General features: G+C 41.6%; 1 protein-coding gene across 1 annotated transcript; it reads left to right on the top strand.

Annotated features, from left to right (window-relative positions):
* The first annotated feature begins 2,271 nt into the window (after window positions 1-2,271).
* On the top strand, window positions 2,272-68,165 carry LRRIQ3 (leucine rich repeats and IQ motif containing 3). Its single transcript, XM_065410197.1, has 7 exons — window positions 2,272-2,532; window positions 6,038-6,361; window positions 10,297-10,430; window positions 37,765-37,933; window positions 50,291-50,435; window positions 60,349-61,066; window positions 67,982-68,165. The coding sequence occupies exons 1-7, from the start codon at window positions 2,272-2,274 to the stop codon at window positions 68,163-68,165; spliced, it is 1,935 nt and encodes a 644-aa protein (XP_065266269.1).
* The last annotated feature ends 53,731 nt before the right edge of the window (window positions 68,166-121,896 follow it).

Genomic DNA, 121,896 nt, shown 5'->3' with positions numbered 1-121,896 from the left:
ACTCCTGGTGAATACAGATCCAAACCCCCTTTGGATCTTAAAACAAGGAGAGATCAATCAGGTTCTTAAAAAGAAGGCTTTTAATTAAAGAAAAAGGTAAAAATCATCTCTGTAAAATCAGTATGGAAAATAACTTTACAGGGTAATTAAACTTAAAGAGCTCAGAGGACCCCCCTCTTCTGTCTTAGGTTCAAAGTACAGCAAACAAAAATAAACACTCTGGTAAAAGGTACATTTACAAGTTGAGAAAACAAAGTAAATCTAAGACGCCTTGCCTGGCTTTTACTTACAATTTTGAAATAAGAGAGACTTGTTTAGAAAGATGGGGAGAACCTGGATTGATGTCTGGTCCCTCTCAGTCCCAAGAGCGAACAACCCCTTAAACAAAGGACACACACAAAAGCCTTTCCCCCCCCAAGATTTGAAAGTATCTTGTCCCCTTATTGGTCCTTGGGGTCAGGTGTCAGCCAGGTTACCCGAGCTTCTTAACCCTTTACAGGTAAAAGGATTTTGGAGTCTCTGACCAGGAGGGATTTTAGTACTGTATACAGGAGAGCTGTTACCCTTCCCTTTATAGTTATGACAACTGCGCTTTTGTGATGCAAAAGTCACTTCACCACAAACATAGCAGAAGTTATCTGCACTGTTCACACAAGTACAAGGCATCTCTGGTCACTTTGGCTAAACAGAAATGTGTCCCTTTGCAAAATCAAAAACTGACAAATAAGAGAGCACGACACTGTATGATTTCTAGAGCTGATATAGGGCAATTTGTTCAGCAGAGTGATGTAAGCTTTGTTATGATTGCATCATCCATGACTTCTAGGAATAACATGATGCAATTCATATCATGTATGACGCAATACCAGCTTCAGATTGCATCATTCATTGTTTTGCCTAAAAAGCAAGTACTGTCCAAACCCAGTCATAGATTTATTCATAGATCCAGTCGAAGATGTATTTTAATCATTTCTGGTTTAAATTGAGATCCCTTCCCTTTATAACTCACTTATCCTCCGCCATTCCCAAGTCAAGGGTCGTATATACTGACCCAATAGCATATCTTCAAAACTAGAGCCAATCAACAATTTTAAGCATCATTTTCGTTCTCAGTGACCCAGAATTAGTAAAGTTTGACTACATTTATTTCAGAAGCATTTTGGCTGTAGAGCAGTGTAATTAGATCCCTAATATTGGAGTAAAATATTTCTGTACTTATTTTTTATTTTTAATACTGTGGCATTAATTGAATTTGATAATTCATACATTGATGTGTACATTCCTTATGTTACAATAATCAAAGTCTAAAAAAATTGCTGAATCCAGCTGTTCTTTGTAGTTACATTTTTTAAAAAAGATAATTTCAACTAAAGGGACATTCCTACCTTTATCAATAAAACCACATCAAATTGTGCCTAATTCCAGCAAATGTCATACAGTAAATAGTGTTGGATTGTCTCAGTATTTGAAAAGAAAACCTTCTTAGCTGATGCAGCAAATGATATTGATGATTCATTAAGAAACACTAGCGGCAGGGACATTTGTGCTGCTTTCGATGCTCTCTTTTGGATAAGATGTAAAACGGAGTTGTTCACCATTTGTGGTTATTAAAGAATTCATAGAAGTTTTTTTGTAAGAGCAGGGCTGTTTGCTCTTGTGTCCTAACTAGATTGTAACTCAGGAAGTTGCATTCTGCCAACAAATTTCTCCATGCAGTTTCAATGGTTCATGTTATTCTTTGCTTATTCCAGTCTAATTTATTGTGTTGTGTTGCTGTGCATTCTTAAACATTGCCTCTCTTCCAAAGTGGCTGCATTTAGCAGCTGATGAATTCATCCCTACAACCCTTACTCATGTTAACAGGTAAGATCAACTAATAAACAGCCAGTACATTTATGTATGTACTATTCATTGACTGCTTGATTGAATGAATACAAAATATAAAGGGTTGCATAATCAAGCCTACAGTTTGCAAAGCACTTTTTGGGTTCCTTTGGAATAAAACGTACTATATACTAGTAACATGCACTTCCACTTTTTCATTCACTTTTATGTTTTCAAATTAATCCCATAAGAGATTCCCCACTCCCTCCCACCCCCCCGTGGATGTGTAAAATTTTACAGAGCAAGCAGTGTTGTAACAAACAGTTGTATATTTATTTGGGGTATTTGAAGTTTTTCTTTTGAAAGTTGAATAAATGCAACCTACTGTGTAGTCCTTCTTCTTTTCTTAGATCTCTTGTGGATGAACCACAAAGCAAATAACCAGCTATGGAGGAATTAATGGAACGCCTTGTTTCTCCTTCTGAAAATCTGTTACTCAGATATGGACAAACTACCAGTCAAGCCCACGTAAAGAAGCTCAAAGATCTTGTTATAGTTCAGTTAAATGGGCTATATTTAAAGAATGTGAGACATTTGCAATACTGTGTTTTGCTTAAAGTATGCATCCTGTCTAATAATTATATTACAGATATTGATGCACTTGAATGTTGTACTCATTTAGTTAAGCTGGATCTCCATGGAAATCAGGTAAACAGTTGTTTTGGAGCTATGCAAAACAGAATAGTTCAATGAAGTAAATTTATCTGTAAACTTGTGTGTTTTCCCAGTATTTCTTAGAAGCAATTTAGATTTTAAATGCAGACTTTAACAGTATTATTTGTACATAGCAGTTGCTCTTCCAGTTTAATATTTTAGATTTTTACTCTAAAAATATCTGTTCAGGAACAGTTGGTATAATCTTGGCTGCACTGAAGACAATTGGATTTTTGCCATTGACTTGAATAGGGCCAGGATTTCACCCTATGTCTACCTTTTTCTAGCACAACATCTACCACAAGGGGGTTCTGATTCTTATTGGGGCCTCTGTGCATTACTGTAACTTAAGTCTTAAGTGATGATAATAATAATAGCTCAACACATCTGCATATGAATTTATAAAGGTATGTCAAGATTATATAAATATAGAATTTGGTTGACTGAAGAGTGATAGCATGAAATGGAGTTTTTCCCAATAAAAATTTCCCATGCATTGTCTAATGCATAGATGTTAGCAGTGGAAAAGACCCGCTAAGATAGGCCATTTAGGGTATATCTACACTGGAATTAGACACCCACAGCTGGCCCCTATCAGCTGACTCTTGATGCGGAGCTGTTTTATTGTGGTGTAGATGTTCCGGTTCAGGCTGCAGCCCAAGTTCTGGGACCCTCCCACCTTGCAGGGTCCTAGAGTTTGGGCTTCAGACCGAGCCCTGCGAGCCAGAATCAGGTGGCATAGGCCAGCTGTGGGTTTTTAATTGCAGTGTAGACGTACCCTTGGTTTTCTCCCAGTATTAAAGGATTGTTCCCTGTTCTATGTTAACATGCTTTGTCCAGTCTAGTTTTAAATTATTAAAACATTAGAGCTTCCACTGCTTTCTTTGGGAGGCTGTTCTTTAAAAAGTGGAAGTTAAATCCCAGTGAGGAAAATAGAAAGGAGCATAAACTTTGGCAAATAAAGTGTAAAAATATAATTAGGAAGGCCAAAAAAGAATTTGAAGTACAGCTAGCCAAAGACTCAAAAAGTAATAGCAAATTTTTTTTAAGTACATCAGAAGCAGGAAGCCTGTTAAACAACCTGTGGGGCCACTGGACGATCAAGATGCTAAAGGAGCACTCAAGGACGATAAGGCAATTGCGGAGAAACTAAATGAATTCTTTGAGGGGGTCAACAAGCATGGACAAGGGAGAATCCAGTGGATATAGCGTGTTTAGATTTTCAGAAGGCCTTTGATAAGATCCCTCGCCCAAAGGCTCTTAAGCAAAGTAAGCAGCCATGGAATAAGAGGGAAGGTTCTCTCATGGATTGGTAACTGGTTAAAAGATAGGAAACAAAGGGTAGAAATAAATGGTCAGTTTTCAGAATGGAGAGAGGTAAATAGTGGTGACCCCCAGAAGTCTGTACTGGGCCTAGTCCTATTTAACATATTCATAAATGATCTGGAAAAAGGGGTAAACACTGAAGTGGTAAAATTTGCAGATGATACAAAACTACTCAAGATAGTTCAGTCCCGGGCAGACTGCAAAGAGTTACAAAAGGAGCTCTCAAAACTGGGTGACTGGGCAACAAAATGGCAGATGAAATTCAATGTTGATAAATGCAAAGTAATGTACATTGAAAAACATAATCCCAACTATACATATAAAATGGGTCTAGATTAGCTTTTACCACTCAAAAAAGAGATCTTCGAGTCATTGTGGATAGTTCTCTGAAAACATCCACTCAATGTGCAGTGACAGTCAAAAAAGCAAACAGAGTGTTGGGAATCATTAAGAAAGAGATAAATAATAAGACAGAAGATATCATATTGCCTTTATATAAATCCATGGTACTCCCACATCTTGAATACTGCGTGCACATGTGGTTGCCCCATCTCAAAAAAGATATATTGGAATTGGAAAAGGTTCAGAAAAGTGCAACAAAAATGATTAGGGGTATGGAACGGCTGCTGTATGAGGAGAGCTTAATAAGACTGGAACTTTTCAGCTTGGAAAAGAGACAACTAAGGGGGGATATGATAGAGGTCTATAAAATCATGACTGGTGTGGAGAAAGTAAATAAGGAAGAGTTATTTACTCCTTCTCATAACACAAGAACTAGGGGCCATCAAATGAAATTAATAGCCAGCAGATTTAAAACAAACAAAAGGAAGTATTTTTTTCATACAACGCACAGTCAACCTGTAGAACTCCTTGCCAGAGGATGTTGTGAAGGCCAAGACTATAACAGGGTTAAAAAAGAACTAGATAAATTCATGGAGGATAGGTCCATCAATGGCTATTAGCCAGGATGGGCAGGGATGGTGTCCCTAGCCTCTGTTTGCCAGAAGCTGGGAATGAGCGACAAGGACTGGATCACTTGATGATTACCTGTTCTGCTCATTCCCTCTGTGGCACCTGGCATTGTCCACTGTTGGAAGACAGGATACTGGGTTAGATGGACCTTTGGTCTGACCCAGGGGTCGGCAATGTTCGGCACGCGGCTCGCCAGGGTAAGCACCCTGGCGGGCCGGGCCAGTTTTATTTACCTGCTGACGCGGCAGGTTCGGCCGATCGCGGCCCCCACTGGCCGCGGTTCGCCATCCCGGGTCAATGGGGGCGGCGAGAAGCCGCAGCCAGCACATTGCTCGCCCGCGCCGCTTCTTGCCACCCCCATTGGCCCGGGACGGCGAACCGCGGCCAGTGGGGGCCGCGATCGGCCGAACCTGCCGCGTCAGCAGGTAAATAAAACTGGCCCAGCCCGCCAGGGTGCTTACCCTGGCGAGCCGCGTGCCGAACGTTGCCGACCCCTGCTCTGACCCAATATGGCTGTTCTTATGTTCACATTATTATAGAATTTACTTTTAAGATTTTTTTGTTTATCTTTGGTCTATATCTTCCTTTACATGGTTCTATTCCATTAATACTCTTAAAATATAATAGATTGGAACTGGATTTTGTTTTTGTTTTTTTTGGAAATAGAAAAATCTATTCTCCTTGGGTTGAAAAAGTGTCATCTACTGGGAATAAAGCCTTTGGCATGTGGCACTGGAAATGTCTTTTCAATTCATGGAGCAAAAGTTTTCAACTAGATTTGGCCTTCTGATCTTTTTTTGTGTGCTGGAGATCTGTTGAGACAAGCCACAAACAGAAAGATGCTGAAAAACAAAGTTCAGAAGAAGCAAATCCAAAATTGCTGCCTAATGTGGTTTGTGGGGACTTGTGGTTTGATAGATATGTGAACTTATGATCCTGTAAATAATAATTAGCTTCAAAATGTTTAACCTTTTTACATTGTTATAGCTCATTGCCGTGATGCCCGGGGAGGGTTACGTATTTGGTGACATCCTGGTCACATCATGCAGTAGCTCTAAATAATAATTAGGGTCCAGATTCAGCCCCGGTATAGTTAGTGGAGTTTCAGCTACTTACATAGTGTATTGGTCACTGTGGCATTTTATAATTTAGGATCTAATAAACTACACAATTCAAAATTTCATTTTCATCATTATTTCAGATACAGCATCTTCCTGGCCCAACATTTTGGGAAGGCATGAAGGAATTAAATCTACTCTATCTTCATGACAATGGAATTGGAAAACTGGATAATGTGCATTCGTTATCTTTCTGTCCTAATCTGATAGGCCTCACCTTGTTTGATACTCCACTGAGTCTAAGAATAGCATATAGGCATATTGTTGTTAACAGCATTTTCTCACTCAAAGCACTGGATTACTATGTAATTTCTGATGAGGAAATTGTTGAGAACTGGAAACTTCCCCAAAAATATAAACCATTTAGCCCTAGCTTTTTCCTTGATTTTTGCCATGCTCCTCGAAAGGTAAGCAATTATGTTACATCGAATTACATTAGATATTCGTTAATAAAATGTTAATGTTTTATATGACTGTGTTGCACTGATTTATACATTTTATGATAGCTGTGTTAAAACTGTGTTCCATATTTTTTGGGTAGAATAAAGCACTTATATATCAAAACAGTTGTATGTGATCAAAATGCTTAGTCTATCTATATAGTACACTCTCATTGGTTTGCCATTGTATTCCTATGCTTTGATCAAAAACAAAATTCAGTAATCTGTCATACAGTATATGAACATTTCAAACAGGTTGTGTCGCTCCCCATGAGTACCAGGGTTGTGCGGCATCTCACAACTACCTGCCCTTAGCATAGTCTTGTCTGTGCCAGCTGTAGATCAGCTCCCTGAAACCACCAGTCTTTGGCAGCCCAAGTACTACCTTCCAAGTCTCCCTCTCTCTGTACAGGTAGCGACAGGCACATACTAACCCCTGAATATTCGGTGTGTTACCTGTAGTGTCCAGCCCCTTATCCAGTGAACACTCACAGAATTACCAGGGCTGCTATTCCCACAGGAACAGTACACACCAGCTCATAAGATTCAACACTTGGCTTTACACCACAGCACTTAAATATATCTATAGTGAAAACAAGAACAAGTTTATTGTTAAAGAATAGAGATTCAAGTAATAGTGAGTAAGAATATTGGAAACAAATGATTATATGTAAATCAAAATCATAACATGCTTTCTAGAGACTAAACTCAACTAACAAGTTACTGTACTCATCTGTCTAAAGAGGCTTAACTCACCCAAAATGCTCTTTAGCATTTTCAAACACTGATTGAGACCCCTTTTGCATGATGCAAAAACACTGTTCTTTTTCTTCCTAAGTAAAGGGTGCCAGGGTGTCTATTTTGTCTCTCAAATATAGTCAAGCAAACCTCTAATGTACAGTTTACGATAAGGTTCTCTTCCCCCATTGTACTTCTCTTCCTATTAGATCCTTTCTGAAGTTCTTTCTTATCCTCCTTACTTCGCATTCAATCAAGACTGGTGATAGGGGACCCACTGTGAATGAGACAATACTTAATTTACACATAAACAGATAAATGGAGAGATATGTTCTGTCTGACAGTAAACAATATGTTTTTCACCTTTGCTGGTGACTAATACCTTGATACAAACTTTAAGAATATATTTTAGTATATATGCATAAATCCTTACAGTCTACCTGTGCATACATTTAACAATGATACTGATGACCAGTATGACACCAACTTTCATTTGAGACCTTATATGACATTCTTTAGTGAACAAGAATGTATGTGCTAAAATCAAGAGAGTCCAGCAACCCCTCTGCACTTGTCAGTTAGCATTAAGAGGTTCTTCGGTCACACAGGTTAAAACTTGACACACGTATTTAAGAAAACCTCTCGATTAGTACCAGCACATAGGACAATAAGCATTGATTTGCCATACAATACTTCTAAATGCACAGTGGCTATGGATAATAACTGCACCATGTCAGAAACTCATTCATCCAAGCTAATGTCTTCTAAGGTTGATGACTAATGTTTTGTAAATGACTGTTTTACTTAATTTTATTATACCATATACCATTGAAATAAATCTGCTGCTTATGCAGATAATTTCCAGAGTCTATTTATAATCAATCACTCATTTTCCCCTCTGCAATGTGCATCCTACTGGTAGTTAAAAATGATAATTCTTTGAAATTTTTACTTGAAAAGTAATGGAAAAATTGTGTTATAAGAAACACCACACTTTTGTACTAGAATAGCACAACACTGACTTCATAAAATAAATCTGTGGTGCAGAAATGTAATAATCATGTATTACATCATATGACGCAAAAACTTCAATATCATTTACTATTTCAATAGGACAATTAGCTGCTGTATCGCAACAAAAATTGAAAATATAGTCATATATTATTCAGCAATGGTGCTGAGCCAAAACCCTAGAGCTGAACAATATTGAACTGGGGTAGATTTAAGATTCTTATCTGAATCCAAATATTATAGTTTGTTCTCTTGCACTGTTGCTATGGAACATGCGCCACCTCTCATTTTGTGAAAATAGGTATTGAGACAGTGGATCAGACCATTAGACCATGTAGTTTACTATTCTCTCTCTCGGACAACAGTCAGTACTAGATGGTGCATGGATGTTTCTTCCTAGCCCCCATCAATTAGAGGTGGATTTTTGCAGTGGGAGACAAACATGTTAAACCCAACTAGAAACATGAATATTTTCATTACAATGCACTAGAAATGAGGTGCAACTTGGAGCTGTGACGATCAGAGATGTGCATAACTCATCTGTACTAAAATAAAAATGGATTCTGTCTTCCTACAATATTTGTTGCCTAACATAAAATTTATAACTTTAAAGAAATTGATATATGCTATTAGTTAAAGTGGTTTTTGAAAACACAATCTTTGCCTTAAGAGGAATAACTTTCAGAGGTGTTTTTTGATGCTCGTAAACCCTGCATTTCTGAAGTTCCAAAAGCATAGAAAGAATCCCAAAGGTGACAAAATATATTTGGATGAAAACAATATGGGGAACTTAAAGTATTAACATATCTTGAGAAAAAGCATTCAGTAAATGCAGACAATAGGAAAACCCCTCAAGAATGTTATTTTCCCCTCCTCCTTTTGGAACTATTTTAGTGGAGATGGGACTATGTCTTACTGAAGGTGGTAGCAAAAGGTTATAATGACAAAACATTTGTGCAGTTAACTTCACAGCTTCTTTGGATGGTTTACAATAGAAAAATTAAAAACAGTAGAAAATGTAACCTTTCAAACACCAACCTACTGAACGGGGTGATACCACTTGATTTCATTGGCACTACTCACATTAGTAATAGCTAGAGTATTGGGCCCTGAAATAGGAACCAGTTCTATTTTTGGGAGGGATAGACACTGAAAATATTACATTCTATCATTTTTTTCTAAATTATACCTAGGATATTGTAATAAAACCATGCTTGAAAATGTTTAATGTGCTTTTATATTGAAATCTGTTTGAAACCCACCCATATAAGGCATCTTTCTGATTTAAGAGACCTCTTCTAAGCATATCCAAATGTACTATGCATAATTCTACTCCACTTATGGTAGAAGACCACCTCCATTAAACAACCAATTTTGTCAGTCCGTTTGAGTAACTGCTGAAGATATGTTTGACTGTAGTAACATTTTCTGAATTTGAATGTTTGTAACTGCTGCAGGCTGTATAAAGTAGCAACCTGTATTTTAGGCCAACTCCGTGTGGGTTTAGGCATAAACAGTTTAGTAGATGGAGCCTTTAGCTGAGAAGAGAGAGAAAATTTTGTGAAAAATGAGAAGTATATTTTTTTCATTTTAGGCTTGATGAAGTAGTATAGAAAAGTGAGCGGTGTCTTGTTTTACATTACTTTTTATTGTATTTATAATCAAACTATATTCTCATTTTCATAATTCCTAATAATTCATAACCCGTTCAGTTATTCAGATATTTTACTAAAGAAAGAAAACAGTATTTTTTCATTGTCCTACAGTAACAATAATATTGTAATAATCTAGGGTTATCTTTATGTTCATAGCGCTAACTGGTTTTTCTGTAACTTAAAATGAATTACATTTCTACAATAGGCAGAATAGTCTCACCGACAGGTGTTTGTTTTATATGGGAAGGAGGGTACTGACTCAGCTTCTGGTTATAAATTATTTCTCAGCTCTGTTTCAATAAAAATTGACAGTTTTTTATTCTGCTTATTTTAAGTTTTCTTCAAGCAAAATACCTTGCTCTTCCCCTTCAATTGTTAGCTATGGAATGAAAATTAAAATAATAATCCTTTTTAAATACATTGTTTCAAAATTATTTATTAGAGAAGTACAGATTTTAAGGCACAATATTCAACATATTTTCATTTGAATTCATACAGGAAGCAACCGTTGAGGAGGAGATAAATGTGGTAAAAGATATCATTGCAAAAATCAATCATATTCTAGCTCATCACTCACCAGTTGTGATTGTTCAAAGATGGATAAGGGGATATTTAACTAGGAAAAGATTTGGGTATGTACATTTTTTTTTATTTAATTTTTTCAGGATGGAAATGGAGGTTTTTTTTTAATGCAGAAGAATAAGTACATATTTAGAAAACCTATAAAATACTTTATCACAGTTGTAATCACTTTATATAGCAGGTAAATATTTAAGGACAACCAAGGTATAGTCAGGAATGATATACCTATGGCTATTCCAGAAATAAAAAAAGGTTCTGTGTGCTTACAATATACAGTATTTGAAGAAATCATTCAACAAAATTCTTCTGTGTTGCTTGATGGCTAAAGTGCAGAGTCTCTGAATGTGTCTTTAGTTTACTGTATAGCAATCAACTAAATGGCAGAAAGCACAGCTGTCATAAATAGTGTTTTTGCACTGCAAATAAAATTTCTAGTGCATTATTTATTTCTATTCTATTTTCATTTTATCTTAATCTCTATATATCTTACAAGTTGATTGAATTTTCCTGTAAGATGTAAAACAAATTCATTTTCATATAGAGTTGTCTATACATCACATCTATACAACCCAGCCAATCAATAATAATGATAATAAGGACAAGATGTTTGGTACTATATTGTAGAATGTTCACTTGGATGATTGCGCCAAAAATAAGTATATCAGGGGTTTTGTCATTATGCAAGTGAGCCAGGCTAATGCTGAAAGTATTCACAGCATTTATTCACAACTGTTCATTTTTACTATCTGCTGAAATAATCTGCTCTCAAATCATACTCTCACAGTCTGATTCTACACCTGCTCTGAATCTATAATGGTTGGAAATTGCAGCCTAACCTGGAAAGTGTTGACAGAGCAAATAATGCCCACCATGCATGTCTCTTTGGAAAATGGTCAAAGAAAGAAACCGTAAAACATGAAGCACTAAGGTGGCAGAAGTCTTTTTATTTTAAATGTGATTGTAAAATGTGGGTATTATCTGAGAAGTGAATCATAACAATATCTGTATTACGAGAGAACAAATTATTTTGATTTAAGCACTTGGTTTTTAAAAATGTAGTGAATCCAGTGTCCCACATATTGGAGGACATATCTCCTTGATGTGGGTCTGCTAGAGAGCCAACTCCTCCTCAGTCTTCCAGAGGTATGGAAGGTTTTGACCATAAAAGGAGGAGCAGGATTTGGAAATCCAGTAATGGTGTATACCTCCGGCCTACCACAGAGTAGAGTCCTGTGTGGAACTATTATTTTTAATCCCGCTCCTGTCCTGCCCCGCAATACCCAGTCCCACCCGCTCCTCCATTGTTTCTTGCATTTTATCGTACTCCCCCTTGCAAAAACCTTAGATCACGCAAATCATGCAAGAGAGACAGATTCCCTCATGCTACAAAACCCCCCCACAATGTTAATGTGGTTAATGTATCCTGCAGGAAAAGCTTTATCTGGCATGTTGGGGGAATGGGGGGTTATGGTTAGTCAAAAATTCCAGTTAACTAAGAGTTATACTTACGAATGGAGGGAGGGAGTTTGGGTGCGTGAGGGGATTTGGGGAAGGGGATTGGGGTGCAGGAGGGGTTTTGGGGTGCCGGATCCGGGTGGCGCTCACCTCGGGCAGCTCCCCACAAGTGGGAATATGTCCCTGCTGCTCCTAGGTGGAGGCGCGGCCAGGAGGCTCTGCACACTGCCTCCATCTGCAGGCGCCATCCCCACAGCTCCCATTGGCCACGGTTCCCGGCCAATGGGAACTGTGGAGTCAGCGCTCGGGGTGGGCTCTGCCTAGGAGCAGCAGGGACATGTTGCTGCTTGCAGGGAGCTGCCTGAGGTGAGCGCCGCCCGGATCAGAAATCAGAGATATTAGAAATGCTGGTTTCTAGAGCTTTCCGGTTGGTAAAGTGCCGGATAACACAGTTTTTACTGTGTCTATATATAAACAGAATTCACACACAATTTTTACCACTAAAAGAATAAAAGAAATGTTGCTTAAACTATGTAAAAATACTTTCACTCCTGTTATAATAGACATCAAATCTCTTTTTATTCCTCACTTAAATTTAAGTATTAAATCCTTTATTTAAAATAAAGGAAAAACTTCCTCTAAATTCCTGAAATTCTATTTATGACAAACCGATGAGAGATTTAGTATTTTCCCACAAATTACTGCACTCTGTTTTTTCCCCCCACCCACCCAATCCTGCCTGCAACAAAGTACATTTTACCCGATTCTGCTATTATGGCAGCGGGCCGGGCCGGCTCTAGGTTTTTTGCCGCCCCAAGCAAAAAAAATTTTGGCTGCCCCCCTGTCCCAGCCCTGGGCTCCTCCCCGCACCCCCCTGCTGCCCCAGCCCTGGGCTCTCCCCCCCCACCCACACCCCCTGCCGCCCCAGCTCTGGGCTCCCTCATTCCTCCCCACCATTGCCCCACACACACACCTCCTGCTGCCCCAGCCCTGGGCTCTCTTCCCCCCCCCCACCTGCACCCTCCTTCCGCCGCAGCCCTGGGTCACTGGTAACTCGCTCCCACGGCAGGTCATTCAGCAGGAATTTTAGATGTGCACAGAACATAGACAGGATTGGTTCCCATATGGTTACAGAACTGCAGTAAAGTGGAACAATTTTCAGCTTGTGTGATTGGAGGATATCTGGATGCATATTATAAGACTGTCCTACATAAATGAGGAAAAGTTGAGGTGCCTTTATTATTCTTCTGTTCCACTCTTTCTTTCTATGGGGAATTTGCCAATGCAATATCACTGTCTTCCTTTTACACAAACAAAAAAAAAGGGTCTCAGGAGGGGGCAGTTGGGGACAAGGAGAAGGGAGGCTTAGATGGGGTCCCAAGGGGCAGTTAGGGGCAGGGGTCCCGGGAGGGGGCGATCAGGGGACAAGGAGCAGCGGCGCTTAGATAGGGGGTGGAGTCCTGGGGGGCAATTAGGGGCAGGGGTCCTGGGAGGGGGTGATCAGGGAGCAGGGGGGGTTGGATGGGTTGGGGTTTCTGTGGGGGGCAGTCGGAGGGAGTGGATGGGGGCAGGGTGGAGCTACTCTCCTTCCCTGTGGAGTGTCCTGTTTTTTGAATGTTAACATATGGTATCCCTACCTTCCCAGTGCAGCTCTCCATTCAGGGCAGGCTGCAGCATGAGGTCTCAGCTCCCTCACTCCCTTCCCCTCTTTCCTGTTGGTAGTGGCCAAGGGAATGCTGGGAAATGTACTTCTTTCCTTGCTCCAGGACTGGCTCTATAGGCAGGGAGCTAACCAAGGAACTACAACTCCCAGGGCCCCCTGTTGGTTCTCAGCTCCCATGCTGGATCCCTGCTGCCCCTGCAAATGGGCTGCCCCAAGCACGTGCTTGCTTTGCTGGTGCCTAGAGCCGCCCCTGGCAGCGGGTCATGTGGGACCCACAGGATCCCAGTCCTGCTGCTGGGCTCTACCGCTGAGCTCTTTTCCAGGGATGTTTCCTGGGTGCAAGCATGTAGCATTTGGCAGGTGATAGTATGGAGTGGACTAGTTGAAACTTGATAATGTGGCTCCGCAGCATCCTCCACTGAAGACCACTAACACATCAGTTTAGGGAATATTGCAGACCAGAAACAGGCATAGTGCAGATTCCAGTCATTGGCCTCGATTTGAAATTAGAGATTTTGCCTGTGCAGAAAATTCTGCTCCCTCATACCACCTCCCTCATACCATTTTGTCATTAAATATTTATGGAAATATGTTAAACCCAAATTTAAAATAAAGGGAAAGTACACAGATTAACCATCAACTGGCAATCGGTATGACTAATCTGTACATACTGTCCATAAGCAGAGAGGAAGAAGTATTTGAGAGAAACAAAAGATGAAGTTATGGTATAAGGGACATACAATATTTTAATTTTTTAAAAATCAAGTGGTTTTCCCCCCCGCCCCCAAAAGTGCCTAAAGGTGTACATGCTATGCAAACAAAGGAAACAAAGTATGCATAGCTTAAAGAACTAATGGCTCACCCCCTCCAAACCAGGTCTCAGTTCAATAATATAAAGCAACATGCCATTTAAAAAAAAAATCCTCATCAAACCAATGAAAAATCCTGAACAGTTACATGAACCTTGCAGTGTTCCCTAATGGTTAACAACTTGGGTTCTGTCAGGCCAAGTGTAGAAGTGACTTTGAGAATCAAGCACTATTTACAGAAATGCCCTGCTATCTGTCTGTCTCTTCTAAATCACATTAGAGCTATTAGAGCATCCCAGTGATCACAGCTTTAGTAATATCACAGAGGGAAAGAGGCCCTTGGGCTGCCTGGATCCAAATCAATTATGACTTTACATGTAAAAACCAACACCTGAAATTCTACCAAGAAATTAATTGGAAGCCAGTACAGCTCATTCATGTATTCTCTGTGTGAGGCATTTCTTAATAAATGAGCATCAATATTCTTCATGAACCTAAGTTTCCAAATAGTCAAAAAGTTCATGTCATTGAGATATAGAAAACTTTCCCCCCACTAATTTCAATTTGAGAAGAAATTGACAATGTTATTGTTTGGCACATTTCAACATGTATTGATAAATTTTGGTGAGTAGTTAAAGGTTTTTAAAGACTCCCTAGTTAAAATGCTTTCATTAGAATGAGTGGGAGCATGCAGAGTTTATAAGATGACCAGGCAGTTCTTAGTCCTGAATCAGTGAATTTACACTATCCATTGGTGTTTGCAATGGTATTTTTAAGTTCCTGAGTTAAAAGAACTGCAGATGTTGTTTTTTTCATTGTTTCCTTTAAAAAAGTGAAATAAAATGCAAAAACTAGTAATTGTGCATTGTTGAAGTTAGATATATCAAGTTAGGAATTTTCAAAAACTAAGCTTGCTTCTGTAACGTTAACTCAGCCGCATTGCACATATGCAGTGTTTTCTATTCCCATTTCATTTGTTAAATGTAATTTAACTTATTTTTGTGTGTTAATGTATACTATAATTACAGCATATGCAGCATGGCAGAGTTTATGTTTTGGGAGCACAGTATATGTTGTAAATTCTGAATTTTGATATGTTCTTCAAGTTTCATGTTTCCTGGCAGAAGAAAGGAAAACAAGTTGCTAACAGAAATGTTTTAATTCCCACGGCTTTTATTCTAACTCCACAATAATTAATAAAAGAGTTGTCTGTAGTATGGAGTAGTACTATTGAAAAGAAAACAAAATATTCATGCAAAAATTTGGCATGCTTAATTTAAATACCAATAGCCCAGTCTTTCTGTCTGTGGATAATGGGGAAGGAATTTAGGAGAACTATATCAATAGAAGTGTGTGTATGTGCTGTGGGGATGGAAGTTTCAGTCTGTAAACTAAATAAAAATAAGTTAATTTTAAAACAAAACTATTGGTACACCAAATAACCCCTTTCCCCCAACCCTTCCAATTTAAAGTATATATACCTTATTTTAAAGTGGTATTCAAGTTGACTGTTTACTCCAATGGGAAACAATTCTCTGTCTCACTAGAGCTTTTTGACACAAGGACATGTCAGCCATGCTGAAATAAATAGCCATTTTTGACATAGAAACGTGGACATTTCCACAAGTATTTCTTTAACGCTGTTTGTTATTTTTGAATGTTACTTATTTAGGCAAAGTCAAGTTTATTAATTTAGAACCTTAGCTTTAGCAAAATAAATTTTTTTAAATCAACACAACTTAGTAAAATAAATAAAAATGCAAGATTGGCCCTTCTCCAAGAATCAGTTACATGTTTTAAGAATGCCCCCACCCCCATCAACATATGAAAATAAGATGATAAAGGTTAGAAATTCATTGGTTCATTTAGTTTATAAGGAACCTTTCCTTCACATATTTTTTTTTCTAATTTTTGCTGCCGATGAGGCAAATAGAGCGACAACCCATATAACCAAAACATTTTCATTACATAGTGAGTATGCTAGTTTTTGAGCTGGTGTAGTGAAAGGCTTCTAAGACAAGTTATGGAGGTAAAAAGAAAGTAGATCTTCTGGTAAATCTTCAACTTGGCCAGACCCACATGGGCAAAAATGATTTTGTCTCTCAGATCCAGCATACCTCCTTTCTAAATAGGCCAACTGCATAGGCAGAAAATGGAGAACTGTAAAGGCCCTCTGTAACATATTGTTGTTCAAAATAGCCAAATGTTCCTCATAATTATGAATGTTCTTTAGAGGAGGAAGCCAAGGGGACATATTTATATTATGGATGACTGACATATCCAGATGTATGTAAATATCTTTTATTCTAAGCTTAATTATGGATTTCACACTCTTGCACACAGTCCTAGTCAGGTTCTGAGAATCCCAAGGAATGGGCTTGCAAAAACCAGAGGAAGTCTAAAGTTTGTGTCTCGTTAAGCTGTTCCTCCAGATTTTACCTTGTTAGGTGCTCTAAATTTATATGCAGAATACACAGCCTGTAAGTGCTATAAATGTATTGAGCTTTGATCAAAGTAGTGAATTCTCTTACCTGTGCCCTAAGTAAAGCAGGTGAGCTGTAGGTTGGGAGGCCAGGCATTCTTCTTAAAAATTTGTTTTGCACAAACTGTTAGCAATTAAAATCTCTTCAGCCCCAGATTTCCTAACCATATAATATTTGGGCACTGACTTGAGCCAGCCACTGCAATTAAATTGCCCCCATGGACATGGATGAAACGAAGCACTGCTTGCACATACCTTAAGGCTCTCCTCTGTTTGTCTCATTGGTCATTCTATGTAAAACAAATATCAAAAAGGGGGGGGGGGGGAACAGACCTGTTCAATATAACGTCCATCAGTCTTCCATTTATCCTGCTTTGGTCTGTAGACTGTGGCCAAAGGAAATTACTTTAGTTGTCTTATAATTTATGGTCAGGCAAAAAGCTAAAATCCCATAACATGTGCTTCAAGTCCCGAGGAGTTTGGGAAAGCAAAATCCTGTCATCTGCATAAGGAAAGATTGGACACAAATCAGTCCAAAATTTTGAGGGTAAACAACTGTAACCCTTCTTAAATAGCCACAGCCTCTTTAACAAATTAGAAAGGAAAGGGGCCAATAAATTTACCTGGTGGACACCCTTTGTGATGGGATCAGTTAGGTTACCTTTCCACTCTATGCTAACTCTGGCCATTGGCTGTGAAGGGTTCTCAAAAGATGGAGGAAAACTCCCTGTACTATTTATATTAGTAAATAATTTTGCTACAACAGGTCCCACCAATCAATATTGTCCTTGTAAGCTACTGCTAGGTTAAAATCCTCCCCAGGAGCTTTATGGCGGCATTTTTGGTTGATCAATATTCTAGCTTCCCTGGTGGAGACGGGGGCCATTCTAGAGATGATGAGGTCCACTGAGATAGATCATAACAAACGATTGATAGATAGAATGTCATTACAAAAGGCAGAAAAATGTGGGACTCCCAAGCATGTTTGGTGTTAAGATTGAATCCCATTCCCACCAATTCCAAAATAAACGATTGATAGATAGAATGTCATTACAAAAGGCAGAAAAATGTGGGACTCCCAAGCATGTTTGGTGTTAAGATTGAATCCCATTCCCACCAATTCCAAAATAGAGATGATTTTTTTCTTTGAGGCAGCAAGTTCAAATTCCTTCCAAAGGGCTCTCTAATCCAATTTTTTTTTCCAGCAATTTTTTATAGTCCCCTCTAAGGTTAAATAATTTCTTAATAGAATCAGTGGAACCATTGTTACTAACTGTCCTTATATTCTGAAGCAGTGTCTCATAACAGAAGCAATCCAAGTCATAGCACATTCTTTTATCTTTTGAATGTGAAAATATCCCATTTTTGCTGGTCAAGTCATCCTGTAATTTTTTTAATAATCTCAGTAAATATGGTGTGGGCTTGTGGGTCATTAAGGTCCAAAAGCTGGTTCTCCAAAGCTAACAAATAATTGGATGTGAGTTTCTCTCTGATTTTAGACTTGGATTCCACTTAATTTGGCTTGAGTTTACAGCTTCAAAATCAGGGATGAGATACAATTTATATGAGGCTAAAGTAGTGAAAGATAAGAAATGCACCCGCATAGCAGTTGATGATCACTGTCTGGTTTAAAAGCTACTATAAAGTTGAGAAACAAGACCATTTTAAAATAGAACTGATATAATCAATCACACTGCTCACTCTAGAAGAGGTGCATGCGAAATAACCTTTCAGATCATCACCTCTTCTATTATTCAAAACCTCCAGCCAAAATCTATTTAAAATTAAAAGAAATGTACATTGTGGGATATATCTCACCCTGTCCATAGAATGACTAGGGAAAAATAAAGGCAACATCCCATTTATTGAGCTGGACGAAAAAATAAAAAAAAATCCTTATTTCCAGGGCCTGGTTAGGCATTAAAATTTCCCCAAAGCACAAAGATTGCTGATGGAAACTTTTCCAGAAGCAGTTTAATGAGAGATTCAAGCTCTGCTGACAGACTCATTATAAAAAGGGGAAACCAAAGAGACCAAATAAACATGCAGGACTAATAGAATAGATTAATCTGGGAAAATATTATTGTAGGCCTGAAAACATGGATTGTCAGGTGTTAACTTGCTAGTTATGACATTTAATTTAGTAGAAATCAGAAGGCCAGACCACTTACAGGTCTACCCCCTTTGCACGCTTAATACCCCCTCTAAAAAGAGTCAAAGCCCAATAGCTGAAAGCCAAGTTTCCTGGAGAAAACTAAATCAAATTGAGATAAATACTTCCTAAATTCCAAATCCTGGGATTTACTTTTAAGTCCAGTAATATTCACTGAGACAATTTTGATAGGAGTTTTACTGGAATCCAAATTGGGTCCATCTAATCAATCCACCTCTCTCTTTCTAGGGCCTCATTACAAACGTCTATTCAAGATTTGATAGAAAAATACTTGTACCTTCACTTAAAGGCAATATTGATAAATGTTATGCACAGTTGCTCTTATGGTTCCTGATAATGTGAGGCAATATCCAGTAACTTTTTCCCTACATAGAGCAATTGATCATTGTGGGTACTCTCTGAAATATAACAGCCATCTCACCTTGATTTATCAGAACTATTCACTGGCCATTGTAGTGAAGAAGTATGAGTTAATTGATGTAAGCTCTGCTCTCAGAGGAAAAGTTGACAGAATTCCCTGTTCCTTACCAACATTTGAATTATTATTGAAGGGTTAGGGAAGCTGTGGTCTAGAAATGGACTGAGTGTGAAGCTGGAAGTTAGGAGACTGGGTTTCTACTCCAAACTTTGCCACTGATTTGCTGTGTGACTTTGGGCAGGTTACTTAATCATACTGTGCTCCAGCTTTTTTCTCCATTTGTAAAATGGGAAAAATACCTACCTTTTTAAAGCACTATGAGATCTATGTATGAAAGTGCAGAGTATTATTATTAAAGGAAAATTTTGCCCTCGGTTACATCCATGAGATCCCAACAGACTTTGGTGATGGGTCACGTGGGTAATTAAGGCAGAATTTGGTTCTAAGCCATTTGAATTCTATCCTTCTCTACTCTGGCAAAATAATTGTTTCAATTAGTAGATACTTTTTTTTTTGGGCTTAATCACTTCTTCACTCAAGTCTGTTATGAAAATATAGTATGCTGTATCTTGGTTCTCTAGATACTACATATTTTGGTTTCACTTTGTTGTTTGTGTGTTTTATTTGTGTTTTTACAAGGCTTGTGACAATTTGTATTCATTCTCTTACTCTTTGTGTTCTTGGAGCAATGATTTTATTGAGCCTTGAACTTTTGCATAGTTGGCATTTTAGCACACAGTTGTTCTTCTATCATTGTCATGATGTAGGTTATATTCTCATCGTCTTCTAGAACAGGGTTATACCTTTAAAGTTTTTATTTATCATTTGTGATGTCTAGAATAAGGATGTATTCATGGATCATCAAAGCAATATTACATCAAAAGGGAGAAAAACTCATCTCCCTTGAATGTTTAGATTATATTTCTGAAGAAAATACATTTAGCCAGCAAGAAACACAAGGAGCTTCAAAGCCACTAGGTGCATCACATAGAATTTACTACTTGTAATTCTCATAAACTTTGGATTGCTCTTACATATTTATGCACGCTTTCCTGCCTGCTTATCTTTGGAATGAAAAAGTGTTCTCCTGAAATGTTTGAATGAATGCAATGTCAAGTACAATAAACCATAGGTAGGCAGTTCTTATCCAGGTCATGATTTCATAGAGAAAGACCAAAGGCAGGCCCCTATACAGTAGATACAATATTAAAATAGTGAAACACAGACAAATATATGTTAGTTTTGAGACTAGACAGAAAACAAAACAAACAAATCCTACACATCACCCTGAATGGCTTAGTTCACTAAGCCTCAGCTTTGAATATAAAGACTCTATAGATCTCCAGTTTCAAATTACAGTGGGGTCAACTTTGTTCTTCATCTTTCTGTAGTAGACAAGGTGAGTAGTGTACTCTCTGTGTGATTTTAAAATGACACATTAAAAACCATGATCCTGTTTGCTGTGTATGGCCATAAAAGAGCCCATGGCATCTTTTATAAGAATAGGAGTTTCCCACAGTTGTTTTTTTATTATTTGTATTACGATAGCACTTAGGAGCCATAGTCATGAACCAGTTTACAGTTCCTTGCAATCAGTTGTACATCTGTTGGTTACTGCTGTCCACTACACAACTGTCTAGAGAAAAATGTGTAGTAATAACATAGCACACTCTAAGACCTTTTTCAGGAATCCTGAGCTCTTTATTGCATTCTGGAGGACTAAGATGATGCTATGGCATAGTGCCATCTTATGGAAACTGAATGTATCTATAAGGAACTACAGAGGCAGAAGGAACTAGTATAGAGACATGAAGACATTCCGGTTAAATTCAGGTCTCATGGAAGTCACTGGGACCAGGATTTCACCATTGGAGTTTATGGATTCTCTGAGTAAGGCACTGAATTTGTCCTAGGCCCTGCATTAAGATTCAGGGTAACTACTGCTGATAACTGGGTCCAGATAGTTCCATCCTTATGAAGAGTGACAGATTCTGTGTGATTTGGGACATAGATAAAGTTTTTCTCTGGGAAGGTGACAGTTTCCCATTTTTCAACTAAGAAAAAGTCTGTGGACTAAGCATTCCCAAAACATTAAAATGATGGAGCTGGTGGGGCTGGTGTGGTTAGGTATGCTTTAGTGTCAACCTCTGCTATATTGAGAATCTCCGAGGGACACAAGTGTGGTCTTCCATGTTCCTCAGAAGCTGAAGTTGAAATGAAGGAAAGAAGTTCTCCTTCTCTTCCCTTTTTGGATTTATGGCTTTTTAGTAGGTGAATTGTGTGTAAACTTAACAAATGTAATTTGTTTGACCCAACAAAATGGCATTTTGACAGTTTGGGAAAAAATTGTTTTACTATGGAGAAATAATGCTTCCTGTGCTGTAACAGGCCTCATGATTTTGCTTCCTGTTTTGTATCATCCTATAGTTATTGGTAATTATTGTATCCAGAGTAATCCAAGGTAACAATATTTATTAGCTCATTATTAGTAATATGGAAGATAAAGCATATCACCACTATAAGGCTGAAAAATAACTACTACACAAGATTAGTACTGACTTTTAATGAGATTTTTATTACACGAGAGCTCTAAGAACATTATTTTAAACCAAACTTTGGATAATTTCCTCCTCATTGCAATATGCTAGAACAGGGGTCGGCAACGTTTGGCACGCGGCTCGTCAGGGTAAGCACCCTAGCGGGCTGGGTCAGTTTATTTACCTGCTGACGTGGCAGGTTCGGCCGATCGCGGCCCCCACTCACCCCGATTCGCCGTCCCGGGCCAATGGGGGTGGCGGGAAGCGGCGCGGGCGAGAGATGTGCTGGCCGCGGCTTCCCACCGCCCCCATTGGCCCGGGACGGCGAACCGCGGCCAGTGGGGGCCCGCGATCGGCCGAACCTGCCGCGTCAGCAGGTAAATAAACTGGCCCGGCCTGCCAGGGTGCTTACCCTGGCGAGCCGCGTGCCAAACGTTGCTGACCCCTGTGCTAGAAAGTAAGTTTAGCAAGAAGAACCTGATACAACACCAAGGTGTCTTTATGGTACAAGAATGAATGCAGGTCACTGAGGACCTTATAATGATTAGCGTGGCATGAACAACAAAAGGCACGAGAACTGATTCACTTAGTGGTGCTTGCAGTGTGTTTGTTTATTTGGACATGTTTATCAGCCCAAAACTTTTTTAGCTCCTTGGCCATCCTCAGATCCATTCTCACATCTGTCAAATTCTATCTTAAGTCAGTTTAGATTTTAGTAGTCCTGTAATCTTTCCCTCTTCTACAATTGAATAGATTCAAACATAACTTGTTCTTCCTAATGCTGTCAGCTAGCATGCTGTCCTCTCATACTTGCTTCTGCAATTATTCTTTCGTGCCCTAAACAACTCACTGAACCTTGTCTTAGTTTCTTCCTCAACTATAATTTTGGGCTCATTTATACTATGTAGGCCACTTTTAACCTTTCCTTTCTCCCCTTGGTGCCATATGTAACTGAACCAAAAATTAGTAACATACAAAATAAAGCCTGTTTTAACTGATTCTGGGATCAGAGGGCAATACTTTTGCTCAGATAAAATAAAATACTCCCCAAGTAGTCCTACTGAAATCAGAGGGACTGCTTGAGGTGTAAGGCACTATTCTTTTTGAGTAAAACTGTCACAGTGTGGCCTTTTGTGATAAAGTTCATTACCTTAAAATAGTAACTTCCACCCCTCTTACATGCGTTCATTTTTAATCTAAGCATCATTAATAGCCAAGGATTCAGGGGTTAAATCAGGCTCATCTAATATTCTTATTGGACTCAGAGAAACTCACACAAGGTACAAGGCCCAGTGCCCCACCCCACCCCACACTTGAGGAACAATGGCAACTGTGGCCCCCTGACAGCATCATTTATCTAACCTTGAAAAGAGTGGCAGAACTGATATATATCTGCCATCTCCCTGATAACTTTGCTTGGACTGGAACAATCTGCTCTATCTTTTCATCTCAGCTTTCATTTGTAGGCGGTAGGTTTATTTTTGTCTTCTTAGATTGTAAATTCTTCTAGATCAGGAACTTCCTATATGTCTTAATAGTGGCTTGGGGCCCGAGCCTAACTGGGACCTTTGGAAGTAATGAAACACAAAAGATAACAAGTGCTCTGTCACTGAATTGATGTTCCCAGTCAGCAGGAATGCACAAGCTGTGTGTTACTTGAAGACTCAGGAAAAAAAACACTCAGGCTCAGATCCTTAGGTGTTCCAGGCTTCACTTAACCCAGCTGGGTTGGGAGGAAAGGTAGCTTAAAGCTATCTTCGTGTTTCCCCCAGTGCCTGGAATACTTGGGGTGCCTTGATGCAAGTTGGAATAGCCTTAAGGCTGATATAACTTGCTCTGGCTTCTGATGGCCCCTGTTCAAGTGGAATTCCCAACTGCCCTTCAGATATTAATCCACAAAAAGAAAAGTGAATGATTTAGCAAATGACCCTGCAGTCACTATGGTGTTGGAGGAATAAAGACTTTTGGCAGTCCATTAGGATCTACCTGTAGGGGAATTCAGGGAAACTGCCATCCCAGTTACAGTACATCAGAAAGTCTGTACCACAATCTTTTCAGGAATCTCTAAGGAATTGTTAATTATTCTGATAGCTCCTAAAAGCCCCAGTCAGGATGAGGTGCTGTGTACTATACAAACATTTATAAGTTACAGTCCCCACCTTGAAAACTGCTGCTTCTCCTTCCTGTTGCAATGAGCTGTTAACTGTCCATTCTCAGCTGAATATCAGAGCAGCAATGTGTGACCAATTAGCCAGCAGTGTGGTGGATAGCACAGTGCAGCACTTCTTCAGCCCATCAGGGGCTTGCCCTGGAATGGGGAGAAAGCAGTGGAGATACTGGAAAAACAAGAGGAAAGTCAGAGGAGATAATGAGAAAATTAGAGGAAAGTGGGAGCAGGAAGAGCCAGGAGATTTAGGGAAACCAGAAGAAAGAGTGATGGAGCCAAGACTTGTGAAATAAAACTAGGGGGACCAATGCTAGGAGACAAGGGTTCAGAAGTCAGCCCTGGAACCAGTCAGCAATAGGTAGTGGGTTAGGATAGAATCAGCCCACAATAGGGTAATAGTTTATGATATAATCTATTAATCAATCCAAGACATCTATAAAAAGAGACCATTGCGATAATCCAATCTGACCTCTTCTATAATGCAGGCCATAGATCTCCCCCCCCCCCAAAAAAAATTCCTGAAGCATATATTTTTTAGAAAGTCTGATCTTGATTAAAAAATTGCCAATGATATAGAAACCTCTACGACCCTTGGTACATTTTTCCAATTTTTAATTATCCTCACTGTTAAAAATGTATGCCTTATTTTCAGTCTGAATCTGTCTAGCTTCAGCTTCCAGCCATTGGATCACGTTATACCTTTGTCTGCTAGTTTGAAGAACCCATTATCAAACCCCCGTAGCATTATAGTCTGTAACCAAATCATCCCTTAACTTTCTCTTTGTTAAGATTAATAGATTGATCTTCTTGAGTCTATTACTATAAGACATATTGTCTAATCCCTTAATCATTCTCATGGCTCTTCTCTGAACCGTCTCCAATTTATCAATGTCCTTATTGAATTGTGGACACCAGAACCAGTATTCCAGCAGCAGTTGTACCAGTTCCAAATACAGAGGTAAATTAGCCTCCCTACTTCTACTCAAGGTTCCCCTGTTTTTGCATCCAAGGACTGCATTAGCCCTTTTGGCCACATCATCACACATGTTCAGCTGATTATTCACCGTGACTCCCAAATCTTTTTCAGTCAGTGTTTCCCAAGATAGAGTCCCTCATCCTGTAAATATGACCTACATTCTTTGTTCCTAGATCAGGGGTTCTCAAACTGTGGTTTGGGACCCCAAAGTGGGTCATGACCCCATTTTAATGGGGTCGCCAAGGCTGGGGTTAGACTTGCTGGGGTCCAAGGCCGAAGCTGAAGCCTGAGCCCCACCACCCAGGACTGACGCCCGAGGGCAGGGGTACTAAGGTTACATGCCCTCCACCCAGGGCAGCCAGGTTTGGGTCCCCCCTCCTGGGGTCATGTAGTAATTTTTGTTGTCTGAAGAGGGTCACGGTGCAATGAAGTTTAGAACCACTGTCCTAGATGTATACATTTACACTTAGCTATTTTAAAGCACATAGAGTGCTTGTGCCCAGTTTACCAAGCGAGCCTGCTCACTCTGTGTCAGTGACATGTCCTCTTCATTATTTACCACGCCCCCCATTTTTGTGTCATCTGCAAACTTTATCGGTGATGGTTTTATGTTTTCTTCCATGTCACTGATAAAAATATTAAATAGCATAAGGCCAAGAACTGATACTGGTGGGGACCCCACTAGAAACACACCCACTGGGTGATCATTCCCTGTTTGCAATTACATTTTGAGACCTATCAGCCAACTTTAATCCATTTCATTTTATATTGTTCCAGTTATTTTAATGAAAATGTCAGGTGGTACAAAGTCAAACACATTACAGAAGTATATTACATCAACACTATGAACTTGTCACTGTGCAAGACTTCTTCTAGCTCCAAAATATATGCTGCCACACCCAGTCTCTTGCATGGAGGTTTATTTTCTTAATAGAAGCAAACAGAAAAACAGTCTTAACTCAGTCCTTACTTTCAGGTTTCAGCTCCTCCCATCAGGGGCCTCTAGCAGCTTTCCCATTTCAACCAGCTCTACTCCGTCTCTGGAGCAGCAACCTCAGAGCTGTCTCCATGAGCACCTGGCCCCTTGTTCCAGGAGACCTACCACACAAGTTAGTTCTGCTTCACTATGGCTTTTCCTCCCCCCAGCACAGCCTGTCTCAATCAATCCCTCTTTCTTTTTATGTATTATCAACCCTTTATAGGCCCAGATGTAGGCCAGGCCCCTTTAATTGGTTGGATTGGATTTATCTGCTCTAGTCCAGGGGAGCTCGGTTTAGTCTGTCCACAGGGACTACCTACCCTGTGACAGACCTTTATCAACCAAACTTGTAATCTCATCAGAACAAGATATCAAGTTAGTTTGACAGGATCTATTTTTCATAAACCCATTGATTGGAATTAGTTATATTATCCTCATTTAATTCTTCATTAATTAAGCCCTGGATCAGTGCTCCATTATTTTGCTTGGGATTGATGTCAGACTGACAGGCCTATAAATACCCAGGTAATCTCTTTTGTCCTTTTTAGATATTGGCACAACATTAGCTTTCTTCCAGTCTTCTGGAACTTCCCTAGTGTTCCAAGATTTATTGAAATCAACAGTAATGGTCCAGCAAGCTCCTCAGCCAGCATTTTTAAAAGTCCTGAATGCAAGTTATCTGCACCTTCTGATTTAAAAATGTCTGACTTTAGTAGCTGCTGTTTAACATCCTCCTGAGATTCTGGTGGTATGGAATGAGTGTTATCATATGATATAATTACACCTTCTGTTTATGTTCCCAAATACAGAACAGAAACATTTATTGAACATTTCTGCCTTTTCTGGATTATTATTGATAAGTCTACCATTTCCATCTGGTAAGGGACAATACTATTGTTAGGTTTCTTTTTGTTCCTAATATCCTTAAAAAACTCTTTATTGTCCTTAACTCTGCTGGCCACAGATTTTTCCTTATGTCCCTTGTCTTCCCTTACCAACTTTCTACAATTCCTAGCTTCTGATTTATATTCATTACTATCAACTTCTCCTTTATTCCATTTGTTATATAATATAGCTGCCTTTACTTTCCCTCTAAATCAGGTTGGTTTCCTCAATTGTGGGATTGTGATTTTTTTGGGTTTCTAGTAAAGACCTCTTAAACAATTTCTAATTATCATTCATATTTTTCTAATTCTTCCTCCCAACTGATTTGGCTCATAATTGTTTTCAGCTTTGTGAAATTGGCCCTTTTAAAACACTAAGTACATAGATTACTAGTCTGGACTTCTGTTTGCACATTATAAATGTGATTGAGTCATGATCACTTGTGCCTAAGCTACCGTTAATTCTTAGTTCTGTGATCAGTTCCTTCTTATCTGTCAAGACAAGGTCTAATACAGAATTCTCCTGTGTTGGATGTAACACATTTTGAGTTAGTAAATTGTCATCTATAATAAGAGGTGGAAAGAGAGAAGAGGCAGGGTAGGAAGGCAGCCCACTTTAAAGTTGTGCTTCAGAGATCATCCACATGTCATTATGCCCCAGAGAAAGGCCATACAATTTAATACTCTTTTGCAGTGTAATCTATCTCTGCTAGTAAATACCCAACATAGATTACAGTAGCACTGCACATCACTAATGAGCTACATTGGGAGCTTAAAGAACATACCAGGGCTGTATATTTTCATTCCCATGCTCTCAAAACCTGTACATTTTTTTCAAGTCTTTGCCTCAAAATGTTCTATTTTATTATTTATTACAGTTTTGTATTTTTTTTAAAGTAATTTCACTCTCTATTACAAAAGGACACTGTTGAGTTACTTGCTTTTCAGCATTTTCTGCATGGGTTTCTTATTGTTATTCTGGAAGAGAAATGCTCTGAAGTGGCTGCAATGTCCTAATCATTTTCAGATAGAGACAAGTAACCCTAATGCCTAAACACATAATAGCACAGCTGTACTCTCTTAAACTAATAGCTGTTCAAAGTATAGACCTTTAAACATTTTGTCCTTCATGCTTATGCATTTTACAGGTTATTAATGGCACATTACATATTACCATAAAAACTTCAATGTCTCCATAATGGCTTGAAAACTCTTTCATTAATATGTTAATATGAAGCCCTTTGCAGATAATGTGTTGTCAATCTTTTTAAAGTACTGTATGTTACATTCTAAAAATTATACACTTATTCTTTGTACTAAGTAATTACTGTGACCAGCAAGGGTTTCCTTAAGATTTGAGGATCACTTTCAAACAGTGTTTCTTATAGTTAAATTCCACCCCCAACTTCTTTTTTAAAAGGCTAGTGTCAAAGTTGTCAGGCCTAAAATTTTCTCAATTAGATAAGAAACACAAGTAAAAAATTAAATTAGAATGGTGGATGACTCTATAATAACACACCCAGTGTTTTGTTGGAACATAGGATTTGCTGTGCTGTATTTGACCAGTGGTCCATCTGTCTTTTATGGTGGCCTGTAGCAGGTGCTTCAGACGAAGATGCAAGAAACCCTGAAAGGCGCAATTATGGAATTACTCACGCACAGGAGATGTTTCTTCCCAACCACCCATCAGTTAGAATTGGGTTATTCCTTGAAGCACAAGGATTTATATCCCTTTCTGCCTTTTTCTTTTAAAAAAATCCTATATAATATAACTGGATATTCTCATTCATATAAATGTCCAAACCTTTTTTGAATCCTGCTATGCACTTGACATCAACAACATTTTATGACAATGAGTTCCACAGGCTAAATTATACATTGTTTTAAAATAAAAGCATTTCCTTTTTATCAGTTTTGAATTTGTAGTATTTAAATTACATCATATGTTTCCTTTTTCTTGTATTATGAAAGTGAGTATGAGTGCTCAGACTACCTTATCTATAGCATTCATTATGTGAATTCTTCTGTTATGTTCCCTCTTATCTATCTCGTCTCTAAACAGTTCCAATCTTTTCACTTTCTCTTCATTTGAAAGTTTATCCATGGCAGGTGGAAACCGGGAGGGCGACTTGTTGGTCAGTAATAATGTGCTTGTTTGAAATGGTAGATGAGGATCCAGACACTTTGCCATTCCCTGGCCGGATCCAGAGACATGAGGTGTTCATGTGTGGTCCATAGTGGTTTTCATGATTTCAGGCGTTGCTGAGATATGTTATCCATTACCTGCTGATGGGAAGTTCTGGGTAGTCTTCGGTGTGTTTAAGTTCCGCACTGTGGCTATATTTCAGTGGATAGGTTGTTATTAGCTCATATAGAAAGCCATTGTAGAGGTGTTGATTTTAAAGTTCCCATGATGATTCACATGGTCAGATCTAGATGCCTATCCACAAGTTGGGTATGGCAGCTTCTTGTCCACCCCCGTGCACAGTATTCTGCAACTGAGTACACCAAGGCCAAGGCCGATGTTTGTAGCATTAGGGCAGTTGATTTCCACCTTGTTCCTGCTAATTTTTGAATAATGTTGCTACAAGTCTTCACTTTCGAGGCTACTTTCTTGAGGTGGTCATGAAAGGTCAGTGTGCAGTCAAGAATGACACCAAGATATGTTGGCTTTGGGTCATAATGCACAGTTTCACCACAAAACTTGACAGTTGCAGTTTTTGTGCGATTCTGCCATCAAGGTGGAAAGCAGAGATTACTGATTTGCTCAGATTTGGTCTCAGCTGGCACTTTTGAAAGTACTCTTCCATGATCTTAAGGTCAGATATAAGGATCACTTCAAGTTCTTTAAAACTACAGGCCTGAATTGCAGGTGACAAATCATCAGCATATGCAAATTTCTGTGCTTACATTTCAGGCATATCATTCATGTATCTAGAGTGTTGGAGTAAGAACAGAGCCTTGTGGTAGCCCATTATTCAAAGTGCATGGTTTGCTGGTTTGACCTCCAAAGTAAACACATATCCTTCGGCTGCTAAGCATAGTGTTCAGCAGCCTGAGAATCCACACACAGTGGATCACTTTGGCCAGTTCAATAGCAGACCATCCTTCCAGACTGTGTCATATGCTGCTGACAGATTGATGAAAGCAGTACAGTCTTGAGTTTTGTTGGAACCCAGCCTCAATGTTTATAGTGAGAATCAGGACCTGGTCGCAGCAAATTCTGTTTGGTCTAAAACCAGTTTGCTCTTTGGGTATGCTGGCGTCCACAGTGGGCCTGACTTGATTCAGAATCATGTACTCCATCACCTTGTAGATAGTGCTTAAAAGGGACAATGGCCTATAATTAGAAGGGTGATCTGCAGTTTTCCAGGCTTTAGGAGGGCAATGACCTTAACTTCTCTCCACACATGGGGGATTTCACTGGTCTCCAGGATGTTAGTGAAAAGCTGAATAATAGGACTGAAAGGGACCTTGAGAGGTTATCTAGTCCAGTCCCCTGCACTCATGGCAGGACTAAGTATTATCTAGACCATCCCTGACAGGGGTTTGTCTAACCTGCTCTTAAAAATCTCCAATGATGGAGATTCCACAACCTCCCTAGGCAGTTTATTCCAGTGCTTAACCACCCTGACAGTTGGTAAGTTTTTCCTAATGTCCAACCTAAACCTCCCTTGCTGCAATTTAAGCCCATTGCTTCTTGTCCTATCCTCAGAGGTTAAGAACAATTTTTCTCCCTCCTCCTTGTAACAACCTTTTATGTACTTGAAAACTGTTATTATGTCCCCTCTCAGTCTTCTCTTTTCCAGATTAAACAAACCCAATTTTTTCAATCTCTCCTCATAGGTCATGTTTTCTAGACCTTTAATCATTTTTGTTGCTCTTCTCTGGACTTTCTTCAGTTTGTCCACATCTTTCCTGAAATGTGGCGCCCAGAACTGGACACAATACTCCAGTTGATCAGCATGGAGTAGAGCGGAAGAATTACTTCTTGTATCGTGCTTACAACACTCCTGCTAATACATCTGAGAGTGATGTTCGCTTTTTTTGTAACAGTGTTACGCTGTTGACTCATATTTAGCTTGTGGTCCACTATGACCCCCAGATCCTTTTCCACAGTACTCCTTCCTAGGCAGTCATTTCCCATTTTGTATGTGTGCAGCTGATTGTTCCTTCTTAAGTGGAGTCCTTTGCATTTGTCCTTATTGAATTTCATCCTATTTACTTCAGACCATTTCTCCAGTTTGTCCAGATCATTTTGAATTATAATCCTATCCTCCAAAGCAACCCCTCCCAGCTTGGTATCGTCCGCAAACTTTATAAGTGTACTCGTCTATGCCATTATCTAAATCATTGATGAAGATATTGAACAGAACCGGACCCAGAACTGATCTCTGCGAGATCCCACTCGTTATGCCGTCATCATCCGCTTCCATGCCAGTGGACCCAGGTTATATAGAAGCTCAGGATAGATACCATTTCTTCCTGTTGCTTTTCCCAATTTCATGTGGGAGTTTTTATTGTTCACAGTCATAGTGAAAGTGGCCCTGTATGCTTGTTAGAAATTCCAGCACGCCACCGGTTTTTAGTAGAGAACTGGGATTTGAATGCTAATACGGGTCAGTACTGGTCTGTGCTGGCTGTTCAGAAGTCATTGAGGACAATCCACAATGCAGCTATAGGTGTGCCTGTATCATCTTTAGAGATGAAAGTCAGGTCAGGGCAGTATCCCATCCTGTAGAATCGAAAGCAATGTGCTGTGTTGTATAAAAAAGGAAGAACATATTATTTGCCAACGCTCAGTGTGTCAGTTCTTCACCTGCAGTGTTGTTTGCGGCATAGCCCCATTGCCCATAAATATAGCAGGGTTCCTGTGCATTATGGTTGAAGCCACTATGTACCAGCTGGTTTATATGCATTAATGATGGTTAGCGTGCTGATGCACACAGAGATTGCAATTGGTTCTTTGTGTGCTGTAGGAGGTAGAATCACATATTTGTTGATCTCCTGTTTTATGTAGTTGCCAGTCCATATTTTGGGTGGAAAATGATGATCGTCATGTGATCCACCCTGTTAAGTGAGAAACCATGACTAACGTCCAGCCGGTGACCAAATGTCAATTGTCAACCTTCTGGTCAAAAGAGCAACAAAATAAGCCTAATGCTTCCTATGACAGAGTAGGAATAGCCTAAGGCTGACTCATCAGTTTGTAAGCTTCCTCCCATGGGCTAAATTGGGAGATAATTGATTAAAGACTGGTTGATTAACCAGTTAACAAGGGAATCCAGCTCATCAGCTGGGGTCGGGAGACAGGAAGGCGTAAGGAAAAGGAAGGGCAACAAAGCCCAGGATCTTAGACAGGTGGGAATCCCCCAGCCCTATGTATAGGAAGTAGGGTGAAGCTTGGGGAAAGTCTTATGCTGTGGGGACACAAAACTATACAAGACATTGTAAATAAAGCACACTGTGGTGAAACTACACAGGAGTGTGTGAGGACTGCTTGCATAGTAACATGCAGGGTGTGGGGCATGCATCCTGTAGCACTTCCTTTGTTCACTAAATCAGTTAGTTTTCAAATGCAAAACATGTTTTGATAAATGTTTTTTCCCCCCTTACATATCCCACACATTTAAGGTAATTTTATTTAACTAATACATTTTTTTTGAAAATGCTGTTTTTGTTCATTTTTAATTGAATTTCTATTTCCATACAAATGCTTTACACAAATTGTGAGTAAAAAAAAGTAAACATCATCTAGTAAATAAGAAATGCATCATTCTCCATTTCCTAACATAATTTATAAAATCTAAAAATTAAGAATCTGAATAAATGTGTATTAAACTATCTAATTGCTTAAATAAAGATGTATAGATATAGCATATCCTGTTGGTTAGCAAAAAGAAGTACCAAAATGAGTGTAAAGGTTATATTTAGTTGCAAATCAACATGTTTTAACCGTTACCAACCAATGAGAATCAACATTTTTCGTTTAGGAAAGTAACTAAAATGTACAAATGCAAAAGAATATGAAAATAAATTATTTAAATCAAGGTTTCCTGCTTGTTGTTTTAAATCATGATTTAAAATTTGGTGATTTAAATCATTTCAGTTTAAATCCATCCACCCTACATTGAGCAGAGGTGTTCATTGACGCAGTTACACCTAGGTCTTTCCTAAACTGTTACAGTTACAGGATTGGTCCTGCTTTGAGCAGGGGGTTGGACTAGATGACCTCCTGAGGTCCCTTCCAACCCTGATATTCTATGATTCTATGAAACCAGTAAAGTTTATGAATAGTTCAGATTTTTCCTTCAAATATGCATCACTTTGCATTTATCAACACTGAAATTCATCTGCTGTCCATTTATACATCTTCGATAGGTCCCTCTGAAGTTACTCATAGTTGTCTGTAGATTTTACTAACCAAAATAATTTTTTTGTTGTCTGCAAGTTTTGCCACCTCGCTACTTCCTGCCTGTTACAGATCATTAATAAGTTTTGTGTATATCCAAGTAAATGATGTAAATCAGTTCTCCTTTACGTACTATTTTGTTGATGTGTTTAGAAAATTCTAATAGTAAGTAGTGAGGCTTTTTTTTCTCCTTATCAGAAGCTATTTTTCTTTGTCCCTAGCATATCATGATCATCTAGGTATATTATAATTCTGCTTTTAATGATTGTTTCAACCAGTTTACCTGGTACTGAAGTAAGTCCCACTTGTCTGTGATTCCCAAGATCACCACTTGTGCCTTAAAAATAGGTAGAACATTTGCTATCTTGCAGCTCTCCTGTATAGCAGTTGATTTTAGTAAGAGATTGTTTATTTTTGTTATCAACTCAGCCACTTCTTTCTTAAGTTCTTTCAACAATAAATTTGTTAGTCTCTAAGGTGCCACAAGTACTCCTGTTCTATCTGAGCATTGTAACTTGTTCTTCCTTAATTTATCAATTTGTTTTAGTCCTTCTTTTGATATTTCAGTCAGATACTACCTCACCTTTATTACCTGAAAAACTATGTCCAGGGGAGGTATTTCCCCAATGTCAGCTATAGTGAAGACTGATGCATATAAGTCAGTTAGCTTACCTGCAATGTTGTTATTCTCCTTTTTTGTCCCCTTGACTTGTTAGTTTGACCGCACCACACCTTTAAGCAGGGGTGAGGGGGGTGTTGTCTGGCTTGCTGAGGGAGAGGATGCTTTATGGGTGTGTGTGTGTGTGGGGGGGGAGGGGTTCCCGCACTGTACAGTTTTACAGCAAATAGTAAAGTTGCAGCCTAATTAAAACCATATCAAGTGTCTCCTGTCCTTCTTTCGGTATAGCCGGACAACAACAGAACTACCAATTCTCTTGCAGAGATCCAATGCCTGATATACTGAATATTTTCTTGGTTTTTATACCTTTGGCTTTTTGCTCTTCAAATTCCATTTTAACCCCCCTAATTTCCATTTTATATATTGCCTTAAGCTCCACTAGTGTTGGATTTCCATTTTTGTAATTATACTTGTTTGGCCTGAATAACCCTCTTGAACCTTGCAATTTAGTTATACTGTATTTCTTACCTCTAATGGTATGTTTATATCACCTCCATGCTGGATCTAAGGATTTTAATTTCCTAGTGCTTATAATCACCTCCTCCTATATTACACCCTTTTCTACATTAACAGTAGTCATTCCTACTTGTGTTATGATTTGTATTGTATAGACATCTACTAAATGGCTCTTGGGAATATCTTCACTGCAAAAAAGGTATGTTTTTTATATTAACATAGAAAACTTGAGATAGCTATCTTGATGTAAAGTCCTAGTGTAGACAAGGCACATGTAGTTTTACCTCAGTGTAGTTGAAGTCAACACTATATCCCCTATCTGTGATTTATCAACTAATTACAAATTCCAGGTGGGGGGGGGTTAGAGGTTGATTTTGACTAGCTACATTGACATGAAGACTTCTTATGCCTTGTCTACACTAGGGTTTTGCATGAAGATAGCTATCTTGATGTAAAAATACACATTTTTTTTTTTGCAGTGAAGACATAACCTTAAGTGCTGATACAAAATCCCACTGAAGTCAGTGATAATGGATGGTGCCCCCATTTGCCCTCTGTTATAAAAAGAAAACCAGTAGCAAGCAAAAGCTTGTTTTTTCTGATCCTATGATTCAACATAAATATTACATTTTCCATTCCAAATCCCCTCTTCATTCCCCACAGATGTAAATTAATTCGTCTCAAGCCTATGCCTCTGAAATACTTCCTTTTTTGAAAGAGTTCAAAATTGTAACCCTGCGCCCTGTTAGCAGAGGTAAAATATATTTGTTCTTGTTTTCTTCAATCCATTAAATAGAAAACTCACAACATACCATATTACTGGAATTTGTACAGTTATTTGGAGATCTTTTTTGTAGTTAGTTAGATGGGAGATGTAAATTGACACAGTAAATTTGGATCTGGGGCTTGCTTCCAGAGTGTGAGTTAGCTGTTATCTAAATATTTATTAATAAAATTTAACAACACTTTGGGCTTTATGCATAAGAATTTGATTTTGTCACAAGTATTTTTAGTAATAGTCATGGACAGGTCACAGGCAATAAACAAAAATTAATGGAAGCCCGTGACAGGAGGAGGGACAAACTTTGGGAAAAGGAGCTCATGTGTACACTACACAGTGAGTCTGAGTTTCATTTACATTACAGCCCTTCACACCACACTGACAGTATAAAGTATCCTTAAAGTGAATGTAAATATAATTAGACTTGGAAGGATTAGATTTTTTTGGTAACTATCTGTAAACATTGATTTTCACTGTACATACACAGACAAAAATATTTCCATTGATAATAATCAAAATTTACACATAGGCAAAGTTAGAAAAATGCTGCTTGAGAATTTATTAGAATTAGATTTAAGGATATTTATTTTTATATTTTGATGTGATTTTGACAATTTAATTGTTGTAAAATGTTAACTTTTTGAATTTCAATGTCTGTCACTAAATTATTTTCTGATACCCCCCTAACTTTCTGTAGCTATGAAAATTGAAATAGATAAAAATCTAAAAAAAGTTTAAAAATAAGTTTAGAAATCAAAATGATTAAAAAAACAAATTCTACCAAACCTAAATGTAATTAAAGATATATAGCATGGAACTGAGAGTTGTAGAGTCATTTAAAAATCAGTATAGAGAGTAAAAGCAGAAAAAAGTCAGAAATCCATGTGTATATCTAAATGTATATTTTAACTAGCAATAAAATAAATTAATGTATTTGATTTACAAGTTTAGCTAATAAAAATCAGGTAATATCTATACAGCTAGACACCACTTCTAAAGATCCAGTTTTACAGCATTAGAAAGCTTTTGCTAGGGTTACCATATTTCAGCAAGCAAAAAAGAGGACGGGAGGAGCCCCGCCCCCATCCTGCCCTAGCCCCGCCCCTGCCCCTCCCACTCCCCCCCTCAGAACCCCCAACCCTCCCCCCGCTCCTTGTCCCCTGACTGCCCCCTCCTAAGACCCCCCCCAAATACCCCCCAGGACCGTACCCCCTACCTGTACCCTGACTGCCCCAACCCTTATCCACACCCCTACCCCCAGACAGACCCCCGGGACTCCCACGCCCCATACAACCACTCTCCACCCCCTGACAGCCCCCCCCAGAACTCCCAACCCTCCCCCCGCTCCTTGTCCCCTGACTGCCTTCTCCTGGGACCCCTGCTTCTAACTGCCCTCCAGAACCCCACCCCCTATCTAAGCCTCCCTGTTCCTTGTCCCCTAACTGCCCCCTCCTAAGACCCCCCCCAAAATGCCCCCCAGGACCCTACCCCCACCTGTACCCTGACTGCCCAAAACCTTATCCACACCCCCACCCCCAGAAAGCCCCCCCGAACTCCCGACCCCCCCCATCTCTTGACTGCCCCCTCCAGAACCTCCCTGCCCCTTCTCCGACCCCCTGGCCCCCTTGTTGTTGGCCTTCGCCTAATGTCTCTGTGAACTTGCTCAGGAAAACCCTGAGCCACTCGTCCCGGCAGGCTGGGCAGCAGGGGAGGAGGAGCTCCAGACTGCCGGAGGCGATCTGCGAATGCAGGGAGGGAGGGAGTGATCTCAGCTGCAGGGGAGAGGAGGAGGGGCTCTCTCTGGCTGTCGGAGCCCCATGTAAGTGGCACCATCCGGCCGGCTGCCCTGTTAGCCGCACGCGCTCTGCATGGGTGGGGGGGGAGTCCGGACATTTACAAATTCCCCCCGGACGCTATTTTTAGCTCAAAAAGCCGGACATGTCCGGGGGAATCCGGACGAATGGTAACCCTAGTTGCCAAAATCTTGACCTGAACAGAATCTAATATGGGTTAATTTGTTAGGCCCTGACGCCTTTTTGTATAGGCCTTTTTCTTACTTCTCCTTCACCTCAGCCAATCAGCCCGATGCACCTTTCCTTGCTTTTTTTCCCTTTTGAATACACTCTTAATACAACTGCGAGACTTGCATTTAACTCAAGGGCCTTTCCAGCTTTTCTTATTTTGTATATAGTAAAATATCTTATTTTACTGCATATATCAGCTAGGGAACCGAATTAAGTTAGAAGTGGGAATCAAACTGTGCATTTTTTGTCTTTTATGCCAATAAGATTTCAACCTAAATATTTAATTAACATTGTTTTCGGCATATAATTCCCTTTCTTTTTCTTTCTTATTAAGTAATAATGATGTACAGGAGGAAATTATAAGTATTGCGGTTCACTTTGTTCTTTAGCAACAATAAAGGAATCAACTGTCCGGATTATTCAGTCATTCAGAAGTACCTACATTTTTATTTACTGTGAACTAAAGTAACAGAAGTTCTGTTTTTACAGCAAAATTCCTTTGGATGAAGTTCTTCCGCAGAGATATTATATCAGAGATGGAGCGAAACAAATTTACAGTCAAAGCACACTTCCAGTATGTTATAGTAAAAGCTTTATGTATCACATCATTAAACCAGAACAGAATACTGAGGACAAAAAGCTTACATCTGGGAAACAAGTAAGTGTACTATTAAATATAAATTTAATAACTATTTTCAGAAAAATCTGGACTCTGCATATAGCGCCAAGGATCATTCTAAATATTCCAGGAAAATCTGTTAAGAATAAAGAGCATCTATTGAAAAACTTTGTTCTTGACATTTAAGGTTCTGTTTTACAAGCTATATTGCAATCCATACAACCTCAAAGACAGGATGGTCTTTGTCTAGACTTAGGCCTGGTCCCCACTAAGCCCCCACTTCGGACTAAGGTACGCAAATTCAGCTACGTTAATAACGTAGCTGAATTCGAAGTACCTTAGTCCGAACTTACCGCGGGTCCAGACGCGGCAGGCAGGCTCCCCCGTCGATGCCGCGTACTCCTCTCGCCGAGCTGGAGTACCAGCGTCGACGGCGAGCACTTCCGGGATCGATCCGGGATCGATTTATCGCGTCTAAACCAGACGCGATAAATCGATCCCAGAACATCGATTGCCTGCCGCCGGACCCTCCGGTAAGTGTAGACGTACCCTTAGAGGGGGAAACGAGTACTGTCTCCTTTAGGGGTTCCCCCTCTCTTAGGGATTGGGAGAGAGGCAGGGAAGGCATCAACTGAACAGGTGGGCAGGTGAGTGCGGCAGATAAAACATTGGCCCCAGCGTACCCAGGGGAGGGTATTTACAGCCAGTCTTTCCACCAGGAGCCCCCTTCTTTAGGGAGAATGAGGTACACCTCTCTGACTGGGGAGTGGGTATATTTTTGGCTGAAGTTAGTGACAGAAATGTTAACTATCTGGGAAACAAGCTGAGGGTGGGGAGGGAAGCAGCCAAGCTAATTACTGACATCTCCTTATGTCCAGTGCAGGTATTTATTCTATAGGGGGACCAGTTCCCTGATTAACTGGAATTGAAAGTAGATGTAGGGTATGCTGATGTCTGGTATTATGAGGAGATAGCCCCATAACCCATATTTGAGGGCAGGGTGGTGAGGTCCCAGCAGCTGGCTGGGGAACAGCTGTGGAAGGATGATGGCAGCCCTCTACAAGGTGGAAATGATTAAGGAAGGAATCATCACCTGTATTGTACAGTATATTGCTGGATAGTTCCCAGATGAACTAAGTTGATAAAGTTATGGCCTAATTAAACCACATCCCTCACCTCTTGTCTTTCTTCCTGCATGTCCAGAACAAATAATGTAAAATGCCGATGTGTGATACAAATGGATGATAAAGACAGGAATGCTAATGTTTAGTGTATATGCTGTAGCTCTAAATTAGGGTTACCATATTTCCACAAGCAAAAAAGAGGACACTGGCGGGGGAGGAGCCCCGCTCTAGCCCCGCCCCTGCCCCACCCCCATCCACTCCCTCCCACTTCCCACCCCCTGATTGCCCCCCTCAGAACCCCCAACCCCCCCGCTCCTTGTCCCCTGACTGCCCCCTCCTGGGACCCCTGCCACTAACTGTCCCCTAGGACCCCACCACTTATCTAAGCCGCCCTCCTTCTTGTCCCCTGACTGCCCCCTCCTGAGAACGCCCTACGACCCTACCTGTCCCCTGACTGCCCCGACCCTTATCCACACCCCCACCCCATATTCACACCCCCGCCCCCAGACCCCCGGGGACTCCCATGCCCTATCCAACTGCTCCCCGCCCCTGACAGGACCCCCAGAACTCCTGACCCATCCAACCCCCTCTGCTACCTGCCTGCCTCGACCCCTCTCCACACCCCTGCCCCCTGACAGCCCCCCCAGAACCCCAGACCCATCTCCCTGCCCCCCTGACAGCCCCCCCGACCCATCTAACCCCCCCGCTCCCTGTCCCTGACTGTCCCAACCCCTCTCCACACCCTTGCCCCCCTGACAGCCCCCACCAAACTCCCGACCCATCCAACCCCCCCCCCCCCCCCCGTCCCCTGACCAGGGCCGGCTTTAAAGAGCCCAGGAATCGGGCTGCGCTCCGGCCGGGGTTGCGGGGCTTGGGGCCGGGCCGGAGGTGCTCGGCCGGCGCTGCTGGGGCCCGAGCCGGGCCGCGGGTGCTGGGGCCCGAGCCGGGCCGGGTCCGGGCCGGGGGGTGCTGGGGCCCGAGCTGGGCTGGGTCCGGGTCGGGGGTGCTGGGGCCCGAGCCAGGCCGGCGCTGCTGGGGCCCGAGCCGGGCCGGGGCCGGGCCGGGGGTGCTGGGGCCCGAGCCGGGCCGGGTTCGGGCCGGGGGTGCTGGGGCCCGAGCCGGGCCGGGGGTGCTGGGGCCCGAGCCGAGCCGGCGCTGCTGGGGCCCGAGCCGGGCCGGGTCTGGGCCGGGGGTGCTGGGGTCCGAGCCGGGCCGGGGGTGCTGGGGCCCGAGCCGGGCCGGGTCCGGGCCGGGGGTGCTGGGGCCCGAGCCGGGCCGGCGCTGCTGGGGCCCGAGCCGGGCCGGGTCCGGGCCGGCGCTGCTGGGGCCCGAGCTGGGCCGGCGCTGCTGGGGCCCGAGCCGGGCCGGGTCCGGGCCGGGGGTGCTGGGGCCCGAGCCGGGCCGGCGCTGCTGGGGCCCGAGCTGGGCCGGAGCCGCTGGGGCAGCCGGGCGCCGCTCGGCCCGGGCCGGAGGGAGCCGCTCGGCCAGGGCCGCGCCTCCCCAGAGCTCGCCTCCTCGTGCCCCCCCGCTCCAGCTTACCTGCTGCTGCCTCCCGCTTGCCCCTGCTTCTTTTCAGACTTCCCGCGAAGATCTGATTCGCGGGAAGCAGGGGAGGGGGAGGAGCAGGGGGCGGAGCGTTCAGGGGAGGGGAGGAGGGGGAAGACAGCTGCGGGGCCAGACAGCGTGGTAAGGCTGCAGGGGATGGGGGGAGCCGGGAAGGGGCTTTGGGTGCCCAGCGGCGCTTGGCCGCTGCTTTTCTATCTATAAATAGCCGACCGGGGGGAAATCCCGGACATTTTTAGATTTTTAAAAATCCCCCCTGGACGGCTATTTATAGACCGAAAAGCCGGACATGTCCGGGGAAATCCGGACGTATGGTAGCCCTACTCTAAATATTATATTATGTTGATTGTTAGTGCTGTGCAATTTTGTAAAAACTACATGCCATTCAGTGCACTTCCATTATTTAAATATCTTTTTCATATCTTTTCACACAGTTTAAAGGTACAATGCTGCTATTCTGTGAAACAAAAGTAAAGAGCATTAGAAAACCCACTTGTACAAATAGAAGAGCATATTTGTTTCCTTTTTGCAAATAGAATTTTCTCTGTTTTCCTGCTTTCTCTGTGCTTTCTTCCTTTTGTTAGATACTACATAGGATGCCATGTCCCACTTTTGCACATAACTGTAGTTTTCCTCCTCATAGAAGAGAATCAGGCGTCTTCTCTTTTTGGAGTTAAAACCAAAATAGCCTCTTTTTATACAATAAATATGGTTGTATGTTACCACTTTAAATATAATTGATGAATGAATTTAATGTGGAAAAATTTCTTAATTTTTTTTTGATTAAATTTAAACCACCTATCTTGTTAATTTGAACTTTAAAAAAAAAAAATCATACATTACCAGAGGTGGTTCCAATCATAGCTGCAGGCACCCCAAGAGTCTGGAAAGGTACTTGTCAATTGCCAACGATCTGATATTGCCTGTAAATTTCCTTATCTGATTCTAGCTTTTTGTGTTTCTTTTATCCTGGACCTGACACAGAGTTCCTTTAATAACCAGTTTTATAGCCTTAAACAATGTGCTTTCCTTGTCATCTGTTTTCCAGTGAAAGCCATAGATCTAACCCTTTCCTTTCTGGTCACTGGTCTAGGAGCAGTAATTAGAGAAGCTCACACAGTATTTCCATCCCTAGTAGTGTGAGATATCCAACCTTAAAATCTGCAGTTAGATTTTTAACATGATTTTAACAGATAATATCTGGTGAACGTGTAATACAGTTAATGCGTTATTGGTGTGATGCTTCTTTCTTCAAGATCTGTGGGAATTTGGCCTTTCAGGCCTGGTCTACACTATGACTTTAATTCGGATTTAGCAGCGTTAAATCGAATTAACCCTGCACCCGTCCACACAATGGAGCCATTTATTTCGAAATAAAGGGCTCTTAAAATAGATTTCTGTACTCCACCCCGACGAGAGGAGTAGCGCCAAAATCGATTTTGTCATTTCGAATTAGGGTTAGTGTGGCCGCAATTCGATGGTATTGGCCTCCGGGAGCTGTCCCAGAGTGCACCATTGTGACCGCTCTGGACAGCAATCTGAACTCGCATGCACTGGCCAGGTAGACAGGAAAAGCCCCAGGAAAATTTGAATTTCATTTCCTGTTTGCCCAGCGTGGAGAGCACAGGTGACCACAGATAGCTCAGCTCATCAGCACAGGTAACCATGCAGGCTGATAATCGAAAAAGAGCACCAGCATGGACCGTACGGGAGGTACTGGATCTGATCGCTATATGGGGAGAGGATTCAGTGCTAGCAGAACTTCGTTCGAAAAGACGAAATGCCAAAACTTTTGAAAAAAACTCCAAGGGCATGATGGAGAGAGGCCACAATAGGGACTCAGATCAGTGCCGCGTGAAAGTCAAGGAGCTCAGACAAGCCTATCAAAAAACAAAGGAGGCAAACGGTCGCTCCGGGTCAGAGCCGCGGACATGCCGCTTCTACGCCGAGCTGCATGCAATTCTAGGGGGGGCCGCCAACACTACCCCACCTGTGACCGTAGATTCCGGGTCGGGGATAGTCTCATCAGCTACACCTGAGGATTCTGTGGATGGGGAAGAGGAGGAGGAGGACGAGCTTGCAGAGAGCACCCAGCACTCCGTTCTCCCCAACAGCCAGGATCTTTTTCTCAGCCTGACTGAAGTACCCTCCCAAGCCTCCCAAGCCAGTAGCCAAGACCCTGACCCCATGGAAGGGACCTCAGGTGAGTTTACCTTTTAAAATATAAGACATGGTTTAAAAGCAAGCGTTTTTTAATGATTAATTTGCCCTGAGGACTTGGGATGCATTTGTGGCCAGTACAGCTACTGGAAAAGTCTGTTAACGTGTCTGGGGATGGAGCGGAAATCCTCCAGGGACATCTCCATGAAGCTCTCCTGGAGGTACTCCAAAAGCCTTGCCACAAGGTTTCTGGGTAGTGCAGCCTTATTCCGTCCTCCATGGTAGGACACTTGACCACGCCATGCTTGCAGCAAGTAATCTGGTATCATTGCCTGACAAAGCCTGGCAGAGTATGGTCCCGGTGTTTGCTGGCATTCAAGCAACATCCGTTCTTTATCTTGCTGTGTAATCCTCAGGAGAGTGATATCGCTCATGGTAACCTGGTTGAAATACGGGAACTTAATTAAGGGGACAGAGGTGGCCATTCCTACTGGGCTGTTTGCCTGTGGCTGAAAAGAAATCCTTCCCTGCAGTTAGCCAAGCACAGGGGGGCGAATTGGCGAATTGGCCCTGAGCTTTTCGCGTTTGTCTAGCAGGGATCTTCCCTGTTACCAGCCACGCGGTCGGGGGAGAGGTACATTGATCATCCCAGGGAATTCATGGCGGGAGGGGGGGGCGGGGGGGTTAGTTTGGTTTCTGCAGGGATCTTCCCTGATACCTGCCACGCAGTGGGGGAAGGGATAAAGCGATCATCCCAGAGAATTGGATGGGGGGGGGCGGGGGGTTAGTTTGTTTTCTGCTGCTGAAGGTTAACAGGAAAACCGCAGCAGTCAACAGGCTTTGCTTGGTATGTGGGAAAGGAGGGCGCAGAAGCCGAAAGACAATGGCTTACCATGGCTGCCTGCAAGCTGAATTCTGTTGCCCGGACCTGCGTCTGTGATCTCTAACACCAAAGCCACAGGCACTCAATATTAAGATGGAAAATGCGACCTTGTACTGAAATCACATGTGCTATGTAATGTGAATAGTGTTTTTCACCATGAAAGAGTATAAGCATTGTTCTGTAAAATGTATCATTTTAAAAACTTCTCTCCTTTTTTTCAACCCTCCCTCCAGCAGCTGCAAATTTTTCAAGCCTCCCTCCTCCATCCCGAAGGCTATCTCAGATAAGGTGGCGTAGAAAGAGGACATGAGACGACATGTTCACAGAAATAATGGAATCCACCCGCAATGAAAGAGCTCATTTGAATGAGTGGAAGGACACTGTATCTAAATTTAGGAAAGATGCCAGTGAACGTGAGGTCTTGAGGGACGCTCGAGATGAGAGGTGGCAGGCTGCAATGCTGGGGCTGCTGCGTGAGCAAACGGACATTCTCCGGCGTCTGGTGGAGCTTCAGGAACGGCAGCAGGATGATAGAGTGCCGCTGCAGCCGCTGTATAACCTCCCTCCCCCCTCACCATGTTCCATATCCCCCTCACCTAGACGTGTAAGAACGCGGGGGGGGGGGGAGGCTCCGTGCACCCTCCCACTCCACCCCAGTGGACAGCCCAACCAAAAGGCTGTCATTATATTGAATTTGTTCAGTGGCCTTTTACTTCCCTCCTATCCTCCTCCCAAACCTCACCCAGATTACCTTCTTGGTTCTCTCCCTATGTTTATAAGCACTTAATAAAGAATACATGATTTTTAAACGATAGTGACTTTATTTCCTTTGAAAGAAAGCTGGGGGAACGGGGAGGGTGGGTTGCTTACAGAGAATGAATGAGTCAATAAAGGGGGCTGGTTTTCATGAAGGGAGAAACAAACAGAAATTTCACACTGTAGCCTGGCCAGTTATGAAACTGGTTTTCAAAGCTTCTCTGATGCACAGCGCTTCCTGGTGTGCTCTTCTAATCGCCCTGGTGTCTGGCTGCGCGTAATCAGCAGCCAGGCGATTTGCCTCAGCCTCCCACCCTGCCATAAAGGTCTCCCCCTTACTTTCACAGAGATTGTGGAGCACACAGCAAGCAGAAATAACAATGGGGAGATTTCTTTGGCTGAGGTCAGAGCGAGTCAGTAGCGATCGCCAGCGACCTTTTAAACGGCCAAATGCACATTCTACCACCATTCTGCACTTGCTCAGCCTGTAGTTAAACAGCTCCTGACTCCTGTCCAGGCTGCCTGTGTATGGCTTCATGAGCAATGGCATTAAGGGGTAGGCTGGGTCTCCAAGAATAACTATTGGCATTTCAACATCCCCAACGGTCATTTTCTGGTCCGGGAAGTAAGTCCCTTGCTGCAGCCCTTTAAACAGAGTAGTGTTCCTGAAGACGAGAGCATCATGAACCCTTCCCGGCCAGCCCGTTGGTGAAACGTGCCTTGTGATCCACAAGTGCTTGCAGCACCATTGAAAAGTACCCCTTGCGGTTTATGTACTGGGTACCCTGGTGCTCCGGTGCCAAGATAGGGATGTGGGTTCCATCTATCGCCCCACCACAGTTAGGGAATCCCATTGCAGCAAAGCCATCCACTATGACCTGCACATCTCCCAGAGTCACTAGCTTTTGTAGCAGCACCTCAGTGATTGCTTTGGCTACTTGCATCACAGCAGCCCCCACAGTAGATTTGCCCACTCCAAATTGATTCCCGACTGACCGGTAGCTGTCTGGCGTTGCAAGCATACACAGGGCTATTGCCACTCGCTTCTCAACTGTGAGGGCTGCTCTCATCTTGGTATTCTGGCGCTTCAGGGCAGGGGAAAGCAAGTCACAAAGTTCCATGAAAGTGCCCTTACGCATGCGAAAGTTCCGCAGCCACTGGGAATCGTCCCACACCTGCAGCACTATGTGGTCCCACCAGTCTGTGCTTGTTTCCCGGGCCCAGAATCGGCGTTCCATGCCTATAACCTGCCCCATTAACAGCATGATCTCCAAAGCACCGGGTCCCGCGGTTCGATAGAATTCCATGTCTATATCCTCATCACTCTCGTCGCCGCGCTGCTGTAGCCTGCTCCTCGCCGCCTGGTTTTCCAGGTTCTTGTTCAGCATAAACTGCACGATAAGGCGCGAGGTATTTACAATGTTCATGACTGCTGTCTTGAGCTGAGCGGGCTCCATGCTTGCCGTGGTATGGCGTCTGCACTGTTCACCCAGGAAAAAGGCGCGAAACGGTTGTCTGCCGTTGCTTCCTGGAGAGGGGGGAGGATATACCCAGAACCACCCGCGACAATGTTTTTGGCCCCATCAGGCATTGGGATCTCAACCCAGAATTCCAATGGGCAGAGGAGACTGCGGGAACTATGGGATAGCTATGGGATAGCTACCCACAGTGCAACGCTCCAGAAATCTACGCTAGCCCCGGTACATGGACGCACACCGCCGAATTAATGTGCTTAGTGTGGCCGCATACAATCGAATTTATACAATCTGTTTCCCAAATTCGAATTATATAAATTCAGATTAATCCCGTAGTGTAGACATACCCTCAGTCAATGGGTCATGCTCTATAACATTTGAATGATAGGTTCAAAGGTTTCAGATGTATACAACTCCAATTTTAGCTTTTAGCTCTTGCAATATTTGGTATAACTGGTGTTGAAATAAAGGAGTGGAAATGAAAGGAAAAGCAAACAAGTAGCCAGAATAATATAATTTCAAGTTCCAAGATTCTATTACTTGCCGGCATTGATATATAACAGTGGAAAAAACGTGCCTATGATATACAGCATTAATTTCTAGCTCTGATCATATGTGAGTTATTGAACTTTAAAACTGTCACTGACCCTTTAATCTAGCAGTGCTTTTTGCACAGGTCTAGAATGAATATTACAAATCTCCATAGAAATGCCCATAAATAAATAAAGTTCTGAACTTTGGAAAAGGAAATTTTGGACCGCAGAGGAAACTGCTGCTGAAGGTTGTGTCTTTCAGCAGAGTGGTTGCTTGGTTTGCACTCCAGAAATAGATACATTTTAGTGGCGGATGATATGATCGCTGTACATAGAGGACCCAATTCTCATTTATAGTAAAGTTCTTTAAACCACGCTAAAACTCTTTTACCATGCCAGGGCCTGAGTGTAAATTAGGCTCAGGCCCAGAGTCTAAGGCATTTTGTCATTTCTTAAGTCTATGAAAAGTACTATTCTAAATGTATACTATTTTAAATTTTTACATATTTTTGCTGTTACATGGCATGTCTTATTTTTTTTTTCAATATGAATCATCATCAGCACAGGTCAGAATGGAAAACTCCATAAAACAGTGTGAATGTGATGACAAAGTGCAGTGAATTTCAAACACCCTGAGCTGATGATTCTTCCACAAGTGTTGATGAGTCAGACTCTTGAGGCCAAATTCAACCCTACTTTAAGCAAGTGGAATTCCACTGACACCAGCAGAATTGCTTCCTCTTAAATTGGAGCTGAAATTAGCCATTGGAGTTTTCGTTTCTGTTACAATACTTCTTGGTTCTGCTTATGATCCTATAAATGTTGATTTACAGAAGTCTTCTAAAAGCACTGTCCTGAGAATCTTGAGTTGAATGGCTTAACAAATGGACATATTTAGGTTAGTGTCTGTACACACAATTAGCATTTTGTTTCTCTTTAAAAAGGGTAACAAAATTAAACATTTAGTTTACAACAAATGTAGATGAGATGCTAATAAAAAGTGGTTTTAAGAATTAGAAAGAAAGAAAGGAAAACTGCACTCATTTTCCTTAGCCTAATATTTACATTTTTAAGAGGTAAAAATACTTTTCATCGCAAATGAACTATAAAATATTGTTTTTTAACAGTTAATTAAGATTGACATTTTATAGAATAATACTAGAGGTGTATATTTTGTTGAGAACATATCATTTTTGATATTAGTACTGTTGGAGCCTGGTGTAAAATTGCACATAATTTTTTCAATTCCCTTAGAACATATTTATTTAACGTTTATACATATTGAAATAGTTCTTGTGATCGTTAAGCGATTATTACAGCAGATCACAGTCGTCATTATTGCAGATGACACTACTTTTCAATAACATGGCTGCCTCCACCACTAGTTTCAGACATGCTGATTGTTTACAAAATATGTATTTCAGTTTATTCAGTGAGAATTGAGTCTTACCCTGTGAATTTGCATACTCTGGGGGTGGGGGGAATTTTCCTTTTAGAGGAAGGAGGAAATGTTTCTCCAGTAAGAAGGATTATAAAAGCTAATGGCTGTTTGAAACTCTTCAATCGTCTGGAATTTGGGGGAGCAGGATAAACTAATTATCACCCTGCTGTGCAATTTATGCGGCTATCACTTCCATATGTGTTGCAAACATACAGTAAAAGAAAATATTACAAAAACAACTTATTAACCAGAAAAATTACTATTTGTTAGCTATCCTAATATTAAAAAATCTTACCAACAGCCTCTTGAAAGGGACTTACTAACAATTTAGTTGCTCTGGCAAACTCAGAATATCATAATAAAATTCCAACCTTGATTAGGCTATTGAGAAGTCTCTGCTCTCTGTCCTGTACAACTTAACCAGAGAATCTAAACTACCAACATACCCAAGCCAGGATAAACACTCAAGGTCAAATATAGGCTTGGCTTGGTGTAAAAGAATGTAGCAACCATTGACCTTGTAGTGTTCAGGTTTGCTTTTCAGCCTCTGAATACTTCTGCATCAGTTGGACTCAAACAAAAAGATGCTTTATACCATGTATCACTTAGTTGTTCTGGAGACACTGTGCACACATCTTCAAATTCAATGCCTATCAGCAGGACATGCTTTCTTTACTTTCATACCTTGTTATTCGGCATAGTGGTGATGCCCCACAAGTTTTACAGTGAGCAGTTTGTAAAGCTATTCAATATTTTCTTCCTTATTGCCGAATCTTTTATTGAACTTTTAAAATGTCTTACTTCAAGCTTATGATGATTTTTAATTAAAAAAATATGTACTGTATCTTATCAAGTTGTGTTTAACTTTTGTTTTTAACTAGTTAAAATATATTCCTAAATAAAAACATCCTTTATGAATTTAAGTTATGGCACCTATTAAATTGTCCAGGAGTTGTATTTTCTTAGTACTGTGGAAGATTAGAACTGTGAAGTAAAATATTAATCTGATAATGTTAAGACTGCTCCAAAATAATCATACACATAAATTGTAATTTCTTGAAAGAGAAGGAATATTATAGGAATATGAACATGATGAAGGCAGACTTATCAATCTAATAAAGCAGTGAAGCAATAGTGCCAGAGTTCTGAACAAATGGTTTAAATTGAGAATAGCATCCTGTGGTATTCAAAGGAAATATTAGTGATAATGGTGAAAATTTGCGAGTATTTCAGAAGTAATCTAGGAAGCTAACTGGATCACATTAATAACTGATGAAACTCCAGGAGAAAGAATGAAACTCAAGTATGTACCTGCCATCAGTCTGTTGATATAATGTAGAAATATGCAAGCATTTTGTCTGATTTTACAAAACCAGTGAAATAAATGCAATGCTGCTGATAGGCGTTCTGTTACTGAAAGTGTTTTAAAGGCATAGGCACCTCCTTGCAGCTCAGATTTAGGCACCAATCTCTGAGAGAGGGGCATGACTTAGGACACACTTCTCTCGTTTGCATCTCCCACTGGCTAGTTTAGGAGGCTCTCTGCCTAGTGTGCTGGCTTTTGTGGATTGCCTATGTCTCCCCATTAGTGTATAGGGAGCCTAGGCACTTAACTCAGGCTTTGTGGATTGTAGTGTTGTTCCTGTGATTTTCTAGGTGCATCTGGGCCTAACCCCTACAAGAAGAGAATCATGGCTCTAAGAGAGAAAAATGTTATCTGATAGCTGTTTGGCAGTGTACGTGAAATGAGTTTCAGTCCAATTTCCAGTTGGCTGGTATCTACATCATAAAATGCATCGCCTCAGTTAGTATCAATTGGCATCCTTGTATGACAGTCTCAGCAAAAAAGCCAGAATGCCAGTGGGCAGAGAAACAAAAACCGCCTCTCACCCTAGAGTTGGAAACAGTAGGTCAAGGATTAGACATTTTTGCATGACAACGTGTCGTGAACTGCTACTGCGTATCATGTACCAGTTCTGTGGATAAATAAAGGGTGTGAGCTTCAAATGTGTTTTACAAGCAAGCACTGTATTCACTTAAAAAACTGAGAATATCGTAAACTGTTCTTTAGGGCTCCTTGTTTGTTCACACAGCTAAAGATAAGGTGTCCTTGTCACTGAAAAACTACAAAGGAATGCATCTTGGTATAACAGATGATGAGTGAAGAGTTGTTTAGACTAAAAGCTGGGATTTTTTCCAGGATTACAGAGGTGTGGGGTTGGAATAAGTATTCACCTAGCCAAGCAAATAGGGACTCTGCCTAGTAACAAATAGTCTTGCAAAAAGGGGGTAGCAGCCTACAAAAAAAGGAAGGATTTTTTTTGTCAAATCAGTAAAAAAGTATATAGAATATCTAATTGTTTATAGGAAAAAGTAGTATATGCTGTATTATTGCTACAAATCTTCATTTTCTTGATTATAATGGCATGTTTAATTAAAATAAAATTTGTTTTGTTAACAGGTCTTATATATGAATAATTTTAAAAAGCTTCCTGTTTTATGTCTGAGAAGAAAAAGACAACAACCAGTTTTCTCCATTTCATCCACATTGAGGAAAAAAGAAAAAAAGAAAAAACTAGAGGAACAAAGAATTCCACCGAGGAAGGGTTAGTAATCTAATCCTTTTTGTAATACTTTATAAAATAAAAAATCTAACTAACTGTAAATGAGAAAAAGCTACTTGGAAAGATTTTAGCAACGATATTACAGTAACTCCTCACTTAACGTTATAGTTATGTTCCTGAAAAATGCAACTTTAAGTGAAACGATGTTAAATGAATCCAATTTTCCCATAAGATTTAATGTAAATGCAGGGGGTTAGGTTCCAAGGAAATTTTTGGGGGGCAGACAAAAGGCATTATATACTGTACAATACTGTACTGTACTGTGGCGGGGAGGTGCCCCTGGCTTACCCCTGGGGCTCAGGGCTGGGGGTGCAGGGTCTGGGAGGGAGTTAGGGTGTGGGAGGGCGCTCAGGGTGGGGGTGCGGGGTCTGGGAGGGAGTTAGGGTGCAGAGGGCACTCAGGGTGGGGTGCGGGGTCTGGGAGGGAGTTAGGGTGCGGGAGGGCGCTCTGGGTGGGGTGCGGGGTCTGGGAGGGAGTTAGGGTGCGGGAGGGCGCTCTGGGTGGGGATGCAGGAGGAGGCTCAGGGCTGGGGCAGGCAGGAGGTGCAGAACACTTAGCTGGGGCAGCTTCCGTTTGGTGCAGGGGGTGTGCAGGTGGCTCTGTGCAGTGCTGCACTGCCCCCATGGTCGCGATTCTGGGAGCTGCCCCCCCCCCCAGCAGACAGGGCCACCTGGAATGCAGGGGCTTTAGGGGCTGCAGGGCCCTTGGCTAAGGGGGCCCCGGGGCCCTGGCCTGCAGCTCTAAAGCCCCTTTCGGAATGTGGTCCTGCGAGCACGGGCTGGAGGACTCAGGAGGAGCAGGAGCAGCCGCGCACCCAGTGACCGGAGAGAAGCGGCGCTTTCCCCTTCAAAGCCGTCCGGAGAGAACTGGCGCTCGCAGGGCCGCATTCCAAAAGGGGCTTTAGAGCTGCAGGCCAGGGCCCCGGGACCTCCTTAGCCCAGGGCCCTGCAGCCCCTAAAGCCCCTGCGTTCCAGGTGGCCCTGCCTGCCGGGGAGGGGCGGGGGCAGTTTTATCGCTCCCTCTCTCCCTCCCAGAAAGTCCTAAGCACCGCCAAACAGCTGTTTGGTGGCGGGGGAAGCGCTGGGAGGGAGGGAGGAAGGGAGGGGGAGGAGGGGGAGAAGAGGAACTTGTGCAATGCTCCCTTGTAAAGTCAGCCAAACGACGTTATAAGGGAGCATTGCACAACTTTAAACGAGTATGTTCCCTAATGGAGCAGCGACGTAACTTCGAAACAACGTTAAGCAGGAGGACGTTAAGTGAGGAGTTACTGTAGTTATTTATTATAGGTGGGGCTGGTAATGTCACTTCTAATTAAAGTTGGTCGATACTTCACATTATCAAACCCTATTTTCAGTTGCTTATAACTTTGCCAAACTTTAATTATTTAGGCTAACTTTTTCCATCCGTGTGTCTGACTCAAGCTGTTTTTTTGTTTTAAATTTCAATCAAACCAGTTCAGCCATTTGCAAGAACGAGTCTAGGGAGCAATACATTATCTTGCCTATGTTAAAAAATCCTGGTGACCCTTTCTTTGAACAACACTAGTGCCCCCATTCTTTGGAACAGGCACTCGAAATTTGCCTGGGGGGGGGGGGCTGGGAGGGGTTGGCCTTTGTGTCAGGAATGTGCATTTTGTTACCCCAACAAAAATCCACCAACATTTGGCCAATTTATAAGCCTTTGGAAAATTTTAAGAAATTGTACTTTACACATGCTCTGTGGAGACTTGCTAGAGTTTAATAGCTAAAATCTCTGAAAATTCCATCCTGACTGAGCATGCTTGAGTCTTTTACAGCTCCTAGCACTGACCAGACTGTGCATGCATCAACCCTACAGAGCAACGGAGCATTCTCCATCCCCTCACAGCTCCTGTGAATGACTGAGCACATTCTCTCCAGCCCAGGGCTATAGGAGCAAAACAGGCCTGTCCCAATAATGACTGCTCTGAGCTGAGGATGGGCCAAGCAGTGGAACTGGGAGCATGGAGCCTGCCTCTCCTGTGTTCTCAATGACTCCTCCCAGACAGCGTGGAGGAGGAGGCCATTTGATTCAAATACAAAGGGGACAAGAGCCAGACTTAGGGTGTTGTAGGGGAGGGCTGGGGGAATAGAGTGGAACAAGGAGCCTGGGTGGTGTGGACTAGGCCTGGAGACTTGTGGGGGTGGTAGAGACTGGGTCTGGGAACTAGGGGGACTGGCTGGGCAAGAAGACTGAGCCTGGGAACCAGTGGTGCACTGAGGGACAGATCTGGAAAGAGGCCAGAGTGTGGGGGAAGAACTGGAACTGGCTAGGCAAAGAGATTGGGACAAGGAGCAAGGAGAGGCCCGGACAATGAGACTGGATGAGAAACCCAGAGAGGGAGACTGGTCTGGGAACCTGACTTTCCCTGTAATTGCTGCTCTGAGTCAGACTGGGAGTGAGAGCAAGTAGTTTATTTCTCCTGTGCTCTCAATGACCCTCTCACTGGCACTCTGGCAGCATAGAAGAAAAAGTTGTCTGGTGAGACTGGAACTGGAGGTGAGAGGAAAGAAACTGGGAGCTGGGAGGAGAGGCTGAAATTAGACTTGACGAGGCTGGGATAGGTTGGGCAAGGAGACTGGGACTGGAATTCAGTTTTGCTAGGGGGCACATGGAAATTGTACAATGAATTGGGGGGAGACTGTCTGGACAAGGAGCCTGGGACCAGGAACCAGTGTGTGAGGGAATGAGAATGAGGCAGGAGGAAGGGGAGACAGATCTGATAAGGAGTTAGGATGCAGGAGCAGACTGGGGAATGGCTAGGCAAAGAAACTGGGAGAAGAAGCCAGGGAAAAGAGAGGTCAGGGCAACAAACTGAGGATGAGGTGGGTGCGGAGTCTGAGACGGGATGAGGAGCCTGGAGAGGGGAGTTTAGGCGTGAAAGCCAGTGTGGGAAAAGAGACAGACTGGATGCAGAGCCAGGAGGTAGGAACTGAGACTGGGTGTAGGGAAAGGGAGAAACTGGGAGTGTGTATGTGGAGGTGGGTTGGTGGGAATTGGAACTTGGATAGTAAGCCAACATGGGGAAACTAGACTAGGTGGTCAAGGATACTGGGATTGGGATGAGAATCCTGAGGGGTGGAGATTGGTTAGGCAAGGAAAGTGAAACTGGAAAAGGGAGCCCGGGGCAGGGACAGAGACAGGTTGGAGGGGAAAAGGGCAGGAGGGATCAACCTTAGGGGAAACGGGCAGAAGAATCTGTGCCCACTAGAGCACACTCCCATCTAGAGCTTTAAATAGAACCGAAAATTCCGGAGTTTCACTATTGCTCTGCTGTCAGCAAACATCTGTGAAACCCACTGGCAAAGTGTGTCTCTCATCACCTACCAGTGCCGGTCCATGAGAGCGGTCTGGTGCGGCTTTACGTTTGTGTGTCCTTGTCTGTGAGGAGCTTGCTTTTGATGATGAGCTTGGAGAGGTTGGGGGGTTATTTGAAAGCTAGAAGGGGTTCAGGGAAAGATTTCTTTCAGGATGGGGTCCACATTTAGCATGGGTTGTAGTTTGATGATACCCTGAATGGGTTCCAGTGTGGGGTGGTAGGTAACAACTAGAGATATGCATTCTCAGAGGGGTGTTTATCTCTGTATGAAGCAGGTTCTCTCGGGGTATTTGAGTTGCCCATTCCATGATGTGACCTACTTCTCTGGTGGAGTGTCCTTGTTTGGTGAAGGTGGTTTTGAGTGTGTTAAGGTGTATACAGGGCCAGTGCAAGGAAGTTTCGCGCCCTAGGCGAAACTTCCACCTTGCGCCCCCCCCTCCGCCCTGAGGGGCCCCCCTCACGGCAGCTCCCCCCCCCGGGGTGCTGTGTGGCAGCTCCCCACCCCAGCTCACCTCTGCTCCGCCTCCTCCCCGAGCATGCCGCCTCCGCTCTAATTCTCCTCCCCTCCCAGGCTTGTGGCGCCAAACAGCTGATTGGCGCTGCAAGCCTGGGAGGCAGGAGAAGTGGAGCGGCGACCGCGCGCTCGGGGAGGGGGCATAGGAACGCTGTTAAAAAAATTGGGGGCACCGCTTTTTGGCGCCCCCAAATCTTGGCGCCCTAGGCAACTGCCTAGTTCGCCTTAATGGTAGCACCGGCCCTGGGTGTATATCCTGGACTTTCTGTTTGGAGCATATTCTGTGGAATTTGAGGGCCTGGCGGGAGATAACAGATTTCTTGGGGGTTTTGGAGAGGTTGCTGGATCTACGAAGGTAGGTGTGGTGATCGTGGGTTTCTTGTATACACTTGTCCATAGGGTTCCATTGTTGAAGCTGATCGTGGTGTCCAGGAAAGTGGGTGAACACTTTCCACAAAGTGATCACGCTATATCTGACCTATCAGTCCTCATCCAGAAGGGAAACCTGCACAACACTTTCAAAACACAAGCTTGGGAGCTTAAATTCATAACTTTGCTAGACACTAAAAATCATGGTCTTGGTAAAGACACTGGATTTATGGTTTATTGCAACAATCTGCAACCCACTAACTCCCCTTTTTGTCCTGTGTCTGCAGAGGTGCTAATGGGCTACTTCACCTTGAACGATCCCTTAAAATATGTGCTAACTATTTATGCTAAACTATCTGTTTGATCATGTATTTAGCTGTGACACACTTAGGCTATGTCTAGACTACGCAGCTTTTAGCAACACGACTGTGTCGTTACCGCTGTGCCGCTAAAAGGCACGCAGTGTAGCTGCTGTTTGTCGTCTCTCCTGATGACAAAAACTTCTACCCCCAAAGAGCGGCGTTAGCTGTGTCGGCAGGAGAGCACTCCTACTGACAAAGCGCTCTTCCCACCGGTGCTTGTCGTCAGCAAAACTTTTGTCTTTTGGGAGGGTGTTTTTTTAACACCTCTGAAAGACAAACATTTTGTCATTCAGTTGCCAGTAGACATAGCAATTGTGCCTTTCCCAGACCTTAACAAGAGCTCTGTGTAGCTTGAAAGCTTGTCTCTCTCACCAACATAAGTTGGTCCAATAAAAAATATTACCTCAACCACCTTGTCTCTCTTAATATCATAATCTTTAATTTTTATTTGAATGGTGAAATTATGGAGAATATGGTGCCCTATAACATCAACAATTTTTATCTTCCTCAAACATGGGTTTTCAGGGGACTTTTTACTCAGTCTAATGTCAAGTTTGTAAATTATTTAAAGGACCTTGTCAGTACTTTCACCGGTTGCATTTTGAGGTGCTTCTTATTTTAATATAATTCATGATATTTAATTGTATGTAATTGCTCCCCAGTACAACCTACTGTTGCTATTAGTTATTCTGTTAATTCAAGTGGCTAATTTAAGTTACGATTGGTTGTATGCAGTGTAGGCTGAGCGCTTTCATAAGAGACTTGTGCAACCATAGCGGTGTGATCATGCCAGGAAATCAAAATAATGTCTATAATAACATCTTGTTACTGAACAAAGTCTTTAAAGCATTGTAGACATTTAAAAAATCTAGTATACATAAGGAAACGTTGACTCAGTAAGTGATGTGCTAAAGAAACACAGGAGGCCACTCTGTCTGCCTTATATGTATGTTGGGAGTCCCTCTTAACAATGAATAGAATGATTTCAAGAAAAGCATTTTTGAATTCCCACATACCTCAAAGAGTAAGAGAACATCCTAGTAGACATACTGAACTATTCCTGTTGACATAGTCAAAGGATTATTGTATTGGGGATGGCAGGGGGGAAAATATCTGAAATATGAGACATGAGCTTGATCTACATTATTTGCCACAAATCTTAGGTAAAACTCATGTATTCTATTACTGACATGTAGTTATATACCCTTTTCAAAAGGAAACTTAATGTAAACCTTTCTCCAGTTTTCACCCACAAAAAAACCTTTTCAGCTTGAAAAGAGAGAATGTTTATGCACACTTCTTATATGATTATGATCAGAAAAATGATTCTGTAAAATGACATTTTGGTGTTTGATATTTATTCTCCTTAAGTCACTCTGTAACAAAATTGCTCAATTTTCAAATCAAAACAAGATTTTTTAAACTGACAGCACTTCAAGTATCTTGAAATCAAGCCATTTTCTTTTTACCCTCATACATTGTCAACAATAAATATTCTATAGTCAGCATATGGCTTGTTTTGCATGATGATGCGTGAGGCAGAACAAAATATAGCATGCTCCTATGCAACTACTCATATTGGCTCTGCAGTTCTTACAGTACTTAAACTTACTTTATCAGTAAATGAAGCAATCTGACTGGCACACATGTAAGAAGTGGATTTGATCAGAAAACAGGTAAAACAAAAAATCCTTTTGTGACCATGGCTATATTGCAAATGCAATTATTGCATAAAAATAACAGTAAGTCCTTAAATGAAAGCCACAAAGGCCAAAAAATTCACTTCATGCTTCTTACTATGTTCCTTGGCACTGTAAAGCTCTGAGAGAAGTGCATGAGCTGAACATAGAATCATAGAACTGGAAGGGACCTTGAGAGGTCATCTTGTCCAGTCCCCTGCATTCCAGGCAGGACTAAGTATTATCTAGACCATCCCTGACAGGGGTTTGTCCAACCTGCTCTTAACAATCTCCAATGATGGAGATTCCACAACCTCCCTAGTCAATTTATTCCAGTGCTTAACCACTCTGACAGGTAGGAAATTTTTCCTAATGTCCAACCTAAACCACCCTTGCTGCAATTTAAGCCCATTGCTTCTTATCCTATCCTCAGAGGTTAAGAAGAACAATTTTTCTCCCTCCTCCTTGTAACAACCTTTTATGTACTTGAAAACTGTTATCATGTCCCCTCTCAGTCTTCTCTTCTCCAGACTAAACCCATTTTTTTCAATCTTCCCTCATAGATGATGTTTTCTAGACCTTTAATCATTTTTATTGCTCTTCTCTGGACTTTCTCCAATTTGTCCACATCTTTCCTGAAATGTGGCACCCAGCACTGGACACAATACTCCAGTTGAGGCCTAATCAGCGCAGAGTAGAGCAGAAGAATTACTTCTCGTGTCTTGCTTGCAATAGTCCTGCTAATACACCCCAGAATGATGTTTGGTATTTTTGCAACATCGTTACACTGTTGACTCATACTTAGCTTGTGATCCACTATGACCCCCAGATCCCTTTCCACAGTACTCCTTCCTAGGCAGTCATTTCCCATTTTGTATGTGTGCAACTGATTGTTCCTTCTTAAGTGGAGTACTTTGCATTTGTCCTTATTGAATTTCATCCTATTTACTTCAGACCATTTCTCCAGTTTGTCTGGCTCATTTTGAATTATAATCCTATCCTCCAAAGCACTTGCAATCCCTCCCAGCTTGGTATCGTCCGCAAACTTTATAAGTGTACTCGTCTATGCCATTATCTAAATCATTGATGAAGATATTGAACAGAACCGGACCCAGAACCGATCCCAGTGGGACCCCACTCATTATGCCCTTCCAGCATGACTGTGAACCACTGATAACTACTCTCTGGGAATGATTTTCCAACCAGTTATTCACCCACCTTATAGTAGCTCCATCTAGGTTGTATTTCCTTTGTTTGTTTATGAGAAGGTCATGCAAGACAGTATCAAAAGCCTTACTAACGTCAAGATATACCACATCTACCGCTTCCCCCCATCCACAAGGCTTGTTACCCTGTCAAAGAAAGCTATCAGGTTGGTTTGACACGATTTGTTCTTGACAAATCCATGTTGACTGTTATGTATCACCTTATTATCTTCTAGGTGTTTGCAAATTTATTGCTTAATTATTTGCTCCATTATCTTTCTGGATACAGAAGTTAAGCTGTCTGGTCTGTAATTCCCCGGGTTGTCCTTATTTCCCTTTTTATAGATGGGCACTATATTTGACCTTTTCCAGTCTTCTGGAATCTCTCCTGTCTTCCATGACTTTTCAGAGATAATTACTAATGGCTCAGATATCTCCTCAGTCAGCTCCTTGAGTATTCTAGGATGCATTTCATCAGGCCCTGGTGATTTGAAGACATCTAATTTCCATACCAAGATGTGGCCCTCAGGCCAAAAAGTTTGCCCACCTCTGCTCTACATTGGATTGATCCCAGGGGCATGTGAAATTAGATCTGACCACCTCTGAAGTCCTGGAGATTCCCTTGAAGAATTTTCTGCCTTACTGAGTTGGTTTTCATCATATACATGTTTATTTTTGTGTTTCATGTTTGTGTCACAGCTTGTTTGCTGTTTATTTAGTTACTCTGACTTTTTATAGTCAGTTGGTAGTGTTTCAGATAGAGCATGTTCCAAGAGAGTAGCTAGATTAAGTGACCTGGCCCCTGTGTACATAGACTAGGGGGAGAGGCACACAAATTTAAACTGATTACTATGTGCAGCATAGAGTCTTGCCATTTGCAACAGATGAGGGAAGGGAGCACACCTGTACTAAAGCCAGTGTAGTGGGTTGTTGTGTCACTGCTAGGACTTGCATAGCCTGTTCCAAAATGGAACCTTTTGGAACCTGATGGATGCTTGCTCAGGTGAACCATTGCATGGGGAGGGTGGGTGTCCAGCCGAATAAGCCACAGATCAAGAGAGTGTCATGATTTTTGCTGAAACCTGTGATGGCATGGGTCATCAAGGCAGATGGGTCAGGCTGCAGTTCAACAAGGATCACCCTGTCTAATTTAATTCAGTTGATTTGATTGAATTAGTTATTAAATAAAAGCTTATGCAAATTTGATACCATGTCACATATCTACCCTCATTTACCATTTGCCACAGATATATCTCATCCCATCACTTCTTTCTACCCAGGCCATTCCCTTGGACACTTATTTGTTTTTGAACCTGCTCTTGAACAATAGTTCCCACTACCTCCAAGTTACATCAGTGGAAAGTCCAAAAAAGTAGCAGCAAAAAACTTTAAAATCCACACGAGGCAAGATAATCATTTATTTTATTTTATTTTATTTTATTTTTATTTGAATTTTCTTTTTTCTTACTATACAACAAAAAGAATATCCATGGCTTTGGAACATGCTTGAAATGAAAGGCATTTATGGTACTCAGACAAGCTTTAGTTTCATTTTGTGCTTTATTCTCTGCAAAAACTATTAATTGCCTTGTATACACCTCTCCTGTAAACATTTTCATATAAATAAAACCAATGACAATATTTCAACATGTATTATACTCAGAGTATAAAAGGGAGAAAGAATTTGTTGTGGACATGAATATAGAAGATGGAGTACCCAATTGAATATGACTGATATTTAATTTTAAGAGACACAGTGAAATAGAGGTTGAGCAAGGGATATATTTTTAAAAATGGGAATAAAAATTGATATTATTTCTAATAATATTATTTAACTGTTACATTATTTTATGCTGTGATTTTTTTAATATCAGTAGGTTAAAAAATTCTGCCTTTAAAAAGATAGCTGGTATAGGAACTTGTGAAACTTTCAAAAATATCATAATTTTCTTTTGATGAGTAATAGAGCAGGGTACTGATCTAAAACTTATTAAAGTAAATTGAAAGATTCTGATTGAATTCATTGAGGGGTTGGATTAGGCTCCAACAAGAATAGTAGCTGATTTTTAAGTTGGCACTTACTAATATTATTATTAAATATTTTAAAACTTTTGTACAGCCATTTTGACACAATAAAAAGCAGTCTATTAGACTTAACTCTGAGCCTTTGCTTATCATTATTAGGTGTGTTGAACAAGCACATTTTGGCAGATGATAATACTGTACTGATATGACAAGATCATTTAAATTCTTATTTCAAAGTAATATAATATTTAATTCAAACTCACAAGAGGATAGATTGACTTAAATAGGACATTTATCATCAGTAGATATTAAAATCTAATAAAGAGTCTGAAATAATAAGAAATAGTAAATTTTTATAATCAAATACGCATCACAGATTAAATATTGCATTCTTTGTATTGTAGGTTTCTTGGACGTGGAGAAACCTAATATGGAGGAGCAGGTAGAAACTAAATTTAGGCTTTCAGTTTGTAAAGCTGCTTTTCATTCCGTGAAGGATAAGCTGATGATATTTCAAAAGAAAGAGGAAGAAATTTGGCATGCTGTACACCCATTTCATTCTCTTGTTCATCCTGCTCCACAGCTTAAAGCTGTGAATCACCCAGTAAGTATAGAGAAGAGGATTTTTGCTAGAATGTATGGATCTGTAAGACTTGAACCATTTTATGTTATTGATAAAGCCTACAGGGAGAGTAAGAGATGTGAGATCCAAACTAAAAAGATATGTGGGGTTATGCAGATGCAAATTGCCAAAGGCGAAGCTGACTACTGTATTAAGGGTTTTCTTGAGGAGAAAAAGAATGGTGTTCAGAAAAGATGCAAAGAAGAAGACATTAGAATTCAAGAAGCTTTACAACAACATAAATCGAGAAGATCAGGATTTATTGAAAAAGTAAGGCAAAGGCATGCTCAGTTTTTAGAAACCAAGAATCAAAAAGCATCAGAGTATTCATTAATTCAAGACTTCAGCATTCAGCATGCTTCTTTGACACAGAGTTTGTTTAGACTTGACAGATTGAGGAAAAGTGAGGAAACCATAAAGGAAAGAACGAGCATTGTTAAGGAAAACAAAGAAGATATGGAAAAATGGAAGGAGCTGATAAAAAATTTTCAGGAGCAGAGGTATGTTTCTCTTAATACTCAGTAGTATAATATGAATGCTGGATTGGATGTGGATCATTTTTCTAGATTGAAATACATCCATATGTTAGAATGTTTTGGATGCTTTTTTGTAGAATAAACAAAAATACAAATAAATCATATCCTTGCTCAGTTCCAAAAACAGATCAAATATCAGAATTACAATATTGTAAACAAAGTGTTCCTCTAGAACAGGGGTCGGCAACGTTCGGCACGCGGCTCGCCAGGGTAAGCATCCTGGCGGGCCGGGCCAGTTTTATTTACCTGCTGACACGGCAGGTTCGGCCGATCGCGGCCCCCACTGGCCGCGGTTCGCCGTCCCGGGCCAATGGGGGCAGCGAGAAGCCGCGGCCAGCACATCGCTCGCCCGTGCCGCTTACCCTGGCGAGCCGCGTGCCGAACGTTGCCGACCCCTGCTCTAGAAGTATAACCACAAAATCAAGGGGAACTTTAAGTACATCCTTAATACCTCTCTTAGCCAATCCTGTCCCTTGCACCGAATCTGAGTACAAGTGCTAGGTACATGTGCTGGGTACTTGGGAAGGTGGGGAGACCTCAGGCCTGAAGTGGCTTGTATAGTGATTTGTTTGCCTCCCAGAGGGAAAATCCAACAGATCCACAAAGTAGTGGAATTCAGAATCACCTTCCTCAGCTCACCCAACTCTGCATCAGCGTGGAAGTTCCCTGTGTGCACCACCTTCCATAGCTAAGGAGGACAGGGCAGGATTTGTCCATTTACATAAAGTGAGGAAAGTGAGCATAACCACATTTCAATACTAATGTGATTTTTTTTTAAGGGAAAATTCCACAAAGAAAACATTGGGGGGTTTTTTTGCCCACAAAAATAAAGCAGACAGTACATTATTCTTACTATGCAGCATCACCTGTGCTGGATTGTACTGTCAAAAGTCCATAGAAAGCAAACAAAAAGCATCAAAGTATTCATTAGTTCAAGACTTCAGCATTGTGGTTAAGATTTCTCATTCTTTCCTTTGAGACTTTGCATAGTAGAAAATATATGCTTGCTTAATTATGCCCTGTTCAGATAAGACACAACAGCAACCTTTTTGTCTTACGATGCAGTGTCTTTGTGTGCAGCACAATGCCATATTATTTTTACTAAGCAGAGTCAGATTGAAATCAGTGGTGCAAATAAATCTTTAACAGTTTTATTGCCCAAGACAATTTTGGGGCAAAAATTGAATCCAGGATGTCAATGCATTCATTAGAATTCAGTTTGATACAATTTGGAATAGTTGAGCCTTGAACCATGAAAGTTAGGATTTTGTAAATGTATGGGAAAAGTAAATTCTATTGTGCAATGTAACTATTCTGCCCACATACTAACTACATTTTTCAGGCAATTACATTATCTATATTAAAGTATTTTTTTCCAAATCCCTAAAGACACCCATTCACATTAAAGCATAGCTCTGCTCTGAAAAATGACTTGTGAGGGTCCATGTTTGTTAGCTTCCAATGACATCCATATGAAATATGCTTAATTTACAGTAAAAATGTTTTTCTTTAAATACAAACACAACCTCCAATCTGAGAGGTGAGTGAGCCAATTTCCATATTTACCACAAACAAAAGTTCTGCAAGCTGTATTAAGCCCCCAGTTGCACCTGTGTAACCTTATTGTCTCAAATTATGCCATTAGTGACAGCTGAGCAATTCCATTGTCTTCAATGGGTTTGCACTTGTGTAACTGATTGGAAATTTAGTAAATGATTCTGTTGATGATGCACAAGATGGAATAGAATCTAGCTCTCTCCCTCTTAGTTATTGGCTTTGCCATGCTAAGGGGAATAAAAAGCAATAATGGAATGAAAAGACCATATCTGTTCTATAGAACGATCTGAACTGCTTGGTAAAATGGGCTCACTTGAACAACATGCATTTTAATATAACCACTGTGTACACCTAAGAACAAAGAGGTATAGGTCACACTTACACGATGGGGGACTGGATTCTGGAAAGCAGTGACTCAGAAAATGACTTCAGGGTCGTGATGGATACCCAACTGATCATGAGCTCCAAGGATGATTCAAGGTTTGGAAAACCTGCCTTACGGTGAGAGGCTAAAGAAGCTCAGTCTATTTATTTTATCCAAGAGAAGATTGAGGTAACTTGATCATGGTTTGTAAGTACCTATATGTGGGGAAGATTTCTGATCAAGCTCTTTAATCTAGCAGACAAAGATATAACTAGATCTAGTGTCTGGAAGCTGATGCTAGACAAATTCAGACTAGAAATAAGATACAGCTTTTTAACAGTTAGATTAATTTGCCATTGAAACAACTTACTTAGGGATGTAGTGGATTCTCCATCACATGAAGTCTTTAAATCAAGACTGGATATCTGTGCTCTAGATCAGACAGAAATTATGGGCTTGATACAGAAATTACTGGATGAAAATTTGTTGTGTGGTGCAGGAGATCAGATTAGATGATCATAATAGTCCCTTCTGGCTGTCAAATCTGTGAATCAGTAAATGCTTATTTTTATCTCTAAAGTTAGCAGATGTGATTCTGATTACACATAAGAAGTAGATCTGGTGGTGTCATTTTATTACTCAGCCAAAGAGGTAGTTCATGGCCCAAATTTGGTCCCTCTGATACCCTTGCAAAACCCAGTCACTGAGCACATACAGTACCATCTCAGGCAGTAGTCTGCACTTCATTCAGGACTGACCTTTTGGTACCGACATTTGTGCACAAGGTGCTGATGACCCTGGCACCCATGACGCCAGTGCTGACCGCTATGGTACAGATTCTCCCACCACTGATTTCTCAGCGCCAATGTTGTTTTTGGTACTCAGTGATGTTGCACTGACTGTGCAACCTGAATCACCACAATTGTCCTCAGCTGTGGGACTGCCCTGCACTTAAGTATCAACTACCAGTAATGTTATGGTATTAGTGAACTCTTCAGCTCTAGTGGTGGAAGGCTGGGGAAACTTAAGCTCACCCTAGAATTCTGAATAGGGTAAACCTACCATTACAAGAGGAGTACTCATTTTCTTCATACCCTTCTGAGTATAGTAAGGAGATATCCTCCACCTGCTCATCTTGTTCCCATTCATCTGATCCCTACTGATCTGACAGGGAATCTAAGAGCCATCACTATAACCACAGACCTATGAGATCTTGGAGAGATCACATACCTTGATATCTACCTCTCTGGCCCCAGCCTCTTACCCCTAACTAGCGTTACATCTCCTTATTTTATGAAACTTTGTAGAGTTGCTCAAGAGGAGACGCTGCCACAGGCTCTCACTATACCACAGGAAGAACAGGAAAGTGATGAAGAACACCTGCTGAGGAAAAGTGCTTGATCCCAACAAATATCTCCTCTTCCTCACTGGATGAGGATCTGAGTTGCCAAGGAAGAAGGGCAATACAGAAGGCCCTCTACCTTTTCCTCCTCTACTGCACACTGTGTCCATCTCATAATAGCAAATTTTATGGCATCAAAGCCATAAATAGCCTTTAAACATTATATAGGCTTTCCCACCCACCCCCACCCCTCTTAGACAACCACTGTTTTATTGTTGAGAGGCCTGGAATGGAATTACCTCAAACCACACCGTTTTAGAGATTGTTAGTGTGAGGTATTCCATTCAGTCCCCATCCCTTCCTAGCCCAACTCCTTCCTTGTCCCTCTCTAAGGATCCCTCTCATAAGATGTTGTTAAGACAAGTAGTGGACTCTCTTCTGAATCTTGGAGTAGTGGAAGATGTGCCCCTGGAGTTCAGAGGGATGGGGCTTTACTTTCCTTATTTTCTAACTTGGAAGAAGAAAGATCTGGAATCCAATCCTGGATTTGAGATATCACAACAAGTCAAAGTAGAAAAAAAATCAATGGTTTTTTTTTTTTATTTAAATTGGATTTTTTATTGAAATACATAGTTTTTTAAAATAAAATAAATTTATTTAAAATTAACTGAAATTATGACAACCTATGTTAAGGACTAAACTTATTATAATCTATTACAATTATTTAAATTAATTTTAAAATAATATCAAGCAGTCCATGTTTGTTGTCAAGTGTTAAAGAAAGTCAAACCTCCAAACTAGTGGAGGTCAATAACTAAGCACCTGAAACCAGAGTTTGTTAAAGTGCGAAACCACCTTTTGACAGCAGAGGTCTCTACTACAGGTTCAGAGAGAATATTTTCTTCAATTCAGTTTATTTAGTTAGCTCAGTTCAATGACTAGTACATTCAGAGTTAAGAAACCAATTGGGAATTGAAAAAGCAGGAACGCTTGTTTTTCTTTTCCAACCTCTGAATAAAAACCTAAAATGTGAGAGGATGAGATCTACTCAAGGACATCGTAACTGGAAACAATGAGTTCAGTTCACTAACTACAGATAATCCTTTGTTTAATACATTTTTTAGTTTTGTTTTGATAACCTTTTTGTTAAACTTTTTTTCTTATGTATCCAGCAGAGTTAAATAAAGCTACCTAAATAATAAAAAATCCATTTTAAAATTCTGTTTTGGTTCACTTTTAACTGAGTTCTAATGTCCATAAAAATAGAGCTTGACACAAATCACAAGAAAAATGAATGATCATTAGCAAATGACAAATGCATCACTGACCATTTTCTAACATAACAGAAATGTAAAAATTAAGAAAGTGAATAAATGTAAATTGTCATCTAATTACGTAAATAAATAGTATAGGTAGATATGCTTTAACAAAAAGAAGCACCAAATTTAGCATAAATGCTATTTTGAGTTGCAAATCAACATGTTTTAAAGGTTACCAACCAGTGAGAATCAACCTTTCTTTAGGAAATAACTAAAAAGTACAAATGCAAAACAAGATTAAAATTGATTATTTATATCAAGGTTTCCTGCTTGGTGATTTAAGCCATGATTAAAATTGGTTATTTAAATCACTGATTTAAATCAATCCACCCTGCAACAGGTTCATCTATTGTTTCAAATGCAGGATGATAAGGTTGGCCTCTATAATCCAATTATTAAATTCCCAAATCCCTAGGCCTGCTTCCTGTCTCACTATTTTACAAGACACTTACTTGACATATCAGTTCAACTGACACACAGAAAATACCTGAGATTCCAAGTGGGAGCATCTACCAGTATAGAGTTCTGCTCTTTGTCTTTCATCAGCACCATAGGTATTCACCAAGTGATTGGCAGTTGTGGTGACTCACAGAAGGAGACAAGGGATCCAGGAATATCTGTACATTAACAATTAACTCATTTGAGGAAAATCACCACAACAGGTGAACTATTCAGTTCACCTAATTCCACATCTTTCCACTACTCTGAGTCTCAGGATCACACTGTTGCCAACGCAGAGAACAGTTCATGGGGCAGTGCTAAATTCCATACCAGCAAGGGCTTATCTACCACAGGAAAGATTCAAGACCATGGTAGGTTTCATCAGCAGCTTACATGCTTATCCAGAAACATCTGTGAGAGTATGCCTCAGGCTTTTGGATGTGGGCCTCATAAAGTAACTGTGGTTCTTCAAGAAGTGTTGTCCACATGGATTCCACGAGTCTTTCCTTGCTACTGTGGAGTCCTATGCCATCTGGATTCTGTATTGGCAAAGGAACTGAAGGACAATTGAGCATGCTTGTCCCTTGTTATAAATTCTCCGTTCAAGATTTGTATAGGCAAAACTCCCATTGCTTTCAAGGGGAATTTTGCCTAAGTAAGGATTTCAGGATTGGGCCCTAAATTAATACTAAAATAAGTAATGATGTTGTTTCTTAGATCGGATTTGGGGGTTTTGCTTTGTTTTTATTTGTTTTGGGGGAATGTTTTTTCTGTACAGCAGTGAAAAAAGATCTACATTGTGTGTGGACTGGGGAACCTACTTTATGCACTATACCTAGAGGCTTAATTGATTTATTTTTTACATTTCCTTAAAAATATACTGGCCTCTTTTGGAAGCTAAGTTGTCTACTGATGTTCAGTTTGATGAAATGCACTATGGTCAAATTATAAACCACATAAATTGGTTGATAATAGAGATAGTTGGAGACTTTTAACCACAGCTATACTGCTTAATCAAGTTTAAAAACTAGAGCACAATGCAACATTCTAAATAAGTGCAAGTTTTAATAGTTTGACCATGAGGATTCCTCATAAACAGGAGAATACCTACTCTTTTTGGGTAATACCTACTCTTAGTTTGTACTAACTTTGCTAGTGCTTTTTATATAGCCTTTTGTAAAACAAGGCAAATATCTAGGTGAATTGATAGACTTCCTGGAAGATCCTTTGAGAACCCCTGGTGCAGTGGGCCTTGTGATAGTCCTCTGCACTGTAGGCAAACTTCAGCCTACAGGGGCTAAAATTATTCCTACGGCCTGTCTAAATTATATATAAATTAATTACTATGGGAAAGGAGGTGAAAGAAGAGGAGCATGGATGTAGTACAGTGGGCCTCAAACTTTTGTACTGGTGACCCCTTTCACATAGTAAGCCTCTGAGTGTGACCCCAGTTATAAATTAAAAACACTTTTTAATATATTTAACACCATTATAAATGCTGGAGGCAAAGCGGAGTTCGGGGTGGAGGCTGACAGCTCGCGACCCCCCCATGTAATAACCTTGCAACCCCCTGAGGAGTCCCAGCCCCCAGTTTGAGAATCACTGGTGTAGTCTGTCAAATTCCAAATCTAGCAGAAATTTTCATTAAAATGAATTTAATTAATCTAGCTTAATTGGAGAACAAAGAAGCTAGACACAGTTGTAAAATATAAAGAAGAAGCCGAGAGCATATACGTATGAAAGAGTCTAAGTTTTAGAGACAAGACTTTTATCCGGAAATTTGCTCAGCTGATCTGTGAATGGTAAACCACGGCTGCAAGTTGTATGAATAAGTCTCTTCCTTTATTTTTCTCCAGGCAATTGATGTTACGAAAAGAAAACTTGGCAGAAAAAGTGGTTCTGGATTCCATTGTTTCTCAAAAGACTAGTGAGAGATTACAGCAAGCCAAGGCAAAAGTTGCAGCTGTAAAGGATCATCAAGCCGATATGAAAATTATGATCAGGCTGCCATTAAGCTGCAGTGCAATAAAGCATGTATAATAAACTCCCATGTTTAAGATGCTAACTTGCAACATTGTAAGTGAATATAAACCAAACTGTGTCTTTTTATTTGAATGCTAAATGTGGAAGTCTATACTCTCATCATTTAAACTGAACTTCTAGGCCTTCATTTAAGAAAAAAACATAATGAAGAGAGACAGTTATGTATGTTTACTTGTAGAATGTATAAAAGTGTAATGTTAAGTGTACTTTCAACCCTGGTCTTATTTTAAAAAAATCAACATTTACTATTAGATAGCACACTCTACTATATGATATAGCTCAGTATTTTCCTAACCTTAGAAGTGACTGTGATATTTCAGATTGCATTGTGTGGTAATTGGTGGTAAATGTTTACTTTTAAATGGCGAGGACTACAAGTGTGCATACAGTTATCATCTGTACTTACTCTGAAAACTAAATTATTCAGTGCGACAAAAATAATAAGGTTTTTATGGTTCTAATGTACCAAATAGCAAGAGTGCAATTAAAATTTTGACTACAGTTATTGTAGACAGTGCTGCTGAAGCTTTGCGTCAGTGCTGCCTCAGTAAATGTGTACATACAACAATGCCGTAAGCATTTAGCTCTAGATGGAATATATTTTCTGTTTCATTCTGGCAACCCCTGATGCATTTTCTCCTAGCTGCTAACTTTCATTAGCATGCTGTGTACTTTGATTCGTCTCATTAGCTGCTTTTGTACATGTAATTAATTATGTTTCTAGTTTATTCTACTTACATTCTTTTTATACATAGCTCTGTGTATGTGTACATGTGTGTGCATGTCTATATAAAATATGAGCTACAAGGTGGGTGAGGTAATATCTTTTATTGGACCAACAGAGAAGCTCTCTCACCAACAGAAGATATTACCTCACCCATCTTGTTTCTCTGATATCCTGGGACCAACATGGAAACAACTACACTGCATATATAAAATATAGTCATTTTTATTATTATTATATTTTTCTTGTGCCAGTGTTGGCACACACGGCGGAAACTAGTCTCTTCCAGTCCTCTCTTATTTGTTTCTGCTTCTGCACTTTGATGTGGCTGTTGGTCCCAAGCCTGGATAAAGTTGGGAGGATTGATAACACAGCTAACCACCCAGCCTCATTAAAAAAAAAAAAGTTAGTGGTTAAAGAAACAGAATCAGGCTACCATTCTGATAAAAATGGCTATTCAGTAGGGAATACTGCTGATCCTTCATGCTACATGGTGGTAAAAGCCAGTTTTGGGAAGTCAGGACCCTGAAAACTTTGATATAGCAGCAAGAAAACACTTTAAAGTTGTTTTTTGGAAAGTGAGAACAATGTTTTGGACATAAACAGTCTCACGGGTCATGAGGGAGATGGATAACTATAAACTTGAGAATATTAATTTTGCTAAATAAATATCTTGTGGGTAGGTCCCTTAAAAAAAATCATTATGATTGCTTAAAAAAAAGACAACCTCATTACTCTACCATTGTTTACTATGTAAAGTTTTGCAGTTTTCTTTCATTCTCTTCTGTCTCTTTCATTCATTCCGTATGATATTTCCTATTGCCAGTTCTTCTCTTCCTTTAGTTGTGCATAGGCCACAGCTATATAGAAACAATCTTTTTTAATACTCAGGTGTTAACTGGTAAGATAGAGCAGAAGGGCACTATCATGCCCTTATGTTCTTATGTATGAACACTCTTTGAGCTAGTCCTGTTTCAAAAAGGCTAGATCAAAGCATTCTAATGAACTGTTAGTGTGTGGCAGCAGAGTGCACAATGGCCATTAGATCATGGCAGACAAGTGCAGAGTAGATTCACACCCCAGCTCACCACAATCTAGTTGTTTGTGTCGATAAGCCATAAGTGTCCAATACTCTTGTGTGACTGTACATGAGTACTAGCTAGGGCTGTGATCTCTTAAGCTAAACAGGATGAGCCATAGTCAATTCTTGTATGGGAGAGTGATGAGGCAGAGAGGCCCTATACCAGCAGAGAAGGGAGCTGCTGCTCTCTGCTAGCCCTGCCTCGCTATACCTGCAGCCAATGCCAAGCCTTGAAGGAAAATAAAAAGAGAGAACCTGGTCCGTTCTGGCTAGGAAGGAGCTCTACCTCTCTGCCTGAAAGGAACTTTGCTTGCAAACTGTTTAGGAAAGGAACTTTGCATGCAGAGTTGTGTAGAGAGGCCCCCGGAAGACAGGGGGATGGCCTAGTACTGAGTTACATTTGCTTTTTGTTGTAGAACAGCGGTTCTCAAACTTTAGCAACCTGAGGACCTCCATTTTGATTTAAAATTTTTCAGAGACCTCCAACCCCCCGCTCAGCCCCCGCCCCAACTCCACCCCTTCCCCCAAGGCCCCACCCCTGTCCCACCTATTCCCTGTCCCCTCCCCTGGGCACATCACCGCTCCTCCCCCTTCCTCCCAGTGCCTCCAGCATGCCGCTGAACAGCTGTTCCCCGGCATGCAGGAGGCTCTGGGAGGGAGGGGGAGGAGTTGATCAGTGAGACCGATGGCCCCCTGGTGTGCAGGAAGCACTGGGAAGGAGGGGGAGAAGTTGAGGGAGAGAGGGGAGGAGTTGATCAGCGGGGCCTGTGGACTCCCTGGAGTACTGTGGGCCCCAGTTTGAGAAATGCTGTTGTAGAACATTTTTGCAGCAGAGCCCCTCAGCCACACCCACAAGGAGATAATACTGAAGGGACAATTAGCTGTTGGGGCGGAGCCCACCTCAGTGAACATTAGAAATAGAGAATTCTTCCCACCCAGGGAAGACAACAGGCTGCCCAGAAGTTCCACAAGGACGCTCTGCTCCTGCCACACTGCTACAGGGGGACTTCCAAGGAAAACCTAGGGTGAAGTAGGAAGTGATGCCAGCATTTATGTAAGTCCCACTTTTTTCTCTGAGACTGACTGGTCTAGCTGCCCAGTATCATGTTAGAGGTTGTTGGATGGAAGGGCCATCTTTTGGATGACATATAAAGGAAAGCTCCCAACAATGTAATGTAAAAAAAAATCTAGACAATTTATAGTAATTCTAACTCCATATTTGGCTACAGTTGGGGGGGGGGAAGCTATTCTTGTATGCCCATATAGACCCCAAACTTGTAAATATTTATGCATATGGTTATCTTTAAAGTTAAGTATGTGTGTGTTTGCCAGAGAGTGGGATGAGGGTATGTGTGTGTGGGGATGAGTGGTGGGGTGATAGCAAACTGTTTAGGGATCCTTTAGGACAAAAGGTACTATATAAATGCAGACATCCATTAAGACAAAATCCTTGGGGATCTAGAGTCTGAGTCAGAATCAGATCAGGAGGTACTGGGACAGCACAGTTTGCTTTGACTGGCCATTTAACTGGGATAGACTGCGTGGGTTGATTCTTTGATGAATAAGACCATGATCTCAGCAACAGAAGAAAGAAACATTGAGTGGAACTGGGAGAGTCTGTGACTGGTGGTATTTTTCTGGATCTGTGCTCTGCTTAGCTTTAATTTATCCCTGTATAAGTGGGATTAATTCTGAGCTAATTGGAAGCACTTGTCTTTCAGTCTCATACTTTGCAACCCACCTGTGATTTGGGGGTAGCTTGTATATGTTATTCCTTATATAATATAGAAATCCTCTCTAAGCCTTCTTAATAAAAGGCCAAATTTCAAATAGTCTTACATTTTGTACACCCATTTCCTGAGGCTACTTGAAAATTTGTCCTTGAATAGAAATTTTTTGAAATCATGATGCTCAGTAGCATCAATTAATTAATTAGCAGAACACAGAAATCATCCACACACACACTGGCAGTTATAGAACATAGAAATCATCCCAAATAGGCAGTTATAGAAAACTGAGATTCAAATTGTTTATAAAAGTCATGTTTTAAACAATTTTAAAAATAATTTTGCAAGCATTTAAACAGTGCTTGAAACTTCTAAATTCTGGTTAGTAACTAGTGGAAAGTAATATCTGTAATTTATTGGAGAGAAAAAAGCAAGTGAAATACCCAACCTAAGAAAAATGATCATTTTAGCAGGAGTGTAGAATTAACTGATTAGGATAGAAACATTTCATCATATCTGCTGTTCAGCTTTTACAGCGATTTTAGACATTTATGTAAAATTTAAGTAGCCTGTCTCTGATAGTGTTTTCACACTTTGATGTGGTAGAACAGTTTTCGTTCATCTTTCTTCATTTGTCTAGATTATTTTCTTAGGCAAACAATATTTCTAATTTCTGTCTTCTGATCTGCTCAGTGTGTACGGCCATGTGTTGAGTTAAATTGCTAATGAATCCAATAAGGAGAAGATATATTAAATCACAAGTATATTAAAACCTTGTCATAAATAAAAACATGAGAAGGTCTGTCTCTAAAAGCTAAAAATACTCTGTTAAATAATAGAACTTTTTATAAAACTGTGAAAGCCTACAGTGGTTCTTATTCATTCATTACCTAGAAATTCCTTTGACATATGTCAGGGGTGATAGTTTACTTTCCTGAAGTAAAACGTGTGGATATGGAACAAAAGGCCAGGCTGCTTCCTCGAGGTTAGAGTAGTTTGGGAAGCCATCGAGGATACAAGGAGTATGGCCTTCTGATTCCATGGATGACTGAGATCAGTGGGAAAAGGAAGCACCCACTCTGTGGCAAACTGTCTCTCTCCACTCCTCTTGATGTCCCTGCTCCACCCTGGTAGGATAGTTCTATAAGCAACTGGCTTGATCACCCTCCCCTATGCTTCCACTGTACTCTCTCTCCATGAGGGGACATTAGCATATAGGATGATTTAGTATATGTCTGTGTCTATATGAGACTATAAACTCCACTTTGTTTGGAGAGTGCCATTTTGATTGTACAATTGTACTGTGCCTTCCTTTTTACCTCCATCTCGGACTGGGATATCTTGAAGTATTGACAGAGGGTGAACAGTGCACAGCAACTAAAGGCCATTAACCTTGAGAGTCTCCTATTCAAATAGAAGCATCGATAGACAATGAGTTAAGTACCATCCAGAGAAACCCTTTCTCCCAGGTGGCCTTGTACCAAGCAGTGGATCGTCTAATGAGGGACTGCAAGCAGCTCAGATTGGTCACCCGAGAAAGGGGACAGCAACTTTATAAAAGGTGGACTCTCTCAACAACCATTTTAGAGAAAAATGAACAGAAGCAGGTAAGTGAAGAAGGAAGAGAGGTGGGTCTTAAGACCCTGAAAATACACTGTCCAAATCCCAAAGGGTTCTTGGAAGGGAAACTGAGGCAAAGATTTAGCGCATAGGTTCTGTTCTTTTTGTTTCTTAGCACAGTATATATCTAATGCTGCCTAAGAATTGAGTGTGGGTGCTAGAAATTCCTTTGCAGAATCTGTTATTTGCTTATGCTGCCACGTAATCCTTGAAGAGGAAAACAGTAAATCAGAGAGGGTCCAGAGCTTCGGCAGAAGTCTAGGAATATGCTAGTTTCAGGGCCAACACAATTGGACTGTGGGATTTCCCAGTGCCAAGAGATGTCAGCCACAAAGGCTGCACCAGGATGTGTGTCTAGAGGTTTTGAAAATTCAGAATGTGTGTGTGTCTGCGTGAAACATTTTATATTATGACATACACACACAAAGGTAAAAGAATGTTAATATTGCAATTCCAAGCACTTTAAAGTTAGTAAATGACATAAAAGTTGCCTGTACAACTTTCTCATACCCTTTGTGTGTATGTATTATGATAATCTTGCCCAACATCATAGGAAGTTTGTGTCAGAGCCAGAGAAAAAACTCAGTTCAGTGGCTTAAATGCAAGATGATATACTTTCTCTTGTTGCAAACCTCTGTCTCATCTTGTGTGCTGAAAGAGACAGGGATCTTGGAGAACAAATAATATGTGATCATGTAATTAAAAACTGTATCATAATGTATATGCATGAAGGGCAAATTAAGGGTGAATGGTCAGCCTTTATTCTAGAATTTCTAAATTTCTGAATGTTTGACTTTGCAATCTTAATAATATTCTTTTAACCTACTATTTTGTGTTTAATTTCCTAGGTTTAAATAAACCAAACACACAAAAAAGCCATGAGAAATTCCTTTATATGGAATTATGTTGGCACCTCTCATGTGGCATCTGTAAGGTTAGAACCCAGTTCCTTTAGAGCTACAGTACAGGCCTTTATCACATGAGATAAAGGGGTAACTGGTAGCATTAGTAGGCTGCTATAATATATGCAAACTACCCACTGAAGGGGGAGAAAGACAGCCTGTTGCACGTAAGTACAAGTAGCTGAAAGCCTGTGCTATCCCATATGTGTAATTCATAAAGTCAGAATGGTTTTGGTACTCAAGTATATTGTTTTATGGGAAGTATGAAAGAGGGTGAGTGAGTCTATGTGTTGTCCTGTTAAATTTTTGTTGATATGTGTGTGGAAAATGAGAGCTATGCATTGTGGTGAGGGGTTGTGTGTGTTTGGGTTTATTGTGTGGGTGTTTGTGTTGATTTGTGTCAGTAGTTGTATTGTGCAGGAAGATTTGTGTGAGTGGTAAATGGTGGTGGGGGCTGCAGTCAAGTGGTACATGTCCTGGGGTGGTTGTGTTTGCTGCTTGCATTGTGTGATTGATTGTGTTGATTTGTGTCTAGAGGGGATTGTGCTGGAGGATTCTGTGTAGATTAGGAGGGGTGAGTGAGATTTGGAGGGGTGAGTGCTGCATTGAGGGCTTTTGTGTGTTGAGGATTATTATGCATGCTAGTTCAACAGACATAATAGGCTTCAGAGTCACACACAGAGTGACAATCCCGGAATCTTATTATATAGATTTGCTAGGTAGCAAAGAAATGTTAGGAATCCTGGGTTTTATTCCTCACTCTGGAGAGGAGTATTGTCTAATGGTGAGTCAGTACGGCCAGGCACATACATTTGACGTATTCAGTATGACTAAATGGTTGAGTCTTTGGTCTGCCATATTAGAGACCCAGTTCCTATTCTTAGGTCTGCCAGAAGTGACCTTTTGTAATCTCTCAGTTGTCTAATTTCTAAAATGGGTGAATGATTGTGGACTGCCTCCAAAGGTCAAGATGGGAGATGGTGCTCAATAATAAGGGCTTTGAAGTTCACAGGATTATTAATACTAATTATCAAGAGAGGTAAATTTATAATTCATGGTCTCACCTTGGCTCCTAATCCAGTTCACCTTTCCATAGGCCAAAGTGGCTATTAATGAAGCAGCATTCACTATTCCCCCTTCCTCTAGGGCTCTAGTTGTATGCCTACCAATTAACAGGATCTGTGGGGGCTGCATGCTCAGCGCAGTCAGTATGTAGGAAGCTGGAACATGCTAAGGGCTGCTTAAAAGTTTGGAGATTTTAGCAACAAGCTCTACTGATACTGTGCAAATGGTGATATCCGGAGGCTTACAACCCAGTCAAATCTATGGGCAGTCCTGGAATCACATATCTTATGCTATCTCCTTTCAAAACATCAAGTTCTTGCTCAAAAGCATGAAGGCATTAGAACTTTTTAAAAACAAACAAAAACCACTTAGAATTTTTTTTAATATTAGCAAACAAAAATTCCTATAACTTCTTTCTCAGATTTTTGAGACTGAACCATTTTCACTGAAAGTTTCAAGAAACAGAGCAAACATGGACATTTTCAGCCTGATCAGCTAAAGTTGGACAAAATTACAAGCAATTGTTTTTCTGCTAGCCAGGCCTGTAATTATATGTCTGTAGAGAAGGTGCAAAGAACCTGAAGCTTCATATCTGGGGAGTAATTAGAAGACCAGACATTCAGCTGGATTCTTTAATCAGATCCTATCTCTTTGTGCCACTTAGGGTATGTCTACACTACGAGAGTAGTTCGATTTTACTTAAAGCGAATTTGTGGAACCGATATTACAAAGTCGAACATGTGTATCCACACTAAGGACAGTAATTCGACTTTGTGAGTCCACACTAACGGGGCAAGCGTCGACATTGGAAGCGGTGCACTGTGGGTAGCTATCCCACAGTTCCTGCAGTCCCCGCTGCCCATTGGAATTCTGGGTCAAGCCCCCAATGCCTGCTGGGGCAAAAAAATGTGTCGAGGGTGGTTTTGGGTAACTGTCGTCATTCAGCCCTCACTTCCGCCCTCCCTCCGTGAAAGCGCCAGCGGGCAATCAGTTCGCGCACTTTTCTGGTGATTGACAGCGTGGACGCCACAGCACCGCGAGCATGGAGCCCGCTGCGATCATCGCTGCAGTTATGGCCGTTGTCAACACCTCGCGCCTTATCATCCACCTTTTTCAGAGGCAGATGCTGAGAAATCGGGCGAGGAGGCTACGGCAGCACGGTGAGGACATTAAGTCTGAGAGGGGCACAAACCTTTCACAAAGCACGGGACCCCGCGCCGTGGACATCATGGTGGCAATGGGTCATGTTGATGCTGTGGAACGGCGATTCTGGGCCCGGGAAACATGCACGGACTGGTGGGACCGCATAGTGCTTCAGGTCTGGGATGAATCACAGTGGCTGTGAAACTTTCAGATGCATAAGGGAACTTTCCTGGAACTTTGTGAGTTGCTGTCCCCTGCCCTGAAGCGCAAGGACACCTGGATGCGAGCAGCCCTGACTGTCCAGAAGCGAGTGGCCATAGCCCTCTGGAAGCTTGCAACGCCAGACAGCTACCGGTCAGTCGCCAATCAATTTGGAGTGGGCAAATCTACCGTGGGGGTTGCTGTGATGCAAGTAGCCAACGCAATCATTGAGCTACTGCTTTCAAAGGTAGTGACCCTGGGAAACGTGCAGGTGATCATAGATGGCTTCGCTGCGATGGGATTCCCAAACTGCGGTGGGGCTATAGATGGAACTCACATCCCTATCCTGGGACCGGACCACCAGGCCAGCCAGTACATTAACCAAAAGGGCTACTTTTCAATGGTGCTGCAAGCACTGGTGGACCATAGGGGACGTTTTACCAACATCAACGTCGGATGGCCGGGCAAGGTTCATGATGCTCGCGTTTTCAGGAACTCTGATCTGTTTAGACGGCTGCAGGAAGGTATTTACTTCCTGGACCACAAAATAACTGTTGGGGATGTGGAGATGCCTATAGTGATCCTCGGGGACCCAGCCCTGCCTGGCTCATGAAGCCCTATACAGGCGCCCTGGACAGTGAAAAAGAACTCTTCAACTACCGGCTGAGCAAGTGCAGAATGGTGGTGGAGTGTGCTTTTGGACATCTGAAGGGGAGATGGAGAAGATTACTGACTCACTCTGATCTCAGCGAAACCAATATCCCCATTGTTATTGCAGCTTGCTGTGTGCTCCACAATCTCTGTGAGAGCAAGGAGGAGACGTTTATGGAGGGGTGGGAGGTTGGCTGGTTGGCAAATCGCCTGGCTGCTGATTACACCCAACCAGACACCCGGGCGATTAGAAGAGCCCAGTGGGACGCACTGTACATCCGGGAAGCTTTGAAAGCTAGGTTCCAGAGTGACCAGGGTAACCTGTGACTATTACGTTTGTTTAAACAGAAGCTGAACCTGCCCCCGTTTCTTTACCCAGTGAATGTTGACTATCCTCTCCAGTTACCAACCCCCTTCCCCCCCTTCCAACACACCTTTAAAAATAAAATAAATGAAACTTTGTTCATTAACACCATTTTCTTTATTAAGGATTTCGCGGTAAAGGGTTGAAACTGGGACGCAGACTGTGGTGGGGAGCGGGTGTAGTGATGAAAAGGACGGTTCTAAACTCGAGGAATGACAGGCTCCTGCTCCTAGAGTGGTCCGCAGTGGTGGACTGGTTGTTTCAACGGAGCCTGCCACCCCTCCTTTTCGGGACTCTGTGTGTGGGGGCTATGTGACTTTGTGGCGGGGGAGGGCTGTTACAGATCCCCTGCTGCGTGGCTCTGTCATCCAGGCTAAGGACTGCTGCATAAGATCTGTAACCACCCTCCCCGCCTCAAACTCACATAGCCCACCCACACAGAACATGAAAACCACCTCCCAGACTGACCAGTGTGCCTAGTGACTGCAATGTGTGTGTGACCTTCTGCTGAACCTGCCCCCGTGTCTGTACCCTGGTAAAGGTGACTGTGCTCTCCAATTACCAACCCCCTGCCCCCCCTTCAAACACACTGTCCTCTAAAAGAACATGACAGAAACAGTAATTAACAGAAACGTATTTTTTATTAAGAACTACACAGTTGGGGATAAAACTGGGACGGGGTCTTGGGTGAGGTGCATTTTGAGGGAAGGAAAGGACATATCAAATCTTTGGGAATGAGAGCCTTCTGCAATTTGAGCAGTCTGCAGGGGTGGAGTGACTGTTTTCACGGCCCCTGCCACCCCTCCTTCTTGGGACTTTGGGTGTGGGGGGGATGGGACTTTGTGGCGGGAGAGGCTCTGTCCTCCTGCCTCCGCTCCTGCAGAACATCTACAAGGCACCGGAGCGTGTCCGTTTGCTCCCTCATTAGTCCAAGCAGCGTTTGAGTCGCCTGCTGGTCTTCCTGCCGCCACCTGTCCTCCCGTTCGCTGTGTGATCGCTGGTATTGCGACATGTTCTCCCTCCACTGGGTCTGCTGTGCTGCCTCGGCTCGGGAACAGACCATAAGTTCTGAGAACATCTCGTCCCGTGTCCTTTTCTTTCGCCACCTGGGAAAGATCCCTGCATGCTGCTGGCGAACCGCTCAGCAGGAACGGTTCGCCTCCCCGCCCCCACCGCGTGGCTGTAAACCGCCGGTTACAGTTATTTAAAGGAACAGGCAATCAGTACCCATACTAAAATTCCCCTAATTCAAAGCAGGTCACCATGAGTGATATCACTCTGATGAGGATTACGGAGGCAGAGAAAGACCGCATGCTGCGTGAATGCCAGGCAATGCCAGGGCCGTATGCCGCCATGCTTTGCCAGGCAATGATACCGGAGTACCTGCTGCTAGCCTGGCGCGGAAAAGTTTCCTACCATGGAGGAGGCAATAAGGCCGCTCTCCCCAGGAACCTGATGCAAAGGCTTTCACATTATCTCCAGGAGAGCTTCGTGGAGATGTCCCAGGAGGATTTCTACTCTATCCCCAGACATGTTAACAGACTTTTCCAGTAGCTGCACTGGCAAGGACTAAAAAGTTAAGCGTCTAGGGCAAACTAATCATTAAAAACCCATTGCTAACATACCATGCCTATTCTATTCAAAATAAATGTTTAAAACACTTACCTACTGATGTTTCCCCTGATTCACGGTCCGGGTTACCGCCTTGGGAGGGTTGGTAGGGGATCTCCGTGAGGGTGATGAAGAGATCCTGGATGTCAGGGAAATCAGCGTTGAAAGCGCTGTCGACTGCCTCGTCCTCCTCATCTCCTTCCTCATCTTCCCCGTCCGCGAACAGCTCCGAGGAAGCGGCCGTCGACAATACCCCATCGTCAGAGTGCACGGACAGTGGTGGGGTAGTGGTGGCGGCCGCACCTAGAATGGAATGCAGTGCCTCGTAGAAACGGCATGTCTGGGGCTGGGATCCGGAGCATCCGTTTGACTCTTTGGTCTTCTGGTACGCTTGTCTCAGCGCCTTGATTTTCACGCGGCACTGCGTTGCATCCCGGCTTTATCCTCTCTCCGTCATGGCTTTGGAGATCTTCTCGTAGATCTTCGCATTCCGTCTTTTCGATCGCAGCGCCGAAAGCACGGACTCATCGCCCCACACAGCGATCAGATCCAAGACTTCCCGATCAGTCCATGCTGGGGCCCTCTTTCTATTCAGCGATTGCATGGTCACCTCTGCTGGAGAGCTCTGCATCGTTGTCAGTGCTGCTGAGCTCGCGACGATGTCCAAACAGGAAATGAGATTCAAACTGGCCAGACAGGAAAAGGAATTCAAATTTTCCCGGGGCTTTTCCTGTGTGGCTGGTCAGAGCATCCGAGCTCGGACTGCTGTCCAGAGCGTCAACAGAGTGGTGCACTGTGGGATAGCTCCCGGAGCTATTAGCGTCGAATTCCGTCCACACTAACCCTAATTCGACATGGCCATGTCGAATTTAGCTCTACTCCCCTCGTCGGGGAGGAGTACAGAAATCGATTTAAAGAGACCTCTATGTTGAACTAAGTAGCTTCGTTGTGTGGACGGGTGCAGGGTTAATTCGAAATAACGCTGCTAAATTCGACATAACCTCCTAGTGTAGACCAGGCCTTAGGAGGTACAAAGGGGCTGGAAACTGGCCTCTAAAGCCCAGCAGAGAATTCCCCAATCCTAGGGATACTTCCTGCTGGTGCAAACATTCTGATTCTGGGCATAGAGCCTACCACCCTCCCCTCTCTCACTTTTGGCCCAAAGGATGACAGGGCCTGGGAGGGCCCTGGGGAAGCCACTATGCCTATTCTCCTTTGGGGTGTGTTCCATTTAGCATTTAGAGATGCCTGTCAGGATGTCTACATGTTGTTGAAGCCAAACCTGGTCCCCTGACAGGTCCTTTGCCACTCCCATGCTGAGCTGAGCAAAAGTTTTGGAACACAAGAAAATCTGTCCCGGTATCTATAACTTTTAATAATTTTCTCTTTCAGTATATTGGGATTGTGTTAGTAATATTAGACATACATTCTAAACAAATGTCACCACTTCAAGGAGATTTTCATTTTCTTGTTTTGGTTGGTCTGTAGTTTAATCACTTGATTCATTAATTTTCCAGCCTTCTTGCCTGCCCTATATCTGATATCAGGTGCTGAAGGGGTGAGGCAGTGGTAATATCAAAGGAGTAAAGCATCTTGAGGAAAAAGCAGTAAATCATAGTGACCAAAAACACTTGGGTTCCTTAGATGCAAAGTGCAATAGAATGTGATTTTCTTTATTAATTATTATATTTTATTTATTAAAAATTGAAGTTTGCTGTTGGACTTTGTAATATGCAGGCTTGTGACTTTTGGTGCTTCCAGCCATATGTGATGGACAGACTTTTGTATTCAGTGTCATTTCATAGTTAATTTCATAGTTATATTTTATTTAAACATAAACAAGGAGTGAAGATTTTTAGCCTTAAACTTGACCTAGCTCAAATTTAAACAAAAGCACATTTCCTTTCCACTCAAACTGCAAAAACTCCTTGATATTTCCCAAATGAAAAAAGAAAATTGATAGGAAAAAATCAGCATTACGAACTATAAAGAATTTTAAAAACAAAAGTCAGAACTATTGATTTTTTTCCTTTAGGCAGATCTCTTTTAAGTCTGTGTAACAATAGCATTTTAATAAACCCCTGATCCTTCAGGAGTTCTGCATGCCCAATTCTCACTGATTTAATTCTGCCAATGGGTGAAGTTCAGCCATGTGCACTGTCTGCCATACCACTTCAGCCCAATGTTAAGGGATTTCATGATGCAAAGTGTCTTGAGCAGGTCCCCTGCACTAGACCCCTAAAAACCCAATAGATGTATAAAAGTTACTCACATGAGGAATCCCATTGATTTTAGTGGGACATTGTTTGAGTAAAGATATCTCATGTGCGTAAAGGTTTATGTGGAATTGGGTTATGGTACTACTTATATGAGTAATAATTACTAATTTTTGAAAGAGCTTGGAGATCACATGGGGTGAGATTTTCACCCCACCACATCCCCTGTATGTTGCCATAAAAACCCCATATCAGTTCTGGGGAGAATTGCCCCAGTGTTGGCACTGGATAAGACAGCTATAAGTTGCTGTACACAGGCCCCCTCACAAAACCTGGCATACGGGTGTTCCAGGGGTGACATCAGAGGCTGGCGGGGACATGCTGGGGGTGGAAGAGTAAAGTATGTGGTACTGTGGGTATTCTGAGCAGCACCAGCACTCATGGCTATTGAGGGCTACCAGAAGTGAAAGTGCCCAAAGTTGGATTAAAACCCTTTGAAGGCACAGTTCAAAATATTCCCTGGTTTTCAGAAAGGCACATTAAAAAATCTCCTATTATTGCCTGAAGGGACACCGAACCAAGTATCTTTTAAAGTCATGCAGACTGCTTAATATAATTCCTTGGAAGCGTAACAATGAAATCTGGTGGGATTATTTTTTTTAAACCAAAATTGTATTTCCTGCACATCATGTACAGGACCAATTTGATACGTTCAGTTCTTTCACTAGCACTGGTCTTCTAGCATTGATAGAATGTCAGTGTTGAAGAGCAAGAAAGGGCTATTCTATTGACATATGCTAGCAGCCAGTCCAGATGGATCTCATTAGATCCAATCTGTGGTGTAAAAGGGTTTGCATGTTCTTCTATGGGGAATGAGAGACGGGCAGTGAGGAAAACTCTTTAGAAAAACCAACTCAGGAGGAAGCTCAGGCTACAATGTATGTTGTGTTATTCTTCAGCTGGAAATAAAGTAGAGGCCAAGAAAGGGGGCTGGGCATTTGGATGTTAACTCAGCATATGTGTGCTGTGTAGAGGGTAGCCTGGGAACTCTGCTTGTTCGCACTGGTATTATTGGCTTGAGTTTATTAACAGAAAAATAATGCTGAACTCTTTTGTTTTGGCGCAGAAGTTTAATTTGCAATCAGATATAAAGTAGATTAAGTTTGGGTCCTACTAACCTTGACAGTATCACTTCAATATTCTATCTGAAGATCCCTTTCCAAATAAAAATAAAGGAAACGGACAATGTAAAATATGTTTCTTATTCTAAAATATAGGAGATGACTCTGGAGTAGATAGAAGGCTGTAGTTTGCTTGAAAGGCTCTATAACAAAATCTCAGGAGCACAGCTCAGGAAGTTCACCTGTATTACATCTCATCCATCTCTCTCTCTCATATATATAATTTGTCCATCTCTCTAAGGTTGCTAGATTGTTCTGTAATTTTTATCAGTCCCCTTTGGAGTGCGTACTTTCCCTTCTACAGTGCTTAGCTTAATTGGTGCCCAGGGCTTGCCACTGCTGAGCCCCAGCACGTCTAGGCTTCGCAGTTCATAGCCCCGCCACCTCGGGGCTTGCTGCGTCCATTATGAAAATAAAAAAAATTGCTTCAGCCCCAGCACCTAATTCATTACAAATTAAGCATTGTCCTTCTACTTTAATATCCTCATATGATTTTATTTAATGTGAAATTTACATTGTTCTTCAGATCAAAACCCTGCAAAACCCAACTTGATACTTTCCTATATTTGGAGATTACCCCCAATAGTAATTACTTGACTCTTGGCCAATTTATTTCCCCAAATATGTGCTCAAACCATACAGCCTGTTTCCAACTTCTTAATAAGTTTGTCTTATTGTATCAAAAATGTACTCATGTCAAGTATCTATCTATTTCATTATTGCTGCCCAATGTTACATAGAACAAAACATTTTTAAAGGCATCAGTTGAAATTTGTTTGACAAAACCTGTTTGATTAGTCCATATGCTTCCTTGCCAGCATCTCCTCTCTGTTGCAAGACAAATGTTTACATTGCAATTTTTCTTATTATTAGTTCTAATATCTTACATAGAACAGAGTTAAATTAACTGGTCAATACTTCCCCCATTCTCCCTTTTGGAAGATTGGAACCATGTTGGCTTGTCTCCCGTCAGGTGCCTAATCTGTCTTCCGACATTTATCAAAAGTGATTGCTAATAGTTCTATTTAGTCCACTCTTGGGGATATCTTGCTCTATCCTGCTGATTTGTATGTTTAATTTTAATAGATATTCCTGTACCATCTCTTTATTGCTAATTTGCTCTGGATCACTTCAATACTCATTTAAGTTTGATAACTCAATAATTAACACTTTAATTTTTATTATAATCTGAAAAGAAGTATTATTTACTACTTCAGCTTCCTTTGTACTTCTTCATCTATTATTCCACCCTGAAATTTATTTAATAGACCTTATTCATTCCTCTAATTTTATCTTTTTTTGGAATACTGTATTTGTAGAAATTTTCTTATTTCCTTCAGCCCTCTTCATTAGCATGATTCTACTATGCTTTTTTTTTGCCCTTTATATTTCTTGTTTTTACTTATTCCTCCTTGTTTTTATATATTCCATAGTTCTATTTCTGTTTCATTTGTATTATTAACCTTCTTAGCTTCATTTGTCTTACTGCTCTTCTTTTCTTTTACACAGAAATGCTTGCCTTTCTCTTTTTTATGCTATTCCTCAACATATCTATACTAAATTAGCACTCTTTTTCTCCTGATAACTGTACCACTATAACAGGACCCTTCTGCTAACTAACTAACTAACAATTTTCTGTTAATGTTATTGAGGCAATGGTGTTCATGTCACCATATGCAACAATTCTGTCAGGTGTCTGTATTTTCTACCCAGCCCAGGTGAATGCACCTCACCTCCCACCACACCCAAACTGAGCCTGGACACTGTGTCAGGGGAAACGTGCAGCTGCTTCCCCGAAAGATGAGAGGGGTCACGAAGCAATACTTACAATCTATGCTGGACCTTGGGGTAAATGAGGAATCTGATAGTGATTGGAGAAGTCCAGTCGTGTTGGTCTGTAAGCCAGATGGAACTACCCGATTTTGCATCAAATTTAGAAAAGTCAATGCCATGTCAAAATTTAACACATAATTCATGCTGTGCATTGATGAGCGAACAGATCACTTGGGTGTAGCCAAATATATTACCACCTTGGATCTTACCAAAGGATAATGGCAAATTCCACCCATGCCAGAGGCTCAAGAAAAAATGGCCTTTGCTGACCCCTTTGGCTTGTATCAGTTCCAGACCATGCTGTTTGACTTACCTTGTGCTCCAGCAACATTTCAAAGCTAATGGACCAACTCCTCCATCCCCATAGTAGTTATGTCACCGCATTCCATGATGATGTCATGATTTATAGCCAGAGCTGGGATGACACCTGAAGCAGGTTGCTGCTATATTCTAGATCCTCAAAGAGGTCAGACTAACAGCAAACTCCAACAAATGCAACATAGGCAAAGACAAGACAATCTACCTGAGGCATACCTTGGGGAAGGGCAAGGTATGACTTCTGGTGGACAATGTCCAGACCTGAAGGATCTGCCACATTCTGACTTCAAAGAAGCAGGTGCAAGAACAAATGGATATAAACTGGCCTCCAACAAATTTAGACATGAAATTACATGAAATTTTCTAACCATCAGAGGAGTGAAGTTTTGGAACAGCCTTCCAAGGGGAGTAGAGGGGGCAAAAACCCTAAATTGTTTCAAGACTGAGCTTGATAAGTTTATGGAGGGGATGGTATGATGAGGTTGCCTACAATGGCATATGGTCCATCTGTGACTGCTACTAGCAAATATCTCCTATTGCTAGAGATGGGACACTAGATAAGATGGCTCTAAGTTATCACAGAGAATTCTTTCCCAGATATCTGCCTGGTGGGACTCCCCCACGTGCCCAGGGTCTAACTGATCACCATATTTGGGCTTGGGAGGGAATCTTCCCCCCAGCTCAGACTAGCAGAGACCCTGGGGTTTTTCACCTTCCTCTGCAGTGTGGGGCATGAGTCACTTGTAAGTTTGAACTAGAGTAAATGGTGGATTCTCTGTAACTGGAAGTCTTTAAATCAAGATTTGAGGACTTCAGTAACTGAGCCAGAGGTTATGAGCCTATTACAGGAGTGGGTGGGTGATGTTCTGTGGCCTGTGGTGTGCAGGAGGTCAGACTAGATGATCATGGTGGTCCCTTTTAGCCTTAAAGTCTGTGAGTCTTGAGGTATGCAGGTTTCTGGGAATGGTGGGATACTACCACTGTCTGTACTGGGATTCTCATCTACTGTGGCCCCTCTCACCAGTCTGCTCCAAGATGGTAGCCCAAAAAGATTCACTGGATGAAGGCCTGTGAGAGAGCCTTTCAGACTCTAAAAGCTCACCTCTGGCGTGATCTCATCTTCTACAGCCTAGATTTCACCAAAAAATGTCTCCCAGACTGATGCCTCTGAAATTGGGTTGGGAGCATTCTTTTCCCAAGTGGCTGGCAGGGACCATCCTATCCTCAACCTATGCTGAAAATTGTTCCCAAGAGAAAAAGCCTACTCTGTGTTAGAAAAAGGTTTGACTGTGACGTAGGCTATGGAGGCACTCAGAACTTACCTCGTAGGCACAAACTTCACCCTGCCATTCAGGTGCTGCCATTATGGCTCCATGCCATGAAAGACACCAATCCCTGACTCATGATTTAAACCATGCCTCCACTGTTGCTGCACATGGTACTGCAGCTACACTGTTATTTATCCCTATTGAGCTACCACAAATATGTGCATGCGAGCAGGGGAATCACACCCTTATCTCATAATGTAGACATAGTCATAGTGGTCCTTTGGCCACCAGTGGTCTCTGGACCACAATTTGGGGACCATTGAATTAGGGCACTAGTAGATGGAGGCTTCCTTTTAAATAGGACAATGGGGACCTGTTATGTGCCCCATCCAGGACAGCAATAGAAGTAGAGACATCTTTATTCGCCAGTGGGCTCATGTTATTATCCTACAGAGCTATCAGCCTTACACAAAGCAGCATACACTCTACACAGTGGTTCTCAAAGCCGGTCCGCCGCTTGTTCAGGGAAAGCCCCTGGCAGGCCGGGCCAGTTTGTTTACCTGCCGCGTCTGCAGGTTCAGCCGATTGCGGCTCCCACTGGCTGTGGTTCGCCGCTCCAGGCCAATTGGGGCTGCGGGAAGCAGCACGGGCCGAGGGATGTGCTGGCTGCCCTTCCCGTAGTTCCCATTGGCCTGGAGCGGCGAACCGTGGCCAGTGGGAGCCGCGATCGGCCGAACCTGAGGACGCGGAAGGTAAACAAACCGGCCTGGCCCGCCAGGGGCTTTCCCTGAACAAGAGGCGGACCGTTTTTGAGAACCACTGCTCTACAGCATGTGGCACTGGAGCATGATCGGTAAATATCACACTAATGGAGGTGCCTCCATGAGCTCTCAGCACTGTCTGAGTCTTGGTTTGCATGCCTCTTTCACCTGCCTAACATGTCCGCATCTCTCAGGAAATTACCGAACAGCCCAGGTGTTCAGATAAGACCTACCAGTAAGGCTGAGTGGAAAGGGAAAATGCAGAACATGATTTTAATGTTAAAATACAGAAACTGAATCTTCATTATTTGCTCAGGCAAATCATCTGCAGAATTCACGTCATTTTACACGTGCAAGGATTGAAGCCTCAGGTCCACAGCTGGAAAGGATATTCTGTTACAATTGTTATTATTTAGTGAGACTGTTTTAGCTGGCCATATTTGTTGGACAGGTGCAGTATCTGAAACATTAATAATGAAGAGAACCCACTCAGGAAAGTGGGGTAAAAATCATGAGACTTTCCCATTTAGCAATATTATTGGGGGGTTTTATGTGTGCCTGTGGATTTTTTTTTTTTTTTTTGCTTTTTTGTTCTGGTTTGTTTGAAAAAAAAATTTTTTTGGGGGGGGGTGGGGTTGTTTAAATCTCTGGGGTTGTCAGCACTGTAAATAGTGAGTAGGCAGGCTGAAAAGCAGGAATCCCAGATATTGTTCCTTTAACTGAAAGCTTCTGTAAATATTCTAGGAAATAACGTGTCATTTAGTTATTATCCTAATGGAAGAGTAGATTATATTGATTGTATCATCAGACTATTTACTATTGTGGCAATTCCTAAAGGGGGAAATTGGACCAGCCCTCTTTTGTGCTCGGTGCTGTACCTGTGCATAGAAAGGGACAGTCCACATCTCAAGGAATTTCTTTGCAATAGATTTTTAATTGTGTTTTTTCCAATATAGTTTGCACTAATTTAGGCCCCAGTCATGCATACACTTCTGTATGTGCTTAATTTAAAGCACCTGAGTGGTCTCATTGACACAAAATAGCTACTCATGGGAGTAAAGTTAAGCTTGTGTTAAGTGTTTTGGTGAAAATAATTTCAACTTTGCTTGATTAAGTAGTACTTTCCAGTAGATGGCAGCATACATTCAATCTTTTTTTTTTTTTTTTTTTTTTTTAAAGAAAATCCTTTGAATTTAATAAGTGGGAAAAAAATGTGAAGGAAAATCTTACTGAAGTCCACAAAACAATATTTAAGACATTGTTTGCTAAGTGCCTATGTTTGATGTAATCCCCAAATATTTGATTTCTATTTGGTTTTAGTGTTAATAAATACTTTGAAAAATTGGTGTAGAGAACCACACTCCAGGAGCTCAAAAGGAAAATTCAATGTAGTCTGCAGTAAATAGAAATGAGTCTCCCTTTGTCTGACTGTAGACTTTTGGTTTTCCTGAAGCCGTGTAAAAAGGTTGAACCACAAGAGAGGAAAAAATTATGTTAGATTTCATAGATTTAATTTACTTAAAAAAAAATTGACCTATGAACCATGCTGTAATCTAAAAGTTACTATTCAGGAAGGATTTAATTGAAAGAGAAGAATGTAATTTGTAAACTGCTTTGATATATATATTTGGTACCTTTGGTTGCAGTATTTTTCAGAAATGTCTAAGGATTCCATTTCTACCAATCCAAGAATGAATTATTATAATGACCTACATAGTCGCCTAATGCTACTGATTAAAAACATGATTGCCTGCACTGGAAAGATAAAAATATCCTTTCTTCCCAGACAGAATGGCATGAAAAAAAGATTTTTCTGACAATAAACAAGTTCACCTTGGACTAAATCCTGTGAGGTGCTGAGCATTCTCAACTCTTGACTCCACTGAAAGGTCAGGATATTCAACACCTCACAGTATCTGGCCTCTTAATTCTTGCAATAAGTATTAATATTTTATGGCAAAACTTTATCTTATGTGATTAATATTCAATAGCAACAATGTATGAAGAAATGTTCTAATGCAGAGAGACCCAAAACATTTCTTTGCGTTGCTATTAGGCAATACTTAAAGGTTTATTATTATTAATTACTTATTGATTCAATTAAAATGAATGTCAAAAATAAGTGAACTCTGATACCTTTTCTTTAATCTTTTAAATAAGTTTAAGTTTAGTTATTTTTTTAATTAATCCAAAGGCTCACAAACAAAAAAAGCAGCCCTGGGATAAGAGGGAAGGTAACTCATGGATCAGTAATTGGTTAAAACATAGGAAATAAAGGGTAGGAATAAATGGTCAGTTTTTACAGTGGAGAGAGTTACCTAACGGGGTCCTCCAAAGATCCGTATTCAGATCAGTGCTGTTCAACAAAGGGGTAAACAGTGAGGTGGCAAAGGTTGCAGACAATACAAAATTATTCAAAATAGTTAAGTTCAAATCTGACTGCAAAGAGTTACAAAGGGATTCACGAAACTGGGTGACGGGGCAACAAAATGGCAGATGAAATTCAATGACAATAAATGCAAAATAGTGCAGATTGGAAAATATAATCCCAACTATACATACAAAATGAAGGGATCTAAATTAGCTATTACTACTCAAGAAAGTGATGGTGGGGTCATTGTGGATAATTCTCTAAAAACATCTGCTCAATGTGCAACAGATATCAAAAAACTAACAGAATGTTAGGAACCATTAGGAAAGGGATAGAAAATATGATAATGCTGCAATATAAATCCATTGATTATTGCATGCAGTTCCAGTCGCCCTATCTTAAAAAAGTTAAACTAGAATTGGGAGAAGGGCAGCAAAAATGATTAGGGGTATGGAATAGCTTCCATATGAGGAGAAATTAAAAAGACTGGGACTCTTTAGCTTAGAAAAGAGATGACTAAGTGGGGGATATGATAGAGGTCTATAAAATCATGAATGGTGTGGAGAAAGTGAATAGGGAAGTGTTATTTATCCCTTCATGTAACACAAGAATCAGGGGTTACCCAATGAAATTAACAGGTAATAGATTTAAAAATAACACAAGGAAGTACTTCTTCACACTGCTCACAGTTAACCAGTGGAACTCATTTCCAGGGGATGTTGTGAAGGCCAAAAGTATAATTGGATTCAAAAAAATAAGTAGAAAATTTCATAGAGGTTATGTACATCAATGGTTACTAGCCAAGATGTTGAGGGACTCAACCCCATGCTCTGGGTGTCCCTAAGCCTCTGTCTGCCAGAGGCTGGGACTGGATGACAGGATAGCTCACTCGAAAATGGCCCTGTTATGGTCATTCCCTCTGAAGCATCTGGTACCAGCCACTGTTGGAAGACAGGATACTGACCCAGTAGGACTGTTCTTATGTTCTTAATCACATAGTTCCCAGTTCTACCACCATTAGTCACAGCGAGTACATTACTCTGCAACTAATCCCACTAATATCATTCCATAACCTATTCTTTGGACTCATGTCTTTTCTGGCTAGTGAAAGTGGGGAAGACAGAGTCCATTGCTTGTGGAGGTAGTCAGTGCAGCCCTCAGGATAAGCATGTAGTCAACTTCTCTCATGGAAGTTGCTATGAGGTTTTCACCCAAGAAACCATTGCTAATCCACTGCCATTGCTAATCCAGCCAGCTGTCTAATTCACTGTCTACAATTTTGATTAAGATTATAGAAAGGACTGGAGAAGACAATCCTGAGTACTTACATGACTTCAATTATCTTGACCCATGTCAGTGTTAGTACAGATTTTGGTCGACATCAAAGACTGCATCAATGGTGTTAGTAGCTGGTGTCCTCGTTGCATTGCATATTTCTGATCGTGAGCTGCTGTCTTACCTGTGGATTGTAACAAGTGTGGATGGAGCTATTCTCAGTGACTCCATTCCATCCTTGCTGAGTCTTTCCAGAGAAGGGTCTTGGGCAATTGTCTTTATATGACAGCACCTTGTTCAGCATGTATATGGTGCCATTGGGAGGGTTAGTGAGGAGGCATGGGTACGGTCATGTCAGTATACTGATAACATCCCGGTCTATATTTCAGTCTCATGTGATCATTGCTATTGCACAACTTGTCTGGGTGAGATTGGGCATAGGTGAGAGCTAGCTGGTTGAAGCACAATCTGAATAAGTCATGATGCTTGTAGGCTTGTAGATGAAACTAGAAGACAGAATTCCTGATTCATGGTGTATGTGGTATTTGTTAGTAAAGTTAATATACTGAGGGTAATAGATCCCCAGATGCTATTAGATGCCCGTATAGTAGCAGTTTTGAGGAAGGCTTTTCTCCATCTTTGTCCAGCTTGAAGGATATTTTTCACATGCTAGATTTGTTACTGTGACTCATCCCTTTGTCACCATGAGATTAGACTACTGTAATGCACTCGACATAGGACTACACCTTAAAGCAGCGTAGAAAATGAAGCTGACGTAAAATGCAGCATCTCACTTGATAAGCCCTGTTTTCTTGCCAAGAGCATGTGACATCAATGTGCCATGATTTGCATTTGACACAAAGTCCTGTGTGGCTTGACTTTGTCTACTTGAGAAGCCACATCTGTGATTAGTGGAGGTGCTCAAGCTGGAGCTCCCTCAGTATAAATGAGAAGAAGTTGTCTGCATGGCATTCTCTATGAGGGCCCTCCAAGTTGGTTCCTATTCCACCTCTTGCTCCAATATACCCTGAGTTTGTTGCACACACTCCCAGACTTGCGAATATACCCAGGTTTGAGGGGATGGAGGAGCAAAATATGATCTGGTTTTTGTGGGGGAGGGAATTAATTATTTGGTTTGATATGCCGTGGTTGGTTATTTTCTGGCCTGGGGTATTGGGAGCAGCCACTGGCTTTATAACTGATTTTTATTTTATTTCATTTTAGAGCTTTTGACAATGGCCTAGAGATCCAGATAAACCCATTTTGTATATATTATAAACAAACTATGCTCTTCAGTGTACAGGACACAAGTATAATAATAGTCCCTGCCACAAGGAATTTTTTTCATTTCTAAAAGAATGTCATGTATATTACCTAATTTATCTACACTGTGTCCCATGTGAGGGAAATCTACAAATAGGAAACCATGACTCTAAGTTGAAATTTTGGCCCTGTGGAAGTCAACAGGAGTTTTGCCAGGGATTTTAACCCAAGAGATTAAATAACTTGCACAAGAGCACACATGAAGTCTGTGGCAGAACCAGGAATCAAACCCAGCTGTCCTGCATCTCAATTCAGCCACATAACTATGCTTTCCTTCTACCGTCTTATAGTCAAAGAGGGCATGATCATCAGAGGTTCAAGGACAGTTTCTAGTACATACAGGCAAGACCAGACACACTGGTGAACCAAGTGGACAGTGCCAGGTTGGAGATATACCTATCTCATAGAGCTGGAAGGGACCCTGAAAGGTCATTGAGTCCAGCCCCCTGCCTTCACTAGCAGGATCAAGTACTGATTTTACCCCAGATGGCCCCCTTAAGGATTGAACTCTCAACCCTGGGTTTAGTAGGCCAATACGGAAACCACTAAGCTATCCCCCCCAAGGTTAAGGGCTTTTGATTGATGAGGGTTTTTCTATATATAGTTTTCATGAACTTGCTGTCTTCTCATCTAAGATGAATGTGGGGTAAGTTTGTGAGCATTGTGGCCAAAGTGAATCTTTAAGCTTTCTGTTAAACAAATGATTAAATAACCATATGCAAACAGATGGTAACATTTTCAAAAGAACCTAAGTTGCATTTCCAAAACAATCTTAAGTTCCAAGCACCTAAGTCTTAAGTTTACTAAGGCACAGATTTTTAAAGGTATTTAGGCATTGCTACGCTCAGCGTTGCAACATCTAACTAACTTTAGTGCCTAATTCTCATTTTCAAAAGGGCTTTAGGCAATTAGGAGCCAAAATCCCATTAACTATTAAGCACAGCAATGCCTAAATATCTATGTATTTAGGAGCCTAACTCCTACTTCTGAAAATGAGACATAGGGTCCTAAGTCACATAAGTGGTTTTGAACGTTTCACCCTGAATCTAGTGCTGCAAGTTTTCTGTAATCCTTCTCTTCATACGCTGAAGAAGTCCGAGTCTCTTCCATCTCTAATTTGGTTCTTTTAAACTAAATTTGGAAGGCATTTTATTTTGTGTAATTTTCCATGGGGAACATTGTCCTCTTGCCACTTAGATTTCCTGCTAACAGACACTTGGAATCTGTCCTGTACCCAGTGGGCTTCTTTAACTTGTGGAACCAGCATGTACTGTACTGTATGTGACAGATAAGCCAGGTTCTTGCTGAACTGTTCTTGAACAATTTCTGTAATGTATTAAGCAGAACTATCTTTCTTTCGGTGTCAGGCATGTGTGTCTTATTCTAATTATTTTTTCCCTCCAACATTTTTGTTCAAATTGCTGCCACAAATAATAGTTATAATAGTCTCTTTCCATTGTCACTATAGAGAGGGGATCTTCTATAATTATTGCTTAAACTAATATTTTCTCATTGAAAATGTTAAAATCTATGTAGATGCATAATAATATATTAACCGGTCCACCCAGATAGTCTATTTTAGTTCAGGTGAGGTAAAGATGCTATTCTTCCTCTCTTAGGCCATGTCTACACTACAAAATTAAGTCGATCTTACTTATGTCAGCCGCCGCAGTAATTACATTGCTTGTGCATGTCTACACTTTGCGCCTTTTATTGGTGGTGTGCATCCTGACCAGGAGTACTTGTATCGATTGTACCATCAGTGTGGGGCATTGTTGGACGGCTCCTGAAAACCAGTAACAGTCGATGTAAGTAACGCAGTGTCTACACTGACACTATGTCAACCTAACTACATTGACCTTGACTCTACGCCGCTTGTGGAGATGGAGTTATTAAGTCAGCATAGTGGGGCAGTTATGTTGGCGGGAGTGAAATTTAAGGGTAAACACTTCCATAGTTAGGTCGATGTAAACTGCCTTGCGATGACCTAACTCTGTAGTGTAGACCAGACCTTAGTCCTCTATCACCTGAGTTGCTCATGTGATGACAACACAAATAATAAAAGAGATGTAATTGGATACTCAGTGACAAAGCACAGACGGATGCAAGTATGCTAGGTGCTGTATTTCCCTTTCCACCCACAAAGAGCTGTGAGCAACTTGCTATCCTACCTGAAGATGCAGATGTTCTTGTTTCTTATTCTTTGGGGGGTAGCTAATCAGCATCAGCCTTACCTCTTTCTTCTACTACTCTTCAGTAGTATTTGTGTTTACACTCCTGCGAGGCACCTAATAAGACAATTTTCATTAGCAGTTTCTTTTTACTCCAGGGGTGAACCATCTGCTGGCATCTGTTGCTCTAAGTCTCTCACTACTATATTAACTAATATAACAATTTAAAACTGTACAGCATGTTTTAGCTCCACACTATGCAATTTTAAAATTGTGTTGCTTGCATGTTACAGAACTACATTTGAGCACTGGTGGAGATGGGGGTTAAGCTCAAACACAGTCGGACTAATGCAGTTCACTACCCCTTTGGGAACTATATCGGACTCACTAAACAGTTCTGAAAGCTATTTCAAAGCAAATTATACTTAAGGCTGGGTTAGCTTACTGCCAACGTGGACATGACTTATGTCAGACTCTGGATGGACTTGTAATGCTATAAGCAGTTATAAGCTAGTGCCAAAGTCACAAACTGAGCAAACAAAGCAACAAAGCCAAAAATGTACTTCAGCACCAGAAAGAAAGAAAGAAAGTGATGTCAATAACTCTATCGGATTGCTTTTTAGAAGACACTACAGAATGATGCCTTTAGAAAAAGGAGGCAGAACGGCAATGGACCAGACTGTCACGTGATTGACTCTGCTATGGTTGTTTGCAGCAACGATTGCACTGAGCTACTTCAGCCTTTGTGTGCATTTTTCCCTGGGGTTTCTATTAGAACTTTGAAAATTCTCCTGTTTTTCTTCACTCTGCAGATCTCGCAGTCACCTTATTGAGTTTTCCTTACCCAGAAATAGGATTCCTCTTGGAACCCGAAACCTTGCTCATTAATTAGTACCAAAGTCACCACTGAACTATGCCAGCTACATCTTTGCAACCTCAGCCTAGAAAGCAAAAGTGTGGGAACAGGCATTAAACCCAGGTGTTCTGCATAGCTCTGCAGTGCACTACCACTAGGCCACAGGACTGCAAAAAACAATTGTCTTTTTAGAGCAGAGTCGTTTTCAACCTGTGGTCCACGGACCTGAGGGGTCCACAGACTATGTCTAAGATTTCCAAAGGGGTCCACACCTCCTTTCAAAAATGTTCAGGGGTCTGCAAACGAAAAAAGGTTGAAAACCACTGTTTTAGAGTAATGGCTGTACATGTGTAATTTTTGGAACATGTCAGTAATTATGGCACTGGTGGTATAAAATCTGTAGATACTTTTCATTCTACTTACTCATCTGTATTAAGTTGCTTTATTAGTAAGCCAGATGAAAGTTTGCCTGCACTTCATCTGTACTTTTTCCCTTTTAAAGCAGATTCAACTGTCCTCCAGTCTAAATGAGAAAAATATACCTAAAATGGCTGCACGCCTGTAAATAGAGACTGGACTAACCACAATGGCAGCTGCTGGGTCTCCAGCACTTTTTGCCTAAATATGGCTGTAGGAGCCTAACTTTAGGCACCCAAGCAGAATAGATATTCTGAACAAGTCAATACTAATAATACAGTTTTACTGCTATCAAAAATAAATGCTCTTGGAATTTCTGCATCCCTTTTGTTTTTAAATTAGTGACTGAGACAAGTGTCATTTAACTTCTGCTTTCTGGGTTGCCATTCTGTCTATGAACCATGAGGGTTCCATTCTAAATCCCTTCTGTGGTCATAGGTAGGACACAATCAGCAAGATCAGGCACTGGCTGGGAGAAACAGATAGCTTACTAATTAGGTTTCCTTTGGTGTTTGAGCATAATTTCGTGCTGTTTTGCATGAACTTTTTTGAAACCCAGGTCTTGCCAGATAATTAGACAGAAGGCCACTCCTAAAAAGAAAATAAGTAATGGGGAAACATTGGCCTTGGCCTTGTTGTCTCAGTAATTCAGTGGAAGTTATACTTATTGCTCTTAAATTGAACATATGATGAAGTTTCTTCTGCTGGTCACTTTGTTGCTTGTACCAGAGAATTACAAAGAGGACTAATTCCTCCACAAAGGTTCAGTCCAATAATGTATGTATTAGATATCTGAGGCACCTAGTATTACTATAAATGGAGGAGATAGGAAGGGAAAAGTCTCTTTCTTTCGCTCTAACTTTAATTTGTTTACTTTGATCGATTGACAGTGCTTTGTCTGGGACCCACAGGGCTACAACACTGTATAGTGCTTTGTGTAGTCAGTTTCATTGTTTCCCTTTTAGAGTCACTGTCCCCTATAGTTTGGGTGGGTCTTTCAGACTGCAGGTAGAGAGAGAAAAGCATCTTTAAAAGGGAAATGGGATTGTAAAACCAGTGGTGGCCCTGAAACTATTTTAAACTTATTTTATAGAGATTGAATAGATTTCAAATGCCGGAGTATCTTAAACCATTTTGTTGTCATTTTTTTGGTCTCTTTTGTAATAAAAAAGAAAAAAATAAGTATAGCATTTGAAGAACAGGAGTACTTGTGGCACCTTAGAGACTAACAAATTTATTTGAGCATAAGCTTTCGTGGGCTACATCCGAAAAAGTGGGATGTAGCCCACGAAAGCTTATGCTCAAATAAATTTGTTAGTCTCTAAGGTGCCACAAGTACTCCTGTTCTTTTTGTGGATACAGACTAACACGGCTGCTACTCTGAAATATAGCATTTGAGGAATGAAAGCTGTGAGTGCAAGTGCTCTTTGTAATTCTGATCCATAACTCAGCTGTATAAGGGGAATTGAACTTTAACATAGTGATTTTCCTTTTGCTGGTGCTTCAAAATGAACCATTTAAGTGGCTCTCTCCCTTTTTAAGAATGTCCTTCTAACCACCCTGTACATCCCTAAGTCCTAGTCTTGCAAACACATATGCATATGAACAACAAGGAGTCCGGTGGCACCTTAAAGACTAACAGATTTATTTGGGCATAAGCTTTCGTGGGTAAAAAACCTCATCTGAAGAAGTGAGGTTTTTTACCCACGAAAGCTTATGCCCAAATAAATCTGTTAGTCTTTAAGGTGCCACCAGACTCTGTTGTTTTTGTGGATATAGACTAGCACGGCTACCCCTGATACTTGACACATATGCATATGAGTAATTTTGCTCTTAGGAGTAGTTGCATTGAAGGAAATGAGACGAGTCACATGAATCAAATTACTTATGTGCCTCAATGTTTACAGGATTGGGCCCCTGTCTGCAGCAGCTGCCTTTTGTTTGCCATTTTATTAGTCATACAGGACAAATAAAAGTTACTAATACTAGAATAGATTATGCAGATTCCTTCTTTTGATCTGGTGACTAGCTCTTGTGTAAGGAAAATATATTCTTTAGAAAGAGACACTTTATTTGAGATCCAAAATAAAACGAGCTAAGAACCCTGCCAACAGGACTGAACACAGGATTTTTGGGGGGGAGGAGGGGTGTCCTAGGCACCCGTGAAGCATTTTGATATCAACTGCTTTTTACTCCAGTTTTACTCCCACCTGCACCACCACAATTGCCCAAACAAAATAAAAATAGAGCAAACGAGTGTGGCCCAAAGTCACTAGTGACTTAGGACCCAGTCTTGCAAACATGTATTGAGGCCAGTCCTATACTTGTGTGGGTAACATTACTCAATTGTGTATGTGTTTCAGGATTTGGGCCCCAGGAGTGACAATTTTAATGAGTTTTATTCACTTCTTATACGTTGATGACTACCCATGAAAATCATGTTGCTGCCATAAAACACCATATTTCAATTACAGGGAAAAATAAATATTTTCTGAAAGAGTTCTGCTTATTTCACATAAAACACGTTAATTTATAAGATTATAATTATGCCAACAATTAAAAAATCTCTTTAATCAAAGTCATGTAATATGAATGGTTCTTCAGTATCAAGATCATATCGAGTTGGATTTTTCTCTTACCTGCACTGTAACAAAGAAATTCCTGATTTACTCTGGTTAAATTTAGACCAGAATTGGACACCAGGGTATCTGAACTACATGTTACATCTACAGATTATGGTCTAGCCAGGTCAAGGTTGAGGACATTGGAGAGGCACATTAAGGAACTTGCATTGCAACTGCCTAATTGTACTTTCAGTGAGGATTTAAAATAAAGGTGAAAAAAATTAAATATAAAGGTATTTGTATCTTAAGCCATATGTTTAATAAAAATGTAATGAAACTATGGCGCAATGGGTGAGTAGGAGTTAGATGTATAATTAAACCTTTTTCTGTAATGTAGGGCACTGGAAGATCAAATTAATAATATGAAATTTCCTTTCCAAATATGAGATATATTGCCTTACTGAAAGCTGTCAATATTTTTAGACTATGAAAACTTTAAAAGAAATGGGGTTTTCAAAAATGAGAAAAAGTTATAATTCATTTAGCAATCTAATATTAATTCAGAAAAAGTGAACAAAATCAATAAAGAAATATTATCAGTTATTTTGAGGACAAGAAGTTATATCTTTGGCAGTCTGGAGACCATATTTCTTAAATGTTTTTTAGTTCTAATGCCTACAAGGTGTTTTTAAGATTATTTCCAAGATTTAGTCCAGTAATGATTTATGATATTAAAAAAAAATGAAGGGTAGAATCATGTGATGAATGGCATTTTATATGAAAACACTGGATGTTTGCCCTTTTTATGACATCTTTAAGAAACAGAAAATAGGCGTGAGGAACTCTTCACAGCTAGGATAAAGGAAATAAAAATCCAGCAAGACTTTTAAATACCATTCTATACAGATAGTTCCCACACAGTGCAAAGAGCAAAGCAACATTTCAATTACCGGGAAAAATAAATATTTTCTGAAAGAGTTCAGCATATTTCCCATAAAACATGTTAATTTATAAGATTATAATGATGCCAACAATTAGAAGACTGTGGATATTATTAAAAGGCTATTATCCAGACTGAAGTGCTAAAAATAAATGAGGTCATACATATTTTACAGAACATACTATACTGCAAAATAACTTGTCATGTAGCCATGGCAATGACTTTTAAGCTGGGTGGCTTTATGTAGAAGCTCATATGTTTTTGATGTAATATTTTCGAAAGTGCTCAGCACTCAGCAGCTCCCATTGAGAACGAATGTGTGAATGGGCAGTCTTGCATCCAGCTGGCCACTTGAATATATAAATACCCACTTTGCTTGCATGTTGTAATTACATGTGCAAATTAGGTGCACAATTGCACGTATCTTTGTATGTGCAATGGGAGTTGTTGGGTGCTGAGCAGTTTTGAAAACCTTTATTTTGGTGTTTAAATGGAAGCTGAACTCTCCTGAAAATCTGTCCATTTATTTGGGTGCCTAGCTGGGATCTGGGGAGTACTGAGTTTTGTTTTTGTTTTAAAATCTGGCCATTTATCTTTCTAGTAGCCTTTTCTGTGTCACACAAAGTCCACCATCCCAGAGCAAGGATTGAGCAGCCATGCAGATGTTATACAGCTGCCCACTACTTGTCTCCAAGGGAGTAATGCCCCTCAGAAGCAGCTACGTGGCTGCCCAGCGCTTCTCTACACCCGGAGTGGAGCACAGGCTCTGCTTTACTTGAGCATAGGAGAGGAGATGACATTAGGAAACCTGTGCATGCTCTGTGTCCTCTCAACATCCCAGGGCTTAATCCTGTCAAAAACTGCCATTGCCTTCAATGGCAGGGGGAGGAAGGAGTCCTTCCCGTTTGAATTATAGCTGGGGGATCATTAAGGTGTCTGAACAGGCTCCACAGAAATCACCCAGAACACAGCTGTGAAACACAGCTGTCAGTCACAGAGGCAGCAGAAGCTCACTTTGAATAGTGGGGTAGGGGGCGGAGATGCACAGTGAAACCTAAATGTACTAAGCGTGGAGAGCAGGGAGAGTCGGGGGAGTGGGAGGAAGTTGGGGTGTTGGGGTTTCAGGGACAGAAGGGGGTGCTCTGCATAGGGTGTGGAGGGAGTCAGGGTCCCAGATAGGGAGCGGAGTTGGGGGGTGCTCTGCCTGGGAAATGGGGGACAGTTGGTATGAGAGAGAGAGATGGTGAGCAGGATGGGTGCTTTGCCTGAGGAGTGAGGGGATCTAGTGAGATTCAGCAGGGAGGACTGGGGGGTAGCCAGCTCCTGACTGGGAAGTGGGGATGGTCCAGGTAGTTTGCATCTTTCTTGCTGGGAGTAGCTGTTCCCAGCTTGATCACTGCAGTTTCTACCTTCACCTTGGCTGATCCCAGGCACCATGGTGGCTGTTCCAGCCCCTCCAAGTCCTGCTGTCTCCTCCTCTCCAACAGCCATGGAGTCCCGCCCAGCATGAGGGTGTGAAATAACTTGCTTAAGACCTGGACACATGGGCGGAAGCATAAATCAGCCCCCACAATATTTCCACTGTGGTGACGCTAGCCCTCACTGCCTACCTGGTTCCACCATCTCTGGTCAGCCAGTATGAGTCCAGGCCTCCCCTCTTCAAGCTGATTCGAGGAGTGGGTGAGGTTACAAATCATCATTTCCTTCTTCTCAGCATAAGGTACAATTGTTGTTGTACATGTTTGGTTACATTAGAGTCCCTAATGTGAACAAGAGTTAAGGAGCAGGATCTAGAGAGGGTTAGTGGGAATGTGTGTGGAGTTGATTTGCATGAGTTCCTGTCTGACACATGCACACTTCAGTCAATCCCATGCCTAGCTCTTATGGATTGTATGCAGGTCACCCCCATTTCCTCTGTGAACCTGGGCCGACAGTCCCCAGGGTCAGTCAACCAGTTTCTGTGTTTGGGGTACATGTGCCACGTATGGCTGTTTTAAACAGGATTTGGCCCTTTCTCTGTTCATGTTACATAAATCTCTGTTGTAATACAAAACAGTATCATTGCTTGAAGTTTAATACAGGTACCAAGTACTTAATACCCTACTCAGTTAACTTTGTGAAATTGGTGTTGGCACAATGTTTAGAGTTCAACTTCTGACACAGTTGCAAAAAAGTTAATTCCTTTTGACTTCTGCCAGTTAGTATTAAACTTATGAGGCATGAAATCATCTAATTCTCGATAATAGGTTTTCTATAGAGCTCCCAGTAGAAAACATTTAAGTTTCAAACATATGTGCCTGGATCTCACAAACCACAGACACATTTATTTATTAACATCTAGACTGTCTGCACTTCTAAGTGCTCAGGAACTAAATACATTTTAAAGATGTAATGAAAAACCAGATTCTAATATTGTCACACCAAATTCAGGGCTGATGTCAGGGATTGTAGCTCAACTGAAGTAAATGGAGGTACACTGGCTTACTCTGGGTCTGAATTGGGCCTGTAGCTTTGATGATGTCTCTGATAATAAAGCCAATTGAGAATTCTGATATAGTTATGAATATAAAATTCACATTTTATACCTGTTCTCTTCCTATTTAATTTTTGATGTCTCTTTTCTATTTTTATAGTTTGAGTGTTGTCTTTGATGTCTGTGTCAAAGATCTGATAGGTTTTGGATGCCAGATAAGATCCAACTGAGATTAAAAAGTATTCTGATTTGCAATACAAAAGGGATCAGTTTTAACATGTCAGGTTTCATAAAAAGACAAGGTAGGTGAGATAATATCTTTTACTGGAGCAACTTCTATTGGTGAGAGAGACAAGCTTTCGAGCTTACACAAAGCTCTTCTTCAGGTCTTCAGAGCTCTGTGTAAACTCGAAAGCTTGTCTCTCTCACCAAAGCTTGTCTGTCTCAGAAATTGGTCCAGTAAGAGATATTAGCTCATCGACCTCGTCTCTCTAATATGCTGGGAACCACACAGCTACAACAACACTGCAGAGGTCACATAAAAGGCAGGAGGGATAAATGTGTTATGGACATTGAACTCTCATTAACGCTCTCTCTCATATATTGCAGTAAATAAATGTCGCTTGATGATGGTGCTTTAGGTGGTGATTTGGAAGTCTTCTCTGTTTCAGAGTTTAGCCATGTATCTGTTCCCTTTACCACTTAAACAAACAAACAAAACCCTTAGCTTTAATTTTACAGGACGTAGTTGGTTCACGTTGTTTTCTTATTGGAAAGTAGAGTTGTTTGTCCACATAAAACTTTGTTTTGCTTCTTACAAACTACTGAGCCTTTCAGCCATTTACCTTCCAACAAAGGACAAGATCCTTAGTTGATGTAAATCCATGTAGCTCCATTGACTTCAACTGAAATATACCAGTTTACATGAGCTTATTATCCAGTCCATCACCTGGAATTTTGGGAAGAGCATCCCAAATGGAAGGTATTTCTAGGCAAAAATAAACAGTGGAAAGAAGCAAGAGTTCTGTCTGAGAGGTAATTCTAAAGAGAGTAAGAATTGGAAACAAAATAGACATAAGCTTACTTTGGAGATGATGTCCTTCATAGAGATGCTACAATAAGAATAAGAACAGTTTCTATATTTGTGTTTCCCTCTTACTATTTTTAATTAAATGTAGCAGAAGGAGTGCATTTTATTGGTACATAATGTTCTATTTATGTTTGTTTATTTAATAAATCTGTTTTGCTTTATTGTTAATAAATTGCTTAACTAATTTAGTAAGGGTATGTCTTTTTTTGCCCTCTCACCTGTGTGTGGGTTAAGCTATGCCTACCAAAGGCAAGTCATTGCAGTGTCAAATTTAATTACATACTGTATTGTTCACCCACTGTGCTAACTAGGTCAAAGAGAAAGGAATGAAGGCTGGGTTTAACACTTGGAAGAGGGAGGGTGGGAATAGGAAGAGACCAAAGTACATAATTAGCCTCAGAAAAAAAGAGAAGAGAATAGGGAGGTGTTTTTTTTAATATTTCAGCAACTTACTACAAATACATGAGTAGTGTTACCACAGCCCATTTCATGAATGTTATTTTTCCAGCGTAGTGATTATAATCTGCTATAAATGTTTTTTTCTGCAATAGGAGAGAATTAGGAATCCTATGGACTCCAGGTGTTCCTAACAGAGGATACTTTAACTTTCTCAGGGCCAGACTTTGTTACTTTACTCAAGTTTAGAAGTACCGTACTACACAAGAAACCTCATTTAAATCAGTGGGGTCTTTGCCCAGTATGGTACTTTTAAATGTAAGAGTGGCAGAGTCCATCCTAAATTAAAATGCATTTATAGTTATATGGATGAGATCAATGGTAAAGAGCTAAACGGAGTATGTAAAACTGGTACTTTCTAACTCACCATGCATATATTCCATGCAGCATTTAAATCCCATTTAACCCCTATTTTAAGGACTAAAGTGGTGCATAGGCCTCTCTACACAGGAACAAATTTCATCCTATATCTTCAGGTGTGTCATCGAGTCCCAGCTGCATGTTTTATTAACAAAAGCAAGATTTTTTGAGATTCTAGTCCTGCCTTGGACATCAACATCAGAATTGTTATGTAAGTTCTGACTGTAAGTTTTTATTTCCGGTGATAAGGAATGTGGAAGTTACCCAGAGAGGTTATATAGGGGAAATCCACAATATCATTTTTGGAGAGTCCCTTTTTTTAGCTGTAATTGTACTTTGGGCCAAGTTTGCACTTGGATAAGTGTGTGCAAGTACCACTGGGATAAATTCTCTCCATGTGCACGAGTGACATTAGTATAACTGAGATGAAAGATTGGGGAGTGAGGCACAGGAACCAGTTTTGTATTAAACTGGAATAAAAATGTTAGTTGCCTGGGGAAATGAACACAACAAAATAACAGAATTGTTGCTTCTGGATTTTGTTCTACAGTAATTGTAAAATAGAGAAAGAAACAACTTATTAATTATGAGGGGAGAGAGATTTGGGGTCAGATTCTGAAACCTAACTCACATTGGATGGTTAGCTTTAATGGGACTAATTGTGGGATAAAGTATTATTCAGTGTGAGTAAGGGTTTCACAATCTGGCCTTCATTTAATCTAGCTACACAATATATTCACATGTATTGCAATGGTTTATGGCAGTGGTTCGCACCTGGTTATTTTCCAAATACAAAGAATGTGTCAATACATAGCTTCTTACAGTCAGGAATATATATATATATATATATATATATATAATGGGGAAAAGTTATTTTCACACTCAAAATGAAAGAGGCTAATTCAGGTTCACATTTTGTTACTAGTTTTTCTTTGGTTGCAAAATTTTAAACAGTTCTAGCTAAGATGGCACGTTACTCTACTCCATGTTTCTAAAATATTAGCAATCTAAGTGACTGTCTATACCTAAATAGCACACACCCACTTATAAGGTAACATTACAATCATTTCATCATTATCACAATCATAATGCCTCAAACAAGCTTCAAGGTGACATTGTAGTCACTCAGAAATTACACAGAAGTATTATGAAGTGACATTTCATCCTGACACAACGGTGACATTAGCATCTAATTACTTGGTAGTCAATTTAACATCAGTCACATACTGTATTTCATGTACAGCACAACTTTGATTACCTGAATGTCCTGGGGGACACTACATAAGTTTGGTTAAACGGGGTTTCAGATGATCGAGAGACTATTCAATAAAATTAATAGGCACTGAAGGACATAACTCTGTTTTAGATACCAGGGAGTTTTAATTATTTGAGGTTTGGATAATCAAGGCTGATCATAACTGCAATGGTCAACCTGTGACTAGTATATCATATCATTGCATGGCAGACCAAAACCTAGTGCCTATGTAAACCAAAGGCTTAGATAAATTCTCAGATTTGATCTCTCCCCGTTTTTCCTGCTTACACACATGCACAAAGTTTCATCTCTGGCTGTATCCTTTTTTGATTGTCCAGTTAAGTTAAAGGATGCGTCTTTTCATCTCAATATATGGGATGTATTCTTATTACCTCTGTTCATTACAGTGGGCCAGATTCTTCAGTCCTTACTTGAACAAAATTCCCATTGAAGCTACCTCCTTCAGGACAAAATATGATATACACGTCTTCAAGCTAGATTTCCTGCTTAAAAACAGACACTCAAAAATCCCCTTTCACTGGGTTACAAACAGAGAAACTGGGATCCTATATGTATTTTTTAAAAGCTGGAAGGTTCTCAGTCATGACTGTGGCATAAAAACTGAGATCATTTAACTATGATAGAAATGGGAGTTTTACTTGAATAGGACTCCAGTATGTAGCTCAGTAAGATTATAATTGGATCAAAGCGAACCATATCATTCTGCTGTCCCTATTCTTCAGGGCCATCACTAATTTTTCATCAACAATTGCCTATTTGTCATTACTGTGTCTGATTCTGACTCATTACTGTTTTGAGATAAAGAGAAACAGAAATAATCAGATTTTGTATTAACACATGAATAACAGTATTGGATACATAATATGGCCCAGTCTGTAGCCTTAGCAAGATCTTCCATGTGCATGGTTCCTCCAGGAGCTGGCAGACCAATATATGTTCCATGGTTTGTGTTTCACTGCAGTTATATGTCTGGGTCATTTGAATAACCCCACATCCACATATTGACATTTGACTTGCCAACTCTTGTTTGGGGATAACTTAAACATCTGCAGGTCCACCAAGCCTTCTCTGCACCTATGGGAAGCCATTCGGCAATGTCAGTGAGCATTTTGACATCCTTGTCAAGTATTTTGAGCTGTGTGCACCACATTTCCAGTTGTACAGCCATCGGTGATTTTTTTAAGCAATTCCGTTGCAGCTAGGAAACTTTTCTGCAATTTCAGGCTGCTAACTGCCATGATGTGGCCATACAGCGGATGTCTGGTATCCTTGACCTGTTGCCATCATTCCATTTTGCCTGTGACCACTCTCTTAAGAACCGGTGGAGCAATTCCTGCAAGCACACAAAGGCTGTTCATGTTTGTTGGTTTTAGACACCCTATGATGTAGCGACAACTGTTACTTAGTGCAGGCTCCAGCTTCTTTGAGTGAGCTGATCTTTCCCACACTGGACAGGTGTATTCAGCCATTGAATAGCAAAATGTGAGTGCAGTGGCTCCTAGTGTTGCTGGGTCAGTGCCTCATTTTGAATTTGCAGGCTCTTCCTAAGTATATTGTTCTGGGCGCTAACTTTACCTTTTATCTTCTCTATGTGTGCTTTGAAGGGGAGATGCAGTCTAGCATCACTCCAAGGTAGACAGGATTCCAGCTGTGGGCAAGTAATACCCACTACCAGATGATGTTAAGTTGTCTATTGGCCTCACAATCCTGAAGATGGAGGCTACTCGCGTTTTGGCTGGGTTGGCATGCAATTGATTCTTGGTGTAATAGACGGAGAGCCCAGACATCTCCAATGTTAATATAACTTCGATCTGGGTGAGATCTTTGGGTTCGGCAGAGATGCATAGCTCATCAGCATAGATAAAACTTCATGTGCTGAGATGGATTAGCTGCTTATTCATGTAGCTGTTGAAGAGCATGGGTGAGAGTACGCTTCTTTATGGTGGGCCGTTTTTATGTTGTTGCCATTGGGTCCACTTCCCACATATTTTGATGTACCTACATCAGTTTTCTAGTAGAGATTGTATCAGTCATATGAGATGATGAACTTTCATCATGGTATATATTTTTGTGAGGAGCCTTTGGTGAGGGCATATGGAAGAGCTTATGTCATATGCTGCTGATAGGTCGACAAACATGGTGCCTGTTACCATACCTAGTTCAAAGTCGTCTTTGATGTATTGAGTGATGTTCAGGACTTGACCAGTGCATGACTTCCCTAGGTGGAATCCAGATTGCTCTGGGATTAGGTGCTTTTTCAGCAAGTGGTGATAGGCAGTTTAAGATAAGAGGCTTGTACAGTTGTAGTAGTGTTATAGGCCTTTAGTTCTTAAACTCCATTGCATCCTTCCCCAGCTTCAGGAATGCCACAACCAATGCTCATTGCCAGATCTTGGGTACTCTGTATGTGGCTGAAAATCTGCTAAACAACTTGTCTTTGTTCTTTGTTGCTGGTCTGAAGTGTTTGATTTGTTCAGTATGAATGTTGTGTAGATCAGTGGCTTTGACATTCTTGAGGGCATTAATTCTGAAAGTTTATTCAGTCATTGTGTACTGTGCTCTAAAATTATGTGTTTTGTGGTATTGGTTCGATCTTTCTTACTACAGTAGCAAGATCTTTGGTGAAGCCCTTCCATTCTGATTTCTTAAAATTAAAGCAGCACAGAGTGGTACTGCATTTGGCATTGTGGCTGCATTGATCTGGATGGCTTTGGGCCAGTGGTGTGAATGTGGAACAGGACCCAGACTAAGTTTTTTTACCTGAATCAGCTACATAGTTGCTGACAAATGCCAGATCAGGGTTGTAGCCCCATTTCCATTGGCTTCTGTTGAGAGAACTGGGGAGTTTGGGTTGTGAATTAAGCTCAAATGGTGTTCATCTGCCCACCATTCAACTTGTTCACCATTTTCATATTATTCATTAGCCCTGTTTGACTCTGTGACTATTAAAGTCACTGATGATAACGTTTTGTCATGTTTCAGGTTATGTGGGCTAGTGAACATGGCGGTTTGTAGGCGGACGTGATGGAAATGCCACCAGTGTCTACAGTCAGGACTTCAATGTCATTATTATCGGTCATGGATGTTGTATTGATGATAAGATCAGGTTTGACAAAAATGGTGCTGCTGTATTGCTTGTGTGGCTTTCAATTGTCAAGTTCATCCTAAGTATGTGGGGGCAGTTGTTGTTAATCCCTCTGTATGTCTTCTGGAGGCACAACACCTGGAAGTTGTAGTCAGCACATATTTTGACTCTAAGGTCTTGTTTAGCACCTGAAAGTCCTTCGACATTTGCTGATGTTATTGTCAATGTCAGCCCTGATGAGGACCCTTTGAATGACACTGAGGACTAAGTTGGGCTTCAGGTAGTTGGTTGGTTATGCTGACAACTGTCTGCAGGCATAGACATATTTTTTGGTTATACTGTAGTGGTAGGTATTGAGCAGGATTTGCAGAACACCTGACAGGGCTGCGACATGACTGCTCCTGCAGTGGCCCCCACTAGAGTCATTGGGAGGAAATTCATGAGAAATGTAGACTATAAGAAATCCAAAATGCTTTGGATAAATTATTTTCATTGAATAATTCAACTAGCTATATTGTCCTGGAGCCTTCACATTCCAACTTTCCTGTAGGAGATTTCTTGCCCAAAAGGATGAATTCTCTTGAATAAAATTGAGTTCCTCTAAAAAATATAATGCAATGCAGAGCAGCTGAGATTGTAGGGCTCTGGGACCTTAGATACCACAATATTTCCCTATACTTAAAATAGAAAACAATAACCATATCTTAGAGGGAACTCACTGTGGGTAAAGGACTAACTTTTAATGGCAGCAACTGCCTCTCATACAATATTGTTTTTATTCAGACCCTACACACTATTGTAATAATATTTGTTCAAAATATATATGCCTTATGATGTATCATTTGAAAACTAATATCTTGCTGGCCAATAATATCATGGTGAAATGTATGTAGGAACATTATATGTAAAGTGATGAACATAAGCTGAAATCATGACTGAAGTGTGTTTAGCAGACAAATCTGGGGAGTGGGCAAACCTGTTTCTCAAAGACAAAGGACAAGCTGACACCTCTAGCCTGGTGTCATCAAAGCTGATGGGCAATGACCTATCAAGTGTCCATTTTTTGATAAGGAAGGTGGGCAGAATCAAACAACAGCATGGAACCTCTTTCCCTGTCTCCGTCCCCACAGAGGGAATTAACTTTATCTATGAGTAACCCTAGATAGATGGAAAATTCATTTCAAAGGATGACTGAACTATACAAGTGAGGGACAAAAACACCCCAAGTTATATCTTCGTATCCATCTCTCTTTTTTTCCTCCTAAGAAGACTAAAGAAAAGCCCCTGGACTTTGGCAGAAGATCCTGACCTGAAACTTGGTCAGCAATGCTGCTGGGAACCCATGGTAAGAATTTCACCTTGAACCAAGTCTAGTTAGTTAATTTTATAAAATGTTTTATCTTTATTTCTCTTGTAACCATTTCTGACTTTAATCCTTATACTTGTACTCACTTAAAACCTCTCTCTTTGTAGTTAAACAAGCTTGTTTTATTCTTGAATCCACTGTTGTCTTTAAATTAACTGTGTGGGTAACTCCATTTATGGTAGCAAACTGTAGTATACTGACCCCCTTAGAGGTGCAATGGACCTAATAAATCTGGAGTGGCCTGGACCGTGCAGAACACACATTTTTGGGGGGAAATTTGGGACTGGGAGTGTGTTTGGGTCACCTGGCAAGTAGTAACCAAGGCTGCTGGAAGCCAGAGTGTGACTGGTGTGTTTCTAACAGGCTGCTGGGGTCAGAATTTCTGGACCAGGGCTGTGGATATACACAGACGCCCAGGGTGTGATCTGCATGCTGTTTGGCCATTTTAGAGGAGCCCAGGTTGGGAGCTACAGCAGCAAAGCATTGTGAGGCACCCCAGATTGCAGAGCAGGTGTGACAGTCCCTCACTGGTCTGGATTGCACCCTGGAGAGATATAGAGAGCTTTCTGTTTCTGAATTACCCTATTTTCATAAACCATTTCTGATTCTGATTAATCTCTGCTGTTTATAACTGTTGTCCTAGATTTTTTATCTGAGAATATAGTCACATATTCCCATCCTAGTCACATCATATTAGGGTCCCATATCAGAAAAATAAAACCATAACTTTACACCCCTGTCTTATTGCAGTTCTTTCTTATTCAGTTCAAAGTTATTCAATCATCCCAACACCAGGCCAGTCATCATATTGCAAAAGTGATCACATCCAAATGCTATCACAGGGGTCGGCAACGTTCGGCATGCGGCTCGCCAGGGTAAGCACCCTGGCGGGCCGGGCCGGTTTTATTTACTTGCTGACGCGGCAGGTTTGGCCGATCTCGGCCTCCACTAGCCGCGGTTCGCCGTCCCGGGCCAATGGGGGCGGTGATAAGCAGCGCGGGCAAGCGATGTGCTGGCCGCGGCTTCTCGCCACCCCCATTGGCCCGGGATGGCGAACCGCGGCCAGTGGGGGCCGCGATTGGCCGAATCTGCCGCGTCAGCAGGTAAATAAAACCGGCCCGGCCCGCTAGGGTGCTTACCCTGGCGAGCCGCGTGCCGAACGTTGCCGACCCCTGTGCTATCATATTGCTTACTACCAATCCTTTACATAAATTTTAAAATTGTTGTTAATGACATATTTAATAATGAATTTCATTGGCTATCAGAACTGTTGCCCCAATGTTATCAATCAGTTACTTCAATATTCGCAAGGGAAACCTTATCATTGTTCATAGTGAGACAGAGAAACAAATATCAAATTGAATTGTGCTACTAGGCATCAGAGTCATAAACTTTATACAACAGTTATTGTTTTTATTTCCTATCAATTCACTTATAATTATGCTACACTCACAAAAAGTTAAGAATCTAACAAACAGAAATACAGCTTTCTCTGCTGTTTATGTAGAGATAGATAACGAATGAAGACTATGGTAGAAAGAATGAATATATTATTTGAATAAGTATACGTTACGTGAAAGGTTCTATTGACTGTTAGTGACACTAGTATATATCTCGTTAAATGTGTTTACCTTTCAGGGTAAAAATATTATGTCTTATAGACAGTTCTCTTTGCATGGCCCTCAATTCAACAAAGCACTTAAGCACCTGCTTAAAGTTAAGCAGGTGCTTAAGTATGTCCCTACTCAGAAAAACACATAAATGCATGCTTACGTCCCATTGACTGAGCTTCGGTCAGATCATCTTTAGATGTATTGAGAAGGACCCTAATTCAGCAAGATTTTTAAGCACATTCATAATTTTAAGCATGTGAATAGTCCCATGTACTTCAACACGAGTGCCCACGTACTTTAAATTATGCATATGCTTAAATACCTCACTGAATCTTTCCCTTACTGAATAAGGAAGGACTTAACATGTGTTTAATGTTATACAGGAGCTTAAGTGCTCAGCAGAATTAGGGCTATATGAGTTTAATTGTGTATTTCCTAACTTTTGATGCTTTGATTATATAGTTTGGATGAGTTTCATTAACTTCTTTCATGAAGCAGGTTTATGTAGAAATATATTTGCTGATGTCATTTAAACTAGCCTCGTCAAAGAGCTTCAGAGGTTCCTTGTCTTTTATTACCATACTATATTTGATGATAAAAACATACCCATTGACTGATTGATCTTTTTACAAGCAACTGGATATAATCACTAGATATTTATACAATTATTCCTGTATCTTGATATTGTTATTTATGATCTGAAGTTTATCACACAGGGTAGTATATGTTAGATGTTCAGCTGCGGGTGTGTGTTCTTTCTGTGTGCTGTCCCAGCTCTGGACAGGCAAATGGCACAGCAGACCTCAATCGAACTGCCCACAAGATCCGTTAAGATACGAAGGCATTAGGTCAGGTTTATTGTCGACAAAGCACGGTATTGGTGCCCTATACTTGTTACGAGTACACTTAATGCATCTATGCCCATGACAATGGACGCAGCTCAGTTAATGGTGGGACTTTCCACTATCCCCTAGGCTGGCCAAAGACCCTCCCTCTGAGACTCCATTTTATACACCAATATAAAAAAATTACATATTACTCCTCTGACATGGCTAGTTGCCACCCTCTGACATGGCTAACTACCACCCCTTACCTTGTACATGTTGGTTCGATCAAAACATCTCTATCCATCACACTGTCATCCTGACCTTATCTTTAGGAGGCGTCAGTATGTTCTCGTTATCTTTGGGGGGGGGGGGGGCTTGTACCATACTTGGTATGGGGTGCTCTGGTACCCTTCTGAAACATCTTTACACGAGTATCCGGTGCCTCGCACTTCTCAGGAATGTGTGTATGTTGTTGCAATACCAGTCCTGTTCTTGCCAGGTTCTGTGAGCATGCACACAGGCAGAGCTTGACTTTTGCTCACAGCCTGTTTTTGGTTTATATCAGCAAAGCTTGGCCACTTCTTTAGTTGGGGTCTCAGGCCTCTGATACAAGGGCTTATAGAATCATAGAATCATAGAACATCAGGGTTGGAAGAGACCTCAGGAGGTCATCTAGTCCCACCCCCTGCTCAAAGCAGGACCAATCCCCAATCTCTAGGCTCTCTTTCTACTACAACATATATTTCAAATAATTGTTATTAACATATTGTAGCCAACAGCTGAACAAATAATGCAAAAAATTATTTGTAAATTGCTGTTTGATTTCAAAAGTGAAATTAGATTTAGCCATATTTGCAACTACATATTCAATTATGCTTGTTCAGTGCTGCCTTAGCCCATTGTGGGTAGTAGTAGAATACAAATAAAAATATGTAATAACATTTTATTTAAAAATTATCCTCAGAATACATTTGTGAAGTATTTGCTCAGTGATATGAAACACAGGTAGTTACTGAGTTTCTGTTATATCCTGGCATTAGAGGAGATGTATCCATAATTTCCCATTGTAATTAATTGGGAAACTTTGGGTGGTTTTGATGCTCTGTGCTATGCTGTCAGAGATGTTTCCAATGGCAGACACAATATATGCCATGTTTCTTTTAAGTCAGTAACACCTATTATGTAGCTGTAGTTAGGCATCTGAAGACTTAGGGCTGGTCTACAATGGGGGGGGGGGATCGATCTAAGATACGCAACTTCAGCTACAAGAATAGTGTAGCTGAAATCGACGTATCTTAGATTGATTTACCTCGGGTCCTCACAGCGCAGGATCGATGGCTGCGGCTCCCCCATCGACTCTGCTTCTGCCTCTCGCTCTAGTGGAGTTCCGGAGTCGACGGGGAGCGCGTTCGGGGATCGATTTATCGCGTCTAGACGAGATGCGATAAATCGATCCCCGATAGATCGATTACTACCCGCCGATCAGGCGGGTAGTGAAGACGTATACTAACTGTTAAGCAGACCAAGAAGCCAGCTTATTTTGAAATGATTACAGTCCCCACAATAAGGCTTTCATGTGCTTCAAAAAGTGAAGGGACACAGATTAAAATACTTAGGCTAAGTGGCATTATACTTGAAACTACTGGGGGCAGGGGGAAGAAGGATCATTTTGTAATGTGTTCTTCACTTTCACAATGTTGAGGCAAGCGGTTTGTTTCAGCATGTTTTAGATGTGTATACACTTGATATATATTATGTTAATAAAGCCAAGGAAAATTTAATAATCTGTGGCTCTTAACATTCTGATTTGCCATTATCCAGAATGTGCATAGAAAATGAAAATCTCAATAATTCATAAATAATGGTTTGGACTCTGCAGAATTCAGAAAGAATAAGGCTAATGCTGCCACATAATGTGAGTTCCCTCTCTGAAGTAAATCCCTTTAGGAAGACCAAACCTTAATAAACGAGAAATGTCTGGAGCCACCAAACTCTTCTGTTACAGACAAACAACTCCCCTGTTATTTCTTTCCAGACTCATTTAATTGTTATGGTTTCTGTCTCTCTCTTCAAGCTCCTGTATCCTCCTAAAATATCTCATGCTCTTGTTGATTCACTTATTTTTCTTCTACGTGCTCTGTGTTATTTTGCATTAACTTGGATATCCATTCTCTAACTCTAAATATTGCCCCTCAATTCTGTTTCTCTAATGAAATCTGTTTACTTGTGTACTCCTTTCACCCCTTAGTCTGAGATGTCATGATGCATTCAGAGAAACAATTTGTTGTTTTGCATGAGTGCATAAAATCTGCTTTAGCGTGACACAGAAGAGCTCCTCGTAAGAGGAGTAATGGAGTCCAGTAATTCTTTCCTCTAAAATACTTTCAACCATCCTACAATTACAAATTAATATGTTCCCTCTGTTGTTTGCTCATGACACTGTGATCCAATGTGATTCAGTGCTGTCTTCATAAAACAGTATTTAAAATCAGAAACATTCTAGTTATACTGGACTGCAACTGTGTATTTTATTTCTAAATTTTATCTATATTTCTATGCATTACCTAGCAGTACATATTATATCTGAGGCCTGGTCTACACTAGGCTTTTATGTCGAATTTAGCGCCGTTACATCGAATTAACCCTGCACCCGTCCACACCACGAAGCTATTTATTTTGACATAGAGCTCTCTTAAATTCGACTTCTGTACTCCTCCCAAACGAGAGGAGTAGCGCTAAAATCGAAATGGCCATATCGAATTAGGCTAGGTGTGGATGGAAATCGACGGTAATAGCTCCGGGAGCTATCCCACAGTGCACCACTCTGTTGACGCTCTGGACAGCAGTCCGAGCTCGGATGCTCTGATCAGCCACACAGGAAAAGCCCCGGGAAAATTTGAATTCCTTTTCCTGTCTGGGCAGTTTGAATCTCATTCCCTGTTTGGACAGCGTGGCGAGCTCAGCAGCACTGGCAACGATGCAGAGCTCTCCAGCAGAGATGGCCGTGCAATCTAATAGAAAGAGGGCCCCAGCATGGACTGATCGGGAAGTCTTGGATCTCATCGCTGTGTGGGGCGATGAGTCCGTGCTTTCAGAGCTGCGCTCCAAAAGACGGAATGCAAAGATCTACGAGAAGATCTCTAAAGCCATGGCAGAGAGAGGATACAGCCGGGATGCAACGCAGTGCCGCGTGAAAATCAAGGAGCTGAGACAAGGCTACAAAAAAACCAAAGAGGCAAACGGACGCTCCGGATCCCATCCCCACACATCCCGTTTCTACGAGGCACTGCATTCCATCCTAGGTGCGGCCGCCACCACTACCCCACCACTGACCGTGGACTCTGAGGATGGGATATTGTCCGCGGCAGGTTCCTCGTCGGACATGTTAGCGGACGGGGAAGATGAAGAAGGAGATGAGGAGGACGAGGCAGTCGACAGCGCTGGCACCGCTGATTTCCCCGACAGCCAGGAGCTCTTCATCACCCTTACCGAGATCCCCTACCAACCGTCCCCATCCCTTACCCCGGAGACAGAATCAGGGGAAGGATCAAGCAGTAAGTGCTTTAAATATCTAAACATTTATTTTTACAAGAACTGAAATATTTATAATATTAACAATGGCTGTTTCCTAAAGTGCTTAAACATGTAAACAATTATCTGCAAAAAAACTGGAATATTTACAATAGTAACAAAGGGTTTTTCATGATTTGTCTGCCTTAGGCTCTTCACAATTTAGTCCCAAGTATTTAAAATTTTTTTTACAATGTCCGGTAAGTCATGATTATGCTGCCCAAGACGCTCCACTCTTAGTCCCAGTGCACCTACGCGAAAATCCGGTCAATATGGCCGGGGATGGAGGCGAAATCCTCATAGGAGAACTCCTCGTAGGTCTCATGAAGGTACATTTCCAGCCTGTTCATCAGGTTCCTGGGTAGGGCGATCTTATTGGGCCCTCCGTGGTAGGACACGTTACCGCGCCACGACACCATCAGATACTCTGGTATCATTGCCCTGCAGAGCATGGCGGCAAACAGCCCTGGTTTCTGAAGGCTTTCTCGAAGCATCCTTTCCCTCTGGGACTCCGAGATCCTCAGCAGGGTGATGTCGCTCATGACGCCCTGCTTTGAATTAGGGAGGGGAATGTTAGTATTGGGACTGCTTTACAGCCACGCAGTGGAGGGAGAGGGGCAGCATACAGGGATCTTTCCCTGGGACAGCCGCGAGGGGGTGGGACAGGGGCATAGTTCATGCTGTCCTGATTGCTGGCAGCAGAGACTGGCATTGCTTTCAATGTGAAAGGAGGCCAGTGCTACTAGTACAGTTTTAAGCAGCCAGAAGTCTACGGCTTACCATGATTGCACGCTACAGAAGTTCAGGTGTCCTGCCACGCTTCTCAGATAACTGCAAGACCACTGCAGGACCCCAGGCACTGAAGGCGAGGGCCGAAAATTCGACCTTGTCCTGAGTGCGCATGTGAGAGGTGCAGTGCATGGTCTTGTTCACAGAGAAAGACTAGGTTCTTTGTACACAACTTCATTTATCTGTCTCAGGAATTCACTCCATTTTTCCCATTCACACAGACACATCTGCGACTGTCTCCCAACCCAGCCTGTCAGCACACTCCCAGAGGCTAGCGCAGATTAGGAGGAGGAAGAAGAAGACGCGGGAGGACATGTTCTCAGAACTAATGAGCTGCTCCCGAGCCCAGGCAGCCCAGCAGACACAGTGGAGGGAGAACTTGTCACAAATGCACCGAGCAGTCATGGAACGGGAGGAGAGGTGGCGTCAGGAGGACCAGCAGGCTACTGAAAAGCTGCTTGGACTAATGAGGGAGCAAACGGACACGCTCCGGCGCCTTGTGGATGTTCTGCAAGACCGGAGGCAGGAGGACAGAGCCCCGCTGCAGTCTATCTCTAACCGCCCTCCCCCGCCACCAAGTCCCACACCCCCCTCACCCAAAGTACAAAGAAGGAGGGGCGGCAAGGGCCGTTAAAACTTTCAGTCAACCCCTGCAGACTGCTCTAGCACTAGAAGGCTCTCATTCCCCAAAATTTTAAAAGTCCTTTCCTACACACCTCACAGAAGCCCCCGTGCAAGTTTCAACCCCCACGTTTCATGTCTGGTTCATAATAAAATATTTGTTTCTGTTAATTACTGTTTCCATGATTTTATTTTGGAGGAGAGTCTGTCTGAACGAGGGGAAGGGGCATGGTAATTGGACAGGACAGTCACCTTTACCAGGGTACAGAGGCGGGGTCAGGTCCAGCATCAGGACACATACCCAGTGCAGTGACTAGTGACCCTGGTCAATCTGGGAGGTGGTTTTCATGTTCTGGAGGGGGGGGGGGGTTGCTCTGTGACTTTGTGGCGGGGGAGGGCAGTTACAGATCTAATGCATCACAGAGCCGCGCAGCAGGGGAGCTGTAACCCTCCTCCCCCTGCCAGACAGTCACATAGCCGACACATACACGCTGTCCCGCCCAGAAGGGCTGGCAGGCTCTGTTGAAACAACCAGTCCACCACTGCGGAACCTGTCATTCCTGGAGTTTAGAAGCATCATTTGCATCACAACACTAAACCCGCACCCCGCCACAGTCTGCGTCCCAGGTTTAAAACATTCCCGCGAAAACAGTAATAAAGACAACGGTGTTCATTAACAAAACAGAACAGATTTTATTTTTTGGGAAGGGGGTGAAGGGGGTATGTAACTGGAGAGGATAGTCAACGGTAACTGGGTAAAGAAACGGTGGCAAGTTCAGGTTCTGAGTCCACAAACTTAAAATTCACTGGTGACCCTGCTCAGTCTGAAAACTGTCTTTCAAAGCCTCCCGGATGCACAGTGCGTCCCACTGGGCTCTTCTAATCTCCCGGCTGTCTGGCTGGGAGTAATCAGCAGCCAGGCGATTTGCCTCAACCTCCCACCCCGCCATAAAGGTCTCCCCCTTGCTCTCACAGAGATTGTGGAGCACACAGCAAGCTGCAATAACAATGGGGATATTGGTTTCGCTGAGATCACAGCAAGTCAGTAAGCTTCTCCATCTCCCCTTGAGACGGCCAAAAGCACACTCCACCACCATTCTGCACTTGCTGAGCCGGTAGTTGAAGAGTTCTTTTTCTGTGTCCAGGGCGCCAGTATAGGGCTTCATGAGCCAGGGCATTAGCGGGTATGCTGGGTCCCCGAGGATCACTGTAGGCATCTCCACATCCCCAAGAGTTATTTTGTGGTCCGGGAAGTAAATACCTTCCTGCAGCCGTCTAAACAGACCAGAGTTCCTGAACACGCGAGCGTCATGAACCTTGCCCGGCCATCCAACGTTGATGTTAGTAAAACGTCCCTTATGGTCCACCAGTGCTTGCAGCACCATTGAAAAGTAGCCCTTTCGGTTGATGTACTGGCTGGCCTGGTGGTCCGGTCCCAGGATAGGGATGTGAGTCCCATCTATAGCCCCACCGCAGTTTGGGAATCCCATCGCGGCGAAGCCATCTATGATGGCCTGCGCGTTTCCCAGGGTCACTACCTTTGACAGCAGTACCTTCACGATTGCCTTGGCTACTTGCATGACAACAACCCCAACGGTAGATTTGCCCACGCCAAACTGGTTCGCGACTGACCGGTAGCTGTCCGGCGTTGCAAGCTTCCAGAGGGCTATGGCCACTCGCTTCTGGACAGTCAGGGCTGCTCGCATCCGGGTGTCCTTGCGCTTCAGGGCAGGGGACGGCAACTCACAAAGTTCGAGGAAAGTCCCCTTCCGCATGCGAAAGTTTCGCAGCCACTGGGATTCATCCCAGACCTGAAGCACTATGCGGTCCCACCAGTCCGTGCTTGTTTCACGGGCCCAGAATCGCCGTTCCACAACATCCACATGACCCATTGCCACCGTGATGTCCTCGGCACTGGGTGTCGTGGTTTCAGACAGGCGTGTGCTACTCTCGGAGTTCAGGTCCTCACCGCGGTGCCGTAGCCTCCTCGCCTGATTTCTCTCTATCTGCCTCAGTGAAAGGTCGATGATGAGCTGCGATGCGTTGACAACGGCCACAACTGCAGCGATGGTCGCAGCGGGATCCATGCTCGCAGTGCTGTGGCGTCCGCGCTGTCACTGACCAGAAAAGTGCGCGAACTGATTTCCCGCCGGCGCTTTCAGGGAGGGAGGGAGGGCTGTAGTGACGGACGGATGAGGACAGTTACCCAAAAGCACCCTCGACAAATTTTCTTTACCCAGAAGGCAATGGCGGCTCGACCCAGAATTCCAATGGGCAGCGGGGACTGCGGGAACTGTGGGATAGCTGCCCACAGTGCACCGCTTCCAATGTCGACGCTTGCCCCGTTAGTGTGGACTGACAAAGTCGAATTACTGTCCTTAGTGTGGACACACACGTTCGACTTTGTAATATCGATTCCACATATTCGATTTAACTAAGATTGAACTACTCTCGTAGTGTAGACATACCATAAGTATCTCTGCATTAGTATTTTGGTCTTCTTATTCAATCCTCTGTATTATAAGCTGAATAGCACAAACAACTTAGTAAAAATTGATCCCTTAGCTTAGGATATAATGTTTTTCTGTCATTTTTAATACAGTGCTCAATTTACACTATTCTGCATACTTACAAAGCAATAAAACTATAACAAATTACCAACCTCATTTAGTTTGCTGCATAGTTTGTTTTGTAATTATAGAATGATGGTAGTTACTGAATGGTAACTTGGGTTTCATTTTATGTGTTTCTGTTTGGGGAAAGGTAAGAGTTTCTGACTCGAAATTTAGTATTTAGTCATTCACAAAAAATGTGTGGCTTGGTGAAATTATCTGCAGTCATTTGAACTGTGCAGAAGCAGTGAAGGAGTGTTGTTTTTGCTAAATTGTTTTGTTTTTCATATGTTGAGCTAATTATCCGTTATATATAAAGCTGTTACTTACTCAGAGGTATATAAGCTTAATATTTCTGGCACGAGGACATGATTTTAATAAAAGTATTTTTCTAAACATACGTGACACTCTTTTTGTCATCCTTAAAACTAAAATGGACTCTATTGTGATGAAAGTGCCTTGACTTCAAATCAGGGAGCTGTGTGGTAGGTGGTTTAATGTTCACTCTTGCAGTCCCCTGGTCCAAGTGCTGCCCTGCGCCATGTTAAAGCAGTCAGCTGGCTGCTCTAACTTCTGCCAGACTGCAGTGGTCAGAAGGGACGAAAGATTCAGGCAGTGCTCAGAAGGGGCTGAAGATTGATGTAGCACATGACCATCCAAGCTGCACCTCTTTTCCTTCAATTACACCTGGTTTTCCACTGTTAACAGGGAGGTGAATGGCATAAATTCCCCTGTGTTGGCTGTACACCATCAAAAGTCCCTCAAACACTGAGGTGATCCTTTCTGGACTGGTTAAGACAGTTTTATAGCCAGATTATACCATCAGTGGAACACAAAGTGGCTGCGCTGCACCAGAGGGGCTGAGCCTGAATTTGATGGGACGGTTGTGAAAAATGGGCGTTGCCAAGGGCAGACATATTTTATGTTAAAATGATATTTAAAGCCACAACTTTATTATCAAAACAGTCCCATAGGCAGAAAGTCTTGGCAGCTGTCACAAGCACAGAAAGCAACAGTATTCTCCCTGAAGGCTTTTTCTCTTTACTAAATCCCTTCCCCATTTCTTTCCTCAGTTAAGACTGTTGATGCTAATATGCATTAACTGTTCTACTATTTCATACTGTGCAGCTTCCTCCATGCCCATGGGGAATCAAGGATTAGCCAATGGCATTCCAGTCATTTGAAAAGGCAAGTGCCAATTTTTTGTGGGGAGATAGTAATGCAGGCCATGAGGGGATGGGTCAGTGGATCCTTAGCACATACCCTGCAAAGCTTTATGTCCCAGACTGCTTGAATACAGGCTAGCAATAGATAAACCTAAAGCTGGTCAACAAGTCAGCTAATTTCAAACTGGGCATTGCTGAGATACAGTTTCAAGTGTTCTAGTGGGGAGGCAGTGTGGCTTAGTGGACTGAGTACAGGACTGAGCACCGGACTGGGACTCAGGAAACCTGTGTTCTCATCTCAATGCTGCCACTGGTTTACTAAGTGATGTTGGGCAAGTCATTGTGCTGCTCTGTGCCTCAGTTTCCCCAAATGTAAAATGGGGATGATGATGATAGTAATATTGACCTTCTTTGTGAAGTGCTTAGAAATCTATGGCTAAAAGTATTACATAAGAATATAACCAGTTTATTTGGGCCTTTCTGACTCTAGTTCCATCTGAAGCCAAGATGTGCAAAGGTGTAGAAAGGCTATGGGCAGGAGGCAAACAAACTTCCATGAAGTTCAGAAAAGGTTCTGTTTGTTTTCTTGTGTTTTGTTTTCTTCTGGGGAAGGGGATTTGAGTGGGTTGTTGATTTACCTGAATCAGTTTGTCCATCCTTAGTTCTTGATATGAGCTTTTAAGTAACATTGTTGTAGTTTGTTTATTTTATGACTTTACATTAATACCCAATGTCCCCAATTAGAATCAGGGCCCTGTTTCATTAGGTGCTCTGCTAACACATAGGAAAACACACTTCCCTGAAGAGTTTACCATTTCATTTGAAAGACGATGCAACAAGTGAAAAAAATGCAAAGACCTATCCGGGTGAAGCAAACAAATGAGTGTTCGAGAATGGTTCAACTGGCGGAGTGGAGGGAATGGTCGGGGACAGTATGGGCAGATAAGTAGGGAAGTGCAGAGCGCTGAAGGTTTCTGAGAGAGAGAACAAGTGCCTTGAATTTGATGTGGTAACAATGTAGTGGAGAGGCCTGAAAGGTATTTGAGCAGCTACCTTTTTGAACAGCTTTCACATGATACTGAATGAATCTTCTGCCATAGAGCAGCAGGGCTCAGTGATAGTGCAAGACAGGTAAAATTTAATAAGTTACATGCATGACTAAATTGAGCCTAGCCCTTCATGACTTCTCAAGGGTGGTGGTGGTGGTGGGAGGACCCAAAAGCTTTTGCCAGCAAACATAGACCTTGTTCTTTCCTGACCCCAAGGACTGCTCCAGTGTTATTCTGCTACCAATACCAACTTCCCTAGAGGTACTAGGAAGAGCTGGGCCTGGGTCCTTACCATAGGCTATTGCTATTGATTGATCAATGCCACAGTTGAATCTCAAATTAGTAATCATCAATGTGAGTTGCTCAAGCAGTGTTAGCATATCCAACTGGCAGTTATGTACAGATAACCATTACAGGCAGTCACTCTGGCAGATTTGAAGGGGAATTACTTCAAAAGAATGAGTTATTTTTTTGTCTGTTTTCTTACATACAAACACCCCTGGCAGAACGGTGGGTGCTCAGGACATCTAAAAATCAGGCCAATGCAATATCCGTTATCTGTTTTCTAATAGGGGTTTTGTGAGACTTATTGTTTCTAAAGCATGTTGAGATCCTCACACAAAAGATGCTGTCAAAACAGAATTAACATGCCCTATTAAAAATGCCATTCAAGAAGAGTTTATTCTTGTGAAACAATGACCTAGATAATAGGAGTACTTGTGGCACCTTAGAGACTAACAAATTTATTAGAGCATAAGCTTTCGTGGGCTACAACCCACTTCTTCGGATGCA

The sequence above is a fragment of the Emys orbicularis genome, chromosome 8 (assembly GCF_028017835.1).
Source record: "Emys orbicularis isolate rEmyOrb1 chromosome 8, rEmyOrb1.hap1, whole genome shotgun sequence".
Taxonomy (NCBI): Eukaryota; Metazoa; Chordata; order Testudines; family Emydidae; genus Emys; species Emys orbicularis.
The sequence above is the reverse complement of the archived record's forward strand: the minus strand, read 5'-3'. Positions and strand labels throughout refer to the sequence as shown.

Excerpts from the sequence above, each read along its gene's own strand:
- LRRIQ3 (XM_065410197.1), top strand. The coding sequence starts at position 2,272 with ATGGAGGAATTAATGGAACGCCTTGTTTCTCCTTCTGAAAATCTGTTA. Across the intron at positions 6,362-10,296 it reads TTTGCCATGCTCCTCGAAAG|GAAGCAACCGTTGAGGAGGA; the intron begins GTAAGCAATTAT and ends GAATTCATACAG. Across the intron at positions 50,436-60,348 it reads AAGAATTCCACCGAGGAAGG|GTTTCTTGGACGTGGAGAAA; the intron begins GTTAGTAATCTA and ends TTTGTATTGTAG.